Raw genomic sequence first — 121896 nt, forward strand, 5'->3', positions numbered from 1 at the left:
AGATTCCATGCGGGAAATCTACCGCCAGTGGGAGGAGCAAGGCATGGACACGCCCCTTCCTGCCGAGGAGGAGAATGCTATTCGTGAGCATCTGTGCATCCGTGCCTATCTGGTGAGGAGCTGCATCTTTGTGCAACACTGAATTGTCTGTTACTATATTGAATGTAGTTACAGCGAGATGATCTTACTGTGATCTTACTTTTCCCCCCACAGGAAGCTCACGAAGCGTTCAATGAGTGGTTCAAGCACATGAACTGTCCTCCGGTGAAACCCACAGCACCTGCTCAAGCGAAGTTTACAGAGAAGGTGGCCCATGAGATGAAAGAAGCAGAGTACAAGGTTAGAACAGACCGTTCTCACAGTGCCGAACACTTCTAGCTTTTATCTTTAATGGCTTTTCTTTGTCTCTTCCTCCAGATAGAGTATGAGAACTGGCAGGGCCGTCTGGGAGCGCTGACAGAGGATGTGAAGGAGAGGATCTATAATGTGCTGCTGTTCGTAGATGGAGGCTGGATGGTGGATGTCAGAGAGGTGAATAGGTTCTCTATTAATTTATTGGTTTGGCAAACATGAATTAATTGTAATCATTTTAATTCAGAATTTAACAAATACATTTTAAGTGTAGGATGTTCTGGATTCACGGTGTGTGTGTTTTTGGCAGGACACTGAGGAAGACTCTGAGCGCGCTCATCAGATGACTCTGCTGCGGCGTTTGTGTCTGCCCATGATGTCTTTCCTCCTGTTAACCGTACTGCAGCGCACTGAGCGCCACCAGGAGAGTCTGCGTCTGGCTGATATCATTGCGTCTGACCAACACCGACTCTATGAGGTGTGATTGAGTATTGACTCAATTTGCATGAGTTCTCTTCTGATAACATAAGTGCTCATGTTAAATATGATGCTGTCTTGTTTGAAAGTTGGTTAATCTGACCTGTCTTTCTTTTTGTCAGGTTTTCTCCAAAGATGAGCTGCAGAAGTTTCTCCAGAAGATGAGGGAATCCTCTCTACTCCTGCTGGATAAAGGGCTGGATCCGCTTGGATATGAGATTCAGCCCTAGACACTGTTTGTTTCTCATGCTGTTTATGTCCTTAGAAAAAAATAAAAGCTTTGTAATTTTGTATTTGAATAAAGATGAATTTTTTTGAATTTTGTAAATTGTTTAAGTGGAGAGTCACACTGATATTTCATCTTTATTCTTCAAGAGTGATGCATTTCTTTCCATTTGTATCATTTTTTTTTTTTTTTTTCAGTCTTCCATATTAAATAGAATACCAGACAATTTCTTCCATTCTTTAATAATTTTATTTTGAATTTTTAATTCTATTTTATCATCAATGGTTTCAAATTGAGTTTTGTATATCAACCACTTATGGTTTTCCTCTTAAAATTGAACTATGCATAAACAAAAATGGTAACACTTTAGTATAGGGACCAATTCTCACTATTAACTACCGGTAGTTGCTTATTAGCATGCCTATTATTAACATATACAGTGGGTACGGAAAGTATTCAGACCCCCTTAAATTTTTCACTCTTTGTTATATTGCAGCCATTTGCTAAAATCCTAAAATTTTCCTCAATGTACACACAGCACCCCATATTGACAGAAAAACACAGAATTGTTGACATTTTTGCAGATTTATTAAAAAAGAAAAACTGAAATATCACATGGTCCTAAATATTCAGACCCTTTGCTCAGTATTTAATAGAAGCACCCTTTTGATCTAATACAGCCATGAGTCTTTTTGGGAAAGATGCAACAATTTTTTCACACCTGGATTTGGGGATCCTCTGCCATTCCTCCTTGCAGATCCTCTCCAGTTCTGTCAGGTTGGATGGTAAACGTTGGTGGACAGCCATTTTTAGGTCTCTCCAGAGATGCTCAATTGGGTTTAAGTCAGGGCTCTGGCTGGGCCATTCAAGAACAGTCACGGAGTTGTTGTGAAGCCACTCCTTCGTTATTTTAGCTGTGTGCTTAGGGTCATTGTCTTGTTGGAAGGTAAACCTTCGGCCCAGTCTGAGGTTCTGAGCACTCTGGAGAAGGTTTCCGTCCAGGATATCCCTGTACTTGGCTGCATTCATCTTTCCCTCGATTGCAACCAGTCGTCATGTCCCTGCAGCTGAAAAACACCCCCACAGCATGATGCTGCCACCACCATGCTTCACTGTTGGGACTGTATTGGACAGGTGATGAGCAGTGCCTGGTTTTCTCCACACATACCGTTTAGAATTAAGGCCAAAAAGTTCTATCTTGGTCTCATCAGACCAGAGAATCTTATTCAGGTGTTTTTTAGCAAACTCCATGCGGGCTTTCATGTGTCTTGCACTGAGGAGAGGCTTCCGTCGGGCCACTCTGCCATAAAGCCCCCGACTGGTGGAGGGCTGCAGTGATGGTTGACTTTCTACAACTTTCTCCCATCTCCCGACTGCATCTCTGGAGCTCAGCCACAGTGATCTTTGGGTTCTTCTTTACCTCTCTCACCAAGGCTCTTCTCCCCCGATAGCTCAGTTTGGCCGGACAGGCCAGCTCTAGGAAGGGTTCCGGTCATCCCAAACGTCTTCCATTTAAGGATTATGGAGGCCACTGTGCTCTTAGGAACCTTAAGTGCAGCAGAAATGTTTTTGTAACCTTGGCCAGATCTGTGCCTTGCCACAATTCTGTCTCTGAGCTCTTCAGGCAGTTCCTTTGACCTCATGATTCTCATTTGCTCTGACATGCACTGTGAGCTGTAAGGTCTTATATAGACAGGTGTGTGGCTTTCCTAATCAAGTCCAATCGGTTTAATCAAACACAGCTGGACTCAAATGAAGGTGTAGAACCATCTCAAGGAAGAAAGAAGAAGAAATGGACACCACCTGAGTTAAATATATGAGTGTCACAGCAAAGGGTCTGAATTAGGACCATGTGATATTTCAGTTTTTCTTTTTTAATAAATCTGCAAAAATGTCAACAATTCTGTGTTTTTCTGTCAATATGGGGTGCTGTGTGTACATTAATGAGAAAAAAAAATGAACTTAAATGATTTTAGCAAATGGCTTTAATATAACAAAGAGTGAAAAATTTAAGGGGGTCTGAATACTTTCCGTACCCACTGTATGTGCTGTTTATTAGTACTTACAAAGCACATATTCTACATTCCTAATCCTACTCAATACCTAAATTTGACAACTACCTTACTATTAATAAGCAGCAAAGTAGTAGTTTATTGAGGCAAAAGTCATAGTTAATGGTTTGTTAATAACGAGAACTGGACCTTAAAATAAAGTGTGACCACAAAAACAATACAATTTAAGAGTAATATAAAGGTTATTTACACCATTCTCGTCAAGAAACAATGCTAACTTTTTTCAGTGCCAAACAATAAATGGGACTAGGCCATAAAGGGTTGATACACCAATACTATGCTTATGAATGTGCCATATTTGTGATAACCCGTTATGTAGGCTATAGGTTAGACTGGGATTGGTTTTCACACTTTTTTACTCAAATTAGTTTTTTATTTTTTTGTGTAAATTAACGATTTCTTGCGTAGACCTGTGTGCATTACGTGTTTTCTAAATAGGGAATCGCTCCGAACCTGTCCGAATCATTCAGACTGAATCTCAAATCGATTCAAACCTGTTTCCTGAACCGTGACCGATTCATTGAAAAGAACCGATTTAAAAGAATGATTAATTCGCGAATGGGGCATCTTTAGGCAAGGCAAGTTTATTTATAGCACATTTCATACACAGTGGTAATTCAAAGTGCTTTACATAAAAGGAAGTGAAATAGTTTTTGTTTTTTTTAATCACAACAATAAAAACAAGAAATTAAAAAATGTAATTTTAATTAAAGCAATTTGGTTCTTTCTCATTATTTGACTTAGTGGGAGCATATACAGGCTAAACAAGAGCGGTGCAAGAATTGAGCCTTGTGGGACTCCGCATGGACCTCCACTTAAACTTATGCTCTCCTATACTCACATAATAACCTCTCCCTTCTAAGTATGACCTGAACCATTTGAGTACCATCCCAGAAAGCCTGACCCAGTTTTCCAGTCTCTCTAGAAGTATGTTATGATCGACAGTGTCAAACGCAGCACTAAGATTTTGCCAGAATCAGAATTAAAGCGAATATCATTTATTATCTTATTGAGTGCTGTCTCTGTGCTGTGATGCGCTCGGAAACCAGATTGAAAATCCAGGTATCCATTTGAATTTAAGTAGTTGTTCAGCTGATTAAAAACTACCTTTTCAATAATCTTACCTATGAAAAGAAGATTTGATATTGGTCTATAGTTGCTCGACATGGTGTTATCAAGATTGAGCTTTTTCAGAAGGGGCTTAATAATTGCAGTTTTCAGGGAGTTTGGAAACGTCCCAGAAAGATGTGAGGCATTCACCACTTCTAAGATATCTGCTTCTAAACAGTTAAGCACACTTTGAAAAAAGATGTGGGAAGTGTGTCAAGATAGCAGGTTGATGATTTAAGGTGCTGTACTATTTCTTCCAAAATTTTGCTATCAATTGCTTCAAAAACAGACATAGTCACTTCTTTTTGAAATTGCGGTCGAATCTGTGTGACCTCTGCATGACTAGAAGATGTGCCAATCTCCATTCTGATATTATTGATCTTCTCAGAAAAGAAGGAAGCAAACTCATTGCATTTGCTGGCGGAAAGCATTTCACTGGGAATCTGACTTGGGGGGGTTCGTCAGTCTCTCCACAGTAGCAAAAAGAGTGCGAGAGTTGTTTAAGTTACTGTTTATAAGGTTTGAGAAGAATGTCTGTCTAGCTGTGGCTAGTTCCACATTGAAAGCATGAAGGTATATAACATATAGATGCTATAGTGAATTTCAAGTTTCATCTTCCACCAAATCTGCTCAGCTTTTCTGTATTGTCTTTTCATACTCTGAACTGCTGTTGATTTTCTCCAAGATGATTTTTGCTGACCTTTACCAGAGCAATATCATCAATAACATTCTTAACTTTTGAGTTAAATGAATCCAGGAGAAGATCAACAGAGTCTGCAGAAATGCTTGGTGTTAAAGATATAGCCTTCATAAATAGCACACTAGTGTTCTCGTTAATGCATCTCTTTCTGACAGAGACAGATGTAGATTCAGTGGTAACAGAGATCAATATATCAAAGAAAATACAGAAGTGATCAGATAGTGCTACATCCTTAATAACAATGGATGAAATGTTTAGACCTCTACTGATGAGTAAATCTAGAGTCTGTCCACGATTGTGTGTGGGTTCATGCACATGCTGAATCAGGTCAAAAGTGTTTAAAACAGTTATAATTTCTTTTGTAGTTTTGATTTCTGCATTATCTGTGTGAATATTAAAATCCCCTGCAATAGCAAAACAAGTCAAACTCTGAGGAAATCATTGATAACAGTTCTGTGAACTCTTCAACAAAGACTGGAGAGTATTTTGGAGGCCTGTAAATAATGATAAACAGAATGCGTGGAGCACCTTTCAGCACAATACCTAAGTATTCAAAAGACAAATACTGACCAAATGACACTTGCTTGCATTGATAAACATCTTTAAATAGAGCAGCTACACCTCCACCTCTCCTAACAGTCCTGCAGACACCTGTAAAATTAAAGTTAGGAGGGGCTGTTTCATTGAGGACTGTTGCACTGCTGCTGTCTTCAAGCCATGTTTCATTTAGAAACATAAAATCCAGGTTGTTTGTGGTTATTGGGTATGCAGAAAATACTAGTCACACGACTTTACTGACTTCTTTATTGAACATTTCCGACCATAGTGACAGAGAAAGTCTTATCACAGTTGTCCAATGGAGACGCGAGTTCATCCATCAAATCTTAATTAAACGACACAAGCTTCGTGAGAGGAAAGCGTTTGAGTCACGCGCAGAGTCAGACTCTGATGAAACTGATGAACTGATGAAAGCGGCCGAGGTGGAAGACCTAAAACCTGCAGATGGCACACAACTCACACATTATCTCCGCATCTGTAAGTTGTCTGATAACATAACTATATTTCGCACTCAAACACAAGACTGTGTAATTGTGGCCACTGAAACTGGCTTGATATGAAACACCTTATTTGAAACAATATTCGACAAAATTACAACAGTAAACCAGTTAATTTATACAATATAAATCATTAAAAAACAAAAAAACATGGAAAAGGTAGGCCTAAAGCACACACACACACACACACACACACACACACACACACACACAAATCTTGTGACCAACAGACCTTTTAATCCCAGTCTCCCTTGGCAAAAATTATCATATTCGATTTTTATTATTTATTTTTTTTCAGGCAGGGTTTTAAGACTATTTTGCAAGTTCCAAATGTCCACATAATTTTTTTTTTTTTAGCCCTATACAAGGTAACAAAAGAAAAAAGAATGACAGAACATTTACAGTACCTTTCATATAGCCTACTACACATTATTTCTGTATTTTATTTACTGTACTTATTTGAACAGCATGAATTATGCAAGTTCTGTGAATTCTTTGACAGTGTTGATCCAGTGATGCAGTCACACCAAAAGGGAAATAGCTGTGTTGACCTTGTTAGCTTCTTGACCTCAAATTCTATCTTGGGTTGCTCTGGTTCACTGGTCATGTGTGTGTTTTTTTTTTTTTTGGCGAACACACACACACACACACACACATATATACAGTGGGGCAAAAAAGTATTTAGTCAGCCACCAATTGTGCAAGTTCTCCCACTTAAAAAGATGAGAGAGGCCTGTAATTTTCATCATAGGTATACCTCAACTATGAGAGACAAAATGAGAAGAAAAAAAAATCCAGAAAATCACATTGTAGGATTTTTAATGAATTAATTGGTAAATTCCTCTGTAAAATAAGTATTTGGTCACCTACAAACAAGCAAGATTTCTGGCTCTCACAGACCTGTAACAACTTCTTTAAGAAGCTCCTCTGTCCTCCACTCGTTACCTGTATTAATGGCATCTGTTTGAACTCGTTATCAGTATAAAAGAGACCTGTCCACAACCTCAAACAGTCCAACTCCAAACTCCACCATGGCCAAGACCAAAGAGCTGTCAAAGGACACCAGAAACAACATTGTAGACCTGCACCAGGCTGGGAAGACTGAATCTGCAATAGGTAAGCAGCTTGGTGTGAAGAAATCAACTGTGGGAGCAATTATTAGAAAATGGAAGACATACAAGACCACTGATAATCTCCCTCGATCTGGGGCTCCACGCAAGATCTCACCCCGTGGGGTCAAAATGATCACAAGAACTGTGAGCAAAAATCCCAGAACCACACGGGGGACCTAGTGAATGACCTGCAGAGAGCTGGGACCAAAGTAACAAAGGCTACCATCAGTAACACACTGCGCCGCCAGGGACTCAAATCCTGCAGTGCCAGACGTGTCCCCCTGCTTAAGCCAGTACTTGTCCGGCCCGTCTGAAGTTTGCTAGAGAGCATTTGGATGATCCAGAAGAGGATTGGGAGAATGTCATATGGTCAGATGAAACCAAAATAGAACTTTTTGGTAAAAACTCAACTTGTCGTGTTTGGAGGAGAAAGAATGCTGAGTTGCATCCAAAGAACACCATACCTACTGTGAAGCATGGGGGTGGAAACATCATGCTTTGGGGCTGTTTTTCTGCAAAGGGATCAGGACGACTGATCCGTGTAAACGAAAGAATGAATGGGGCCATGTATCGTGAGATTTTGAGTGAAAACCTCCTTCCATCAGCAAGGGCATTGAAGATGAAACGTGGCTGGGTCTTTCAGCATGACAATGATCCCAAACACACCGCCCGGGCAACGAAGGAGTGGCTTTGTAAGAAGCATTTCAAGGTCCTGAAGTGGCCTAGCCAGTCTCCAGATCTCAACCCCATCGAAAATCTTTGGAGGGAGTTGAAAGTCTGTGTTGCCCAGCGACAGCCCCAAAACATTACTGCTCTAGAGGAGATCTGCATGGAGGAATGGGCCAAAATACCAGCAACAGTGTGTGAAAACCTTGTGAAGACTTACAGAAAACGTTTGACCTCTGTCATTGCCAACAAAGGGTATATAACAAAGTATTGAGATGAAATTTTGTTATTGACCAAATACTTATTTTCCACCATAATTTGCAAATAAATTATTTAAAAATCCTACAATGTGATTTTCTGGATTTTTTTTTTCTTCTCATTTTGTCTCTCATAGTTGAGGTATACCTATGATGAAAATTACAGGCCTCTCTCATCTTTTTAAGTGGGAGAACTTGCACAATTGGTGGCTGACTAAATACTTTTTTGCCCCACTGTATATATATACACACTGCAGCACATAAGCCTACACGTTAATGTATGATGGTGTGGGCGCTAATATCATTATCAATTATCATTATAATTATCTTTATAGTTATCATTCTAACTTCCAAGGAGGCCGCAGGATAACTTTACAGTAGCCTATTTAAATTCATCAATGAAAATAGGTTCAAAATAATCTAACTCTGATTTACCCCAAAATAACTAGTTTTTATTGAAGAACATTCAGTTCTTAAAAATGTCTGTAATCATGAAATAAATGATGGTTAATTTAATATCAATATTCTCAATTTCAGTTAATGAAAAAGCAGCTTTGTCATAATTGCAGCAAAAATACTAAAAACTGAGGGGAGCCTTTGAGTAAAAAAGACTGAGAACTGCGATTCAGTGTAAATTAAGTTAAAACATGTCAATTAAAGCACATTTTGCAGTGTGTGAGTGTAGAGTTGCTCTGCTCAACAGAAATCAATAAATAAACCTAGGCGGAACAAACATACCTCTAAAAACATAAAATCAATCCCTCCCTCCAGTAAACAGCTGTAAATGTGGAAGAGAGGCATTATGGGAGGCTAATGGGATAGATGAGTGATTGATCCGCAGTGCAGATGGGATTTGTGTGAGGTTCAAAGTCAAGCCCATCAGAATGCTGGAAGAATGGCATTATATAGAGATGCTGATACACCATACTGACGCTTCTTAACAGTAATTAATTAATCAGTAAACTCATTAATCAATTTCACAAGTACACTCTTAAAAATAAAGGTGCTTCACGATACCATAGAAGAACCTTTTTTGTCTAAATGGTTCCATAAAGAGCCTTTTAACTTCTGAGGAACCTTTCTGTTTCACACTAGGTTCTTTGTGGTGAAAGAAGGTTCTTCAGATTATGTAAAGGTAAGAAAGAGATGGTTTTTGAATACACGAAAAAAAAAAAAAAAAACACACAGCACAAATGATAATAATGGAGTAGGAAAAATATCTAAAGATATTTTCTGAAAACATTATCTTAATTTTGCTTTAAATATAAAAATCTTATACAGTATTAAAACAATTTTAGAGGTAAAACCAGTTTATTAACAAGTTTTATTTGTTTTTTGTTTTATTCATTTATTTGCAAATTGTAGTTTTTTTTCTAATTTCAATAAAACAAAACATTTTTTTTTTTTTTTTAATAAAACAAAAATAAAATTATGGGGTAAGAAAGCTTAATTCAAGAACTGATACTCATTTTAAGAATTCAAAAAAAAAATTTTTTACTGTAAAACGTGAAAAAGTCATAAATAAAGCAAATATTAATTTTATTTATTTTGCATTATTATTATTATTATTATTATTATTATTATTATAACTATTTTATCAATATACCAATATAACAAGTTTTCAGTTCAGGTTCTAATGTCAAAGTGTGAAACAATAAAAAGCCACACATCGCCTTGAGTTCAAATATGGCCTTATACTTGTAAAATCAAGATTACCACAGAGAACAACATGACCAAAAATACACTGTAAAAAGTGATAAGTTGACTTAACTTAAAAAAACTGAGGAAACCTGTTGCCTTAATAATTTTAAGGCAACTGGTTTCCTCAATTTTTTTAAGTTAAGTCAACTTATCACTTTTAACAGTGTAAAGAAAGAAAGAAAGAAAGAAAGAAAGAAAGAAAGAAAGAAAGAAAGAAAGAAAGAAAGAAAGAAAGAAAGAAGTCACTTACTGAAAGACCCTGGGAGGAAGACTGTTCATTATTGTCACAGGACTGCGCCAGATGTGCAGGGCACAAGATTAAAGCACATCTTCCTGATAGTGATCCACAGCCTGTCATGTGGGTTGTTGTCTGTGTAAGCTGAGAAACCCATCTAAGTTGAAATCACTCACTCTGACAGGAGGCCAATTGCTTGCCAGGAAGTAAGAGTACAGTGAACCCTGGTGTGTCAGCCATACGGGGGCGTTTCTTAATCTAGCAGATTCTCCTGCTCTCCAAATCAGCAGAGGTTGACAAGTTTGTTAGGGCTCTTTAAAAGGCTGTTTCCCAGGGAGTCTTCATTCAGTGTTATTAAGGGTCATACTGCTTCTTGGCTGAATTGATAGACATGTTTGATCTCACCACAGGAAATGTTAAAGAACGTCCTGTGTGTTTGAGCAGCCTTGTTATTAAAGACTGTTCATTTAGGGTGCATGAAAAACGAAAGCAGATAGGCCTTTTAAATCTCCATATTTGTGTGTAATGAACCAGAATAAAGAGCTGTCTAAGAGAGGAACATTGAGACAGAAGCCCACTTTCACTGGAAATGACAATGAATGGAGGCGTCCCAATACGTGATGTCTTTTCTTGATTGCCTTATAACGAGATTGCATTTATTTTGATATTTTTAGTTTGCTCTAACAGAACAGCTATTTGCTCGTTCTTGATAATGAATAATGTTAGTCCTGTGTTCTACCATTTATTATAAAAAAGAGAAATAGTTCAGCGCCTCACAATCCTTGATAGTTAGTTAGTTAGTAAATGTCCAGAAAAATGCACTGTGCAGAAAAAAAAATCCCAATTATAATCAGGTGCATCACTAAGAATTTTAAAGGAATAGAATTTAATTATAATATCTAACAGCATTCAATTGCCTTCAGTGGTAGTTTAAAAAAGAAGAAAAAAAATTCTTTGAAAAATTCTAACTTTGCCACCACCGGAATAAATTACATTTTAAAATATATTCAAATAGACAACAGTTATTTTCAGTTGTATTATAATTTCAAAATATTTCTGTCTTTACTGTATTTTTGTTTGAATGAATGCAGCCTTGGTGAACATAAGAGACTAATTAACTTAAACATTTTACTGATCCCAAATTTTGAACTGCAATTGAAATGCAAAGTATTATATACATTTTTAAAATGTAACTTTTTGTATATAAAATATGCAGTATACTTAGGATAGCATAATGTATTTGTATCATATGATGAGTTGATTTTTCCATATGAAATGCTTGAAATTCATGTCTGGTTTATGCATATAATTTTTTTTTTTTTTCTAACATGTAGACTGCAAATCTATAGTACTGTTTCAAATGATAAATGGGTCTCTGGATATTTTCCAGTGACAGCATCATGTCGTCTGATTGCTCCCACTCTGTTCTGGATGAGTGTGCTTTCAGCCTAATGTGTTGATTACTGACTCCATGGCTCGCTTTAAAGAGCTTTGCTTTCCCACACAGGAAACAGCGGAGCCTTTGAGAATTAATTAATCCCACAACAGAACACATGCTATATGACTCTTCATTAACGCACACTCTGTCAGAAAAATATGCATTTAACCATTAACACAGTTTGTTTATTTAATGACTTTATTACTTAACCTAAAGTACTTGTATTAGATGTTTGATGTCTGCTATATTAGGCATATGCATTAAAAAAACAACCTTATCAAGTATGTGTGTGTGTGTGTGTATGCAGACCCTCAAGAAGGCATTGAACAAGTCGTTCCTTTTGTGTCCTTTGGGTGGCGCTGTGATACAGGGCAGCATGTACCACTCAATAAATCAGGATGAGGAACGGAACAGCTTGGGGTTTGTCCTTTTATTTCGAAATTGAGAGGGTGTGAAATTGCTGATTGCTTTGACCCGACCTGCTGTAAGTCTTTTCCGATTGCGAACACAGTTGTGTGCGTATAGGGAACTATGGCTAAATTTATTTGCCAAAATGTTCAGAATCCTGAGAATTATTATTATTATTTTTTTAAGTGTGTTAATTATTCATATGAATGTGATTATTTTATTATATGGATTTACTCTACCAGTCAAAAGTTTTTGAACATTAAGATTTTTAATGTTTTTTTTTTTTTGTTGAGTCTCTTCTGCTCACCAAGCCTGCATTTATTTGATCCAAAAGTACTGCAAAAACAGTAAAATTTTGAAATATATTTATTATTTAAAATAACTGTTTTCTATTTGAATATATTTTAACATGTAATTTATTCCTGTGATTTCAAAGCTGAATTTTTAGCATGGTTAATCCAGTCGCATGATTCTTCAGAAATCATTCTAATATTCTGATTTGCTGCTTAAAAAGCATGCATTATTATTATGTTAACAGTATAACTGTATAACAGCTGAGTAGAATTTTTTCAGGTTTCTTTGATGAATAGAAAGTTCAGAAGAACAACATTTATCTAAAAATATAAATCTTTTGTAACATTATAAATGTCTTTTGATCAATTTAAAGCATCCTTGCTAAAGAAAAGTATTAATTTCTATAACCCAAAAAAATAAAAAAATATTCTGACTCCACAGAGTATACTTTTGAATAGTATAGTTTTATAATGATACAAAAACCTTTTATTTCAGATATATGTTGATCTTTGGATCTTTCTATTCATAAAAAAATCCTTAAAAAATGTCCTCAACTGTTTTAAATATTGATGATGATAATAATAATAAGAAGAAATGTTTCTTGAACAGCAAATCTGCATATTAGAATGATTTCTGAAAGATCATGTGACACTGAAGATGGAGTAATGATGCTGAAAATGTAGCTTTGATCACAAGAATGAATTACATTTGAAAGTATTTTCAAATAGAAAGCAGTTATTAACATTACTGCTTCTGCTGTATTTTTGGATCAAATAAATGCAAGCTTGGTGAGCAGAAGAGTATTCTTTAAAAAAAATTAACAATCTTACTTTTCAAAAACTTTTGACTGGTAGTGTATATACTGTATGTCATGCAAATAATACATTAATTCTTCATTACCAAAAAGTCCAAATAAATGAAGCTACCATCATTCTAACAAAAAATGGTCATCCACATAGCATGCATGTGCATTTCTCATCTTATAAATTAGATAAAGAGTTTCTGAAAGGCGCACGTCTGAATGACTAATTAACTGATTAAATATATATGACGGAGCTCCAGTGCTGCTCACCATCATCCATTAAGTGCTTAAGCAGTGGTCCTGACTCCTGCTGCATGTGGTGGGCAGGAAACAACACATTCTAATGACTGGAGGACAGATGTTACTATGCTAACTGAGCATTGACCTGCTCAATATTCATCAGCCATGGTTAAAATGGTGCAACCAAGGATTCTTGGAGTACCAGAAGCGACCAGAATGATGGCATGATAAGCATTTTTGTTTGTGTAACAGCATTGTATTTTCTTTTTCCTTGTTTACAGACGCAGGAGTCTTTGTAGGCGGCTGCTCTGCATATAAATTGTGTCTTCATGTCACAGTATATGAACTCAGACTCAGAAATGTAGGCCATGCTTTAGATGATTCATGCAAGAACTCTCAGTGTTCTGCCCACAGGATCTCTCGATTCGGGAAAATAACACAAACATCTGCCCCAACAAACACATGCTGCTATATCCAGACAGTCATCATCCTGTGATACAGTGCATAAATATAACAGATATTCATTGTTTGTTTTCATAGTTGAGCTTGGACTGAAAGTCTAAAGGCACAGGACGTGCGTTCACTGTGAGAACATTGCGTAAATGTACCGGCTGAAACAGTTGGTCATGTGTTCCTAGTGAATGTCTTTTAAGGGTTCAGATGTTTATTTTCGTAGTGTTATTGTTCAAAGGTTTGGGGTCAGTAAGGTTGAAATACTTAAATGATTTTTAAAAAAATCATTATTTTATTCAGCAAGGATGCTTTTAATAGATCAAAAGTGACAGTAAGGCTTGTCATTGTAACACATAATTTAAAATAAAAGGCAGCGGTTATTTGCACTAAGTGTAAATAGAGGTGGAGGCTGTTTACACTAAGTGAAAATAGCATCTTTTCTTAGCGAGAGATAGCATTTACCCTAAGTGCAAATAGCGATGGATACTATTTACACTATGTTAAAATAGCAGGATTTTCTGCTATTTATACGCCTACTTCTTATTGAAAATAGTGGCAATTATCTGCACCTCAGTATTGTAGTACATTATAAAACAGTATGCAATAATTGAGTGTAAATTTTAATTTGATTTCAAATTACTAAATGGATGCCACCTTATTGGGACAATAAAGCCTACCCTAACCCTACCCATTACTTTATTTTTCAACTTTTTGATTACTTCCTTCATTTTTAGTGAAAATAAATGCTTTTCTGATGTGATTTGAAATTTGAAGAGGGAGGGTGGATTTGAACCCGAGTCGATCGCGTTAAAATGAGTGCTACACACGTTTTACCATCTGCGCCACTAAAGTTGATGACTATTGAACGTCTTTTGTCATTTGGTTTTCCCAATCATACGTTGGTGGGCGGAGTTAGTGTAAATAGCCTCTGCCAACAAGGCAGGCTATTTGCACTTAAATAGACACTCCGGAAAAAAACCTTCAAGGAAACCTGAAAAAAATGTCAGTTTTCACAAAAATATTAAGTGCCACAGCTGTTTCTAGAGCACCGAATCTGTATTTTAAAATAATTTTTGAAGGATCATGTGACACTGAAAATTCACAGGAATAAATAAATTACATTTGACAATTTGTTAAAATAGAAAACAGTTATTTAATTTTGTATAATATTTCACAATAATACTGATAAAAATAAAATAAAACAATAAAATAAAATAAAAATCATGGCAAAAAGTCCCACCCTGTAGTCTGTTTTGGTCCTTAGATATGGCTGTCAGCATAAGTATATATGATAATTTTTCATCTATTTTATTGTCAGCCAGACAAAAAGTATCAGTCTAACTCAGTCTAAAAAAGAACACACCTTTCTTTCAAGTGTTATTCATGTCTGTACGAATAAACTGCATTTTTGTTGCGTTTTCCTAATGTGATATGAGCACTGTGTCTCTGTACTATATACTAAAGCAGCAAGATGTGGGATGAATGTATGTATAAAGTGAGAAATTAGCAAACAAGAGCATAAAGGGAGAGCGAGAATGAGAGTGAGAGAGAAAAACAATCCAATCACAGAGTGGGCAACAAAATCGTTTTGTGACCCACTTTAACTGTTTGTTATCAGCTTGTGAAAAGTGATAACAGCCTCTTTTCACTGTCGATGAATGTTCATGTTTTTTAAATGCACTCTTTAGTGCTATTTCTAGGTAGCCGTTTTCTGAAAATGCTCAAAATTAGTCATTGTTCAACTCAGATGAACTACACTTGACATCAAAAATCTGTTCGGAGGAGAGCTATTATAGCAGAACATGCGTGCATGTGCGTCTTTACGCATTGTCCGATGTCACGGTGAAAACATCAGGAGCTATTAATAACAGCCTGCTGAAGGCATCACCAGACCAAAGGAATATCTCTGTTGCTATGGAGTCCAGAGATGATGACATCACGGGGCATGCATTAATATGAAAGAGAGGCTGCTGGTTACTGAGAAAGAGGAGATATCATACACAGCTGGCATTAATGTAAGGTTTTTTTTTTTAGGTTTATGCAAATTATATCAAGTTTAGATAACCAAAGCTTTGGGTAGCCTATATAAACCAGTCTGGTTTATATCCTGTCTGGTTGGATGTGCAATTTACGTGCTCAAAAGCGGCTTGCTTTGGTGGAAGTGCTATCTATTAATCAAATTAATGCTTTACAACGTGTCTAATTGCATGAGAGGGTCACTAATGGAAAATCTAATGCTTCTCGTCTCAACAGAGAACACTGAGTGCTCAATAGAGGCAACAATTAGACACATTCGTGTGCCAAAGAAATTGCTATCAATCAGTTTACAGTATAGGATCCACCAAAAGTGGTTATATAACTCATTTTATGTGAGCCTTAAAGGGATATTTCAAATAAAAATGAGTGTTTCGTTCTAGTACATTCAGTCGAACACTCCCCCCTCATGACTTCAAAATTTAGAAATGCACAAAAAAGCTGTTTTTGTTGTGTGTGTTTTGAAACCACGGTAAGGTAAATGGCGTTCATTTTGTGCTAAATAAGGTGCCTGACACTGACATTGTGTACAGAGCTGGAACAACACTGATAAGGACCTTTATCGCTGCTCTGCTAAATAGTAACACACACACACACACTAATATATATAGAAAAAAGCATTACAATAATGTTCTTTGTTCTTTGTTCTCTGCAAAACATCAGTCGTTCAGCTCATTTGCGTTTGTCAGCAATGCAGCTACTGTTTCAAATTGCTACATCACCCCCGAATCCCACCCCCTTATGACGACATCACTAATTTCTCTGCCTCTTTTTTCGTCTAAAAATACAGCATAATCTTTTCATGTCTTGTTCTTCCTCCACAGGCAGTAAATCCTCATAAATATAGCACTCAGAACGTCATCCCTGATCTGAAGTTGAAGAAAGAGAGAGTAGGATCTGTTCTGTGGTTTAGCTGTCTGTGAAGGTGGGGATTTGAAGATGACGTAGGTGCGAAAATATTCAGGTGAGCACAAAAATAAAATAATATTTACATGAGCACCAATGCAAATAAGCTAAACACATCACGTTATATTAGCAGTGGCCTACTATATGACTTGGCCTTACTTTTTGGACAAGCTAGAATAAGTATATCAAAAGTAGTGCTGTCGAACGATTAATCGCGATTAATTGCGATTAATCGCATAAAAAATAAAAGCTTTTGTTTACATAATATATGTATGTGTGCTGTGTATATTTATTATGTATATATAAATACACACACATGCATGTATACAGTATATTTCAGAAATTGTTTTTGTTAGATATTAAATGTTTCTAATATAAATTATATAAATATATACATGTAAGTATTTATATACGCATAATAAATATACACCGAACACACACATATATTATGCAAACAAAAACTTTTATTTTGGATGCGATTAATCGCGATTAATCATTTGACAGCTCAAATCAAAAGTGCATTTTATATTCTAAATATTCTCACATTTGTTTATTATATAAGTTTTGCCAGTGCATGTTAGGAGGGGACTTAAAAGCATGAAATACAGTTTTTGTGGGGACAAAAATGACACATTTTAATAATAACGCATTTCGTTTAATAACGGAGACATTTGAAGCGCACATTTTATTTCTTGCTTTAGTTTCAGTCTCCTAGAAATGTACATCCCTTTCTTTGGAAAGAAAAAAAAAATGAAGTTTACTGATTTTCTATATCCTCCTCTACTGGCCTCCTGGCTTGTGACCTATATTCATGCCAGGTTTTCTGGATGATTCCCGAGAGTAGCTTGTAATCTTCAGTGTTTCCATTTGCTCAGCTATGGATCCAGCAACTACACTTGATAGCATGCTTTTACTATAAACAGGTTAGGAAAATACCACCCTGAGTCTTATCTGAGGCAACAGGGGGCTATAATTGTCTGAAGCTTATATTAGCACACTGATTTCATTAAATTTTTTTCTTGGCAGTCAGTGGGCCAGTCATAATGTTAGCCAATAGCCAGACAGCTATTTGGGAATTGTTTTAGCAAACTCTCATTCAAAACTGGCTCCATTTTTCTTTGGAACACCCACTTTTTTTTTTAAGATCCAGTCAGTTCTTGATGGATAAATTAAGCTTCATTGTATATTATATTCTCCATTTCACTGGGAAAGACACTTTACAAAGTACAATGAATTGTGAATTACATTTTTATGTTGACTGAAGAGGATATGAAGGCCATTACATCAAAGTCCCTTTCAAGGAAATTCTGTTCACTCGGCTGCCATATTTGCAACGCCTCCAGGCAGCTTATTCAAGTCCCATCTAAATAAATGGGGGAATCCTGAAATCTGAAATATTAAATTACATATTTCAAATCTGCAACAAAATCTGAAATGATCTGCCCCATAAATGTTATTTCTTATGCTCAAATAGCATTAAAAAAGTATTTTTCACTCTAGACCATCTAATACACATGTGCAGTCATAAGCAGGAGTCTCTGATTTCTATGGGAACCGGAGCTTCTAACGTCTGCTGCAGTGACACAATGACTTTACCAATCAGCGATTGGCTCTTTCATTTAGAAGGCGGGACAAATTCTAAATGTTCCAATGTCATATTGCATGTTGCAGTTTCTCCTGTTCATAAGCAATAGGAGTTAACCGTTTAGTTTTTGAATACATAGACATCCCAGAGACTCCACAAACCATTAGCTGAATTAGCTCTGCTCCGAAACCTAGTGACCTGCCTCACTGCCTAATGTACATTAGCAGTCACCTTCTAAAAGTGCAATCGCATTAGTGAAATTTTGGCAAATTTCGTGTCCATTTTCTATTGTTAATAGTGTAGCAATGCACAAAGCATTGCTCGCGCCAGTCACTTTCAAAAAAATGGTAAATGTGACCGCATTTTAAGGGGATAGTTCACCCAAAAATGAAAATTCTGTCATTAATTACTCACCCTAATGTCGTTCCAAACCCGTTTATCTTTATAGACAGCAACGCAACAGAAAAGTTCAAGGCCCAGAAAGGTAGTAAAGACATCATTAAAATAGTCCATGTGACATCAGTGGTTCAACCATAATGTTACGAATCTACGAGAATACTTATTGTGCGCAAAGAAAACCAAAAATAACGTCTTGATTCAACAATTTCTTCTCTATCGTGTCAGTCTTTGATGTGCGTTCACTACAGTAACTCAACGCATACGCGTGCATTCCTCTGCTTGTAAACAAGGCGCAGCGGATTCCACTCAGGAGATTTGATTTGCAATTGATTTCAGTGGAGTCTGACGTTAGCATGAGGCTAAGCTATTAGTTTGTTATTCTAATTTGCATAAAATGTATTGTATAACCCAAAAAAACATTAGGTAAAATAATTATTTTAAAATACACTAAACTATTACTATTAACAATAAATTTTGGTACAGAATGAAATGTATTTATATTGTGTCGGCCAATACATTTTGGGATTGCTTTCTCCACATATCATACATGTGCAGCTAGTTTAGAATTTCTTTATCAAGTCAGTGAGAAGACAGGGATGAGCGGACTACAAAAATACAACTCAGGAAGTAAATGCCTTTTATTAGCAAAATAAGGGAAATGAGTGTACAAATGTTCCCCCAATATGGAGAACACACAGACAGAGGTGGCAGTTTTCTTCAAAATCATTCAACAGTATCGCTTGCTTCAAACGTCTGTTTGCAGACATTATCATATTGTTTTGTTTTTTTCTTTTGTGAAATCCCAAACCCCTTGTCAGTCCCTTCGTCTCTCAATGATGTTCCTCGGTGACATGTAATTCTCCGAGCAGTAAGCCGTTAAAATGGCGGCCAGTGTTTGATGACAGGTGCTTGAGAGACAGATTCCAAGTCCTGCGTGCGGAGCATCTCAGCGCCTGACAGCTGAACAGGACTCATCTCCATCTGAAGTGGCTGTTTGGTCTACTCTTGTTGCCATGGAGACCCAGAAGGTTTGGACCACCGCTCACTGTATTAACCATTAGCTTTCACTACATCGGTGTATTTTATATATATGTATATATATATATATATATATGTACATACACACGCAAACAGATACACGCACACTCTCTCTCACACACACTCACATTTGATGCATATGAGGATTTGTGCTCTCAGATTAGTAACATCCAGTATGAAATTTTTTGACGTTGGAGAGATATTCAGCAGGCAAACCCAAGCAAATGGACAAAGACTGCAGAAACGCATGCAAAGGCACGAGAACCAACAAACCGGATTGAGAAGCACAATCTTCCTCTCTCCCCATAGCAACAACCGCAAAGGCAAAAAAAAAAGTGTAACATTTTACAAGTAAAAGGGAACTCCTCTGATGCAAGAAAGCAAAATAAAAATAAATCCCTTGTTTAAAAGAAACAAACTTTTGTCAGGGTGAAAAATAAACAACATGGCTGCAACGGCAACGACTATACGAACATTCAACACAATTCATTTTTAAATGCTACGTTTTAAAATTTCCAGAGACAAAAACCATAAATAAAGCTGACAAAAGTGGCGTAATGTACAGCACTGGTCCAAGACCAATTTTCTCCATACTTGGTCTTGCAATGTTTCTCCAACAAAATGCACATCAAAACTGGCTTCAATTTCACCTAAAAAGGGGAAGAAAAAAAAAAGTTACTTAGATATGACTTAAACAAATAAACAAGGCATTAAACTACTTATTGCAAATTTTATTTTAGTTCACACCCATTACAATTCAGTATTTAACATGATTTAAAAGTGAAGTGTGGAATTTTTTACACCAATTTTTGCAATAAACAAAAGCAAAAATATTCATATTTTCAACAAGTAAGGATGATGGATGACAAAACACATTATTTGAAACCTTTTATCATTTTTATTGCATGCAGAACTTTACAGCCAAGCCAACTGAGGAAATAACCAAACATGCTTTCCTAGAAAGAAGCTGAGTAGTCTGATTCGTGTGAATTGGTTTGTTCAGACATGAACCAGTGATAATTATTCATGGCAGGCATATTAATTTATCTTTTTCTATAGCAAAATATTTAGTTAAATGCTGCTGTTAGTCACTGTTTTTGACTCAGTTAAATGAATTAGTATAATGTTATGATTATAGATACATTACCATTCAAAACTTTTTCATTGGTAAGATTTAAGATTTTTTTTTTTTTTCAGAATTAAAACTCCCCACTAAAAACAGTAATACTGTGAAATAACTGTAAATATCTTACATATTTTAAAAATGTAATTAATTCTATCAAAGCAGAAATTTTCAGCAGCCATTTCTCCACAGTCACATGATCCTACAGAAATTCTAATATGCTGATTTGGCTCTCAAGAAACATTTTTTATTATTATTGTCAATGTTGAAAACTTTTTTTTGTTTGTTTCTTGTTGTATTTTTTTTTTTTTTACTATCATGATACATATTCCCCTCAGGATTCTTTGATGAATAGAACGTTCAAAAGAACAGCATTAATTAGAAATAGACATCTTTTGAAACATTATAGATGTATTCATAGGCCCTTTTTATCGTCTGAATTCATCTTTGCTAGATAAAAGTATATATTTTCAAAAGCTGTTGCCCCCTTAGGAGGTAGTCCGGCCCTAAACTCATGCCATGAAGTATCAGTTCACCAAAAAATGTTAATTCTTTACTAGAACAATGAATCAGCTGCACACCTGACCTTTAAACACACATTTGTTCTGTAATGTTTATTCCATGATGGCTCCAGGGCAAGTGTGTGACTTCATCCACAATATGAACATAGATTATTTAGCATATAAACATGCACTGTGTGGCCAGCATGCCAGCATGCCACCATGGCACACATGTCATTTAGGAAGCTGATTCTCACCAGATACAGGCCAGCTTCTAGAAGAGTCCGCAGTCCTTCAGGTTGTTCTTGATGATGACATCGGTCACTGCGTCAAAGACAAATTGCACGTTCTTGGTGTCGGTGGCGCAGGTGAAGTGAGTGTATATCTCCTTGGTATCTTTCCGCTTATTCAGATCTTCAAACTGACACTGAATGTAGGCAGCGGCCTCTTCATATGTATTTGACCCTGTGAGATGGACAGGAAATATTTTCAATATGAGGAAGTGATGTCACTTGTTCTTGTGACATAAAATAACCGGAAACAATGCAATGTATAAAGGAACACAGAAATTGTTTTCCAATCATAACGATAAAAGTTGGGATTTTTGCTCTGGCCATTGACCCCTTAACACTATATATATTTTGTATTTTTTTGTATATATAAAATACAAAAGAAAATACAAAAGTGGGAAAAAATTATTTCAATGTAATTTTCATAAGTTGAAATTTAGGAGTTCGGGTTCGGGACAGCTACCTCCCAATTGAAAGTACCCAATAAATGATGATTTTATATATATCAAGCTTACTAATATTTTAAATATCATTGTGGGTTTCAACAGATAATAGAAGGATCTTAATAAACATCTAAGATTTGAATACTTAAATGCTTTTTAACCAGTGTTTTTTGGTTGTGGCACAGCAGTTTGCACCAATTCTGTACAATGGCCCGTATGTGTGTACTTGTTTTTCTATTCAGGTGGGGACTTAAACCTGAATACACACAGACTCATGGGGACTCGTGTCACGGTGGGGACCTAAATTGAGGTCCCCACAGGTAAACAAGCTAATAAATCACACAGAATTAAGTTTTTTGAAAATCTAAAAATGGAGAAAGTCTCCTGTAAGGGGTAGGTTTAGGTGTAGGGTTGGTGTAGGGCAATAGCACATACAGTAAGTACAGTATAAAAACCATTACGCCTATGAATGTCCCCACAAGGATAGCGAAACAAGTGTGTGTGTGTGTGTGTATTGAATAATAATTTAGAGCTTTGTCCACATTTTATGTAACATTTTATCCAGGGTTATTATTGTTAACTGAATCTAACCAAAACCATTTTAAAAAAAGTACTTTAGTTTGAAGTTAATTAGTTAGTTGAATTACTAATTTAACTAAGATTACAATTAGAACTTAATTTAAAAATATAGACATGTTAAAACGACAAATGAAAAAAAAAAAAAAAAGATAAAACAACAGCATTACTAAAATTTAAATAGAATACTACAAAAAATCTAATTCTAAATATTAACAAAAAATATATTAGTATATAATTTATACTAAAACAACAAAACAACACTTAGGGTTGGGATTCTAACAATATATTTATATATATTTTGTGTGTGTGTGTGTGTGTGTGTGTGTGTGAAATCCAGTATCGGGGTCTGACCTGCGTATTCTGGGTAGCAGATGGTGAGTGGGCTCCTCTTGATTTTCTCCTCAAACAGATCTTTCTTATTGAGGAACAGGATGATAGATGTGTCCGTGAACCACTTGTTGTTGCAGATGCTGTCAAACAGCTTCATGCTCTCATGCATTCGGTTCTACAGAAAAAGAAATGGGTTGATGGAACATAAGAAATAAGGACTAAGTGAACTAGAAAGTAGAGCATCTTGGCTTAGAAGCATCTTTAAACACCATATTATATTACACAATAACATACACGGTCTACTCTGCGATCATTTAATGACTGCATGCCGAGTTGCCTTTCAACACAGCTCAAAAGCTTGATTTATGGAATATAGACTGGGGGTGGAGATGTGCTTTAGCCCTCTGCCATTTACCATTAAATCAATCAATACATGTTTGCGAACCCTTAATAAAGTAGGACTCAAACTGAATCAATGTGACGTTGACATGGATTATATGATAAATGCAGGAAATGTCAGGCTTAGTTTACCCCCCATTCATCCAATACAGATTCACATTTTCTATATACACTGTAATTCTGTAATTATGTATTTATTTTTTTAAATAACAGGAAGTATTTTCGTACCATCTCTTCATCCTCGGCCAGCACCAGGTCATAATCGCTCAGTGCCACGCAGAAGATGATGGCAGTTACACCTTCAAAACAGTGGATCCATTTTTTCCTCTCCGACCTTTGACCCCCAACATCGAACATCCTGAAATACATGACATTTTAAAATGGTTATCAAGTTTCGAAACTAGTGAGCTCAGCTGCCTTACTAAATTATTAAGGGGGCATACTAGCTGAAATGAAACCACAGAAATGATTGATGTGGTGCTCACTACAAAGACTGCAATTCTGTGTGCCCCCCTAAAAATAGTGTAGACTCAACTCACAGTTGCTTTTAATAGAGTTTGGTGTTAGCATGTTGCAAAGCTACTGCTGTGATGCTCTAATAAGCATACAAATACAGAGCATATTGAGTTGGACAGTGGTGAGAGTTCTATAGCTAAAAATGGGCAAAGAAACTGACGATATGTACTTCCTCTTCCTGTCTGAATCACAATGCAAACCAGTTCGAGAGTGACACTTCTCTATTTGTCTCTCTGTGCTTCTCTTTTCTATCACTCTTGCACACGATTGCAGTCGCACAGTATTTGCACAGTCTACCAAGATTTGACAACAAAACTTGAAACTAAACAAAATATCATGAAGTACTTCTTAATTGTTCAATCTGTGGATATGCAAATGCATATCATATTATGTATACTATGCATACTTAATTGTGGGGTTATATTTACCCCATATATATATATAAAGAAAAAATAATACTCACCCCCATATCGTTCCAAACCTGTATGAGTTTCTTTTCTATGTTGAACACACAAGAAGATATTTTGAAGAATTGTGTAGAACCAAACTGTTGTTGTTCCCCATTGACTTCCATGTTAGGGAAAGAAATACTATGGAAGTCAATGGAGACCATCAACTGTTTGATTACCATAATAACATAAGAGAGTGAATTCAACATAAGAAAGAAACAGGTTTGGAACGACATAAATAATGACAAGATTTTCATTTTTGGGTGAACTATTCCTTTAAGATTTTTGTATTATACTTTCAGTGAGCATTAAACATATTTTTCCTCAATTTTCCATCACTGTAATATTTTTTAAATCATTTTTTATTACAATCAGCATAAATTCAGTACAACAAATACTGCCATAATGCATTATTGTACAATTACATTCTACAAATGCAAATCTCAATTTAAATATTTGTAAGTATATAAAATATTGTGTAGTATATATTTAATAGTAATATTTTCCCACTTTAATAATAACGAGATTTTATTGCATTATTGTAAGCTATTGAGAATTGGCGAACAAAAAGTGTCTTAATGAAATAGGCTTGATTTTTGTTGAAATACAAATACAAATTTTGTTTCAACTTTGGGTTGAAATAAGATTAGCAAGAATATATTTTTGGCAGTTTTGGAATAAAGCAACCTGAAGTGCTCACTTGAAGTGGAGGTCTTTGAAAGTGAAGTGTGTCTCGACAATGCCTGTGGTTTTGACTCGGGTCCTCAGCACATCCTGTTGAGTGGGTATATAGGTGGCCTGTGATATTCTGTCCAAATCATTCAGGTAGCTGTGGAGATATAACGGGAAGGAAGGGGTTAGTTCAAATGAAATGAAGTTTGTGGTTTAAGTAAATCTCTTGGCCCAAAAGTCCCACCAGGGTTTCTCACGACACGGGTAGATGATTTTATACACATACACACACACACACACACACAAGGCCGCTCAAACAATTGCACAACAGTCAGCAGGGCCGTTTCCTGAAAAACAAACAATGTGTCGTAACGTCTGCCAACTGCCCACTTCATATGATGTTCACGGTCCTGACTAAAATGGTGTGACAGAGGCCACAGTTTAGCTCGCAATTTGGTAATGCTTAGTAACGGCGTAAACAAAAGCAAAACCCCATTACGCACTCACAAATATACAAATGAGACATCTACCACACACACACACAAATTTACATAGAAGCTCTGTTCCACAACCTAGCAAGCTACCCACTTATACCCACAGTTATGTTTCTGATGCAAACACCTTTCTAAAAGGAAACCTTATAAGGCACTTCATTTTAGATGAATTATAAAACATTCAAATGTATTTGTAAAAAAGAAGGCAATCCTGGAACCCCCTCACGTAGAGAGAACAGAACAGCAGAGATAGATATTTTCAATACTGGAAAGTACAGATAATACCATAGATTTATTGATAATGAAAATTTAAATCTTTTTAAAATTTCACACTTTGTTTTAATGTCCAATCCTTGCTATTAACAGACCATTAACTACGACTTTTGCCTCAATAAACTCTGAATTTGCTGTTTATTAATAGTTAGTAAGGTAGTTGTTAAGTTTAGGTATTGGGTAGGATTAGGGATGTGCTTTATAAGTACTAATAAACTGCCAATATGTTAATAATAGGCATGCTAATAAGCAACTAGTTAATAGCGAGAATTGGTCGCTATACTAAAGTGTTACCCAATTATTAAATATTACTTTCATGATATGCTTTTGCCTTTGATTAATCAAGTTAGACATAATTAATAAAAAAAATCTATATTCATAATCAATTTTTTTTGTTTATCAGAATTATTCCAATACTACTGCTAATTATAATGGTAACACTTTAGTATAGAGACCAATTCTCACTATTAACTAGCATGCTTATAATTAACATATTGGCTGTTTATTAGTACTTAAACACACATTCTGCTTGATCATATTCTACATGCCTAATCCTAAACAACTACCTTACTAGCTACATGATAATAATAATAATAAATATTCATAATCCATATTATTTTACATAATCTGTTGATCATTTAGCCTAGTTATTGTATTTAAATGATTAAAAAGAACCTCCTAATAAAATAACTTGCCTATAGATGCCTGAGATTCTGTATAGGCTTGAGCCTTCCTGCCACCCTGCGTAGGACAAGTGTTTAGAACATGAATGAATGGAAAAATTAAATAATAAAAAATGGGTTCTACTTATAAGTATTTGTCCCACAAAACAATATGGAGCTTTTCAAATCAAATGCTTATGAAGTTCTATTCAGTGTACTCACACTAGGCAATATGAAGCATGTTTGTTTGACTACTGTGATCGCTCCATACCATACTGGTCGGGTTGAACTCAGAACATATATAGTGTGAGCACTAACCACAAATCTTGAAAGTCTTTCTGCACGACATAAGTGAGAGATTAATTAACATATTATGCATGTGAGAGGACCACGCATCACAGCACCCCAAACCACTCAAAATAATAAGCCACAAAGGTACCATTACGACAGACTCCATTGTGCTGAACGAGAATGCTTTTCTTTCTGTTTTTTTGCACTTGCATCATAATGACATAAGCGTGCTCAGGCCTGTTAAAGTGCGACGTGAGTGCAGGGCAGTGGGGAGGGGGACATTCATGCTTAGCCACAGTGCAAGTAGATGGTTAAACACACACACACACACACACACACACACACAGTTGTACGAGAAAAGCAATGGCATTACTATTTGATTGAGAAACAGGAATGTTTGAGTACACTACATAATTTATATCTGTAATTGCTATCTTTAACTCCTTTATCTTTTACAACGGTTTATGCAACATGAAACTTTAACACGCACCCACACATATTTGCATGCTTCAAATATAGCATGTGACACACATTCTTCTGTGTATTTTTCTCACATGAAATCAACATCGTAAACGTGGCTAGTGTCGGACAGGCGGGTTTTCCGAGTCGAGGGTAACGGCATGTTCTTGTAAGCAGGCAGCTACAGCGGGGCAAATATTGACAAGCTCATTCAAGGCTCAAACAGTGAGAGTCTGGATACGGTAAGACAGGAGATTTCAGTGTACTGGATAAAGCTGTTTGAACTTGCTGGTTTGGCAGTGGCTGATGTTCAATGAACGAGAAAAACAGAAGGGGAGGGAACTAGAAAACAGAAGGGGGAATGAACGGTTGAGCACCCAAAAAGGTGAACGGGCTGAGAGAGATAGGAAGGGAGGATGGTATGTGAGGTTGACAGATAAAGAAAGATAAATAAAGAATTGCTGTGGAGGACAAAAACAAAAAGTTATGAGGTTATTCATCTCCATCCCAACTAGGTGAAATGTGAAACAGCTTCGCAGAGAGCAAAATACTGTGTGACGTGATAAAAAAACACTGCTAATGAGGACTTCAAGTCATGATAAGTTACATATTTGATGTATAATAGGTAGCTATGTTAATTTTGTACCAATGAGATTCCAATGTGGGTGGAGCTATTAAAATAGACTGTAACATTGCTTGACCGCTTTTAAGCTGTCTTGGTTCTAGAAGTTGTTGTTTTTTTTCCATTGGGATTTAAAAAGTATTTGTTAAAGAATTATAGGCTATGAACCAAACCAACCAGCTATGAGGTGAATCACAATATTACAAACAAATAAGACAAAAGGCACAAGACTGTGTACTTAACAACTTCAGTGAAGGAAAGAGCTACAGTCCCATTGTTAAAGATGTAACTGAATTAAACCAAAATATAAAACCATAACTGATTTTATATAAACACTTTACACAACTTTATATAATTTGTACACTTATATTTGTTTACAAAATAAGCATTATCTTAAAAATAGTGTATGTTGCAAATTATATGTATTCATTTTGGTTTCATATTGTTTTGAATAATTTTTATTTTCAAAAAGTAAATTTAATGACTATCAATGAGTACATTTCAATTTAATGACTTTAGAAATGTAAAAAAAAAAAAAAAAAAGTATTGTTTGTTGCGATTCTGAGATTTCTTTGCAGAATCATGGGTAGTACAGTTTTTCACCAGGAATTCCACTATTAAACATGATTACACAAAAACAAAGTTTAAATAATGCAGACTAGTATATGCAAACAGTGCATATACCATCGACTGACAACCTTAGAAATCACAACAGGTCTCACTGTGGTTTACAAGTTAAACATAAAATAAATAAATTCCCCTGTGGAGAAAACGAATGGGATTTTTACTTCTAGAACCTGATTGTTGCATACTATAGAAACCAAACAACTGATAAAATATGATGTCTGTCTTTTATGTCACCTTGGACACAAAAAAAAATCACAGAGGAAATCTCCAACTAGAAGGTTTTTCAATTATGTTTCATTTAAGTGCCAACTTTGTGTCAGAATATCCACCTTAAATCTGTTAGAAGACGTAAAAACTGATACAAATGAGACAACTGTCAACATATTGTAAGAGTTAAATAATGCATATAATCTAATATATATTTGGATAGTGATTGGGTTACGAATTTGGTATTGAAAGAATGTGTTTAGAAAACTTGAGATCGTATTGAGATATCCAACTTCTGATTGCAGGTTTAGGTGTGTTGGTGTGTGATACATTCTGAAACTCTAGAAGAGACACAGATTACTAGGGTCATTATCATAGATGCTGAAGTTTCTGTTTTCTGTCCAATTGAAATATTAAAGAGATCTCAGTTGTGATTGTTCTTTTTCCTGTGGGGTGATTTATCGCTTAGTACTTTATCGCTTTACACTTGGTTAGGATGTGGTGTAAGGTGAAGCAGAGGACATATGCGAGAGACAGGAAAGCATAATGGGTAGAGGAAGACAAAGATACCCACTATGCTGCAGAATCATTGAGCTGGTACTCTCTGGATCGACTGAAACAGGCCTGCACTCCTCCGTCCTTCCACAAACGCTTTATCACTCCAGCCAGCTCGGCTGTCATGAAACCCTCCTCAGCACTGCCCGCCAACACAAACAACTGCCTCGCGTCATCCTGAGACACAAAAAGAGAACAGCAGACTTCAGTTCTTCCATCCATTCAATTGTCATTAGCTATGTTTCCATCTACCTATTTTTGGAATATCGCATAAAAAAATGCTTGATGGAAATGCCAAGATGCGCATAAATTCTAAAAATGTGCACAATTGAGTAGGATAAACTTTTTATCCGACAAGAAAAAATGTGCATAAACTGCGATGGAAACACTTTTACCGAATAAATTCCACCATGCGCATCAAAAAAGTCATGTGACTTTGCACGATGAGACGGGATAACTTGACTAACCAGCAGACCGATCTCGTTGCACAGCATCTATATGTTGTTTTGGTTGTTCTGAAATGCCTGAGCAAAGTCTGTCATCAAAGTATTTCTGTATAATTGTCTTGCACGACTGCGTTCCCAAACATCAGGCATCCACCTCCAAAAGCGATGACAGCATTTATTGTGTTTCGTTTGCTCGCTCTGAGGCGCAAGTAATTTATCATAAATAAAAATTATAATATTCAGTAGCTTCTTCAACTTTTCTTAGTGATCAGGAAGTGACGATTTTGTTCTCTTTGACTCGTTGGATGGAAATGGTGCTTTATTCGCAAATGTTTTATGCGATATTCCAGTTTTGCGCATAAGTTAAATTTGCATCTTTATTTACTTCTCAAGTGCATTTCAGTCATAGCAAATTTGAATAGAATTTTCCATTAATTGCAATTTCCGGACTAAACTTTCACTATCAAAGACAATTCATTTTATTGAACTTCCAGCCACCATATGGACCGTTACAGTTTCTCCCGTTCATTCACATTCTTATAGTGTCTGTGAATCTACATAAGTGGGCTGTAGGCAACATGAAGCGCACCAGGCCACCAATCCTGTGACTCACCGCTCGTGCTGCGTCTCCGAAATCGATCTTGAGTCGCCCCATGGCACGAATGATGGCGATGATAGACTGAATAGTGTTGCTGTAGACAACAGCTTTGTACTGTTTGCACTCCTCCTCCGAGTAGCCTGCCTCATGGATGATTCTATATAAAGAGATATGAGTAACCAATAAATGATATTCAGCATAAAACTTAAGCGTAATTAGAGTAGAAAATGAAAACAAGTCACTTACTTCATTTGTTTGACTATCGTACTCTTCCCAGACTCCCCAGCACCTGTCAAAGAGCAGTTGCGCAAGAGTTAGCTTATCTGTCTACAAACAATACAAGTAGCGCAAGTGTCTAGACATAATGAATTTCAACTACAACAATGTCTGAGTTAATGTATAAGCCCCACAAGACAGAAAATGGAAATGAAAGAAAGAGAGATTCAAAAGCCTTTGAAAGTTTCAGTTTGGTGCTTTGTTTCGGAGAAGCCCCTGTGTGAATTTTTAAAACCCTGTAGAGCGATGTAGACAAGATCCCGAAAATACAAGATCTAAGACACTGAACATTGTTGTACATAGTCATTCTAACGCTTTCATTATTTCATTATTGCCTATGAATATTTCATTAACTTCTCAGAGTGGTGGTTGTAGGACTAGTTCTATTTCTATTTTCCATGAAGCAGTTTTTAAAGAATGTTTATGGAGTCAAACAGTCTCCTTTCATTGAATGGAAAAGTGCAGCGTGAACATTGTGCTAAACATCTCCATTTGTGAAGAAAGAAGGCCATACGGCTTGACATAAGGGTGAATAAATAAAATGCTGAGTAGATAAAATCATTAGACCACTCCTACTGGTCCAGTCCCTTGTATGTTTATAAATGTGCACTGCTGGTAAACTCAGTCAGCTCCTACTGCTGCATTGATTGGTTCAATAATGGCTCCACTTATAGAATCAATTTAACCAACCAGCTTATCTACTGGGATATCATTCCCTAGCACTGACACAGAAAACTCCACTGCTATGTGTGTGCTGTCTGGATCTGAACAGAAAAGCCCTACAGAGTTAAATGCACTTGTCAAACAGATTTTGTGTTCTTTAGCTCTTAAAAAATAAAGGTTCCAAAAGGGTGTTTTTGCATTGATGTCACAAAAGAATAACCATTTTGTGTTTCTCTAATTTTTAGTGAACAGTTCTCAAAGGAACCATTGTGTGTGTGAAGAACATTTAGTGTGAAGTCAAAGGTTCTTCATGCAACCATAGATGCCAAAAAAGAACCTTTATTCTGTAAATATCTTCAATTGCATTTTGGGACGGGGCAATCTGTTTGTTCAACCAATGGCTAATGGGAAATGTGTCCTTCGGTACAAAAATGTGAAATTCACCACACCACATTTCTTTCTGATATTCTTGCTTGTATTATGCAAATGTTATTAAGTTTAAATGGTCAAGGTGCTTTCAAAAGAGCCTTACTTGTATTGGACATTCTGAACATTCCATTAATATGCACACATATATGCGCTTAGAGCACACAGTCATGTGTATTTAAGTGTGTACAGCTCTTTGCCAAAGGCTTAGGGCCTGATCAAAGACCAGCATCTGATAAGCTTATTATGGGTTACAATGGAAACCATAAGTAAGTGGATGGTGGCCGATCAACTTCTAAGGGCTCAAGAGTGTGGAAAAATAGTTTGGCCATTTCAGTACAATATAATCAAATAATAGACCATCGCTTTGTGGACAGTAATTGTTCTAGTACAACACAATACACAAAGGTAGCCCATATTAAATTAATTTACATATTGCTGAATACAGGGTTTAAAATATTGAAAATATAAAAAAAGAAAAAGAAAATTTTACTGAGTAGTTCAGCATACACTTATTTTATTTTAAGAATTTCATTATTTTAATCAGACACTTTTCTTCAGTATGATATGATTTCTTTGGACACATACACGCACACAAAACAATTATTTATACTGTAGTGTTTACATTTTTACTTTTGTTTCATGTTTTCAGTTTTCACTTTAATTTAATCTAGTTATGTACTACTTGTCCTTTTAATTGTCTAATATTTAATATTTTTATTTATAAATGTATATAATTTGTAAATAATTCTATATAGCTTTAATTCATTTTTATTTCAGTTTGTTTTAATACATCAACTTAAAATTATGTCCGTTCAGCCAAGAAAACATTTTATATTTTATTTTAGTTCAGCTTTATTTCAATTACTGAAAATTATTTTTTAATAGTTTTATTTAGTATACTGTAACAATTCAATTCACTGAATGTATGAATTACAATTTGAATGTATCTTTGAATAAATTAATAGATAAAAAAAAAGAGAGGGTTAGAACACACCCTTGTGTGTTTTGCTCCCGGTTATCTGTGTGTAAAATCAGCTCCTGCCATGGAAAACAAAACAGACATTTAATTTCTATCCAACTGTTTTTAAAAGCTGAAACATTATTACACCTGTAACGGAAGAATTCCGACAGGCTGTGGCGGAACATTAAACCACTGAATCGGAAAATAGAGGTGTATGTTTTTATAAAAAGAAACTGTGTTATGAGCAGTGCTGGAAACAGCCCTCCAGGGCTAAAGCAACCTGGGAGACATCTTATTAAAGCAATGGACAAACACAGAGGAACATGCCGCTAGAGGAACAAGGTGCGAGCCAGTTTCTATTCGTGAAAATGAACCGAGGAGGAGCTGTGAGCCCTGGCACAATTACACTCATTTAGCTTTTGTTCATTTGACACATGTGATTGTGTACGCAAACGCATTCATCTGCACACGCGCATGCTTGAGTCCGAACTCTCGTCACACTGCCATAGCAACCGGCCCAGTTTCTGAGGACATGCTGCCAAAGAGAGCTCAGATACCTGATGGGCGCGTGCCAGCGAAAAGCAACTCTGCAGTGTATCGCTCATATGCATGCGTTTCCAGTAATGCATGATAATCCCTGTTTGTCATAGTAACTTGCTCTTGGCTTCCTGCTGATTGTGCGCATAAAGTGTGTGTCATTTCACTGTGACAGATAAACTTCTTCTATTTGATCGTTGTTTCTGGTGGCCCATGTTGTACAGTCAAAGGTCTGGATGTAAATATGCAGTTTAAATTGTTACACTCTAAAAAATGCTGGGTTTAATACAACCCAGCATTTTTTAGAGTGTAGAACTGTAATGATTTGTTGACATAAAACCATCTAGTATGAAACTATAAAAAAAGTGTACTATAACAAAGGTGTACATTTAAAGGGGTCATCGAAGTTGATATGATTCTTTAGGGTCTTAATTAAAAGTCTATAACATACTTTGGTTAAAATTTCTCAAATTTTAGTGTAAAAACACCTTTTTTACCATGTCAAAAACAGCTCTGTTTTCAGCAAGCCGTTTTTTAGTCCATGTTTCTTTAAATGCTAATGAGCTCTGCTGACCCCTCCCCTCTCTTCTGTGGGATGATGAGCAGTACTGTTTACTTTAGCCACGAAACTGGCTAACTAGCACATTATTAGGAACGGCGATTTGCAAAGATTCATAAAAAACCCCTTATACTCACTTTTTCTGTAGGTGAGGCTGGATCACGAATGATGAACATAGACGCATTTAAGCAGATCGGATTAATAGTCTTCAGCGGCAGTTAATGACGACTGCTGTATTCATTATTACATCCAACAACAAAGCACCTCAATCGCTTAATCGAAGACATTCTTGTCTTCCCCTGCACCGGAGTAGACACAATGGCGGACTGATGACAGCTCACTCAGTTCTCTCAGTTCACTCAGGGCGGGTCTAAGGTAAAACGGCCTTGTCAATCAACTATCATGGGAGGGGCCTGTACAGAACTACGTCATTCTGACAGGGCTCTCAGTACAGCCTGATTTGAGAAAGGGGATTTTAAAATAGGGATTTTAAAAAAACCACCGGGTGTATTTTTAGAATTATAGGATGGATGTGTACACACACTTCCAACACACATTTATGTTCAAACAACTTGAAAAGTGAATTTTGCATCCGATGACCCCTTTAAGTCGTAAACTCCATAAATTTGTAATTTACTTATAGTAGAAGATTTTAGCTGTGCGTTATGACAACATTAAGATTCCAAATGGGAGGAAGCACCAGAAAAGCTTCACTTGGTTTGTCATTTACTTGCATGGTACTAAAAAATGACTACAGTACCAAAATGAGAAAATGTCAACATTAGCAAATATCAACCGATTAATCTGCCTGGCTGATAATTCATTGCTTCCTTTGGTGGACTGAATGAACCAAGCGGTTCCTCACAAGCGAACACCCACCATGACACACTTGAACACCTTGTAAACTTACAAATTAGGTAAAAGTTGTTGGGACACTGTGTGCAAACCTGCTGAGGCGTGATAAACAAATGTCAACAAATGCTGGAATTGCCTTGGAGGAACCGTTTCCTTCTTTGGTGTGTCTCAGATAAATTTTTAGGTTATATTTCACGCCAAAATTAAAGAAACAAAATAAGAAATTATTTTGCATTAAAAAATGTTAGATCCCATTCAAGAGTGCATATATCTTAATAAATAAAAAATGTAATACATTTACATTGCCTTGGAAACTACTTGTGTTCAAATACCATTGATTTTATTTATAATATAGTAATTATATGTCTGATTCTATAATAGACAAATCAGCAGAATTGCAAAGACCACTTAAGACATTTTAAGATTTATTATTTCTGACATTTAAAAAAATTACAATAGTGCATCTATTTCCTACATTTGGAGGTAAATCTCATGATCACATTTATTTGAGCCACTGGCACAGCTTACCCCGAAGCACCTGACATGCTTTGCTTTACAGCTACCATTTTAAAAAATTGTGATTTGCCAATGTATAAAATAAAGTAACAATTAATTTTGGTCACAATTAATTTTAAGGTCCAATTCACACTATTAGCAAACCATTAACTACAACTTTTGCCTCAAAAAACTCCTAATTTGCAGCTTATTAATAGTTAGTAAGGTAGTTGTTAAATTTAGGTATTGGGTAGGATTAGGGATGTAGAATATGGTCATGTAGAATATCTGCTTTATAAATACTAATAAACAGCCAATATGTTAATAATAGACATGCTTGGACATTTGCATTGATTCAGTTTGTGTAACTGTATGTAAATTATTACAAATAAAAATATGTGCAGGTAATGATTAAGACTGGATTTCATGGTTTTATTTAGAAAAACAACAAAAGAACTGTGAAACCGGCAAAACGCACATTGTTATGCTAGTTTGCCACCTTTTGTATGAAGAAAAATATTATCTTTTCTCCTCTTTCTTTATTATGCATACACTGCATTTAACCTCAGGCATCATTAAAGTACATCTGTTCTTTTCAGGTCCTATGTGATTATGTAAGCCACTCAGTGTTGAGATAAATCACAAGTATTTTTCCTTTGATTATTCTACTAATCAAATATTTTATGAATACGAATTGATAGCAGTGCGGGCCTCAAGTTTGCCACGCTTCAAACGCCATATTCCATCCACAAACTTTCCTTAAATTATATTTAATCACCGTCATGTTTTTCCAAACCTGTATAAATGTCTTCTGTTGAGCACAAAAAAAAAGATATTGTGAAGAATGCTGGTAACCAATCAGTTGCTGTTGTTTTTCCATACTATGGAAGTCAATGGCTACTAGCAACTGTTTGGTTACCAGCATTCTTCACAATATCTTCTTTTGTGTGCATCAGAAGAAAGAATCTCATACAGGTTTGGAAAAACTAGAGGGTGAGTAAATGATGACAGAATATTCATTTTGAGGGGGAACCGCTGACATAATGACTACTACTTTCTGGACCTCCGAGGATCCCTCTTCCCATTTTTGTAGTTAGCAATCAATAACAGACTTGCATCGCTGCCCTATCTGTGAAACACAACTCCAGCGTGTCTCAACACACTGACACCATGTGACAACTCTAATGCAATGCTTTGTCGCACTGCCCGGTCTTATTAGATTACAGCAAACACACGTTCCGTATTACATTACACACTTCAAGCCCTTCTAATGAACCTTACATGCAGATACATTTTCACATCTTGTTTTTGCAAGTGAGATCTGTTAGCATTTCAAGCCAGAATTTTCACTGGCAATTTTGTAAAGATGATCTGTGTAATGAAACAGAATTGCAAAAATTAACAAGACTTTTTTTTTTTTTGATGGAACTGTCACTTGCCCTATTGGGTCAGCGCTATATCTTTTTATTTTTTTTATTGTGTATATGCATCTTTATGTATTGCAAAATTAGATTTTTTGTGATGATTTTCTTGGTTGGAGATTGTGCCTGTCAATTTTGAAACTAGTCAGCTAAGTAAAATTACGGTAACACTTTAGAATAGGTAACAATTCTCACTATTAACTAGTTACTTATTAGCATGCCTATTATTAACATATTAGCTGTTTATTAGTACTTATAAAGCACATATTCTGCATGACTACATTCTATATTCCTAATCCTACCCCAACAACTACCTTACTAACTATTAATAAACAGCAAATTATGAGTTTGAGGCAAATGTTATAATTTATGATTTGTTAATAATGAGAATTGGACCTTAAAATAAAGTGTGACCAAAATTATTTAACTGGCCGACACAAATGAGGTCTCATTGAAATTGCAAAAATGATGTCACAATCTTGGTAGCATCAGTTAAAATTTTGACATACATGGAATGTTTATAAATGTATGATCTTGGCTTTTCTAATAAATTTATAACAACTGTATATTTTTAGTTATTGATTACTGTTATTGATTGAATTTGATTTGAATTTAGTTATTGATCGATATTGGTTTTTGTAAAGAAAATGTACCATTTGATGGTCAATAATGTGAAAAATGCATATTAATGCAATTTTAAAATACTTAAACCAATTTGAAATGTATAATTTTAACATTATGTAAACATAAAATTATACATTTTATATGAAATTCTTAATTTAGCATTTGTGAAAACACTGGAAGGCCAATTGAACAAAATTCTGACCAGCACCTCGTCTACCATTGGTTGAAAAATAGATCGCTCCGCCCCAAACTCACACCATTGGTTAAATAATAAGTTTACTGCTTAAACAAAAAGCGATATTTTGAAAGCACCACAGAGCCATGGTGTTTACATTCTTTACAAGTCAACCTACAAACAGCTGACTTGGATAAAATAATAATAATAATTAAATGGGGGAAAAAATGACACTTCTCCTTTAAATCCCAAAGCACACTCTACTGTAGCGACTCTATTACTTTCGGTAACAGCTCAATGTAAACATTTGACCTGGCAGGGACGTAGATGAGCAGACACCTATAACTGGAGAGACTCCTTCAGAAGGAAGACAACAGCAATAGAGAGGACACATTATTTTAATTATGTCTCACCACAGAGACCTGTAGCCCGGAGGGACTTATCAATGTACCCATCCAGGGGAACGACAGAGAGAAAGACAGAGCCACGTAGACGCATACACAAGCATTTCTGAGACAAAGAGTTTCTTAGATGACCCGAGATGAACAGTTTGTTCTTTTGGAGCCCAATAAAATCATGACGCGCACACTAATTTGAGCACGTAAACACCTAATGAGGATTAACAATCTCATTTGGTATTCCCAAAACATCGTCTATTGAATTCACATCTCACAAAACACACTCACTCATCAAACAGCTGACGCTCACAGGAATTCTTCGGCTTTTTAATTTAGAAACTTGTTAATTCTCTTTCGCAGGGTTTGGGTTAACCTTAAAGTCAAAATGTGATGGCTTTCTGAGTTAAACTGGATTTTAAAAGAGAAAAAAAAAAGTCTTTACAAAGACTTCATTACAGTAGCTTAGAATGCCTAAAAGGGAAGTAAATCAATTAAAACTTTGACATAATTAATAACAGTTTTCTGTAATTTATCATGTTAGGTGCAATCAATCACACCTAACAGTAAAACTTGTAATAATAAACAGTTATTTAACCTTTATATTTGAAAGTCATGTTTTTTTTGGGGGGTCAAACATCACACAATGCTCAAACAAATGAATATGTTTATATTCTTAGCCCTACAAAATGGGCATCAGCCAAATAAGAAATTATTTTCAGAGTTCAGAAAAAGTGAAAAGTGAAGATAGTCATCATTCACTTTCATTTTTTTTGGAAAAAAATGCAGAATTAAATGGTTACCGAGGCTGTCCGTCACTGACATTCTTTTAAAACATTTCTTTTGTGTTTGATGGAACAAATAAAGTAAACATATAGGGTTGATTTTGATTCTGTGCTGACTTTAAAAAGCATTACAATAGTGCACAAGTGCAAAACACTCATATGTTGTAGTGTTGACGTGCTTTGTGATGTTAATTTATTGAACTGACCTCTGAACTTTCCCTGACATCATTGGAATTTGAACGGTATGCACATCAAAGTCTCTTAAAATCCCTCAAACCGTGACGCGCCATCTATGTTTTCACTCACCCACACATATAACTACTCTATAACAGATAATAACACTATACACTAACTTTGCAAAATTACCAAGCTGAAAAAGCTTTTCCATGACTGATATATTCCGCCCTAAAGGCTCTTCTTGATTCCTTGTGTTTTTCAAGGGTATGGTAATGCATCGCTGCAGTGTGTGTGTGTGTGTGTGTGAGTGTAAGTGATGAAGAGAGAGATGGTCTGAGGTTTACATGGTTTACAGACATTAGTGCTGATACATTAGGCCTAGTCAGTTTGTTTTCACCCCCGTAGCTCCAAACACCACACACACCCCTCTGCTGAGACCAGCTGTCCAGTAATCAGTTGGGTTATCACACACAAGCTTCAGGTTATGATCCGCAACACACCACACCCCGATCTCTATGGTGCACAAACACTAGCCATTTCCTGCCAAAATCTGCTAAAACAACATCTATTGAAAATCAACCCAAACACCAAGTGGAAAAAAAATCACTGGAGATTAGTGATAGCCTGATACATGTCAGCCGCAAAAAAAATAAATAAATAAAAATCAGCATTTGGCTAATTTGATATTTTCAGCCAAAATCATCCGCCAAAAGTGGTACTCACTTGGCTTCTGAACAGTAATTTAAATTTTCTGTAAACATCCAGCCCTGTTAATGGACTAACCTTTGTTTTTTAAATAGTATAATGTGTTTTTATTTTCAAATATTTTGAGTACATTTTGAGAAAATATTGTCTAAATAAACTGATCATCACTGATCACAATATTACATAATTTAACCTACATAGAAATTATAATATACAGTCAGCCGATCAATAGCGCAAAACATTTTATTTGCTTATTTTGTGACAACCAACTGAAAATGTGTTACCCTGCTCATTACATTTAAATTATTATTAAATATTAATAATAATTTAACAAAATCACTTTATTTTAAGGTCCAATTCTCACTATTAACATCATTAACTACGACTTTTGCCTCAATAAACTAATTTGCAGCTTATTAATAGTTAGTAAGGTAGTTGTTCAGTTTAGGTATTGGGTAGGATTAGGGATGTAGAATATGGTCAAGCAGAATATGTGCTTTATAAGTACTAATAAACAGATAATATGTTAATTATAGGCATGCTAATAAGCAACTAGTTAATAGTGAGAATTGGTCCCTATTCTAAAGTGTTACCAATTTAACTATATTTTAGCTATTTTTTATTATGTGGGAAAGAATATTTAAAATATTTCACCAAAGAATGCAAACACTGACCAATCAGAATCAAATATTCCAAAGAGCTACGTAACAACAATATATTCACCACTGACCATCTTATTTAGATATGAGAACTGACACTAAAAGAAAATAATATTCACTGCAAATCTTGTGCAAATGTGCTGTATGTATGATGAATTACTTTCATATAAATCTACAAGATTGCTGGTCAAAAAATCTCATATCTTGCCATGAAAAATATAAAACGGCTCTTTTTTTTCAAATGGATTAGATTTAAAATATTATTGGATCTTATCACAGTTGAACCGCTTATTGAAATGCTCATATTACAGCATATTACAACCAAACATTCGTCATGTTGAGCGATTGCTTCATCGTGTGAGTGTTAAACCACGTCAGGTGTCAATGAACCCTAGTGAGATATTCACAAGCTTCACTACGACCCAGTGCCTGGTACGGTTCTGTTTTAGACAAACACATGAAGTCACCAAACCCTCCATGTGCTGGTTATTTCAGCAAACCAAAGAGGCTCTCCATATTTAATGCTCTGAGAGAGAGAGAGTGTGTGTGTGTGTGTGTGTGTGTGTTGGTTCCTTCCTTTCACCAGACTCCATTGGTGCCACTGTTATGGGTAATTTGAACACATTGAGGTTATGGTGTCCGTGCGCGTCTGCGTGTTGCCTGGAGACAAGTGGCAGCATTTGAGATACCATCTCGCTAACATCTCAGTGGAAGCAGTGTGTCCTGAGGTGAGGATGACTGTAGACAGTACAGCTTGAATATAAAATTACAGATTAATGCAACGGACACACCGTGAGAAATGCAAATGATGTATCTGTTGTCTGGCGTCAGTATGATATCTTTTTTTGCCTTTTCACGCTCACTCAGGAATGGAAAACTATTATCTTGTAGCCCTCGAATACATCACACTATTATTGGCTGAATTATGTGTATTGTACTAAGAGATGAAATCAAATAAATGTTTCATTTAATTCAATTGTTCCTATTATGCTAGCCTGACTGTCATAAACCATACTGCTATTTTATCCCTAATTCATAAAAAGGCCTTTCAGTAAAATAATATTTTATAGCAGAAAACTAATAAATTGCTCATAACAGTAAACAGCTTATGAATAAATTAGGGCTGGTGTTATAGATATGAAAGTTATAGATCAGGATTAGGGTTGGATAGTTACAGATACACATACTAAACAGTAAGGTTTTTTTGCGAGTAGTTTGGAAAAATAAAATAAATGCAAATAACACATTTTACTGTATATGTTGTTTTGTACCAGTGACAGCTACATTTTCAAAATCTGAACTTGTAACTTTTACATTTATTTTAAATATATAAAATATTTAGGTCACATTTTATATTAGGTGGCCTTAACTACTATGTACTTACATTTGAATTAATAATTTGGTGCAATGCACTTATTGTGTACATACATGTTTTTACATTGCAGTTATATTTTTAAAAATACCTATGTAATTAATTTCTGTAAATTACATTTATAATTACACTGTTGTTGACCCACCCCTTACACCTTAACCCACCATTAAACCTAACCAAACCACCAAACCTGTCCCTAACCTTACCCGTATCCCACCTCAATAGCAGCAATAGTGTTTTGCAATACAGTATGAAGTGCATTGTACTTGTTGTTTGATGTAAGTACATAGTAGTTAAGGCCACCTAATATAAAGTGTGACCAATATTTATTAATGAACATTTTTCAGACATATAAATGATGCATTTTCAATTTTTTACATACATCATTTAATATTGTAAATGTATTGTGGTGCATATTTCAGACACATCTTTTTTTTTTTTTTTTTTCAAAGGGAAAATTATTTGTGTTAGCTGATTATGTAATTTATGTTATTAAAATTCTGGCCCAAGATGGCAGGCTAAGTAGCTTAAAACTCTCTCACAGTCCTTATTGTTGATTCATAGGCAAGAGTTGGATAGTTATGGGCAGAGTTTAGGATTAGCTGGGATAGACAGTTTCATTTAACGGGAATGGTTAGTTCTGGGTATGGATTAGGGTTTGCTACAGCAGTCCGGAAGTCACCCACAAATACACCCCATTTAAACACAAGTCTCGCCTTCATCTATCATGAACCATGTTTATTGAATCTATGACATGTTTACGCGTGCTGACTTAAACACATGTGACATTCCAGGAAACACACAGATGCTCAATTGCGCGAGACATCATGATCAAATCTATTTCACAATAAAATTTCATAATTTCACAATAAGAGCAGAATGAAGCAACAGGTCGCCATTGTCAGACCCCTCCTACATTTGAAACCATCACCACCACAGCAGCTCATTACCAAGTGACCCTTCAAAAAATGCATTTCCGCCCATTTAAAGCTCTCCTTTTAGCATCGCATAATGTGTGTATGGGTTTGTTTTGAGTGCATTGCGACAGTTTTCTATGACAGCTCTGTTACTTTGTGGCCATTTAGCCTATTGGGACGATCAATAATTCCTTCAGTCCAAATGTTCTGATATTAATAATTGATAATAATTCCGAACAAAGTAAAACGTTGACTATCTCGACAGTTATAAAAGATATAAAGCAATATAATAAGACTATAAAAGCTAACGGGTTGAGTAGCCTAAAAGGTGGACATCAAAAGAGTAACCATTACAGCACAACCAAACTTTCTGTCACTCTTTTTTAACGGTAACTACAGCGTAATAGAGTTTTAGTGACTGTGTAATGCAGTTATAACAAAGAAACGGGACAGTTTAGGCCTCTCATTGCCATATGTTGAATTGTTTCTTACCGAGCAGCAGGAGTTTGACCTCTCTGGCCGCTTTCTCTCCGTCGTCTCTCAGGTTTCTGTCGATCATTTTACTCCTCTCCACCGCCGCCTTATCCTCCGTGCTTAACGTGCAGCCCATCCTCGCGACGATCCGAAGCGTTTAAATCTCACGCGCAGTATTCAACATGCACCAGCTCCCTCTCCGGAAAACCACACACGCCCTTCTTTAGAAAAGAAAACCAAGAACCGAGCGCAAAAGAGGGTCTTGAAAATCAAAAGACAGAGGATAAGGTCTGGCTCTTGCCTAGTTTGATCAAGACTGCTCCGTTAGCCCCCGTTATTTCACCGTAAATCCCTTGAAAGGGATGAAAAAAGATCCTTAAACGCGACGCGATCCGTTCCCCAGCGCGTCAGTGTTCACAGGCACGCGCTGCTTCCTGTTCGCGAGCATGCAGGCGCGTTTACGTGTCGAGGCGGGGGCGCGCGCTTGGCCTCAGCATCAGCAGGACATGAATGATGCAGGCGAGCATCTCTTGGTGCCAATGAGCTGCTGCTTTGCTGTTTTGGCCCGTATCCGGTTTCAAACAGACTGACAGGATGAATGGAAGCTGTTAAATTCATTTTTGGGTGGTGTATCCTACACAGTCAAACCAAACACCTTTCTCACATTATCACAGTTTATTTGCTGTAGTTTAGAAAATGACAAGATCTCAGCGTTTTGAACTGTGTCAGAAAAAATGAATCTTGATCATCTCAGATTACTTTGATAGAAAGGTATGTAGGCCTAATGAATTAGGTTCAATAGCTGTCAGCTGTTAAATGTAAGTACACAATTAGATAATGCCCATTTAGGTCAGACAATTACCAAGCAATGCTTAATTTTGTTCAGTCTGTGGTGTAAAAAGGCTGCATTAGCAATTATAGAAAAAAAAAAAAAAAAACACTTAAGCAAAACATGGTCAAAACAAAGTGTCTGAATAATTTTTGGTCCCACATTTATATCGGTTTTACTGGTAGTCCACTGTATGAAGAATTTTGGGGTATAATATGTCACAGTTTACTTTATTTTGCCATCCTCACTTACAACAATTAAATATTAGTGTCCTGCACCCACTAGAAAAAAAAAAAAAAAAAAATATATATATATATATATATATATATATATATATATGTGACCCTGGACGACAAAACCAGTCTTAAGATTTAATTTCAAAAATGAGATTTAAACATAACCTATAAGCTGAATAAATAAGATTTCCATTGCTGTATGGTTTGTTAGGATCGGACAATATTTGTCTGAGATACAACTATTTGAAAATCTGGAATCTGAGGGTGCAAAAAAATCTAAATATTGAGAAAATCGCCATTAAAGTTGTCCAAATGAAGTTCTTAGCAATGCATATTACTAATCAAAAATGAAGTTTTGATACATTTACGGTAAGAAATTTACAAAATATCTTCATGGAACATGATCTTTATTTAATATCCTAATGATTTTTGGCATAAAAGAAAAATCGATGATTTTGACCCATACAGTGTATTTTTGGCTATTGCTACAAATATACCCCAGCGACTTAAGACTGGTTTTGTGGTCCAGGGTCACACACACACACACACACACACACACACACACACACACACACACACTTATATATATATATATATATATATATATATATATATATATATATATATATATATATATATATAATATATCAAAACGATATCTGGTGTCTGAATAATTCATTTTTGGTTTGTCTGTGTGTCAAAATGAGTTGTACAATATTGTCGTATCCATGTACTTAAGTAAATATCTTGGCTGAACTTATGTTAAGCTGTCTTAATGACTTTTAAATGACTTAATAATAGTTACTCGTTTAGATTAAAATATTAAAGCAAAAGATTTCTTAAATTGTTTCTAGGCAAACAGTTACATGGTTTTAGATGATCCAATATTTTGTGCTTCATCATGTTTTCTCGTGTCATTGAGGAGTTGTGCTTCATGTCTTAACCCTATAAAGCCTATATTATAATTGATACATTAATTTCTGGCCTCTAAATTATCAGAAAGATCAAAACTTTGCTGAAAATCTTGTAGATAGTCTTCTTGCCTCCTGCCCTCTAATGGATAGTTTATACTTTTTTACCAAATAAAACCTTTAAAATGTCTACTTTCAGGTTGTGTATTTTTGTTGTATGAATATTTAATGATTTATAAAAGAATAACTTTTATATTTATATTTCGAAATCAACACTTACTGGACTGAAGCAACTTAAGCTTACTTGAATTTTCATCCTTTTTTCTAGAAAAATCATGAGACAATGTATGTATCAAATATGATACATCGGGCTTTTGATGAACGTTTATTGGAACATCTCTTCATCTTTTTATTGCATTACATTTCATTATACTTTTTGGCAATAAAAACACATTAATTGCTCAGTTTGGGCCTCTGTATAAATATGATTGGATTAATGAATGTCTATTTTTACTTCTTGAGTGTATGCTCCATATTCTCCTATATGGGCCATAAAAGTCTGATATATCAAACACGATACAAAACAAAACACTTTCAATAAACATATGCAAAGGTTCAATAAACTCTTCCATTTCAAAGTATTTGATCTTTCTGTCAGGGTTTACGGAGTTAAACTATTAACAACATCACATAAAAAAAACCCCCCAAAAAACTAAAATAACTTAAATCTACTACAATCAGGCCTCAAGACTTTATACGTGAAACACAACAAGGGTGACAGTAATCAAACTGACAAGGGTAATGTAAACTAAACATGGCAACTATATCAACAACAGTGTAAAAGCGGCAAGTGGTCAAACAATGCAGCCATATTAATTATTCATGCTCCAGTGCATGCTGGGAAGAAGGTAAATGGGACCAAATCACAAAGCCCTTTTTGTAGGCCTCTTTGAGCTAGAACATTAAAACTTATACCTGCTCGTCTTTAAAAATCATAGTGTATATAGAGTAGATTTGCTTGAAATATTAAAACTTGAATAGTAATTAAAATAAATAAATAAACTACAATAATAAAGCAAATATTTTTTTTTGTTGTTATTTTTTTATAATGTTATTTCTTTTCATTAGTATAAATAAGTAGTAACCATAAGTGAATAGATAATAAATAATCTAAAAATCATTTTCAAGGCAACTATTTTCTTTTCTTGGGTCGGTTTCTAATGTTGTGTTTTCTTAGAAAGCAGATATCTTGGATATGTCCTATTCAATATACCATTAGTCAATATACCATTCATTCATTCATTCGGTGGATATTAGCAGCTGTTGCTGTAAGCTGTTAAATATATATTAACAACTGACTTTGTACTTTTTAAACGAATAAATTAATTTGTGAATGTAGTTTTTATGCATGTTCTTGCATGCATGTTTATGCATGCTTATGTATTTGTTTACTGGATTTTCTATTCTATTCTATTCTATTCATCTCAGCGTCCCAGTTGTGTTTCCTCAGGTTCATTAGTTTGTCCTAGACCCATCACAGATGCCAGTGTCACAACGGACCATACGTTCCAAGGTCAAATGAACTGTGACCACACCTCACTGCAACATCAACACTGCTGACAATCCTGCGTAGCTTGCAGAAAGAGCCTCAAAAATCATTACACTATCACTCCTCGGTCGAGGATCAGCCTTTAAATATGCGAGCATGACTGTGAGGTTAAAGCAGATAAATTAGGCATTGACCTCAGACCTTACAGTTGCTTTGAGCTGCTGGGAAAACACATCTGCTTTGCATTGGATCTCCAAGGGTTACAACACTGTAACCACACATTTACATGTCACATGAGGCTATTACAACTTGTATGCAAAGTGACTGTCTGCGACAGTTCTACAGTTCAGTAAGGACATGAGCCAGGTGACAAAAATCAAAATAATGCGTTTGTCAAAATTATAATAATAATGTGTTATTTAGAGTCTTAAACTTTACATTTTTGGAAGCTTGTGTCAATTTAGTCAGCATATGCTTTAGAAAAATATGCCACATTTTCGAGTAAAATCCTGTGAACTTTTTTACAAATTTTGTCTATCAAAACTGTAATCGATGCTATATTTGGTAATGTTTTACAGAAATATAACACTTTACAACACTTTTCATTAGTTAACAACGAACAGTACTTCTACAGCATTTATTAATCTTAGGTAATGTAAATTTCAGCATTTACTAATACATTTTTTAAAAAAATAAAAAATTACGTCAATGCACTGTGAACTAACATAAACAAACAATATACAATTGTAGCCTATTTTTAACTAACATGATCAGATATTAATTGATAACATTAACAAACGAGATCTTGTTTTAAAGTGTCAGCATTTAAAAAAAATAGGCTATAATTTTTTATAAACGTATTCATAAATAATCTTTCATAAAAGGGTAAAATATAATAATGCACACCAAGCATATCTCAACAATGGTGACAGCCAACAAATGTAATTTTATCTAAAAAAATAAATAATTCATGCTTCTATACATGCTGGGAAGTTAAACTCTAGCAATAATAGTTATGTGGACACTAATGTAGTTATTCTATGAATATGTAAAATATTAGCTACTGTAATACAGACAGGTAGGTCATTGTGATTCTGAAAATTGCAATAATTCCTGCCCCTGTTTACTGTGAGGTCACGCTATAGACCTGCTGTTTTATGGCAACAGTAGCTAGGAAAATTCAAGCAAAATTTTGTACAATTTACGAACAACCACTAAGTTGACACCAATAGTTGAACACTGCCCTCTAGTGCCCTGTATACATAAACTTGCGTTGACTCTCCAATTAGCAGAGTTGCATGAACTCATATGAAATGGTTGGGAAAATACAAGTTCATCCAAATTTTTTTTGCACGATTTAAAAATAAAGAAGAGATGTATATTTGTTTATATTCATATTTAGATGTTTGTATTTTATTTTTCTCCAAAGCAGCTAAGTAAATTCAAGCTGTCCGTTTTTGTGTATTCCCTGAAAGAACCCCACATGTAACTACAATTACATTGTCTTAATTCACTCTGACAGCAGTGTCGAAAAACATCAACACACTGCAGTCTTGCATACAAATTGAAACCCATGAACACTAGAGGACAGCACAAGCTAAAACTTCACTCTGATAACATTACTCAGAGACAACATTGAAATACAACTCTCTTTACAACACACAGAGATTAAAAAAAAAAAAGAGAGATAGAGAGCAGGTATGTGAGAGGGGAGGTACAATTCGAGATATAAAATGTATTCTGCTAATGCAGCGCAGCAATAACTAATAAAAACAACCCTTGAACTTTTTTTATTGGTTTACTATTTGATATGTCCACTATCTAAGCTATACTTCCACAGCTGCTTGTAAATATAATATCATTTTAAATGTCAGGTAATGAACGTGTTTGTCATTTTTATTGCGCAGTATGAAGTGCTTGATTCTGATTGGTCATTTGGGGACATTCAGCGGTCTGATATTCTATTTTCTATTCTAAATTTTATGTACCCCCCCTCACATGGTTGTCTGGATTGCTTGATCCTGATTGGTCAGCTAAAGTATTCACTATATGCATACAAACTGTACAGTGTACAGTACATACATACATATGACTGCCTGAAATGCTTGATTCTGATTGGTTAATTGCAGCTTTAGTGATCTGATATTCTTTTCTATAAAATGTTGCTTCTATTTCTTTCCTATTTTGTGAGAAATTATGCTGTTAGATAGCTATTATAGAATGTTTAAAAGTAAATTAAAATCAACATTAAATAAAAATATATTAGAATCCATTACATTCACATGTATCATTGTTATTTTGAATCGAGAAATAACACTTTCTCCTTTTCTTTTCTTTGCTTTTCTTTTCTTTCTGAGGCTCTCAAGTCTTTTCGAAGTCGATTATGTATTTCAAAGTCACTCTTGAGTCTTAACCTGCGTTAAAGCTCAGCCCCCGTCTGATAGTGACATTGGCCTTGGCTTCTGAATGCCGTGCGTTACGCGCCCGCTCCCCGCCCAGCAGTGCGTTATCGAGCTCAGATAACTCCGTCTTAACGAGGGTCTCCGGGTGTGATGCGCAGCAATCCAGTCCTAAATCTCCTCCTCTGCAACCTTCGATCCCTGGAACTTACATAATAATTCCCAGGACGACCTCATGCTCGCACCTGACGCGCCGCCGGTCAGTGTTGGTCCAGGCTGCTGCTCGCCATCATGACCTGCTGTGATCTGAAATGCGGGCTCGCCACAGGGACCATGCTGGGCGCCCTGATCGCCTTGCTGGGCGTGATTCTCATCCCTGTGGGCAACATGTTCATTGAAAACACCGTGCACACGGTAAGTCGTCGTCTTTTTATATCAATATTCGGCGCACATGCATTTGCAGATTTTTCAGAAAGGCATATACAGTACATGATGAAGTTGCTGTGGAGAAATATTCTGAATAATTTAGGAACAGTCAATGAAGGGTACAACGTACTATCAAAGATGATATTTAATAAAATGGGGTCAAGGGCATTTTTATTTATTTTTAATAAATGTTGTCACTTGTATTTTATATGCAATTTATTGATTAGAATTTTACGTGTTTTGCTCTTTAATAAACTGTTTACATTTCGCTGAAAAGCCATTAAATAGCATCTAATACATTTCCCATAAAGATAAATTGTGTATGTTATATTTATTGTATTTAAACAGCAGGTTCTCCACTTACCTCATGGTGTCAAGGTCAATGGCAGTGTGTGTTAAATGAGCTCTATTTATATATTTAGGCAAAAAACATTTGAAATGTTCTGTAGCATTATTTTAGACTTAAAGGTGTGTGCCTGTACAGAAATTGACTGAAAATAACACCATACTGAGAAATATTCACTGGTTTGTGACAACTTGCCCCAGCCCTACCCCATTTTGAAAGTACACAATGTAGTATACAAGTGTATAGAGTATCTGACACCAAGTATGTTTTGTGTCTCTAAAGGAAACAGTGTTGGAAAACGGGACTTTAGCATTTGACACCTGGACATCTGTAGACACGCCGATATACAGGCAGTTTTGGCTGTTTGATGTGCAGAACCCTGATGAAGTTTTAAGTCAAGGGGCCAAACCTGTGCTGGTGCAGAAAGGACCGTATACATACAAGTAAGACTTGCTATATAAATACATTTTCAATCAATACTCATGTAAACAAACCATTTTTCTTTATCTCTTGAAGGTAGAGAAAGTAAAATCAAGCATATTCACTCTTTCATGATCTTTCAAATTTACTCAGAAACATCTCTATCTCTTGAACTACCTAAAATAAAGCAGAAAGAATCCCAAAGCATCAGCCGTTTGCCAAAGTATAGACCATTTTTACCTACTTCTGAGACTTGTGCTTAAAAATAGACAGTATCAACATAAGCGCTTCAAGCTTGTTCAAAAGTTTTATCGTGCTGTTGTCATTTAATTGTTGTATGTTGATAAGCCAAAATGTATCTGTTGGGATGATGCTTATCTAATTAAGGCAAATGTTACACTCCATACTTATGTCTGTCATGTTCTAAAGTAATATAATGAGCAGTTTACTGAAATGTGAGTACTTATCGACATTTTGTCATCTATCTGTTCTTGTTAATTACTGTATATATATATATATAAGTGCTGTAGAACGATTAATCGCGATTAATCGCATCCCAAATAAAAGTTTTTGTTTACATAATATATGTGTGTACTGTGTGTATTTATTATGTATATATAAATACACACACATGCACGTATATATTTAAGAAAAATGTTATATTTGTATATTAAATATACAAATATATATTATAAATTATATACATGTAAATGTAAATATTTTCAAAATATATGCTGTATGAGTGTGTATTTATATATACATAATACATATACACAGTACACACACATATATTATGTAAACAAAAACTTTTATTTGGGATGCGATTAATCGTGATTAATCGCTTGACAGCACTAATATATATATATATATATATATATATATATATATATATATACACACACACTTTTATATTTCATTAGAGCAATCAATTGACTTAATTACCAAGAATACAAATAATTAATAAAAACTATTTTTTAATTTATAATCTACTTGGCATGACATTTCTGTTTCATTCCAAAGTATAGCTTTTCTCTGCTATATAGTAATATGCCCAGTAAACACCACCTAACTTTTGTTTTTCTTGCAATTTCAAGCCACTAAATGCTCATAATGTATTTCTTTATGGTCTAATATGCTCTCATGCTCTCTGTTGTTCTCTAGGACGCGTTTTATCCCCAAAACAAATATCACCTTCAATGATAACTACACTGTGTCCTTTGTGCTGCCGGCGGGAGCCATCTTTGAGCCTAGCATGTCAGTAGGGACAGAGGAGGACATATTCACATCGCTCAATCTAGCCGTAGCAGTATGTATTTCGACAACCATCTTTCTCACCCTTCTGTCTTTCTCTTTGTCTGTTTTCCTCGCTTGTCCTCCATGGCGAGTTAATGTGATGCATATTTCTCAAGACTGGAGTAATGGCTGCTGAAAATTCAGCTCTGCCATCAGAGTTAAATACATGTTCAAATAAATTACATGTTAAAGTATAAAAATAGAAAACAGTTATTTTAAATTGTAATAATATTTCACAATATTACTTTTTTACTATATTTTCAAAAACAATAAAAAAAACACATACCGATCCCAGCATGTTAAACAATAGTGTAAGTGTATAAATAATAAAAGAAATACATGAAGTTCTAATCTTTCTTACAAACTCTTTTTGCTCACATGCCTAATGTTGCTGACCCCTGATATTGATAACATTGCTTCAGCATTTGTTGTCAGCTGTGAAGCAAGTCAGTTAAAGGTTGTCATATCATTAATAAAATGTTGATATCTGTGATTATCTGTCAAGAGTCAGCACAAGCACATATGTTAAAATTTAACCAGCAATGCTGCATAATCATCACCTCATCCATTTTCATAGATTATATTCATAATTGCAGGTGATGTTCAGTCAGATAAAAGTGCTGTAGAGATAAAAATGCAATACATTTTTCCAGTGTTGTTGATTCCAAGGTTTTTTGAATTTATGACAGGTTATGTTTCCCTGCGTGTGCTGTGATCAACTTGAACTTTATTTTCTTCTCTTCCAGGGTGTTTACAGTTTACTAGATCATAGTCTTGCAAACTTGCTCATCCAACGCTCCAATTCCACACTCTTCCAGAAAAGGACTGTTAAGGAATTGTTGTGGGGCTACAAAGACCCAATGCTGAGCAGCACGGTTGGAGTTTTTCATCCAGTAAGGCTTCATGGCATTCACTTGCGAATAAAAGATGTTTATAGCTTCATGATTGATGAACTATATCATATATACAAATGCAAGTGGACAATTTTTATTGTGAATGAGCAAAATCATTTGGAACATAAGCAAATATATGATTTAAGATGCATGTAAAAATACAAAATTTAAGAATGTAAAAATACCTAAAGGCATAGTTCACCCAAAAATGAAATTTGCTGAATATTTACTCACCCTTAGGCCTTCGAATATGTAGAGGAGATTGTTTCTTCATCTGAACAGATTTGGAGAAATGTAGCATCATTTGCTCACCGGATCCTCTGCAAGTGAATGGGTGCCGTCAGAATGAGAGTCCGAACAGCTGATAAAAGCATCAATTAAGTCTATCAATTAATGTCTCGTAAAGTGAAAAGCTGCATGTTTGTACTAAACAAATTCATCATTAAGGTGTTTTAACTTTAAACTGTTGCTTCTGGCCAAAATATGAGCCCATAATCCATAATAACACTTCCATCAGTAAATAAAATCCACCCTCTTTTGTCCTCTCACATTGAAATCCACTTACATACGTTTAAAACTTTTTTGGACTGTTTTCACATGTAAATAGTGGTTCATTTGAGCATATTTCTCTCCTCAATCAGACCAAATGGCTTTTTTTTACTGGAAGAAGCATCGTTATAGACAGAGGACTCAAATTTTAGCCAGAAATAACAGTTTGAAGTTAAAACATCTTAATTATGAATTAGTTTTTTTACAAACATGTATTTCTTGCATCACGCAACAATAATTGATGGACTGGAGTTGTGGATTTTTGTGATGGTTTTAATCAGGTTTGAACTCTCATTTTGACGGCACCCATTCACTGCAGATGATCCTTTGGTGAGCAAGTGATGCAATGCCACATTTCTCCAAATCTGTTCCGATGAAGAAACAAACTCATTAACATGTTGGATGGCCTGAGGGTAAGTACATTTTCAGCAAATATTCATTTTGAGTGTACTATTCCTTTAAAGACACCATGACTGATTTAATGAAAGCTGGTTATTAAAGATAAGCCTTGAAGCTAATCCACCAAATTTCTCTTTAATCTGAATGTCTTTAAATCATAATTTAAAAATGCTTATGTTTCTAGTTTTTACTGCCCCATTTGTTGTTATTTATACTCAAACTCAAAATCTTACCTCTGTGTTTTTTTTTTTTTTTTAGTACAATGACACCTTCGATGGACCATACACTGTATTCACGGGGAAGGATGACATCAAGAAGGTAGCCACGATTGAACGCTGGGCAGGTGAACCGTAAGTATAACAGAATGTTTACATGGTTCTTTGGGTTGTAAATGGGTTTGTTGTTCTCTAAAAATGACCCAGACCTTAAATGTAGATACTGTATATACAGAACCAACCGTCAGTCATTTTGTTTATGATTTAAGTAACACAATATTAGTAAAACTCAGACTAACAATCTCATCAAAAAACTTAAATGTTGTACAGATCACTGAGTTACTGGAATGACCCTTATTGCAACAAGATAAACGGAACAGGCAAGTTTACCTCTAACATATTACACTGACATGGAATTAATTGTGAAGTAATTACATTGTTGTTGACATATATGCAAATATGAAGTGTGACTTTTATCCCAAAGCTGTTTGCCTTAAACCGTGTTGAAATTGTGTGCAGGTCTCGTACTATAGTATTATTATTAATCATCAGCACTTCTACAAGGACACCATGTGTTCTAAGATACATGATATAAAGTTCAACAAATGTAATATTTCACACATTAATCACATTCAATTTTGTATTCATATGTCAACAGATGGTTCCTCCTTCCACCCTTTCCTGAGCAAGAAAGAACCCCTGTTCTTCTTTTCTTCCGATATCTGCAGGTATTTCCAGTTTGTTCCCTGATAATCAGTAGAAAAAGTAAATAAAATACACTTTAAAATGATAAAGATTACTTATCAGATTTAACCCAAAGCATCTGCAAACATCTGATATTAGACTTTTATTAAAACTAACTTCACTTCTATCTCAGAACTAACTTTTAACCAGGTGGTCTCAAGGTGATTATTAGTCAATTGCTTATGCTTATCTTTCTTTTCAATAAATGCCCTTTTTTACGGCATTTATACATTTTATGAGGACACTGTATATATTGAAATGCCACTTATCAGCAATGTTCTCATAATCTATTGATTAAAGTCTCATCTTGTTCATGAGGGGTTCATGAACTGAGATCTCTCCGCATCCGACTAGATTTGATCCGGAAGCCTGATATATACAGATGTAATGCATCTAAGTGGAGGTTTCATGCGTCCAGTTTTTGTTTGTCATTACCACCAGAGGTCAGGCCACTCCTTCTGAAGGGTCATAGATGTCAGAAAAAACTCTCAGCAGTTCCTCACTTTTATCATAATACATCATGTGTGACTAAAGCTATAATTGCAGGAGATCAAAGCTAGACAGTCTTTTTTTTTTTTTTTGTCACATGATCAAACGTGTTAAAAATGTATTACTAAGACTAATGTCTCTAGGCTTTTGAAATATTTTTTCCTCATGTTTTCACTCATGAATATATATAATGGCTAAAAAAGTATTCAGAAACTTAAAACATGCTTAAAAATGTATGCATGTTATTGCATTATATGCAAAATATCAAATCAAATGTATAATTTTAAAATCTAACGGATACTTTTTAAACGAAGGAAATATTTCACCAAAAATTTAAAAAAAAATTATAAACTTTTATTATATCATTTTAATACAATTAATATATATTACTGTTCAAAAGATTGAAGTAAAAAAAATTTGTTGAGCAATGACACATTAAATTGATCAAAAGTGGCAGTAAAGACTTTTTATAATGTTACATAAATAATCCATTTTAAATTGATGCTGTTATCCTCCTCTATTTATGTTTATTTTTTAATTCATCAAAGAACCCTGAAAAAATATATATCATAGTTTCCACAAAAATATAAGCCCTGTTTTCAACATTGATACTAATAATGGATCATGTGACAGTGAGGACTGGAGTAATGGCAGCTGAAAATTCAGTTTTACCATCACAGGAATCAAATGAGATTTCAACTATATTAAAATAGAAAACAGTTATTTTGAATTGGAATAATATTTCACAATATTCCTGTTTTTACTGTGCTTTTGATTAAATAAATGCAGCTTTTGTGAGCATAAGAATTTTTTTTTAACTATATATATATATATATATATATATATATATATATTAGTGCTGTCAAACAATTAATCACATAAAAAAAGCTTTTGTTTACTGTATGTAATGTATGTGTACTGTGTATATTTATGTATATATAAATACGCACACATGCATATATATATATATATATATATATATATATATATATATATATTTCAGAAAAAATATTTTTATAAATGAAATATTTATTTATAATATAAATTATATGAATATAAATATAGACATGTAAATACATGTAAATATTTTCAAAATATATATACTGTATGTGTGTGTATTTATATATACATAATAAATATACACTGAACACACACATATATTATATAAACAAAAACTTTTATTTTGGTTGCGATTAATCGCGATTAATTGTTTGACAGCACTAATATATATATATATATATATATATATATACATACACATACAGTGTGTGTGTGTGTGTGTGTGTGTGTGTGTATATATATATATATATATATATATACAGTATATATAGTGTATTATATCAATTATAAAATAATTAATAAACTGTTTAACACACTCCTTCCCCCTTTGCAACACATACATTTGTGATAAATAACTTACTTGTCCTCTAGGGCAATATCTGCTGTGTATGACAGAACTGTTGACCTGAAGGGAATCGACGTGTATCGGTACATGTTGCCTCCTGAAGCTCTGGCCTCTCCAGTGGAGAACCCAGATAACCAGTGCTACTGTACAGACCCTGTGATCACCAGAAACTGCACTACGGCAGGACTTCTTGACCTCACTGTCTGTAGAGGTCAGTGCTTTGGACCTCTTATTAAGTCAACTGAGACTAAAGTTGAAACTAAAATTTATTGTGTGCGTTATTCTTTCACATTTTAGTTTTTTATGTTCGATATTTTCAACAGGAACCCCAGTATTCCTCTCTCTACCCCACTTCCTCTATGGCAGCAATAATCTCCATCAAGGTGTGATCGGACTGAACCCAAACTCTGATGAGCACTCCATATTTCTTGATGTTGAACCGGTGAGTTTCAACTGAAACCCATTTCAGTTTGCACAAGTTTTCTTTTATTAAAAGGAAGAAGCTTCAAGATAAGAATAATGGTTATGCATCTTGTGTCATTTGTAGATTACAGGTTTCACTCTGAGATTTGCAAAAAGACTTCAGGTCAACATGTTGTACGGCCCATCGGATAGTATTGTGTATGTAAACAGACATCAAACATTGTCATTGATGCACTGCACTTTTTGCTAAATTCATAAACGCACAGCCTAACATGACATCCTGTGTCTTTCTTTCTCACAGAATTTTGAAAGAAATCAAGGACTACACAGTTTTCCCTATTTTATGGGTAAACGAGGTAAGCGTTAATGAAGCATCTATTTCATTAAAGCAGTTAGGTTCAGCTAAAGCATATAGGTCCAATAAAGCACCTATAATAACCTTAGTATTCCCATTTATAAAAGCGGAAATATGTCAGTTTGAGTCCTTTGGCCATTGGCCATTGATAAAATGTTTATTTTATTGTTATTATTAAATAGTATTTATATATGCATAATTACTATATATAACATAAATGTGTGTGTGTGTGTGTGTGTGTGTGTGTGTGTGTGTGTGTGTGCATATATCTATGTAGATCCGTTATCTCTACTTTAAATTGGTACTTTAGACCCATTGGGACCAACAAAGTAATTTCTGAAATCTTACATCTGATTTATCAGAAGAATTATTACGGTCCATAAACAGCTAATCTCACACATCTGACCCCTGGACCATCTGATAGTTTCATCAGAGCAGGACTAGGTGCCGCCAACTGCTGACTGTAAGATTTTGTCTCTTATTTGTGTTAGACGGCAGTTCTGGACGATGAGACGGCCGACATGTTCAAGAAAGAGCTGATTTCTCGGATGGAGCTGTTGGAGGGGTTTCAGATCGGACTCATAGTGGTTGGCTTAGTCTTATTTGCCAGCTGTTTGATTGGATTGATTGTGGAGTGCACGAAACCGAACCGTAAACCTTCTTTGATTGTTAAATAAAGGGAGGGATGCTTGGTGCTTTGCGTGTTTGATTTTTTGACAGCGCACTTTGTGGGAATTGTATATTGTAATTGCTAATTGCGCTCAGAGTACTGCAATTCTATTTATATAATTTATAAACTCTGCATTTTCGTGGAGCAAAATTATTTCTTTCTGTATTTCGCTTGATATTGTATCAAGTCATACTTTAAATAGTTATCAGGGCAATAATTCTGCCATTTTGCGGTCATACTGTGGTTCATTTAAATATGAAATCGTTTTATATGTCAGCACAATTTCAGTAAAACAAAGAACTGTGAAACTTGGCCTCATTGTGATTTGTGTTTTCTGGAATTGTTTCGTTTTTGTTTCTGTAGCCTACTCTTTGCATAGTTGTTGCCGTCTACACATCTCAAATCACATATCAAGTTTTGCCTTCTCATGCGTAAGACCCAGACTGATAAACAGACACAGAAGAAATTCTGGAACAGATTTCTCTGTTATACCCTGTAAATCCATATGATATACTTTCCATTCTCCAGTGGCTGCTAAATCAGAATGGGAGGTTTTGGGGTTGAGTGGGAAACAAGGGTTTGTTTAATATGAAAGTAGGCCTTGGAGCTACCTCCCTCCTTCCTGCTTTATGAATTATAAAACACAACTGGTCATCTCTGACTGCTGCTTTTCTGCTCTGGTTTGACCCATGGGTTTTAAACTACTAAAAGCCAGAGCAAACAGCATGTAGGTTTGTACTCTACTTTAGAATAAAGGCTTGACAAATGTCTATGCTACTAACATAAAAAATACGCATGATCGTTTGTTAATGACATTTCAACAGCAAGTACAAATACTGTATGATGCATTATAAAAAGGGTGCAGCCTTTTTCAGAACCAAATTGATAATTGGTTGATATTAGAGATTTTTATTTTATTTTTTGGAGTTGTGCTGTGTGTGTGTGTGTCTTCTCCAAGTCATGTATTCTGCCATTATCCCTGCTAAAAAAAACAATAGAAGCCTAATAGAAACCATCACGGAAATTCCAATGGTTTCCATTAAAATACCATTATAAACCATTAGCTTTTTCCAGTAAAACCATTACAAAATTCCTTTTTGTAGTGTGTTTTGGGAATTTTTCCAATAGGATTTAACATCCCACCAATAGAATCCATCACATACCAGTAGACACCATTATAGTTTCCATTAAAACCAATACAATTCCCATTATAACCATTAAAACCATTACATTTTCTATTGAGTTTTGGGCAGGGTTCTATTGTTTACTCTAGTAAATAACTGAGGAGTAAATAACTGACCTGTGAATGTAACTATTATGCATTCAAACACAAGACTGACGATCTTATTCTTCATGTGTAATGTTAATGTTGCTGTCTTCATAACTTGACTCTTTATGAGTTTAATCTGATTAATATTAAGGAGGCTACTACTGATATGAATCAATTCTCATATTCTTTTGTAAAGAGTCTGCAACACATGGGACAGATTAAAGTTGTTTAATGCAGTTGTTCAGGCTTATATCATTAATAAATAGGAATACACAAATCAAGACATTTAATAAAATAAAATTATCATTAACATTCACAAGGAATACAGCATGTTCGCTATAGTGGCCTATTATATTAAAACATATTGTTACTCCAAATGCCCTTTGAAGAGGGCACAAAATGCCATAGGAAATAAAAACCATGAAACGTCTGCAAAATGCAGATTCAGTCAAAAACATCTGAAATTTGGCATTAAACAAAATTCAAATCGGGCATTTCAGAGAGAGAGAGAGAGAAAAAACCCCACAAATGTGACAAATGTGAATGAAATTATTCTAATAGCCATAGAGAAATCTATTGCAAAATTGAAGTGTGACTGAATTTCTCATTTGTTTTTAGAGTTGAACTTTTCACTATTTACAAATACTCAAAATACAAAAAGAGATAAGTTACACAGACATCGAGTAATCCAAAATTGGAGGCTGTACAATGCTATACATCATCTAAAATGAGTGACAATCACATTACAGCTGTGCACACTGAGCAAACCACAAAACATTAACATGACATTCATTTCCAACATCAAACATGTGCCTGTATAATAATGATACCATATGCATGATCACATGCCTTTTTGGGCCTATCCTTGTGTGATTTAAACACTGGTATTTCTGGGGCTAAAGTAAATCTACTTTACAAAATACTTTAACTTTAAACTGATTTCATTCTGGTTCAGTATTCACCTTATTTTTAACGTAAGATCGGATGTAGCCATTTGTAACTTGAATGTGCATGGCTTCCATTGTCATATGCTTTCAGCTGTCCACTTTGCTGCTTCATATTAAAAACTGGCATTTATTATCATAATATTTTAATGTAATGTTGTAATTATAAACATGCTAGTTTGTAGCGCAAATAGTTTTACTGTTTACTGCATTTTTGTTGTTTTTATGGTTATTTTCCAATTAGGCTTATGAATCAGAAGTCTCACACATTCACAGAAAACAGCTAACTTCTGTGTTGAAAAATAATGTGGATACCATGTTAGGAAAAGGAGAAAACGTGCACATACATTCAACATTTTAATCTAAGAGTTCACCCGTGAAAATTTACCCTCATATCATTCTTTCTTTCTTTCAGGAATACAAAAGGAGATATTTTGCAGAATGATCATGCTGCTCTTTTCCATATACTGAAAACTGAAAACATGACCACTGACTGTCAAGCTTCTTAAAGGACAAAAACGTTTCATAAAAGTGGTCCATACGACATGTGCACTATATTCATATAGTATATATAAGTCCGACATGTTTGGAAGGTCATGAGGGTGAGTAAATGATGACGAACCAGTCATTTTTCTAAGGAAGAAATTATGTGTTTTGGATTAATGATGTTTCCCAAAGCACAACACTTGGCAAAAACACAACACTTTTTATAGTATTATGGGCTTAGAGAGCCACCTGTCTGGTACAGTTTGATATGTCTCCAAACCATCTTCTCTCCCTCTCACTTCCCATATGAACATCTGTGGTGCAGCTGGGAAGATGTACTTTGGTTTATGCGTCATGATTTTATCTCCAAGAAATATTCTCATGATCTGTTCAGTGACCATAAACAATTCATTTGCTAGAAAACAAGCTTTTACAAGCTGAAGATGAGCTCTAATCCAAAAATGATCATCTCAATGTAGGGAGGCCATTGATTGACTTTAAAAGACTACTATTAATATTTAATAGGGATGCACAATATTGGATTTTTGCCGATATCCGATATGCCGATATATAATTATTTTTAATTTTGGTTAGTTTTTGACAAGAACTTGTTTATTAGAATTAAATAAACTATAATAAAGTTATTTTATAATGACAGTACATTGAAGATTTGAAAATAACTCTAAATAAACTATATATTAATCACTGCATTTTTTTATCAGAAAGATGCAGTGGTAACCTTAACATTTTATTTTATGATTTAACATTTGTAAATGGTCTAAAGCAAAAGAGTTGTAAAAATTCTGAAAATCTTTTACACTGTAAAAAAAAAAAAAAAATTGAGCCAACTTAAAATTTTAAGGCAACCAGCTTCAGCAGATTTTTGAGTTTGCTCAACTTATTTTTGTGGGAGATTCTCAAATTTTTGTTGTATAAACTTAAAACGACAAGTTGAGAAAACTCAAAAATCTGCTGAAGCCGATTGACTTAAAATTTTAAGTTGGCTCAATTTTTTTTTTCTTACAGTGTAGAGCTCATAATTTGTTTAAAAAATATAACATATTACACATTAATGAATAAATCAGTATATATAAAATTATTTAATTTAAGTGTCATGTTTGAGATTTTTTTGTGGTTCATGTAAGCTACAGCTTCTGACCTTTAAATCAAAACATACTCATGATTTTTATGGCATCAATTACTGCTTTATTTAATCAGAAAAAAAGCAGTCTAAATATTATTTGTGTATTTTGCTTTCATTTTATTAAAAGTAGGCCAACAGCGCCCCCTACGGAATTAAAACTCCTTACTGAGCGGTCATTAGGACCGGGGGAGGCTGCCGCTGCACGTGCTATTACTGACTGTTTACTCTATCACACACAGAACACCTCATTCTTTATGTGCATTCTCAGTTTAAATGCGGAGATCCAAAACAGTGAATCCAATCATCATTCAGGCAAAACTTTGCTTCAAGAATGAGCCACAATGCTGACGTGATCTAATCGATAGCACACCCTGAACACATGTGAGTTAATATATTCGTCTTATCGGCAAGACATATCGGCACAATTTTTCATATCGGGCAGATGCCGATATTTACATTTAAAGCCATTATCGGCCGATTCCAAAATTGGTACAATAATATCGGGCATCCCTAATATTTAATGTAACCTTGTAGTTCAGTCAGGGGTAATGAAGAGTTGTAGATGGTAGAATGGACAAATTTGTTCCATTTTATAGAAATTTTCCTAAATTTCTTCCCCTAAACATGTCATGTATATCAAACTTGGATTGCTTGAATATACTTCTAATCACAATGTTCTGCAGGGACATTAAAGAAAACGTATAAGTAATCAATAGTTTAGAAGCTAATTAAACTTTACATCTATAAGTTAACAGAATACTCTCAAGATCCATATCTAATAAGAATTTATCCGATACGTACTAGAAAACAAAACAATTTCTGTGGGTTTTTCGTCCATGTCTGTTAGCTTTGAGGCTAAGGCTGATGCATATGTAGTCCTAAAATTTGACAGACCTTTAGCAGATATGTACATTTGCAATTTACAGCCTTTCTCTTTCAGTAAACAAACCAAAATATTGATGACTAAAATTTTTTGTCTGTTGAAGAATTATACTGTACCATTTAGTAATACTTCACTAGCATTAGCAAGCAGAAATAAATGTTCATGGCTGTAATGTAAACTAACGGCTGTTAAAAAGGGAAGAGTCCCTCCATATGTCCCGCCCCTGTTTCAATAGGAAATACATCAACACAGGAAAAAAAAAAACTGTCTTCATCAAGCCATTTCATTGGGTCTTAAAGGACTTCGTATTACTACATGGTTTGTTCTGAAATGCCACATTCACATAAAATGATAACAATACTATCGTATGACATATGGCATTTTGTATTATGCTGCTTGAAACACAAATTGGCTTGAGTGCCTGTGTGTGAGGATGTCTCAGAGTCCTCTGCTCTGGGCATTCATGTATATAAGACTGCTGTACAGGAAGCACCTGAGATGCTTTGAGCTTGAAGAAGAACCACAACTGAGGTTCATAACAGAGCAATCTTCTCCAGCGTTCTCCTCCTTTATTTTCCACTTTATTTTCCTCTCTCCTGATGCATGTCTTTATTCCTTTTCGCCATCTCTCCATCCATTTCCTTTGTTCATGTTTCGACTCTATTCGTCTTGTAAGTGGTTCCGGCGGTTCCTGCTCTTCCTGTGGTCCAGCAAGGGTTTGAGTTTGCCCAGATCACCTCTCATGGGGCTCTGTATGTTCTGCAGACTCTGCATCTGTTTGCGTTCCTTGCAGTATTGGTGCATGGCCAACATCTCAGCCGGGCTGAAGGCCGACACCAGAGCTTTAGGGTGCAATGAGGCTGCCCAGCCCCAGGGAGAATTTTTATTGCTCAGAGCGCTGACCAGAGCTTCGCTCAGAATCTGGAGACGGATTTTAGCAAGTGTGCGCTTGAAGCCATTCTCTGTGGCCAGGCAGTAATACACACCCTGATCTGAAGAATGCACTGAACGGATGAGCAAACCGTGATTGGTGGACACCACACGATCGCTCAGCTTCACCTGCACACAGAGAAAATAATGACCGGTGAATGTGTAATTTTTAAATGCTTATTAAATACAAAAATACATTTAAAAAAAAAGCTTTCAAGATGGGGTTGTGATCCTTTTTGGGTAGAGTTGTGTTTGTTTTGGTGATCAAAACACTATTTTTGCAATGTAATGAACTATAAAAGGGGTTTCTCCCAATTAGAACTTACAAACTGTAGATGTTTATGCTTCATTAAATTAGAATAATGTAGTCATATATACTACATATATACTACCTCAAGTTATGCAGAGGTCACACAGATTCACCCGCAATTTCAAAAAGAAGTGAATATGTCTGGTTTTGAAGCAATTGATAGCAAAATTTTGGAAGAAATAGTATAGCACCTAAATCGTCAACATGCTATCTTGACACACTTCCCACATCTTTTTTCAAAAGTGTGCTTAAATGTTTAGAAGCAGATATCTTAGAAGTGGTGAACGCCTCACTTCTTACTGGGACTTTTCCAATCTCCTTGAAAACTGCAGTTGTTAAGCCCTTTCTGAAAAAGCGCTATCTTGATAACACCATATTGAGCAACTATAGACCAATATCAAATCTTCCTTTCATAGGTAAGATTATTGAAAAGGTAGTTTTTAATCAGCTGAACAACTACTTAAACTGAAATGGATACCTGGACAATTTTCAATCTGGTTTACGAGCGCATCACAGTACAGAGACAGCGCTTATTAGGAAAATAAATGATATTTGCTTCAATTCTGATTCTGGCAAAATATCAGTGCTGGTACTACTAGATCTTAGTGCTGCGTTTGACACTGTTGATCATAACATACTTCTAGAGAGACTGGAAAACTGGGTCGGGCTTTCTGGGATGGTACTCAAATGGTTCAGGTCATACTTAGAAGGGAGAGGTTATTATGTGAGTATAGGAGAGCATAAGTCTAAGTGGACGCCCATGACATGCGGAGTCCCACAAGGCTCAATTCTTGCACCACTCTTGTTTAGCCTGTATATGCTCCCACTAAGTCAAATAATGAGAAATAACCAAATTGCCTATCACAGCTATGCCGATGATACCCAGATTTACCTAGCCTTATCTCCAAATGACTACAGCCCCATTGACTCCCTCTGCCAATGCATTGATGAAATTAACTGTTGGATGTGCCAAAATTATCTTCAGTTAAACAAGGAGAAAACTGAAGTCATTGCATTTGGAAACAAAGATGAAGTTTTCAAGGTGAATGCATACCTTGACTCTAGGGGTCAAACAACTAAAAATCAAGTCAAAAATCTTGGGGTGATTCTGGAGACAGACCTTAGTTTTAGTAGTCATGTCAAAGCAGTAACTAAATCAGCATACTATCATCTCAAAAACATTGGACACAAAACATCTAATTCTTGCAATCAAGACTTGGAGAAACTTGTTCATGCCTTTATCACCAGCAGGGTGGATTATTGTAATGGTCTCCTCACCGGCCTTCCAAAGAAGACCATTAGACAGCTGCAGCTCATCCAGAACGCTGCTGCCAGGATTCTGACTGGAACCAGAAAATCTGAGCATATCACACCAGTCCTCAGGTCCTTACACTGGTTTCCAGTTACATTTAGGATTGATTTTAAAGTACTTTTACTCATTTACAAATCACTCAATGGCCTATGACCTAAATACATTGCAGATATGCTCACTGAATATAAACCTAACAGACCACTCAGATCATTAGGATCGAGTCAGTTAGAAAAACCAAGGGTTCACACAAAACAAGGGGAGTCCGCTTTTAGCTATTATGCCGCCCGCAGTTGGAACCAGCTTCCAGATGAGATCAGATGTGCTAAAACATTAGCCACATTTAAATCCAGACTCAAAACTCATCTGTTTAGCTGTGCATTTGTTAAATGAGCTCTGTGCTACGTCCGAACTGATTGCACTATGTATAATCATTTTCTATTCTTAACTGTTTTAAATTCTTTTTAAATACATTTTTATATCTTGTTTTTATTATTTAATTTTTTTTTAATTCCTTGTTTGTTTGTTTGTTTGTTTGTTTTTTGTTTTTTTTATGACTTTTTCACTTCCTTTTATGTAAAGCACTTTGAATTACCAATGTGTATGAAATGTGCTATATAAATAAACTTGCCTTGCCTTACTTAGGGGTGGGTGATATACCGGTATATCTTCTCTACTGCGGTTACATGCTCACGTGATGTTGCTGTGCTACATGGTCACGAAAACGTATTGTTTGCACACTTTTTAAGCATTGCGGTTTAAAAACAAGTAATTTTTAAGCTGTTCAAACACAATCAACAGCGAAAGAGAACTCATTTTGCTAAATTCTCACGCTGTCTGAGAGACTGTTTCTGAGCACTGTCAGAGAGGCGCATGCACGTGAAGACGGTGCTCTTAGAGATATTTTTGCCGCTTTATAGGCCTTGAACTGTTAAAAACAAACACTTGTATGTGTCAAAATACCTGTCTTTGCAAGTATCATCGTAAATACAGTAATTTAGGTCTTAAGTGAAAGCAAACAGCTAAGAAAGAAAACGTGTTTATTGGATCCGGGCAGCTCTTAAAATGACAGCAGTCTAATATTCCTGCTGGTGTTCATTCATGTTAATTAAACAATAAAAGAGAGAAAATCTCTCACTTCTCAACTAAATCACTTTTGTAACTTTAATAAGAAGAAATATATATTTAATTTGCATAGTGAAGAATATGCAGTGTTTTTTTTATACATTTGATTACTTTATACAATGTACATGTAGCATTTCTTATTTATTTGTTCTACTGTAGTTTTTTTGTCCTATTGATTTTAATTAGCTTCTTATTTTTATTTAATCACTGACTGTTTACTTGTCTTCGGTGAGCATGAGGTTTTATTTATATATATATATATATATATATATATATATATATGTATGTATGTATTAGTAGTATTAGTTTTTTGTGATGTTGACACTGGTGACAAGAATTATGACATTTCTATGGTATCAAACATTTTGATATCATAAAGACCTTATTTAAAGCAGAAATAACTGTATTGTGATATATATCATTACTGTGAAATAAAATTTCTTCATGATATAATAATAGTTAGTAGTAATACTACTACTACTTTTATATATTCTTAAATAATTAAATAATAATAAAGAACAATTAATTTTTTATTATTATATAATTGTTTATAAATGTAATAATTATATTTGCATAAAATATACATTTATAACATCTATAAGTATGGGAGATCATGTTTTATATAATATTAACTCTTATATTATCTATTGCATATTGTCTTTATTCTTTATTTTTTATTTTTTTAATTGTAAGCCAGACCTTTACAAGACAAAATTTTTTTTGAGCATCCCTCTGCGTCTATTATTTTCTTATATTTCACCATTGACAGTTTAGGAGGAGTCAGTCTGTTTGATGATTACAAACACGATGATATTTCATTGAAATTAAATATCGATAGCCTGGAGCAATGTACTATGCATTGGCTGTTGAGGATGAGGGTTTAATGTTGTGTCATTTTGGACAGGGTTGTCTGACCTCTTTCCTGCGATCGTTGTCTCTCTGAATGAGCCATTTAACTGAGGCCTGTGGAGATTTGGGCTGACACTCCAGGAAAGTGGTGTTGTTTTTGACTCCATACTGAGTCATCTCCACTGCATTCCTGTAGGCTGAAACAAGACATGAAGTGTTAGCCAAAGCTCTCGAACACTTAACGCATACTAATTGTAATTGTACTGCCGTAATTCAACTGACACGCTAACATCTGCGGATGAGGGTCATGATGGGGTTCGAGTTCACTGAGTATGCAGTAAACTGTACTCTTAAGAGTAGTGGGCCACATTAGTGTGTAATTTGATAAGTGACCAATGATGTCATATATTCAACATTTGTTTTGGCATTATGCTACTTTTGTTTAGTGCATACAGATGGGATAATGCTTCCACTCCTCGTTAAGATCGCTATTTATTAATTCTGATGCATCTGAAGTGTTGAACTGAGTCATCTGGATTGCTGACAGTATCAGTGCCAATTGTATTCAAATTAACAGGTGTTCTGGTCCCATGACAGATTCCTTCACAAGGAGAGAGAGAGAATCAGACAAACATGAGAGAAAGAAGGAAACGAGTGGTGGAAGAAGAGAGAGGAAAATGTGTGAGGCTGCACGTCAATTAGCATTAAAGTTAAGCACTGAAATGCATTTTATTAGGAAAATACATTGTATGTGTATGTATTAAAATAGTGTGCTAGTATTGAAAAACTCAACATGTCATAAAATAACTTTGATGCATGAGCATTTTAGCATTAGCATTGGCTACGTTCACGTTAGAATTAGAATAATTACAAGATGACAACTTGGAGATTCTACTCTGAGCAGTTTTAAACGATTAGTTTCTATAACAACGCTCATAACGCCAAAATGGATCCATTTGTGGCTGTGTTGTTGATGAGTAAAATACTTAGTCACTAGATTGATTCAGCTCTAGATGGTCTTGCAAATGAATAATTATGTGTCCCCACCAGACGTGACTTAGTTTCTAGCAACAGACAATTTGTCCTTGCTATTAGAAAGCAAAAATGCAGAACAGTGTGGCAAAGCCAGTCATTTCATTAGGAATTCATGTGATCAGGAATTTCGCGTAAGAATGAAAGATTTCCCTATGCAGATTCTGCAACTGGTTTAAGTTGATCTTGCAGATTCGCTGTGCCAACTAACAAAAAGTTGGTTTGGTTTTAAAGTGACATTGTGTGAACACTGATTCATATACTGTTGACAGTAGACAATGGACTGTTTATGCTGACAAAATTTCATGTGACTGTTGACTCTGATGCTGACGCTTTTTACGTGATGTTGAGTTTTCATTAAAGTTCACCCAAAAATAAAAATTCTGTTATTAATTACTCACCCTCATGTCGTTCCAAACCTGTAAGACTTTCGTTCATCTTCGGAACACAAATTAAGATATTTTTTGATGAAATTTGGGAGCTTTCTGACCCTCCATAGACAGCAATGCAACTGACACGTTCAAGGCCCAGAAAGGTAGTAAGGACATCATTAAAATAATTCATCTGTGGTTCAACCTTAATTTTATGATGCTACGAGTCAATTTCTCCTCTTTCGGGTTTGGAACAACATGCGAGTGAGTAATTAATGACAGAATTTTCATTTTTAGGTGAACTACCCCTTTAAAGTTCCATGAGTTTTCAACTTGCAATTATGTGTTTAACCAAATGAAGCTGCAGTTATAAGAAATAGCAGCAATTGTCAGAAATAGATGCAGTTTTGAAATAAAAAATAAAGAAATAGTTGCATTTACGAGAAAAAGTTGCAATTACAAGAAACAACGGTGCAATTTTGAGATATAAAGTCTCATTATGATATATAAAGTCACAATGACTTTGTATCAAATAAATGGAAACAGGTTTTTCAAACTGCCTGTCACAAAACTGCTTACTGAAAACTTGTCTCAGCACATAACTTTGTGACTTTATTTGCCTAGCCCAAGTGTTGACATGCAGGTAGTCATTACCTTTCAGATTGAACCCTCTGCACTGAGTCAGTGGATTCCCATGCATAATATCCTGCCTTCTGCTTCTCCTGGAAAAACATTTACATAGGATTAATCCAACAGATCTTCATATATGCATTTTTTCCTTTCACTCTTACATTCTCTCACTGCCTGAATGTTTGCACAATATTCTTTTTATTAAACACATTCCTTATCATGAAAGTCAAATTTTAGTTTAATTTCTCATAATTAACGTGATTCAGCTGTCACAAGTGCAGTGAAATGACATGTCTGTTTTTCCACTTCAATACTCCGGAATGGATGTTTTGATGGCTGTGCCTTCCATCAATATTTTCCGTACTCAATACATCTGGCATCAAGAAAAACTGTTTGGCTAAGGTATCAGATTAACATGTTCCGTTCTGAAACAAGCCACAGTGTAAATACTTATGAATATGTAATATGTGGGCTGTTCTGTTTGAGTGACTAGCTGTACGTGTGCGGTCTGAGTACCAAAGACTGGATGGTTTCTGAAGTGTTTCCACACAGTTGCCAAAGTGTGCTGAGTGATTCTTACTGCATTGCTATGCAGTTGCTAGGGTGTTGTATGTTATTTGCTTAATGGCCCAAGTCAGAAATGCCCACCCTCAAGTCTCTGATATTCTAGTCCCTCGATATGTCTTAGGCTTATGTTTCATCGTCTGCCAGGAAAATCTTAAGCCAGAACTCTTTAAAATGTAATAGTGACAAAATTAATTTTAATATGTAGGGTTAGAGGCTTGTTCAAATTCCGCAAATAATCTTGCGACCCAGACTGTATGTCTCTGCTTTATGACTAAATGAAACCAAAGCTGTGTCTCATCATTTATTTCTGCCCCACTGCTGCTGCAGTTTATGCCACCGTGAGTGTTATAGTGTGTGTGTGTATACCTCTTGCCAGTAGGGTAGAATCGAGAACAGCTGAGCCCATCCCAGGCGCAGTACGGGTCCCGCGCTAAGCAGCAGTCTGCACAGGCAGAGCCGTATGCCATGCAGCGGTGCAAAGACACCTGGGAAACTCCGTGCTCGGAGCTAACATACAGCTGTTGCTGTAACACATACAAGCCAGATATCTCAAAAGCTGTTCCTTTAACCCACAGGACTGGTGACAAGATAATTACCCGGAATTAAAGCAGTAACATTTCCCCCGCCACCCCCACTTACTATATGTAGCACTTAATCACAAAATGGATCTAGATGAAAGAGATACTAAATGTAGTTACCTTTTTAGATGAGATTCTTATGTTGGTGATAGGAGATTGCTTCTGAAAATCAAAAAAGAAAGAGGGTGAATGAAGTAATTTTTTTTTTTAACAAAAATGTTAAAAATAAAGAAAATTCATGCATACAATGCCTATTTATACATTAAATTTCAACAATTTGTATTTATTTATTTGTTTATTGTGGTAAAAAATGTCAAGGTGGTGTAACTGTAAGAATTTTATACAAATATTTTCAACAATGTAGAGTCAGTGTGGTACAACCAACATGGATTTTCTTTTCTTATGCAGGCCTATCTGTTGGTAGCGGGTTTTTGATTTAATTTTCATGATTTTTATCATTTCATCTTTTCTTTTTCAAAATACCTTTTTTCTGTGGCAGTGAATCAAGTTATTGTGACTGACAAGTTATTGTGATTGTGACTATTCTCACATAAGTAAATGTAATTTTTGCTTTAAACACCTTATAATAATCATGTTAGTTTATATTGCAACTCCAAAAATGGCAATGTCAAATGGTATAACCCCAAGAAAATTTCATGGTATTCATGATTCAGAAATTCACAATGTTTGTTAAAGGGAAAAAAAAAAGTTAACTTTTGAAGGGAAAATGTGATCACTTTTCATTTGATGGTTACACCATTTGACAACTTTACAAATATGACATTTCTGAAAGCTGGGCATATGCTTTAAACTAAATTAAAAAAAAGATTTAGCTTTTCATTATAATGGACATCCTTAGCCTATTTGCCATTTGAATCAATTAAACGAAACGATTTTTAATGAGAAATTGCCTTTTTAGGGTGGTTTTGCGTTTTTATGTGCAAATTTGTGAGTGTGTGTTCAGATGCCAAATTAAACATCCCACTGAGCTGTGTGTGTGGCATTTCATGGTCCATGAGTTGATTCATTATGCCTAAAACTATTTTGACAATTTAGAGCCACTCAAAGCAGATCATAAGAGACCTCACAGAGTAACCTTTTCCTCACCTCATGCCCAGTCTTTGTTCCCATTAAAGATCTGCCTTCCCTTAGAACAACATCGAGTTTTAATAAATGCTTTGTGGCACTGCCAGCTCTGCTCCTCTAGATACTTTGATGTGTGATATGTGGCGAGAACTCAGACCTTAAACACTTCCAGCTCCTCCAGGATTAGATCCTCATCCAGAGAGCCGTTTGACGGCAGAACCACGACCTTCTGTACCGTGCCTTTATCTGTGAGCAGAATATCAGAACATCAGGAGAGTATTGGACAGTCTAGAAAGCAAAAACAACCTTGATAATGTGGTCTGGGTTTGAACTGCTTATGAACTTTCCATTGTTCTCAGACTTTCTCTTTGAAATCTTTTAGCTTGTGTGTGTATGTATCTGGGTTGGTTTATGATGTTGTTGAGCATCTGTTCTGAGAAACGGATCTGAAAACTAGACTTCAGAGAAAAATGTGTGGCTGCTAGGTGATTTTCACGTCAAAAGAGCCCACCCCCTAGTCCCTAGATATGGCCCGTGGCCCTACTTCAATGTAAGTCTAAGCATTTTGGGGTTTTTTTGCCATCTGCCTGGTGGAAATTATTTATTGGATATCTTCAACTCTAGAAACATTTTGAGTGATGAGTTTGATGCCGTTAGCAGCTTATGAACCTTAAATGTCAAGCTCATCCATTCTTTGAGGTCATGATAGGTGTGTATATTTTGCTCCAGTGCCTCAGAGAGAAGGACGATGGAGAATTCAGCTCAAACTCTGGAAATTCCCATTTTAAATAGCCAACATTTCTAGACGAAACCCTGCCAAGGAGCAGGCAGGCCGCTCCGCACAATGCTCCTGGCTTTCCATCAGGAATTTTGATAGGCAAATACAAACAGCTGTGATTTTGAATTCTCTCCAAATGTCCCTATCCCCGTTCCCTAGTAACCGCTGAGCCTGTCTGCTGTCGTGTCTCTGATTCTGTGCTCAGATAAACACACACTCACACACGCTTTCTTTCATTCTTCCATTGCCATCTCAAAAGTTAATACCGTGTCTTGTGCTGTGACACAGCAGGAATCATAATATCTTCCATTTAACTGGTGCAGAAGAGAGAGAGATGTTTATGTTAAAAAAATGATAAGATGATAATATTTGTGCAGCTTGTGTAGACTCTCTGCCCCCTAGTGGTGGTCAGTGGCAGACAGATCTATGTCTATGATCTCTGGATGTGTTATGTTATATTTCTGTAAGGAATGGAATGGTATAGAATAACTATTTTTTTTAAATGAAATTTAGGCTAATTTTATATTATAGTACTGAATATACTTTACATTAGTGAAGAGCATTTCCCACAATATTTCTGCTCGTTCATAATCTTAAGAAATATGATTTCTTGTTTTTATGTATTTTAGATTATTTAATTTTTTAATAATAATAATCTGAATATGAATTGTATGGAAGCCCGTTCCTGCCACTGAATAAAAAATAAAATGTAATTGACTTTTAATCTCACAATTGACTTTCTTGCAATTGCGAGTTTACATCTTGCAACACTTTTTCTCAGAATTCCATGATACAAACCAGTAATTCTTCTTTTTTTTTTTTTCCAGAACTGCATGATATAAACTTGCAATTCTGAGAAATAAAGTCAGAATTGTGAGATCTTGTTGTAAGTCTGAGAAAATATCAGTCTTTTTTTATATAAAATTATTAGGAACATTGCTCTGGTATGTTTTGTATAATGTAAACTGTATGTTATGTTATGAAGCAGTGTGGTATAACAAAGTCGAGTGCGTGCAGTACAGTATAATTTTTAAATATTTTAAATTAAGTATAATTTAACTGACAAATCACTTTCAGTAAAATGTTATCAGTCAGGAAAACAAATTTCAACTTTTCTGCCTTTCTCATTTTTAGGTGGAAAAACCTATTTAGTCTTTTGAAAAGGTCAACAAGCAGTCATGCAAAGTTAAGTGTGCCAGCTCCTTCCACAAACAAATTACATGAGGTAGTTGTTGAAATGTATTGTGGAACATTTAAACTGTTTTTCATCTGATGGTTGTAACTCTGAGTCATTTCTTTTTCTTGAGATTTGTCATACTCTGGGGTTTTACCTGTGCCCAGGAAAAGAACCTGGTAGTGTCCGTCCGCAGCGGTCACCTGGTCCACAGCTATAGAGGTGTATTTATAATCGGCATGTGTCCGCACCACCAGAGGTTTCCTGCCGACCGGGTAGATGGGGTTAAACATGACGGGGTGATTCCTCACGAACGTCACCACATCATCTGGAAACTCTTTAGTACTCTGGATATGAGGAGTGAACGCCACCAGGACACTGACAGGAAGAGGATAAAAACAATTTTATTGTTAAGCTTAGACAATCATGCTGTAGATTATGAAAGCTTTATCACTTTAATTGGGTCTTTTTGTCATAATATTAGTGAGTCTTTGTCTCATGCGAGTGCATGTCATTTTAAAAGTTCCCCCAAAAATACAAAAGTCCAACATTATTAATTTAAGTGGGGAATAAACCCTTTGTGGCTCTTTAACATTACGCTGGCTGGACACACATGTAATAATAATAAAAATAATTTAGTATTACATTAAAAAAATAACGTCATTCTATATGTTTTCATAGAAAAATACTATTAAATATTCTCATCTCATAATTTATCTAAAAAATAAATGACCATAAAATATAAGCCCTTTCAACAGAGGCTAGACCAGAAATCAAACCTACAAATTTCATGTATATACTCAACTGAATTTTTTTTTTTTTTAAATGCTATATTAAAATAGTATTGTTATATATTATTTTATAGTAAATTGTTATTGTAAAATTATCATATCTAAAATATATATCTATAAAATAAATGACAATAAGATACAAGTTATTCTGTAATAACTTCTGTGCAAATTTCTGTACAAATTTCATGTAATTTAAAAATAAATAAATAGAGAAATTGTATTACATTAGTAAGAGATAGCAATATACGATATATTCATGAAATATTTGTAAAATAATTAATACATATTTATAAACAGTAGTACAGTAATATTCTATATTATATTATTATAGTAAAATATTGTTAAAAAAAAAATCACATATGCATTAAAAAAAAAAAAAAACTTAAATTATAAGCTTTTGTAACAGAGTATTGACCAGAAATCAAGTGTGCAAAATTAATCTATAACTCTTTATATTATTAAAATAGTACTATTCTATATAATTTTGGTAAAATGTTATTAAACGGTATCACAAAAATGACCTTGAAATATAAGAGTCACGGAGGATAGACCAGAAATCTCCTAATTTCATGTATAAACTAAAAATAAGATTATGATGATAATTATTTTTGGCCTAAACTGTGTAATTCACAAATATTTACTCTGTTTAATGGTGTTATAAACAGAGTGACTGTACCAAGGCAGGACATGAATGTGTGTGACTCACAGTTCCCGGTCGTGGGTATGGGATCCGGCCCTGGAAAGCCACCCACTGGAAGTTGGGTCCTTCCCTGTGCGCAAACGGTCCGTTGAAGACCGTCAGGATGTCGGCCATGTTGTACACACAGACCGCAGAACCTCTGAACACAGAACTGGATGGAATAACACAAAACACACAGAGCTATTTAACACGAAGCGACTCAGACAGTAACAGACAGTCTTGCACATCCTTCCTAAGCATTTGGATGGAAGGGATGATGTAACATGGTTACGCTGGAGACTCGATCCACAGAGAGAGAAAAATGGAAAGGGGACACCGCTTTGGTTATACTCTGGGATGAAGTGTGGTTTGGCTGGACATCCTAGATTTTGATCAGACAGCAAGACAAAGAATTTCTTTGTTTGATCGCAAAACAAAGGGAAAGAGACAAAATATAATGATAAATAACAGAGCGGGGCATGGACAAAGAAGCTGTCGCTGTTTGGATTGGCCTCATTCGGAAAACCACACAGATTTAACGTGGTTGGAGAATGAACCACAGCTCGGAAACCTTGACCGAAATCTCACCTCATTAAACCACACCTCACGTACACACACACCCCAACATACACTCATTCAAACCCACCATAACAAACATAATGAAATGACCCAGAGCAAATGAGACCTCATATCTGAACTGTTTCGCCTAAACAATGAGATAATAAATGAAGACCACTGGCTGCTTGGATCTTTCTCTTAAGGAAAAACAACTATTGAGTTTTTGAAGACATTTCAACGTCTTAAACTGTGCTAAAATCAAATGACCTCTGTGCTGTACCTAAACATTTCTTATCCAGTACTTTAGGTAAGGTAGAGTGCTTGTTAGAGTTACTTTATTATCTTTTTTTTTTTTTAAAGAGAATTGATTTTCAGGGGCACTTTTGACATTTTATTTTTTCTAACTATATATAAAAACACAGCCTGCCATCCTTTTTGTGCTGAATACTTCAACCCCAAAGTTTAGAATATAATTTTAATAAACATTATTATTTATAACATATAAAAATGATAAATTATTATAAAGTAAACAGAAATTATATATTTTAGAATATAGTATATAATACATGCAAATGTTTACAATCTAGAATATTTACAAATATTAACTAATAGTATATGGAAGGAATATATGAAATATTAATGATATGTATTATATAAGAGTATAATATATTTATAAACTCATGATAATAGATCAAATGAAATATTACAATATTATTAAATGTAATAAATAGATTAGAGAATGTATATAGACAATACAAATATTGATTATATACAAATATATACACAAATAATAGACCATAGTATATAGAAAGAAAAGAAGACGTATATATGAATGTATTTGATGATTTCAGATGCAAAAAAAAAAAAGTTTTTAATCAGGCTTCTATGTTTAGGTTCAGTAATTTCACTTTAATGGCAATGAAAAAAGTTATTAGTCAGTTATTGAATGATTTATTAAAAAACAAATAGTCCGATGTTATTTTCATAGGAGCCTGATTAACAGAAAAAATGCTAATTTAAACATTTTTGCATCTGAATACTTCATGTAAGCTCATAATATTGTTAAATTGAATATGATAATAATTGTAACAAAATATAATTGTATACATAATGAATAGAATATAATGAAGTCAATTATAAATGTGATATGTAGTCTAAAAGAATGAAATATTTCTAAACTCATAATATTAGTTTAAATATTAAAATATGATTGAATGTAGTAATTTTATTTTTAAAAATCAGGAATTCACTAGTTTTATAGCTTTATATTCTAACTTTCATTTCTGTCTATTTGTGCACTAATTACTTCCAAGAACTGTATGCTTGTTTCTGAGAGTTTACACTTACGCAATTAAACAACACCAACAAAAAAAACATTTAAACTGACTCAGTGACATGACACTGCATATTACACACTCTCTTTCTGCATGACAGAATATTTCAAATATTCGGCAAAACCACACAGATGTCTGTGTTTCATCACAGTGAAAAGCTGTTGGATGAACTAAGATTAGATGTTTGTTTGTGAAGGAGTGACCGTTCCCTTCCTTTGCCGCCCTCAGGTGTGATCACATTTTCCCAGAAACCCTGTCATCCCCTCAGTTCCAACCCCGTCTGAACTATATTTGGCAAATACACACACAAAAACATGCGCACGCATATATACACACACATTAGCGGCAAGCTCAATATTGCTATTGGCTTTACCTTGTAGAGGTGAAAACTCCAAAGATGAGAAGGCCCTTTGGGTGGTCCGTCTCCAATAAAAACACATTCTCTGGAAGGAAAGAAACAAACACTCACTCAATAGCTGAACATCTGTCCCACAACATTGTTACACGGTTCTAGTTTGGCCTAACAAGAATAAAACAGGTGAACGCGTGTAAATCCATCACAGGCTTTAACTCTCCAGTGTAAACGGTTTGTGCTGAGTGTTTTATGATCGTAAAAGGATTTTAATGAAGTGAAAAGCTTTACAAATCACCTAAGGCTGTTGCTGGACACTGACAAACACCAAAATGGCTGGTTTATGGTTAATGACCGGTAATTATAGAAAGCTGTTTAACTAGAACGTGAAATTTGTAAGGCTTTTGAAGGAGTGTTTGGGTTAAATACAGGTTAAGAACTAACAAAACCATATCTAATTAGGGTACAATGGGGTTTACTGCCCCTTGGGATTTTTTTCTAGTCCTAAAATATATGGCAATCAAATAAATATATATCTTGTTACTGAATGCAAATACATAAAATATATACAAAGAAAGATTTGTTTAAAAGAAATTAGTTTTTATTTAAACAATTTAAATATAAAGTCAACCAGGGGACTTGATTTTAGTGGTAAACAGTATTTAAAATATTTGAATTCTTTTGATACCTAATATATATCAATTATTATCATTTTTAATGACATTTAATTTTTTTTTTAAGTGAACTTTCAGTAACACTTTATTTTAAAGTGTCCTTATTACACGTTACATGTTCTTACTATAATAATAACAATAAATTATGCATAAGTACATGCAAGGAACCCTAAATCAAATAAATCCCATATAGTAAGTACTTGTAGTTAATTAATATTACTCAGCGATTAAATGTATAATTACACTATAACAAGGACACCTTAAAATAAAAGTGTAACCGAACTTTCTTTTTGTTTGCTTTTAAAGTTTTAAGACAGCATGTCTTAGATGTTTTCCATATATCTTAACTTTATTAAAACAAAACATTCCTTTAAGTAGAACCTATGTGTGTGTGTGTGTGTGTGTGTGTGTGTCGTGTGTACCTACTTAATCTTATTTTGTGGACAAAATATACCTAGAAGCGAGCTAAACCTGACAAAATCCCCCTAAACCTCTTTTTGGGGACCTCCTAATTTGTAAAAACTGTATAAAAATCATTATTTATTTTTTTAATTGTGAAAATGCAGAAGGTTTTCTGTTAGAATGTGGGTTAGATTTAGATTACCGTATTTATAACTAGATGTAATATAAATAAAAACAATAGGGATCTATGCAGTGTCCCCATTTACAGTAGATTTTGGTCCCCAGGAGGAAAATAGCTTCTAAATCATAAAGAATGAAGTTAGGGTAAGGGGATAGAAAATACAGTTTGTACAGTATAAAAACTATTGTGTCTATGGAATGTCCCCATAAAACATGGAAACTCAACATGAGTGTGTGTGTGTGTGTGTGTGTGTGTGTGGTCTCACCGAGCTCATCAAAGTGGGTCTCTGTACCGTCCTCCTCTAGAACCGAACATACCAGCCGAGCCTTCAGAAATGTGGTCCACTTGTTCACCAGACTGCGTTGACCACCAGTGTCATTCTAAATAGAATTTACACTTATGTATAATACAGTTCATATATACAATAAAATAATATTGCATAACTTGTAAACAGTGACAAAATGAAATGATACTCAAGATACTCAAACACACACACAAACTTACAGGGCAGACTCGAGCCACCATAGCATGGATGTTCTTAGTGTTTCCACTACTGTCTGTCAGTCTCTCACGCATGAAGAAGTAAAGTTTGGCGTCGTTTGGGTCTGAGCCATCAGGAATCAAGTGTGCATCGATGAACACTGGCTCTAGTCAAAAGAGAAGAATAACTACAGCTTAAACACTCAATTTGCTCTACATCAACCACAAAAGAGAAATAAGTAGATTGTACTGTATCATTTCTTGCCTAAAGAATCAAACATCTCTGCATGGTGCTAATGCCTAAGTTTATATGAAACACAATACAGCTGCTGGCAAACTGAGTGAAGAAAACATATCTCACAGATCCAGACCAAATATGCATTTCATTGTGTATATTTGGACTGTATCACACAAAAGATAATGTGACCTCTTGAGAAAACCGTTATGCATGTACAATATGTTTTCATTTTCCTGGTGGAATCATTGTAAACAGATATTGAGTCTATCCTGTCTTCAGCTATTTCCTTTGACGTGGGCAAAGATGGTTTTTACTTTGTGGTTTGTGTATTATTTTACTGAAATGACATGGAACATGTAATTTAATGCTCCACATAAATAATTATTTGTAGCTTCAAGAAAACATTATGCACAATTTTCTGACAGAACAGTCATAATAATGTAGATGGATCAAATCAAATGTAGGGTTTGTACCGCTCAGCCATTTGGAGTTATGTTGGTCCGTCCTCACTGCATTCCTTGTGGTAAGGCTCCTGAAGATTGCTGCGTCTGTCCCCATGAAGTCAATGTACATGCCAGAGAACAGCTCCTGATCTAACCACAGACAGAAATGTGTCCCACAGTTGCTTTATACAGATGTTCAGTGAAAATCTTTTCACATTTTTATTACATTACATTACATTTAGTCATTTAGCTGACGCTTTTTATTGTGCTAGATGTGGATTTTATCTGCTTTATCTTCTCAGATGAATAGTAAGGTTGGTGAATTAAACTAGGAAAGACAATAGGATTCATTTGATGTAGTTAATGTGATTTAATTGTGAATTTGATTTAACATTAAATTATATATTAATACTAGTGTGTCAAACAATTAATCGCGATTAATCGCATCTAAAATGTGATGCGATTAAGTTTTTGTATATTTATTGTGTATATATATTTCAGAAAAATATGTTTATATATTAAACATATTTATTTATAATATAAATTACATGAATATAAATATAGACATGTAAATATTTTCAAAATATGTGTGTGTGTTTATATATACATAATAAATATACACAGAACACACACATATTATAATGCAAACAAAAACAGCACAAATTAATACCATATATTTCTCCTTTAAGTTTTAATAAATTCAGTTCCTCATTTTAAATGTACTGATGTGGATGGCAATTAAATAAATAATAATTAAATAATCAAACTTTTCTGGCACTTCATGGACTGAATATTACATCTGTAAAATGTTTTTGCTTTAACATTTCTATGAATTTGGAGCTTCAGTAATATTATAATTCAATGTTCCACTCTAAAATAGGAAGTACAAATGATTTAGCTTATGTTAAATGTCCTGTCTAGGATTGATTTATGAATAAATTACCCATAAAAATATTACAATCTTCATCTTTTATTTTTCAACGATTGCTTACTATAGGAGCTTTTGTGTGTGTGTTCACCAATCTGTTCCAGTTGTGTTTTAATAATCTCACAGAACACAATTGAAACTGTTATTATGTCAAATCTAATAAATGCATTAATGTAGTTTAAACGTAATTAAACATTTACTCACATGCGTTGACATTTTAACTTTGACAGCCCTGTTTAAAATACATTTATTTTGTAAACCCACTGCATATAACGTATAAAAAATGGCTAAAAGCATCTGTCTGTTAAATACGAGACCTATGAATTTATTGCGGCTGTACATTTCTCTGCGGTGTGCTTTACTAATGACCTGCTCGAGTCTCCATTCCCCAAATCTCTCCTTCCTTTCATCAGTGCACTACTCTATCACTTCATCACTCACTATTGCTGGGCCCTGTGGTTGACGTGTGGCTAAGGGCCAAGTGTATGATGGAAATTGTCAGACGGACGTCAGGCCTAGAAAGCTGTAGGCTGTCATGTCAAGGGCCGTCAGTCTTTGATGCCGTCTAGACGGTTAGGACCTGTTCTACTTTCTCTTCATATACAGATGACTCAATGATGACCTATAACATATTATATTTAGGTGTTCGTGTGTGATTTTTTGTAGGCGAGTATGTGTGACACATGCAATTAGTTCTCATGAGGTGTAAACTGGGAGATGGTGGCATGTGTGTTTCAGGGTTATTATAGTTAATTAAAATTAAAGCGATAAAAAAAAGAGATTGAAATAAGCGATGAACATTACATGAAAAACTAGTTACCAAGGCAACATTTCTTGTTTTCATTTAGTTTAACATGCTAAAAGACCTAAACTAAAAGTGAAATAAAAATTGATTTAAAAGAAACACTGTATAAACATTTAAAAAATAATAATATAAAATTTTTTAAAAAGTATAAAACTGACAAAAACAACAACAATTTTGCAGACTTCAATTAAAATTAAAGTAAAAACGGAAAATATAAAAAAATATAGCATTCAAAATATTAATTAAAACTATAGTAGTGTTTCAATGATACTAAAATAACACTGTTGTGTTTATGTTGCAGTTGTAATGACTCTCTGGTGTGTGAAAGCATGAATGTGCGTGTAATTTAGCCCATTGGCTGTGTCAACAGCAACCCAACACCAGCTAGCCAATTACAGATCAAAGGATTAAGGAGGCGGCACTGAGTGACCCAAAGTTGTCACATCGGAGGGGGGAAAACAGCCACAAAATGTGGGTGTTTTTATGACACTATGGGGTCATGAACAAAGAGATCATAGAGAATGTGTTATAGTATATGTCCGAGACAAAACGGCACCTGTGGATAAAGACACAAAAGACAGCAGCACTTACTGAGCATGACTGAGACGGTGTTGACTTGTGGGTTAAACGAGCATCTTCCTTTCCCTGATTCTGCTCGGGAAGAGATTTGGAAGACTTGCTCCTGCCAATGACACCAAAAACACAAAATCTCTCATTTCACATATACAAACTATTACTGTGATATCAACTATTTCAGATAAACCCTTCCCTAATTGGCCAACAAAAATGAAACAGACAGTGCTTAGTCCCTTGGTCTTTCCCTTTTTAAGTGGGCGGATCATGCCCAAAATAAGCTGCAGAGTTGACCTTTTAAATCAAATAATCAAATCATATCCTATAATAGATATAAATGACTGACATATGCTCTTGTTATCATTTTATCTCATTTACCATCATCAAATCTATTCTCAACCTTCAGCTTGATCCGAAATGTTTCACAGCCAATCTATATAAAAAGATTTCTGAGTAATTTCCAAGCACTCATTAGTGCAGTGGTTCTGGCTTTCTTATGATTGGTTGGACAGACCTGCCCGAAGGCTTCCAGGTTTCCGACTATCAGGCCAGTCTATCCTCTCCTTTGGTGTCATGATGTTGGCCAGTTACGTGAAGTGAGAGAAACCAGAGACGTAGAGAGCCTCCGTCAGGACATTCGGCCGCTGATGGTAGATCTTTCAATTTGTCACAGGGATGCATGTATTCATTAACTAATATATTGGCTCCTTACATCACACCCAACTATAGGCAAAGATGTGAATCACATGGTGACTTCAGGGTGGCCCCGTCATTGTTATATCACAAAGCTACTCCGCACACTTTTAAAGGTTACAGGTCACCCTATTGCAGAGTTTTCTTCTTCTGTAATAGTCCAGCTGGTGTGTAGCCAAGAGAGACGGACACAGATGGAGGGTTGAGAGAGGAAAATGCTTTTCAAACAAAAAAAGAATTATAGAAAACAAGCTGTTGGACTCAGATTGCTTGTAGGACTGCTTCTAATCTCATCTGGTCTCGCCTTGTCTCTTCTCTAGTCTTTTTTTACCTCTAAGGATTTTCATCTCATCTCATCTCATCTGGTCTTGTCTCATCTCATTTTGTCTTGTTTTGTCTAGTCTAGTCTCATCTCATCTAGTTTTGTCTAGTCTAGTCTCATCTCATATCATCCAGTTTTGTCTTGTTTTGTCTAGTCTATTCTCATCTCATATCATCCAGTTTTGTCTTCTCATCTCATCAAGTTTTGTCTTGTTTTGTCTAGTCTTGTCTCATCTCATATCATATCATCCAGTTTTGTCTCGTCTCATCTCATCTCATCAAGTTTTGTCTTGTTTTGTCTAGTCTTGTCTCATCTCATCTCATATCATCCAGTTTTGTCTCGTCTCATCTCATCTCATCTAGTTTTGTCTAGTCTAGTCTCATCTCATATCATCCAGTTTTGTCTTGTTTTGTCTAGTCTAGTCTCATCTCATATCATCCAGTTTTGTCTTCTCATCTCATCAAGTTTTGTCTTGTTTTGTCTAGTCTTGTCTCATCTCATCTCATATCATCCAGTTTTGTCTCGTCTCATCTCATCTCATCTCATCTCATCTAGTTTTGTCGTTTTGTCTCATCTCATCCAGTTTTGTTTTGTCTTATCTCGTCTAGTCTCATCTCAGCTCGTCTCATCTAGTTTTGTCTTGTTTCGTCAACTTGTCTCATCTCATCTCATCAAGTTTTGTCTTGTTTTATCTCGTCTCATCTTCTCTCATCTCATCTAGTTTTGTCGTCTTGTCTCATCTCATCTCATCCAGTTTTGTCTCATCTCGCCTAGTCTCATCTCATCTCATCTCATCTCATCTCATCTCATCTCATCTCATCTCATCTCATCTCATCTCATCTCATCTCATCTCATCTCATCTCATCTCATCTCCTCTCATCCAGTTTTTTGTCTTGTCTTGTCTTTTCTTGTCTAGTCTCATCTTGTCTCATCTAATTTTGTCTTGTTTTGTCTCATCTCATCCAGTTTTGTTTTGTCTTGTCTCGTCTAGTGTAGTCTCATCTTGTCTCATCTAGTTTTGTCTTGTTGTCTCATCTAGTTTTGTCTTGTTTCGTTGTCTCGTCTCAACTCATCTCATGTCATCTAGTTTTGTCTTGTTTTATCTCATCTCATCTCATCCAGTTTTGTTTTGTCTTATCTTTTCTTGTCTAGTCTCACCTCGTCTCGTCTCATCTAGTTTTATCTTATTTTGTCTAGTCTCATCTCACCTCATCTCATCTCCTCTCAATTCTCATTTATTGCCTCATTTGATCTTCTAACTCTCATTTTGTTTAATCTTTTCTTTTCTCATCTCATCTCATCTGGTTCTCATTTATTATTTGTCTCATCTCATCTCGCCTGTCCTCATCTTGTGTCTTTGTGTTTCATCTTGTCTCATTTTGTCTTCTCTCATCTCATCTGGTTCTCGTTTTGTCTTGTTTTGATTCGCACATCTCTTGTCTTGTCTCTTCTAATTTTGTTTTGTCATCTGGTCTTATGTCTTCTCTTCTTGTTTAATCTCAGCACATGCATCTTAAGGCCGAAGTATACTACATGCTAATTTATGCATACAGTCGAATACATAGCCTCTACTCTTTTAAACTAAAGTTGCGACTATCTAAAGTTTGTTGTTGTTGCAGTCTCTGCTATTTTGTTGTTGTTGTTCCATCTCTTTTGTTTTATTTTCTGCTTTGAAACTACGGCCTGGGGCCGGTGTTGCCATCTTGTGGAACAATTGATTAGTGCAAAACAAATTCAATGCATATGTGTCACCTGTGCATATAAAGTATGCACGCTTACAAAGAGTACTATTCTGTTGACAGAATTTGTGTTGCTCACTGAAGTATAACTTGGGCTTTATTTGCTCACCTCTCGATTGGCATGTCTTGCCTCATCTCATTTTATCTCACCTGAACCTTTTTCTCTCACTCTTTTAACCTCTAACTACCCTCATTCCCATGCTGGTGTAAATTGTCATGAGCTTTTTAAAGGATGTATGATGTTGAACTTTACAACTCAACGGTAGGTTAAACACATTTTACCAGGAAATGAGGGGAATATGGGCCTACTGTCCATTTCCCAGTCCAACATTTTAATTCTGAAACAAATGAAGGTGAAACTGAACTAAATCAGACGGTCTGACTGCTTTTCGTTAGTGAGTGTAAACTGACCTCAGGACGCCTGCCACGGTTAACATATGCACACACTGGGCTGTAGGCTCCACTGCCGCAGATGAACAGATGAGTCCTGTTATAAGGCTGGATCACTCGTAAGAAGTTTCCACATCCATGCTGAGGAGAACAAAAGAGACAGAGTTAATTGTTTTCGTTCCTAAAGGTTATACTAAATTCTCTTTTGATGTGATTTTAAAGTCATTTAGTGCTACATAATTCTATTAGCAAGCTGATACGCGCCATTCTTTTATTTCGGAAAAAGACAATGCCAGTTATAATTAAGACAATTTATTTTGATCCAGACCTGTAATTGAGGAAATAAAAGTTTATATAGGTCAGGAATTTAAGGCCTATCTTAGAATACAGGAATCCCAAACTAAAGTGGATGCCAAACCGACTGCACATGATCCAGCCCAAAGAAAGAGTGAGAGAGGGATGAGTAGAGAAAGAAAAGAAGCACCAAGGGAGCAGTTAGGAACTTGGCGAAGTGTGTCAAAACAGCAGCTGCATGAGCTCTCCGTTAGCATACGCACACACAGGTCCTTCAAGAGCAACTCCAGAAAAATAACAGCACTTCCAATAGCACACACCCAACCATCCACTCCTCCCCTTGATCTCTATCACATGTTTGTCATTAATAGTTCTTTTTCTGTGGCACATATCAACAGTATCCTCTTCTGGCTTGTATTCACTACTAGATTTATTGTATGTAACCTTTTTCTTCCGCAAAGGCAAAAAGACATCTTGACAGCTTACAGTTCACTTACAGATCAGGCAGAATTAACAAGAAAGAGCTCCATAAACATGTCTTAATATCATTTACAGCTCTCTTAAATAAACCCCTCAGTGTTTCCCAAATGGTGCAGATGGATTCAGATGATGTGAGGTTATGCGCTGCCGCTCCTGTGGCTACAGGGTCCTGTCAGAGGAGAGTGATGGGGTATATCCCTGTGAGAGGGGGAAACCTGACAACTTGACAATGGGCAGTGCTACAGATCCATAGATACAAATAAAACGTCCAAGGAAATCTGTGGCACATACCCTATAGTTTAAACACAGAGGAAAACAGACTGTAGGAAGGGCTCAAACACAAATATTTGTCAGAAGTAGTGCAGGAAGACTGATCTGCAAAAACTGCATATATCACTGTGTGACATGTTGCTCTGTACCCCCACTGGTAAAGTTATTAATCCACTTTAGTCCTGCAATTTAGGGCTGGGTACATTTTATTAAAACTTTCAAGAACACTCGGTGGCATTTTCACCCTAAAATTCAAAGCAAAAGAAATAAACTATACTTAAATTAATCTTGAATAATGAAAAGCCTGTTCTAGGAGGGTTTATTCTGGCATTACTTGTGTTACAAATTAAGCACATAGCCTAGTGATTGATCTTACTGCAAAAAAAACAAACAAACAATATATATATTCATTATAATTTATTTATTATATAATTGTATTATTTATATTCATAAATAATGGTAGTTTGTTGGACTGCTTTTTAATAGATCTTTATTTATAAAAATAATCGTGTCATCTATCTATCTATCTATCTATCTATCTATCTATCTATCTATCTATCTATCTATCTATCTATCTATCTATCTATCTATCTATCTATCTATCTATCTATCTATCTATCTATTAGTGTTGTCAAACAATTAATCGTGATTAATCACATCCAAAATAATAGTTTTGTTTACATAATGTATGTATGTGTGCTGCGTATATTTATTATGTATATATAAATACACACACATGCATGTATATATTTCAGAAAAATATGTTATGTTTATATATTAAATATATTTATTTATAATATAAATTATATGAATATAAATACATGTAAATATTTTCAAAATATATTCTGTATGTGTGTGTATTTATATATACATAAATATACACAGAACAGAAACATATATTATGCAAAAAAAAACAATTTTTGGATGCGATTAATCGTGATTAATTGTTTGACAGCACTTCTATCTATCTATCTATCTATCTATCTATCTATCTATCTATCTATCTATCTATCTATCTATCTATCTATCTATCTATCTATCTATCTATCAGACAATTTTCATAAGATTCACCTTGGTAGTATATACATCTGTTATGTGAATTCAAATTGAGCCATGACCAGTAAATTGGGACATATTTTCACTCATCTCAATGTCAAAAAATAGCCAGGTTTACCTAAATTTGCCCTATTTTCCAGTTACATGCAATTAAAATATACAATATCTAATTTCATATTTGAGTGCAGTGCACTTGTAAATGAGTGCATTTTTCATAAGCACATGATCATGTGTGGTATTGGTGTGTGAAGTACAATATTTTTCTTTGGCCAGTTGAGAACTTTGGTCCATCCTGCATTTACTTTGTTTTAACACATGTAGTTGATGACAAAGCGAAGGTGTGACCTCCCACTGCGCTTCAGTCAACATCTTTTGCTCATGGGCACTGGGGCAAGGGCCATCTGTTTCTGATCCAGCCATGACTGTTAGAAATTGGAATAATAAAACTTTATTTGAACAAACTCATGCATCTGTTCCTGATCCAGCCATCACGGTTAAAATTGGAGGACTAAACACTGATTTAAAATCAGCTCATGCTTGGTGCTCTTTTGACTGATTTGGGACAAGTTTAATTAATTGCTGTGATTGTAGGGAGAATAATGCATGTGAAAACAGCTCACTGGATGATCACTTCACCAAGCAACAGACAAATAGGAGTCGAATCAAGAATGCTGCTGCTTTCACTGTGAAACAGAGGCATAAAAGATCTGGCCAACCATAACATGCCAGGAGTTTAAAAGTGTCAATGTTCTTACTGTGGGGTCTTTGCCAGCCATCTGACACTCCTCGACCTTGCTAGTGGATGCCGGCCAGAAGATCTGAGAAAAAAAATAAGACAAGAGCAATGAGAAAATTGCAATATATGGACAAAAGAACGTCAGACATAAAGTGTTTTATTTTTATTTATTTATCTTTTTGACTGACGGATATATACTTTAAAGTAATACTTTTATTCAGCTAGGATGCAATACATTTATCAAAATCTTTTTCTTCTTTTTTTGTCATCAATAGCCCCTGTCAACTTTCATTATAAGCACATGCAAGAACATGAACATTCTGTAAAATTCTTCCTTTTACAATAAATAACCAATTTAAACCTAGTAGTTATTTAGCAATCACAAGCTCTTAAAACAGACACAAATCATGCTGTTTTGTACTCTAATTTGGGTGAGTCTTTTTACTGGTGAACTCGTGATTTGGGGTTGAGCCCGCCAGGATAGATGGGCAGCATAGACCAGCAAAATGCACTGGAATGCAATGAATCTCTGAAGTTTTGCCAGCCTAGCTGGAAGAGGAAAGATAAACTTCCATAATTTTTGCCAGTTGTGTTCAAGCTGTCTCCTCAAAAGCCAACACTGTTTAACCAAACTGCAACTCTCCCATTAGTCAAATGTGAAGGAAAGAAATGTGGTCACCATTGGTTTCTACAACTGTTGTGCTACATTTCATATTGATATACAGCAGAGAGGTTTTGACTGCTCTCTTACCTTCAGCAGGGTCTGGCTGATGTTGTTGATGTCCATCGAGAGTACATGGTCTTTGCAGCCCACGTACATACGGTCCTGATCCTCGTCCATGAAGAGGATCCTATAGTCCATGGCCTTCTCAGACAAAGTGTAGTGCTCAAAGGACTGGGTTTTCTGTAATTCTGTAATGCAAACACAAACATGTTCTTTGCATTTGTATATGAGGTTTTGGTGTTTACTTGCTGAACCCCAGGCTTATTCCAAAACACACACACACACACACATGCTCTCATACCTATACAAAGGCGTAAGGCCCTTCACCATACCATCAAAGTCTCTCTAATGAAGCCCAAACTCATGAATATTCATTGTTGTTTCTCATTAGTCATTCACTAATGTATAGAGAAGTGGAGGCCACATTGATACCCTCCTCTTCGTCTTTATCCTTTTTAACACTCATTCAAAAACCATCCCTTCTTATTTTTCTCTTCAATGACCGGATAACTCCCTCTAGTCCCAATGAAAGTCACATTTCTCTTATCTACAGCCACTTTCTTTTCACTTTTTCTGCTTTTCATCCTCAAATAAAGAGGCTTCTGAATAAAGTACCTGCCAAGTAGGTTTATATATTCACCAAGCTGCCTATAAACACTGTGCAATTCCCACCTTTCTTAATGGATCACAGGACGAATAACTCCATCCCTGGCTTTCCATTCAAACCAGCACATCCAAAGCAGGGTTGTGCAAGAATTTAAGAATTTATAATAATAAAGCCATTCTAAGATGTATTTAAAACATTATAGTTTAACATACATTAGCATATATTAATAATCAAATTAATGCTAACGTATATGTGCAATATTTTGTATCTAATGTTTAGAGATTTTTCATACTTCAGTTCTGTCAAAACAATGGCAACCATTAAATTGCCTCTGTATTGAATATAATGTATTAATTAATTAGAGCATTCTCAGAAATGTCACCATCTTCCATCATTAAATTTAAAAGACATTCTAACTATTCTATAGATTTAAAGGGACTAGCACACAAGGCGAGGTGAAGATCACCCCAGGCTCTCTGAACAACATTGACAGGAGACAGCATGTCTCACCAGACTATTATGGGATTATATTGGTGGAGAGGGCCTTGTCAAACTCGTCATTCTAACATAGCTTTAATAAAGAGATGAGCAGAAGGCAACAGATTACATCAGCCAGGCTTCAAAGCGCCACCGATAGCATCTCAGTAAGATAAGAGTGGCATTTATACTGCTCAAAGAACTCATCAGGGCAAAATTGACATGAGTGCATGAGAACTAGACGGAGGGGAATGAAGGCATGGCGTTGCCGTAGAAATGGTCGAGGAAGCATATGTGAGGAAATAAGTATTAAATAAAATACCTCAAAAGCGGGAGCGAAAGAGAGAAATCCCAGTTCTGGTTAGGTTTCAGGAGACTAATTAGAAACATGCAGCTTCTGTAACCTCAGACAGAAATCACAAAATCCCATTTCACCCCATTCAGCAGACTCATGCCATTTAGAGACTTTCATAAGATTTTCATTTTGGGAAAATTGCGTTGTTAGGTGAGACTTTTATTTCAGCACATTTCAGCTTCTGTTTCAGGTTCTGTCTAATATAAAAATGCTGTGTTGCTCAAAATTTTAAAAGTAACTTAAGGTTAAGTTTCTTTCTTGACGTGTGTGTGGCACAAAATATTCCCAGATGTTAAATTCTTCATAATGGCAGCTTGTATAACATTTTAAATGTCTTTAATCATTTTTGATCAATTTCATGCATCCTTCATGCATTCATGAGTGTGTTAGATTAAACAATGATTGACCTCAAACTGTTTATTTTTGTGCCATTGTGTTGAATTTGACTCATATTTTCTGTCTTTCTATAAGAATTCCTAATGTGAATTTGAGGCAGTGTTTGTTAGTCTACATGTGGGAAAGTAAAAGACAGCACAGTGGGAAACGTTCACAAGACCTTCCCACCCCACAGATAAACAGACACACGTTCCCCCTCTCAGGAGGATTCTGTGGTGTTTTATGTCCTGCCTGTCCTGACCCCTGAGCTCTGAAAACATGAATCATACTTAAGAGTTACTTAGACACACATCTAAGTCAACATTCCCAACTGACAGGTGCTTTCACACCTGTTAATAATGCGATTAGGGAACAATAGTTTATTTCATATTTGGGTTTCCACAAGGGGATACAACAGAACGATTATCTAATTTACGCTAAATGTAAAATAATATTTGACTTAAGTTCAAAGGTCACTTAGCGCATTTCTCAGTGAAGGCAGACAGGGGGAACATACTGTGCACTAAAACTTAACACTTCAGTGGAGATGTGAAAGTTTATAATTTTGAGTGACTAAGACTGTAATTCCAGTCTTGCAGTTTATTTATTAGCTATATATAGTATGTAAATTGAGAAGAAAAAAAACAACAAGAGGTGTGTGTTTAAAAAAAAAGAGACATTTTGGCTTAACTGACCAACTCTCTGAATTACTAGTCCTACACTGAAATTAACAAATATAAAACCGAAGGATGCTTTTGCACAAGTATTCAAAACTCACATTTTATTATTTTTACATTACACATTTTTCTAGGCAGATTCACTCTAGGTAGCTGGAGTTAGTTGGATGGTGCTTATGCAATGCAGTTTTCAAATTGTGCCAGGCCAGTTGGACTGGGATCAAGGCTTTGACTGAGACACTGCATCAATGGAGAACATTCATCTTTTTGTTGACGAGACACTGCAGTGTTAATTTGGCCCTGTGTCTGGAATCATGAACTTTCTCTCAAGCTCAAGGGTGCACCTCACAGAGCAACACTGATTGGATCATACTGCAAGAAAAGCTTGACAGCTTCATCAAAATGAGACTTAATTAGGGTCTGAATGCTTTTGAAAAGGCAGTGTTTTGATATTGCAGTATGACAAATAGGATTACATAATATATATGGGTCAATGCCTAATAAGAATGTGCATAATAATAAAAAAGAAAAATCCAGTTTAAAATGATGGCGAGCATTCTTGTCCCAACGTTGCTTTCTTGTGAAAAAGCATTAGTTGTAGGGATTTTTTCAGTTATTCTTCTGTAGGTTTACATCAATACTGTACGAAATACAGATTCATTTAGGGACATGAAGTGGGTGAAATCCAGTCATCTCAATAGGAATTGTTGCGATCGAGAGATTTGCATGAGGACGAAAATGTTTTCACTTGTGTATAATTTGGTCATGTCAATTTGCCGCACTGACCAACAGAAAGCTGCCGGCTTTGGTTTAAAATTGACTTCTGTGTGAGGTGTTTTATACACTGCGCTGTTGACAATGGGCAGTAGACAATTTGTCTGAAATTTCGCAAATGTGACTACAACAAAAGTTAATTCAGCTAATAATTGGCAATATAGACCCTTTTTCTGTTAGTAAACATTGTGACGATTTTCTGTGGGCGGAGCTTAGGTTGAGGCAGAAAGATTCCACTGACTGCTTTCACTAATGCTAGCTATGAAGTCTGAAACCAGATTGGGCGACCCGCACATGCTTTTACTCAAAGGATGGACGATCTGACAGGATTCCCTTCAGTTGAGTGACTCACATCTAACCTGTATGTTAAGACAAACTCACAGTGTCTATCTAGTCATGAATATATTTCAATTTCAGCAGGCAACTATGTTTGCAGCTACATTATTACTTCAAGCCACAATTAATCACAACAATGTATATACAATTGCTTATGATTAAGCATACAAATCTTCAGTTTGTTGTTTTACACACATGCACACAGACATTATTTCATACATGACATAGTGAGATGCAAGAAATCTTTAGACGCGCCCATAACAACAAAAGACAATACTTTATTTAACCTTTTCTGATAAGAAGTGTGCGCTGCAAATGCAAGCATTTTTGACAATCGTTTCTTTCAGTCCGCTCGTTTTATCTCGTTTAACCACAGCTGTTATCGGTTTTTTGTCTGGCAATGGCATCAGGTATGCCTTAAAATTTCAAATTGAGCCTCTACAACATCGATTCGGGCATCCAACATCACAACAAGATGATATTTTAAGCTCCTTATCTAGCCGAATCTGCGCTGGTTTGAATGGGCCGCCTCCAGTTTTCGCTTTGTTTTGCCTCCAGGTAGCGCTGTGGCGTAATTGTGACGTCGGCCCTAAAAGGGTCTATTGTATCCAAAAGGTAAGTTACTTGTTGATTGAAATATTGCATTAAAACTTCACACTCGCTTTGTATACAGGAACTAAACATAGTGATGTTACTAACTATACATTGCAATAGTGTGTGAGTTCAGCGACAATGCAAAACTGAGTAAGTTATCAACTCACTATCTTGTCCTTTCTCTCATGTGTTTACCATTGGAAAGTGGTTTGTTTGGATGATGGAATGAAAATGATGGAATGATATGTTTCGCCATTTTATGTTTTATTGAAGTATAGTTAAATGCTACTGTTAATTTCCATTTATGTTTTTTGAGAAGCTTCACTGTTGACGAACAGATTTGAACACGCACAAAACTGAGTATTTTGTATGTTTTGTGAATAAATGAATGGGTCCAGACTCCAGACACAAAAAAGGGCATCACATCAGTGATCCATCTACACACAGCTCAAGCAAATGTCTGGAGAACCCAGTCATCAGTGAAAGGGGATTACAAACCACATAAGCATTTTTGCAAAGGTAATCCACAATTTAAAGCATATTATTAATCTAAAAACATAGTTTAGTCCAATCATGACTAGTGTCAAGAGACTATTGATGAGGGTCCTGATCTCAGTGTGGATAAAAGATGAAGAATACGCAGTTATGCTACATCGTGGAAAGTTGGCAGACGTCAACCCAGACGAAAACTTCTGAGAGAAACTCTGAGTTCGACTGCTTCCAGCAATCAAACTCACTGTCAACAGTCAAAAGCGGCACACATGATGAATATGAATCAACGTCAAGCAAATCAAAACCATATTCCGTATTTTAAAGTTCAATATGTAACTTTAAACCCCAGGCTAAATCACGTCAAGAGGGCTTTTGATAATAAATACACTTTGTTTGTGATATTCCCCAACATACATGCTGTATTAGTCATGGGTTTGACCACATTCCTGCATGGTTAAATCAGGAAGATCAACACGAAGATGTTCGCCACACATCCTAGTAGGATTGGTCCTGGAGGAGACATTCTGGGTGTTGCTTTGTAGATACAGTTGACCATGACATGGCTAGTGTTGTTTGCCCAGCAGGGTGCTCTTTAAATTGGCGATGGTGTGGTTGTCTGGAAGGTTTGTATTGCGGAGAAGTGCTGGGAACGTTTTCCCCTGAAGTGTTATGTCTAGGCCTTTTCCTGAGCTCTTCAGTGGGTTTGATATTTGATATATGCAGATTAAAAGTCGTTTATGAGCTTGTGTAGTCAAAACCGGAAAGTTGAGTCTCATTATACTACAGTTTGCCTCCCTTTAAATTAGCTGTGAAAGGAACAGAGCTCTTCCATTGCTGAAAGAAAGTAGCAATAACACCTTGAACTCGTAGTCGACAGTATAAAACAGTTACGTGTAGGGGAGAGTTTCAAAATGAGGATGTGGGATCCTCAAAAAAATAAATAAATAAATAATAATAATAATTTAAAAAAATTAAATTAATTAATTCATTTTTATTTTATTATTAAATATTAATTTTGATGATTTTAAATATTGATCATTTTGAATTCATTTTAAATGTACAAACAATTTTACTAAATTTGATACTACTGTATTACTACATTTACTGATTACAGTTTCATTTTTCATTTTCTATTTTTTATTCTAATGAGAGATTTTTACCTTTTTGAAACAAATTTGCAAATAGATGATGAAGCCAATTTGGGACTAGATTTACTTTGAAAATCAAATAAATACTAATCTAATATAAAATTTTCTTATGGTGGATAAAATAAAAATAAATATTTTTATGATAACATTTTAATTCTTTGCTTTGTTTTTACAATGACATTTATTTATTTATTGAGTGATTTTATAAGAACACTCTTCGTTTTTTCCCCACAATTTTTTTTTTGCCCTTTTGACAAGTTATTTTAAGAATGATTTTTGGTCTGGAGTAAAGACCATCAGGAAAATATTACATTTTAAAATATATTAAATAGAAAACAGTCATTGAAATTGTAATAATATTTTACAATATTACAACAAAAGTAGCTGCCTATTTTAGATTTAAGGGTCACTGTCATCAGAACTAACTTATAATAAACCCAGTACAGTAACACAGAAAAAAGGTTACTCCATTAGCAATGTGAACAAGATGATCTTTTTCAGACCTTTAATATGAACAAACTTTGAGCAGCCAACCAATAGATGAACCACGAGCCTCAATCATGCTAGCTGGTTATAGATGAGTCTCCTCTTCCTCATTCCACTCACAACCTTTTTGTTTTCATTTATACGGCTCAGTGGAGCAGAACTGGAACAAAGCCTTTTTGTGCTAAGAAACTTCTTAAACATCCATTATTAAACAGCACGAGAGGGCTATGGGTCTCGATCTGCTCAGAGGAGACCATCAAGACATGCAAGACCACATGTTTGATCATAAAAGAGAAGCTTCCAGAGAAATCCATACTGGATGTACAGGGCACAAGGTTACAAGATTAGAGAAACGCTGGTAGGTTTCAGAGTTTAATGAGTACACATTCACCTTGACACGGATCAAATAATCCATATTTCTTTGCTAAGCCAATTACCAGCCCATTGTTGTCAATACTGGCTTTGCTTTGTTCATGAATCCACAATACTACAATGACAAAAAATGAAGAATGCTTAAACTAAGATAAAATTAAGTAAATAAATTGGTCCTGTCAAAAGGTAGATATCAGCTATTACATTCCAATGAATGTAGCTTTATTAAACAATTGTAGAATTGTTCTTGAATAAATAATATGATGATGGCTAGTTCTGGGATATACAGTGGCCTATGGGAGACAATATCTCGTAAGGCCATTTATATGACTAACTCAAACCTAGTGCGGAATATGAGTGGGGGAATATTTCGCCTTGACATAAAATTCCTGATTGCATGGAAATTGCTGGAAAAATTCATGTGGAATGAAGTTGAAAACAACAACAAACTCTTAAATGTCAGTAAATGTGAGTAAATCTTAATCTCATGCTCCCATCTGTTAAATGCATTGAATGGAATGTGAATTGGCCTGGTGAGAATATCATCAGCTTCTTAGAACTGGATAACAGAATACCATCAGTCTGTTAGCCTTACAAGGAACATGTTTGCTCTTGGAGAGATCATAAAAACAGATTCGTATTAGCTGAGCTCTTTTAAGAGACAAGCTGGATTGATTTTAAAGTCATGCCAAATGTCTGGTTTAGGTTGCCCACTAATGTCACTCTGAATTGCTGCATGCGCCTCTGTCTCGGCTGCTAATGCTTTAACCAAAAATCAGCCTGCTTTCAGATTATAATCACTACAACTGATTTCAGACCTGAGCTCAGATTTTCCATGTAATTTGAAAGTAAATCAATCAAACTGGCAGCTGTAGCATATTTAACTGGTCTGTATGCTTAAAATGATTTTGAACGACCTTGTTTCTGCATTAAAGGGGTCATGACAAGGATTTTTTTTTTTTATTCCCTGAGGTATATTTATAATGTTAATAAAGTTTTTTTGCCCAAAAAACAAATAAATATATAGAAAAATTATTATTTTCAACAGTCATTCTGACCCTCTGTCTAAAATGACCTGTTTTAAGGGGCGAGTTCTTTAAGGCTTGTCAGGAATCAGCCACCGTTATGATTGGCTAACATCATTGCATAGGAAAAAGTATCAATGCCCCGCCCCTCGCTATTGCATGTGAGTGTTTTGACAACATGATTAAAAAACGGTCATTTCCAGACAAAGGATTATGAAATAATTTATTTATGGTTTGTGATGCAGCTGCAGTCAGATCTAGTACTTCTTCATCTTTCAACAAATGTTTCTTTGTGAACTCTCCATGACACTGTGCCTCATTTACAAAACAATACTTTGATCACACCTCTGACATGATTCGGGATGCCATTAAAAATAAACTATCCAATTGTTTCTTACGCTGGAATTCTTCTGATATCTGTACAAAGAACGAACGAGGTGTTTAAACCAAATGCGTCAAAGCAAACGTTCTATCACTCTATTTGTCCTATTGAGTCAATTGACGACAGACTCAAGTGCCTGGACTGTGTCAGAAAGTGAACACGCATCTGTATACTGTATCCAGTGTAGACAAGATAGCGGCAGTGATTGTAATTTCTATTTGCTGTTGATGCAATGCAACACTCGCATTTAGCGTGATCAAGTGTCAGCCGTTAAGTGAGTGAACGTCAGTGGGCGGGGCATATGGTGAGAAGATCACAATTCGTCAATATCTTGCTCTGGTGACAGTGTTTATGCAAACGACTGTGCCCAGGTGACGTCACCTTGTCCCTCGGATCCAAAACAAGAGCTTGATTAAATAAATACTTTGTTTATAATGAGGAGGACGCTTTAAGCTATAAAACTTGCAGGATGTTTTAATGGTACAAAGACCTCTTATATGCCAAAAGATCAAGGCAAATTTGATTTCTCATGTCATAAAGGGATCATCGGATGCAAAATTCACTTTTCAAGTTGTTTGAACATAAATGTGTATTGTAAGTGTGTGTACACGTCCATCCTATAATTATAAAAATACACCCAGTGTTTTTTTTTTTAAATCCTCATTTTAAAATCCCCTTTCTCAAATCAGGCTGTACTGAGAGCCCTGTCAGAATGACGTAGTTCTGCACAGGCCACTCAGTTGATTGACAAGGCCGTCATCAGTCCACCATTGTGTTGATTGTGGTGAAGGCGAAGACAAGATGTCTCAGATTAAGCAATTGAAGTGCTTTGTTGTTGGATGTAATAATGAATATGAATTATTATCGTCATTTACTCCCGACATCTGAGCCACTGAAGACGCAGAGTATTAACGTTACTTTCGCTTTGAAGTGAATGCACCGATCCACGATCTGCCTAAATGCGTCTATGTTCACGTGAATCATTCGTGATCCAGCTTCAACTACAGAAGTAGTGAGTATAACGTTTTTTTATGAATCTTTGCAAATCGCCTTTCCTAATAATGTGCTAGTTAGCCAGTTTCGCGGCTAAAGTAAACAGTACTGCTCATCACCCCACGGAAGCGAGGGGCGGGGTCAGCAGAGCTCATTAGCATTTAAAGCAACTAGGGATGTAACGGCATGAAAATTTCTTATCACGATTATAGTGACAAAAATTATCACAGTTATCAATATTATCACATTCAAGTTCAAGTTCAACTTTATTGGTCACATACACAATCATACACAGTACGACATGTAGTGAAATGCTTGGTACAACTCTCCACACAGAATGCAATAGACTATATATTAAAATAGAAATATTATAGAAGTAGTAATAAGAAAAGAAAGAAAACTATATCCTAAGAAGTAAGTTGAATAATAAGTACAAATTACTATGAGAAGGAATTAAACTAAGATATTACAACAATAAAGAATATAAATAAAAAGGAAAATATACAAATTACTCAAATTACAGCAAAATGAAAATAATTTAAACAAATAAAAAGGTAAAGAATATATGTATAAAAAAAGAGAGGGAGAATGAGTACATCTCTAAGTACAGAGATGGTAGCAGCAACAGTCTGACAGTATGTGTATGTACAATAAAGTGCAATAATGCTTATGCAGTCTGTAATAATAAAGAAGAATAATGTTAATGTGGTGTAGTGCAACTAAATCTTATTGGCATTGTCCTGGTTCAGGACACGGATAGTCTGTGCAAAGAAGCTTTTCTTCATTCTCTCAGTTTTAGTCATCAAGGAGCGAAAGCATTTCCCATGACCTCAACAGAGAGAAGAGACCATTGCTAGGATGGCTGAGGTCCTTTATGATCTTCCTGGCTTTGGTACAACATCGTTTGCTGTAGATGGATTCCAGGTCAGGGAGTTCAATGCGAATGATGTGCTCAGCTGGTCGCACCACCCTCTGTAAATCTGTCCTGCTTTGAGCTGTTCCCGAACCAGGCTGTGATGTTTCCTGTCAGGATATTCTCAATGGTACAGGTGTATAAATTATTTTAGCACTTTGGTGGGCAATTTAAAGTCTTTTAAGCGCCTAAGGTGGTAAAAACGCTGACGGGCTTTCTTTACCAAGGTGGTAATATGATTTGTCCATGACAGGTTATGTGAGATGTGGACTCCAAGGTAGCAAAAGCTATCTACTCTCTCCACAGTAGCCCCATTGATCGTAGTGGATTGGTAGCTCCTCACCTGTTTTGTGCTGAAGTCCACAATCATCTCCTTTGTCTTGCTGACATTCAGAAGGAGGTTGTTCTCCTGACACCAGTTTTTTAATCTCCTGCAGATACGCTCTCTCATCATTATCAGAGATCAAGCCTACCACAACAGTATCGTCAGCAAACTTAATGATGGTAGTGGAGTGGCAACACAGTGGCAACACAGTCATATGTATACAGCGAGTGCAACAAAGGGCTTAGAACACACCCCTGGGGTGCTCCTGTGCTGAGGGTGATGGAGGATGAGATCTGTCTGCCCACCCTTACTGCTTGTGGCCTGTCAGATAGAAAATTGTAGATCCACTGATGCAGGGTTGGGCTAAATCCTAGGTTCTCCAGCTTTAATGTTAGTTTTGAGGGAATTATAGTGTTAAAACCTGAACTGTAATCAACAAACAGCATTTTAAAATAATTCCCCTTCCTCTTGTCCAGATGATCTAAGGCTGTGTGGAGGAGATGTGTAATAGCATCATCAGTTGAGCGGTTTGGACGATAGGCAAACTGTAAAGAATCTAAGCTGTTCAGGTAGCAAGTAGGTGATGAAATTTCTGACAAGTATTTCAAAACACTTCATCACAATTGAAGTTAATGCTACAGGGCGATAGTCATTAAGACAGGAGGGTTGGGATTTCTTAGGAACAGGAACAATGATGGACTGTTTGAAGCATGTGGGAATTTCTGACTGATCCAGGGAAAGATTAAATATCTCAGTGAACACTGATGCTAGCTGGTTTGCACAAGCTCTAAGAACCCGACCTGAGATTCCATCTGGTCCTACTGCCTTCCTTATGTTCACTCTCTGGAAAACCCTTCTCACTTCACCTTCTGTGATGATGAATGCTTTTTCTGCATCTGTGCTCTCCGCCTGCATACAGTCTTTGTTCTTATTTGCGGCAACAGCACCGTTAGCACAGTGAGATGCAGCCTCAAAACGAGCATAAAATGTATTTAGAGCAAGAGAAGTGTCAGTCTTCGCGATCACATGGGCTGGTGTTTTATAGTCCGTTATCGTTCTCAGCCCTAACCACAAACTTCTAGAGTCACCTTGAAGAAACTGTGACTCTACTTTCTTCCCGTAGCGCCACTTTGCCTCCTTCACCACTCTACACATATTATAAGACGCAATCTTATACTCATCCATATTCCCGGTAGCAAGCCCCGCTTTGTAGGCAGCATTATGGGATGACAGGGCGTCACGGATGGTTTTATCCACCAACGGCTTCTGGTTGGGAAACGTCTTAATGGTAATTTTTTGAACTGTATCATCCACCAGTTTCCCGATGAGTCCCACAACCGCTTCCGTAAACATGTTGATGTCGTCCGAGCTGCGCTGAAACATGTCCCAGTCTTCATCATCTAGAGAGTCTTGCAAAGTGGCTATTGATTGGTTCGACCAGCGCGCGACCTCCCTTTGAACTGGAGCGACTGGTTTCAGTCTCTGTTTATATTTTGGCATGAGAAAAATGGAAACATGATCCGATTTCCCAAACGGTAGTAGAGACTGTGCCTTGTAGCTTCCTTTTAATGCAATGTAACAATGATCCAAAATTTTATTACCTCACGTAGGACAGGTAATATGTTGATGGAAGTTTGGCTCTGCGCATTTGAGGTTAGCACTGTTAAAGTCCCCCAATACAATAAGTGCAGCATCCTGATGATAGGTCTGATTCAGTGAGAGCTTCATGTAATTCCCATATGGCAGTGCCCGTATCCTCCTGAGGTGGATTATAAACTGCGCTGATGATGATTGAGGTAAAAAGTTTTATGAAAAAGTTTCATAAAAAGGTAAACCTCACATTTCAGCCTTTAAATAAAGAAAAGGGTTAAGTCAAAATGATAATTGATTAATAACTGATTATATGTATTTTATCTGCTCCATACATTCTAGATAACTTATCTGCATTGTTTAAATGTGTAGAATCCACATAAGCTTGTTTTTCATCAACTGGTCAAAATTTACAGCAAGACACGCAAATTCAGACTGTTTTTGGCCAGACAGAAACTGCACACAGGCTGAATATAAATGTAACTCTCTGTAAATCCACTCTGTGACAGCAGGTGGAGCTGTGAATTACAGCTGTTTCCCGTAAACTCCGTGGACAAAGCAGTATTGCGATTAAGAACACTCCCTTTAGGTATTACATGGAGCGAAGATGAAAACAAAATGCCATCGAATCGTTTCTGAAGACAGTCAGAACCTTCATTTTGTGAAAAATTTTAATGTTGGGTGCAGTTATTTAGAGAAATCTTCATTTTTGTTTAATTCTTTGACAGCCCTAATATATATTTTTAATTCATAAATAAATAAATGATATATTTATCTTATTAATCATACATATAAAAATAGTCAGTAAGAATACAATGTTATGTAAACACACACACACACACACACAAACCTTGCATATGTACATAGTGCATTTTGGGACAACTCTGATGTAAAATCTCAGAATGTCAAAGGATTATCAGGTCTATAACACAACCAACACCATGTGGACAAACGATTGCATGAACCTTCTGAGAGACACTAATTGCAGTTCAAAACTCGAGCCAAAGTTTTCCAGGCTCCATTGACTTTGCTGCACCGGCTTAAGCTCCAATTACAGCCGCAGCTTTTGTTAACTTTCCCCTCATTGCCTGAAAGCTAAAAGCTGGTGTGCATAAATTAACTGTATGCAAATACAAAGGCAATGTCCCATTCAATCAGAACGCTACTGGTGCCAGTGTTGCTGGAGTACCCAGAACTCATGTTCTTCATGAAGATGGAGTGCCTCTGGCCTTCAAGACATGACTTTAAACCCCTTTCAAAAGCTGCCGCTGTGTAGACAATAACATGGTTCTTTGGTTTGGTTCTGCATGGTTAAACTCACATAATGTGATGTGTAAGTGATTTCACACATACTTGTAGACTCAAAGCCTCTGTCCAGGCAACCGTAGACGTCATCCTCATTAAGGCTCACAATATCTTTGGCCCTGGTTCAGTGGCATGATCTATCATGCTGTAAGACCAAATGATTGGTACTTGCTAAAGTACCATTAGGGTTATAATCATAATTAAGATTACAGTTTTTTTAAACCTGTAAACTTAAATATTATATATTGACATTGAAAAAGCTCTTTTATTAGTTTTATAATCAGTAAGTATTATGTATTTTTGCCTCGTTGATAATGAAACATTGGCAAATCCTGGAGACATCATATCATAGAGACTTGGAACTATAAAAAAACAACCTGTCAACTAATATATATATTTTTAATTGAAATAAAACTGGACAAAATGGAAATAATTTGAAGTAGTAAGATTATTAAATCTAAATCTGGAATAAAAATGCAATCTAAATACTAATAAAAACAGAAAAAACTAATAAAAATTTTAATTATTATTTTTTTCATTAATTGAAATAAAGCTGAAATAAAACTGGGAAAAAATGTATAACTTGAAGTATTAAAATTATTAAATCTAAATCTGAAATAAAAATTGAATCTAAATACTAAACTAATAAGATAGTAAAATTAATAAAAATGACAAAAATCACATAAAAATACTAAAAATAAATAAATTTGAAATGAAAACTGAAAATCTAAAAATAAAAGCTAAATACTATAATAATATAAATAATACTAAAATAAGAGTGCCTAGAAATCACCCCAAACACCCATCACCCATTATGGCTTTGATTTTCCTTTTATATTTTCTACAGACACTCTGAGAATGATCAGGTGAACACAGGAAGCAGGTTGAGATGCGCTCAACGAATCTCGACCACCCAGACTGTAGTGTAACATGCGACAGAGTCGTCACACAGTCTGTCCTCTTGACATTAGCCACATTCCTCTGGCCTCTAGAATGCATGCATACATACACACTCACACGTACACAAATACACTAGCACTCTCATTCAATAAGCATTTATAAATACTGGCAGAGGGGAAGAAGACCTGCATGTATTGCATGTCACACTGACAGCACTGTTAGCAACTGACTGCGTCAATTTGCATTAGCTGGGCTGCCATTTTGCCCTTAAATCCTTCAACACATCTGTCCTCTTGAGTCGCTAGTCAGAGAAGAGCTCTTTCTACAACGCTGTTACAATGGTTCTCTTGTACATGGTGGAAGAAAAACTTTATAGAGCTCCATGTGTAAGTCCCAATTTGCATATTCATAGTGTGCATAAAAGTGTCATAAAATTGATAATACAGCCCTTGTTTGTTGCACATTTTGAGTGTTAGACTCTAACTAAATTAATTTCCTTAAAATACATAATTTAATAATAATAATAAAAATAATAAACTTTAATAAAAATGATTGCAAAAACAAAATGGAATATAAAAACAGTTTTAAATTTATATAATTTTTAAAATACATTTGTAAAATTGTAAAAAAAAAAAAAAAAAAAAAAAAAATAATAATAATAATAAAAGTTTTCCTGAAAAAAGTTTTATTGAAGTTTTATTAGTATTATTTAGCATTCATATTAAAATTATTTAATATTGAATTATAATTTTTAATTGTTTATTATTCATTAATACAAATAATAATAAATATGTGACCCTGGACCACAAAACCAGTCATAAGGGTACATTTTTGAAACTGAGATTTATGCTTTCCATTGATGTATGGTTTGGTAGGATCGGACAATATTTGGAAATCTGGAATCTGAGGGTGCAAAAAATCAAAATAATGAGAAAATCGCTTTTAAAGTTGTCCAAATGAAGTTCTTAGCAATGCATATTACTAATCAAAAAATTAAGTTTGGTATATTTACGGTAGGAAATGTACAAAATATCTTCATGGAACATAATCTTCAAAACAAATCGAAGAAAAATCGATAATTTTGACCCATATAATGTTTTGTTGGCTATTGCTTCAAATATACCCATGCTACTTATGACTTGTCATGGTTTTGTGGTTCAGGGTCATATATAATAATGCTTTTGAACTGAGTATGTCACATGAACCCTCACAAACATTCACAAAGCATGCAATGCAAAATTTTTAAAAAAAGGCTTAATATTTTCAGCCTACTAAGAAAATGAATAATTCAACTCTACAAATTAAATTGTTGAAGTCAACAGAGGACAAGGCAGGTCATTTAGAAAGTCTGCAAGGGAAAGAAATGCTTCCTGTTTAAATATGATTAGAAATTATTGGGCTTTAATTCACATTTATTGGTAATACATTTTACAGTTCTGTCAGATTTCTACTTCAGATAGCATAATATTAGCACAGAGTTCAGATGGGGTAGCTCTCTTGGCAGCATTGAAGTTTATCAGCAGTCTTAGATCCTCCGTATCTCTCTGCGTCAGATCGGGCTCGGTTACAGTGCTGTATTTCTCTGGCACCGTACAGGGTTCCCCACAGGAGCTGTAACTTTACACGTTAACCTACCCATCACACTAATGGCTGCTTTGCCCCAATTAGCACATGGCCACATCTTCACCTGTCACCGATCCCCTCGGGCCCCCCATGACCTTTCACCTTAACACGAGGCACCCCTCACTTACACATAAACATGCACGCAGTGTTGCATGCGGATTTACCTAAAACAGTGACCATGGAAATAATAGGGTGAATCTCACGAAAATTGTCATTTTATCCCAGAATTTCCTACCAAAACATTCTGAGATGAAAATTCTGTCATTAATTACTCACCCTTGTTCTTTGTGCACAAAAAGTTTCCTTGTAGCTTCATAAAATTAATGCTGAACCGCTGATGTCAATGGACTATTTTAATGATGTCCTTACTACCTTTCTGGGCCTTGAATGTTTCAGTTGCGTTGCAGTCTATGCAGGGTCAGAAAGCTCTCGGATTTCATCAAAACTATCTTAATTTTTGAACTATCCCTTTCTTTTGATTTCGGGGTTATTCATGATATTCACCTAAACTCAGCTATACTATATAGTTTTAAATCGTTTGTATTTTGGTCATTTCTTCTGCAACCATGCAGACTTAATGTTGAAAGGCCAAAGCAAAAAGTAATTTGGAGGCATCCAAGTGAACACAAACATGTAGACTAAAGTAAGACTCATTTTGAAAATGAAATTCACATTTGTATATAAAAGAACACAGGAAGGATCTGTCTACTCCATTACGCCAATGTTTCCTTTCTTTTCCTTTTTAACCAACCTCTTTCCTTTTACAATTTAGAGTGTTGGCCACTCAGCTGGAAAACCTTTAAAGCCATAAACCATATTTGGCTTTAAACATTTTTTTCAAAGCCGTAGACTTGCACAGTTTGAGCAAACAGATAGCATAAAAGGCTTAGAAAGTCTAGGAGGATAAAAACATGGAACTGTTCTTGAATACATTAGCATGAATCAATAGAGCAGAAAACACATGTTATGACCGGCTGTTCTCAGTATTGACAGACATGGATTGATCATGGTATCTGCAGTAAATATTTACCCAGGTTAAAAAGGTGAGCGAGAGACCTTCAGGCAGAGGCAGAGGTGAAATGGGGGCGAGATAGAGGACCGATATTGTCTGCCTCGAGCACTGCGGTCTAAGCTCTAACTCGATCAGTACAGTTAACCTAGACATAGCCTGCAGATAAACACATTTGTTGGCCTTAATATGCCACTGCTGACAGCTTCAACAAGCCATGTTTTGTATAGAATGGAATTCCCCAACCATTCTTCATTGTTTGAGTGTGTTCATCGCTTAATATTTTACATGTGTTCAATGTTCATAGCTATTATCCTTAGCCAAAATAATCAGTTTTACAGCTTCAAAGAATTTGGTCTATAGATCTCAACTTGAAGCAGCCTGACGCTCCATGTATAGTTTATCTGACCTCATTCTTACCCCAACCTGACCTAACCATGACCTCTTAACCTCAGACACAATCAAGAGGCAAGATATAGCCAAAGTTCTTTCACCCAGCATTGACTGTTAGTACAGTATTAGACTTCTGTGTGTAACTTACCTAGTGATTACTTTTTCAGCTGATTAGACATAATTCTGAAAGGTGTTTTTGTTTCGTTTTGGAGAAAGTAACAAACACCTTAGAAAGACTGGGCTAGTAAGAAAACCTCCAAAACACTACAGAAATCACCTATGAATTTTTAGCCATTTTTGAGTATCCACGTGTATGGGGAACGCTGTCAGGTGTGCCTGAAAGTTTTTTAAATAAGCCAAAGGAAAAACTTTTCTATTTTTAGTACAAATTGACCATTCACCAGGAGTTTGATTGACAGGCAATCTGACCAATCATAACGGTGAATCTGCCATTTTGTTTGAAAAACAAACCAGACAGGAGAGTAGATTATTGTTGGTGGACTTTAACTTGAAAAATGGTGTGTATAGACATCTTTTCGCTATTGAAACAAAACACTTTCTGATGTTCACTAAATGTTTATTTTGTGCTACTATGACTAGTAAAGAGGAAGAGATGATCGGTTCCTGTGCCACTTGAACTGAGGCGCTACAGCGATCTGTTACAGCACATTAAACAGCCACAAAATGGTATTTATGGTTTGAATTTCTTATAAAATTACCAAATACGAAAGCAGAGGCTTTGTTTCAAACTAAATGTAACATGCCGTGTACCATGTCTGTCAGCTTGTTGTCAGTGTCCTCTTTGCTCCGCGATGTATTTTTCACTGCTTGAGAACATGGTGTGTATCGTAAGAGCTCCATGGCTTGTCGGACGTAACAACAAGGGCGTGGGACTTTGCGAAGGGTCAATTGTGTCGTGTAAATGTACACTTAGTATGAGATATCACATGTATCAGGGCAGAAACATCATCATTATGGTCAAACTAAAGTTTTAGTCTTTTGAATGGATTGTTCAACATCACACTTCTGGGCTTCAGCCACAACTCAGAAGTGATTTATGCCTAAGACGTTACCTTATAGCCGATGAATGTGATGTTGGCTGAGGTCAACATTGTTTAATCCTCAAAGTGATATCTGGGGTAGAAAATTCAGAGAATGTTTTACCCTAGCCATGACTGGGTTTGAGCAAATGTTAGTCTTGATTTTCTGCTGTAAAAGGACTATAATTAAGATAAAAATCAGACCTTCATAGATGAGGCTTTTTTTTTTTTTAAAGTTCCTGTGTGTATTTTCATAAATGTTTGAAGGCTTAACGGTCTCAAATTATGGCATCAGTGCTAGTATATGGCACACATGCACTCTTAAATGCTGTGTTGTGGCCTGCTGGAGGATAAAAGTGTTTTAATACTGCATAATTGCATATGACCAAAACAATCCGAGGACAAAAATGTGTGGTGCATGTTTTTGTGGAAAGAGTAAATTTGTGCGTGCACGCAAACTGGCATGAATTTGTCATAGATGACTTCCCGTCCCGACATGGAAACACCCAGCTATGCCATGCAAAACAGCATGGATTATATAATGAAATACATTACTTGCCTCAGGTGATACGCTGTTAAATATCAGTTTATAAATAACGAAGAACAGAACTGTCAGCTGATATAAACAGAGTTTGACATAGCTAGTAAAACAACGTGAAGGTCAGACTACTCGTGTTGGGAGTCATGTGAAAAAGTTGCATTAAAGGGCAAACGTTGATGCTGAAAACATTTGTGTTCATCTCATGATCGGAAAGAATACCTTATGACGGATTCCTAAAATGCAATGCTTTTCTGAAAGTTAACTGAAAAACCACAACAAACCACCCATGGACAGATCAACATGGGTATCAGTTAAATCATGCATGATCTCCTGTATTTGCAAAGGGTGTTGCCTTGTGTTACCTGGCTCAAGTTCACACATGTGGTTTAAACCAAATTCTGGTCAGAACTGATAAACAGACATTATCCTTACAAAGCAGCTGAGCCAAGTTAACACCCAACTGTTTGTGATTGTGTCCTAATTGAAGTGAATGCATTATTAATCAGTCTGACTTCATGAAATTGGCAAATGTCTGGCTGTCTCCTCCCAAATAGTAATGCATTGTTTGGGAGGAGTAAAAAACAAATCTAAATGGATGAATCTCTTGAAATTTGCAGAGAGAATGTCCTCATCATATTTCACCTCAAAATCGAAAGAGAAATAAGAAAAAATTACATTTTGATTATTACATTACATTTTGATTTTGATTATTTTATTTATTTATTTTTTAAGTTGATTTTATTAGCAGTCGTCAAATAAGATTTTTGGGAGGGAATTTTGACATTATTTCTATTATTAAGCAAATTTTTACCCCTAAATTATCATTAGAGCCTTATTTTAATTACCAGAATGTGAAGGAAATATTTTACAGTTTAATATATATACAATAACAGTTTAATATATATATATATATATATATAAGTATGTGTGCTGTTTATATTTATTATGTATATATAAATAAACATGTATATATTTCACAAAATGGGTTATTTTATATATTAAATATATTTATTTATAATATAAATTATATGAATATAAATATAGACATGTAGATACATGTAAATATTTTTAAAATATATACTGTATGTGTGTGCAATTATATATACATAATAAATATACACAGTACACACACATATATTATGCAAACAAAAACTTTTATTTTGTATGCGATTAATTGCGATTAATTGTTTGACAGCACTAATATATGTATATATATATATATATATATATATATATATATATATATATATATATATTAAACTGTAAAATATTTATACATGATGGTAATATTATTATTTTATTTATTTTTATTTTTTTACTTATTTTAAAATATGACTGGGACATGTTTGTTGAATCATTTCCTGATTATTCAGGGGAGATTTATTATCATGCATTATCCCTTATTTATTGCTGTATATTACAGATGTTTATTATTATTCATCGGACATGGTTCAGCTTCATCATGGTTTATTATTGAGTTTCTTTCGCCAGGCCATTGGATGAACAGATTATTAGGCAGAGATAGGAAGGATTTCTGAGACAGCAGCTCCCCTCTCGACACGACACAAGCTCTCAACGTCTTGCCTTACGCAAAGACACCCTCAGACTCGAATTTCAAAAGAGCTCACGCCAGACTGACCGACAAACAGTTAAACATTCTGACGCCGACTTCATCACCCAGGTTTATTTTTTCACAGGGTGTTAGTTTGGTTCAAATCACATAGAGTAACTGACCCTCTGCTATGTTCTGCTGTTACTGTTGTTGTTAACAGACCGTCCCATACAAATGAATTGGGGATTTGCACACAGTTTTCAGTAGAATGTGCTTATGAATTGACATCAGAAAGCATTTTTATCTTTAGCTTTACTTAATTTGTTCAATTAGCTTCCATTCTGCTATTCATTAAGAAATAACTTCAACTGGAATATTGAGTTTTTTCTATCTCCATTCTTCTTCTTTTTTTCTTCCTGCTTCCTTCTCTAGTCATGGATGCTGAGAGACACCCAAAACTCCCAGCTCTCTCCATAAAGATGCTTTCAGACGTGACTTTACTGGAGCTCCTCAAACACCCCAGAACATCTGGAGCATTCCTAGTCCAATCCAGCTGACATATTTAGACCCTGCTCGCTATAATACTCACGTTTTTTAACCTGTACATCTGTCTTCTTCTAAAACTTTCAGAAAGATGAAAATGATCCAGAAGGTCTAAAGGACTAAAGGGATGTCTAAATCATGTAGATGACAAACCAGGACCTCATAAATTGTTTCTGTTGATACATTCCCAGGCTATACATTACACTGTTCATTTACTGTGAAACACTCTTCAAAATACAAACACATCTGATTTTTCAATGATCAGGATGACTTCGGTTTTTACGCTATATCACCCAGCGAAATCTTTTCTCAAACGAAGATCATTTGCAGAGGTCTCAGGTCTGAATGACTTCTCCAGAGGCCATCTCAACCTCACAAAGACATTACTCAAATCCACACCTGCTGTGAAGACACATAGTCTAAGATGAAGCTGGCTTGATTAGTTCTAACTAATCTGGCTTTAATTTGTTTGCAGCACAGTGACAGCCATCTGTTTAGGATGTTCTTATTAATGTCAAACAGAGCATGTTACGTGGCATTCTTCAGAAAGACGCAAAGTTGTTCCAGAATGCTTTGAGTCTGAGCGGAGTTTTTCCATGGCACGATCTGCTCTGACACTATTACCAAAGCTTCCCGCTGCTTCTTTTCAGCACATAAGACATAGACGGATGACTACACTAGGGAATGTGCTGGAAAGACAAGGAGAAAGAATGGAATGACAAATTAGGCCAAAAACATGGATTGAAAGGAATAAGAAAGCAGGAAAGCATGTAGAAACAGTGCATAATTGTAAGAACAAGAAACAAATGTCCAGAAACAAAAAAATCCAGACAATGTCAAATACTGAAGAACAAAGCATAAATTGGACTCTTATATTTGAGTCAGTGACAAGATGCTCAATATTTAGTCCATATCTATCTAATTAAAATAAATAAATAACTCTTAAAAATGCAGTTTATGCCAACAACTTGAATGATGTTTTTTGGTTTGTAAATTAAAAGTAACTTTAGTACAACCCAAATTCCCAAAGTTTAAACATAACAAATGTTTAAACGGAGAAATTTTACACTTTTATCCACTAAATGAGCTCTTTTCAAATTTGATGTCTGCACGGGGGCAACAAAGGGCTGAAAAAACAAGAAATTTTGAAAAGATTCAGCTGGGAGAATATCTAGCAACTAATTAAGTTAATTGACATCGGGTTTGTAACATGATTAGCTATAAAAGGGATGTCTTAGAGAGGCAGAGGCTCTCCAATCTGTGAAAGAGTGCTTAAAAAGATTTTGGAATACTTTAAAAACAACGTTCCTCAACGTCAAATTGCAAAGGCTTTGCAAATCTCATCTACAGTGCATAACATCATCAAAAGATTCAGAGAAACTGGAGAAATCTTTGTGCTTAAAGGACAACCGATGCATTGTCATCTGAGGGCCCGAAGACCACAGGCATCCATCAAAGGTCTTCGGGCCCTCAGACGACACTGCATCACTTATCGGCATGATTCTGTCATTGACATTACTAAATGGGCCCAGGAATACTTCCAGAAACCACTGTCGGTAAACACAATCCGCCGTGCCATCTACAGATGCCAATTAAAGCTCTATCATGCAAAAAGGAAGCCATATGTGAACATCTTGTCCTGTGGGCCAAATTTGACGTTCTTGATGGAAATCACAGTCGCCGTGCCCCGCCGTTGCTAAAGAGGAGGGAGACATTCCAGCGTGTTATCAGAGTTCAGTTCAAAAGCCAGCATCTCTGATGGTATAGGGGTGCATAAGTTCATTTTGGAAAGCACTATGAATGCTGAAAGGTATATAAAGGTTTTAGAGCAACATATGCTCCCCTCCAGATGACGTGTATTTCAGCAGGACAATGCAAAACCACATACTGCAGCTATTACAACAGCATGGCTTCGTAGTAGAGTAGTCCGGGTGCTGAATTGGCCTGCCTGCAGTCCAGATCTTTCACCTATAGAGAACATATGCTGCATCGTTAAACAAAATAATACGTCAAAGACGACCACGAACTCTTCAGCAGCTGGAAACCTAAATCAGGCAAGAATGGGACCAAATTCCAACACCAAAACTCCAGAAGCTCAAAACCTCGATGCCCAGACTTCTTCAAACTGTTTTGAAAAGAAGAGGAGATGCTACACTATGGTAAACATGCCCCCATCCCAACTATTTTGAGACCTGTGGTTTATCTATTTTTAACCTTTTAACTTTTGAAAAAGGAAAAAAGATTGTGTATTCAAAAAGGAATTTTAATACTTAATAGTTACACTTCATTACCTTTTTTGTAGAAAATGATTTAAATGTTTTTCAGAAATGTATGAAACCAGCAAAGATTAAAGTTTTAAGAATGTTTTAAAGGGATAGTTCACCCAAAAATGAAAATTCTGTCATTAATTACTCACCCATCGTGGACTCACCCTCTCATGAACGCGTGTCAAAGACTGACACGTAGGAGAAAAAATTTAGTTTTCTTTGCGCACAAAAAGTATTCTCGTTGCTTTCTAAAATTAATGTTGAACCACTGATGTCATATGGACTATTTTAATGATGTCCTTACTACCTTTCTGGGTCTTGAACATGTCAGTTGCATTGCTGTATATGCAGGGTCAGAAAGCTCTCGGATTTCATCAAAAATTTCATCCGAAAATGAAGGAAGGCCTTACGGGTTTGGAATGACATGTGTGTGAGTAATTAATGACAGCATTTAAATTTTTGGATGAACTGTCCTTTTAAGCTGGATTTTTAAAAGATTTAAAATGGTGGCCATTTTACACCAAAAAAATAGTTAGAAAATTAAAATAATACAGAAAAGGTAGAAGATAAAAAATAAGATAGAGAATAAGACAGAAATGATGGAAAATCATCTTAAAATGAACATGTTTTTCCAGAAAGCATAGCAACAGGTATCCTACATCTGACCATCTAGATTCCGTATGTACTGACACACTGCCTATTCACTTACTCAACTACTGTATATTAAATGTTTGCTGCAGCAGATAAGAGGAAAGATCTGATATCTGATATGAGACCAGCTCAGCCATTTCCATTAGAATGATCAAAGTCATGGAAACATTATTCCTTAGTTAGCACCCAGAGATAATGTTTCAAGCACATAATATAAGCTTTATGTCATACTGTGGATATATTAACAACAACAAAAACATGTATTAAATGTCACTGTGATATTTAGCACTTCAGATTAAAGCAAGTTTATCACTGCAGACCATTAAACTATCTGCAATAGTGACATGTTGAAATAAAACTGCTTAATCGGTGTTGTGCAAGTCTGGTGTGACGCACAAACAAAATGATCTGGAAAAATATTTTCCACAATTTATCTGAAAAATGTCATTCAACTAGTAATCTAATGTCATATTTTTAATAGCAGTTCTGTGTGTATCCAAAAAGTATTCACCATTTCCCTTTAGTCATATTAAAGGGTTTGTCTGTGTCCCAAATTATATGTAACTTTGCCATATATGAACTAGTACAAAAATACAAATCTTTCAGAAAATGTCCACATTGTTCAACAAAGTTTAAAAGTAATGTGAATGTGAAGATTTATCTGCCAATCAATGAACAAAATAAAAAGCATATCTTTAAGTTAGTAAACACTTCAGCCAACCCTTAGTATCTTAGCAATTTTGAACACATTGTCAAAGCCAAAGTAGCACATTCAGAGCTCATGACAGTGGCACGGGGACATAATGAAGGACAAATAGACCCCTCAGTCTGGTTTAGAGCACTCTGATGACCCCACTTGAAGAGGACATGATGTCATCAGAAAGGGTTCTTGTAATTAAAGTAACCCCCATCTAAAAGGAAATGCCTTGATTGGAGTCTGACATTAACCAGTATTACCTTGAAATGACAGGAAGACCCGTGGCTGTGGTGGAAAAAGACCATGGATGCAGGTGACGCAGAGGACGAGGGGAAGTAACAACTGCATGTTCGTCCCAAATGACCAAACCCAGAGCGCTCCTGACCTCCCCATGACTGCTGAGGAGACACCCAGACCAGCCCACCTGCAAAGATAAGGTGAAGGAACTGTTGAGGACAAAAGAGTTGTACTGAGGAGAAAATACATTTCAAAGAAAGACTTCAGAACTTTTAAAGTACATGGAGAGCAAATAATATATGCACTTTGATGGTAGAGGTGGATTACATAAAGGAATAAGACACTTAAAATCCCATTAATAACAAGTATTTATGCCTTATTTATCAGTTAAATTATTTAAATGTAAATATATTTTAATGTCAGATACCTAAAAAATCTACATTTTCTTGAGAAGCAAAGATGCATAAGATATTAAGATTAGTTTTCAAAGAATGTATTTTAGTACAATACTTTGTCTTTTGCTTTAAGTACAAGTTAAAACAAGGGGAAAATTCTGTGAGTGAATTAAGACAAAATGCAAGTGTATTCAAGATACAGTCTATGAAAACTATGAAGTCTTGTTTTAAGAATTATTAGATATTTTTACTTGGAGGATATATATAGCATTTACAATAATTCTCTTACAATGTACGTCTATGGGGCAAGGCATTACACCTGGATAAACTTCACACTGTTTCAAATATACAATAATGCGTTAATCAGACGTTAATATAAGACTATTAAGCCTACATGTTCAGAGTTATACTGATTATATACTTTTTTTTTTTCTTCTCATTTTTAACTCTTGTCATGATCATGTAAAGAGACATGATGTAAGTGGCAAATCACAAGAATTACATTGGTAAGCTCATTTGACAAAAATACGAGCTTTATTTAACTTCAATTTCTTGCCCCATAGACTTCCATGCATTACAGCACATGCATTTTTACAAACTATGAACAACTGAAAATGTGGTAATTGACATCATGCTGCATATTTTGATAAAGCTCAACTTTTATTGAACCCACAACATTCCTTTAAAAGTTCAACATTTTTTACGTTTGAGACATTAGCCACTTTCTGTGTGAAAAAATGTCTTTGATATAGTGCTAAATCAAGTTTATCAAAAGCCGCAAGTTAAAATACATATTTCAACACTTATAACATAAAAGTCATGCTTTGCTATCCATGAAAGCATTTTCCTTAAAGGCCTACGGTGGCTCTTTTAATTAATTAGTGTGGAGAAAGTGTCATGTAGTTGATGCATTTAGTCATGATATCAGCCAATGCTGTATAAACAATGGCTCCTGTCCAGCCAGAGTCAATATTTTACCTTTACACGAGGAAGACTTGTACTGTGTAAAAGGAATGTCAGTGTAGGGGGAGCTCAAAGAAATGGATGCATTTATTTCTAACAAAATAATGAATGGAAACTCCCCTGTGTTTCTTTCCTCTCTATTCTATTATGGGACAACAAAAGTTCAATAATACATGGGGAGAAGTTTGATTTCCCGTGGAAGAACTCTTGCTTCATGCTCCAGGGAGAACAGACAGCCTTCTCTGACCAGGATGCTCTTGGAAAATAAGAATACATGCGGTTCATAATTATATATTAATAATATGTTTGTTTTGTAGCAGAGAGAGTGCAGAAGGACAAAGAACAGAGTAAGAATAGCATAGTCTCAATGCTCATGTCTTATACATGAATCATGTGAAAGATTGATAGGAACTTTGTACAAGACATCTACAGTGTATGTCTGACTCGCTGAGGTATGAGCACACTCCATAGGGTGTGTTCACAGTGAAAAGCAATGCAGGTGCCGTTTGCACAGTTCAAATATACTTTTTAAGTTGTTTTGTATGTGATCATATGCTATGTGTGTTACTTGTGAGCTGGTTAGGAATGAAGTGCACGACGAAGGAACAGAGTCAACAGGGTATTTAATCATAAATCCAGGAGTAAATCCAACATTCAGCAACACAAATCCAGAACAATAGCGGACAAAGGACCAGGGGAGAATGCAGGATTTATAAACAGGGAACGTAATCAGGAAGAACTGAAACAGGTGGAGTAATTCATCAAAAACCATGGAAACTAATAGACTCGGGAACTCAGGGAAATGTGGAAACAGAAACCGAACCAAAACAGACCGTGACAGTTCGCCCCCTCCCGGAATGGCGCGTCCTCGCGCCGACAACAGCAGTCCAACAGAGGAGGGAGGGTGGGGGTTCAGGAGGCGGGCTTGGGGCAGGTGAGGGGCAGGCAATGGGGAAAGGGGTACAGTTCATTTGGCCAGGGTGGAGTAGATGGAGGAAGGAGCCAGGGAGGAGCCCGGAGCAGGAGGAGCCAGGTGGGGAACCAGAGTCCAGCCAGGAAAACGGCCCATGGTGGAGTCGCCGGAGGGAAAAGATATGGTGGAGTTTGGGCAGATGACACCAGGGGGCCGACTGACAGAGATTACGCCGGTGGAGTAGGAGCCCAGGTCGGAGACAAGCAGCCACAGAGCCAGGGTGACACCGAGGATCCGGAGGGCCTAGGTGGAGATGGCGGCTCAGGCGACTGAGGTGGAGGCGGGGATCCGGAATGCTGTGGCGGAGCCGGAGTGACAGAGGACAAAGGTGGATGGATAGAAGGACCAAGGTGGAGTCCAGGACTCGGAGACTGGAGGTGGAGACTGGGGATCCTCCAACCCCGAGGTAGCTGGTGACAGGAAGTCCCGAAGCACAACCGACCCACCGGTCATGGCGTGCTGAGGGTGAGCTGAGGCAGCGGAGACAGGGCTGATGGACTGGTTGGGTGATACCTAGGAGGAGGGAGTGGGAGGCTGGGTGGGGACCTCCTTGAGATTGATGATGAGGAACTGGCTGACGAAGGAGAACTGGGCAGAACTGGCAGGGGCTCTGGAGACAATGGGGAGGTGGGTGGGACCAACGGAAAAGGAAGAACCAGAATTCCTCCTCATTCAAACAGTTCAATAGTTCAGAGTCCAATAACAGCTCACCCTCAGTGGTGGGAGTGTGGGCGGGGTTATCCTCCATTCCCTCGATCTCCACAATTATTCCCATGACGCACGGTGTTGCAGACTCACGCACCTGGTCAGTCGCCCTCTTGTGCCCTTGCTCTGGGGCAATGATTGTCTCTGTCGCTTTAAATGGTGCTGGCTCTTTAATCGCGGCAGGCTCGAGCTTTGCGGCTGCGGTGGGCTCTGGTGAACACTCCATGCCGTGTGATGGTGATGGCTGGCTGGGCTCTGGATTGGGAGTGGGGCTGGAGATGTCCTCAGCGGGGAAGATGGAGAAAAACAGTCCATTATTCTCCAGCACCCACTCCACACAAGTGGCGAAATTCTCCTTTGGACCGTCCGCTGGCAGGCGTGCCTTACACCACTCGCTCAGGCTGGTGATGTAGAAAACACAGAGCGAGTGGTCCGGGAAGTGAGTAAGGCACGCCACATCGATAAAGTCCCTTGTGTGGTCTTCCAGCGGACAGTCCTGCTGCTCCAGGCAAAGCAGCTGGACTGCGGGCAGGTCCATAGTGGGAGAGGAATGAAAAAAACAAAAACAAAGAAAAAGAAAAACGCTGCTAAATATCACTCAATATGAGGGTCCGCTATTCTGTTACGTGTGAGCTGGTTAGGAATGAAGCGCACGACGAAGGAACAGAGTCAACAGGGTATTTAATCATAAATCCAGGAGTAAATCCAACATTCAGCAACACAAATCCAGAACAATAGCGCACAAAGGTCCAGGGGAGGTATAAACACGGAACGTAATCAGGAAGAACTGAAACAGGTGGAGTAAATAATCAAAAACCATTGAAACTAATAGGCATGGGAACTCAGGGAAATGTGGAAACAGAAACCGAACCAAAACAGACCATAACCGTGACAATGTGGAAGATGTTTGATGTGTTTCATTGGTTTTTCATCACCTTACTCCATGAGCACCACATTTTTACAAATAATTTTCATATCAAAAGTTTTTTTTCTTTTTATTTAAAGAGAAAGTTCGTCAAAAAAAAAAAAAAATTCTGTCATTTACTCACCCTCATGTCACAATAAATTTGAGTGATTTGTGTGATTTTTAGTTATTTGATAGTAACTTTATAGCCCCCAATTAGTACTGACATACCGCTATGCAAGAACATAATATGTACATGAGTTTGTATGTTTATGTAGAATATGTTTATAAGTGAGAGTGTGTTTGCCTGAGTGTTTGTGATGAGGAGAATAAATAAGTCTCAATGGCGTTTTGTATGAGTTAGTGCATATTTACAAGGGTGCGTATGTGTATACATGTGCATGTGTTTGTTTGAGCAAATGATAAACTGCAACGAACCGAAATGTCTTTGGAAACATGTATTGGAGAGAAGCTTTCAAGCTGGGTGGAGGCTACCGCTCTCTGGACAGTAATGGCTTTCTAGTGCTGGTCAGAGCCTGCCAGACATATATACAGCTGCGAAAGTCATCATGGGCCATCATAGATCCATCACTGAGCCAAAACTAAGCATGAGCTTCTATGATCACAACGCTTAAATGAGGCATAATCCCTCATTAATTATGTGTCTAATGACCATGCTTCTGATTGGTCAGTCGCAGCATTCAGTAATCTTTTTTTTTTTCTGTAATGACAGCTAAACAGTAAATTTCTCCAGTGCTACTTTTATGTCTCTTGCGTATGGAAGCCCTTTTCCGCCACTGAATAAAAAATTAAAAAGGTAATTGCGACTTTTTATCTCACAATTCTGACTTTTTTCTCATAATTGCGTGATACAAACTCGCAATTGTGAGTTATAAAGTCAGAATTGTGAGATATAAACTCGCAATTCTGAGAACATATCAGCCCTCCAAAGAAAACTGGACTTTAACTCGCAATTCTGACTTTATATCTTGCAATTCTGACTTTATAACTCGCAATTGCGAGTTTATATCTGAAATTATAAGTGAAAAAAAAGTATGACATTTTTTATTCAGTGGCGGAAACGGGCTTCCATACTTGCATCACTCCGTGGTCTCTCTATTATTTTTTTCTTAGCAACACAAATTAGAATAGCTAAATCTTGAAATGACTTGAAACGGTTAACTACCGATTGACCTTGGAGCACTTTAGTATTACGTTTATGGTAAGCATAAAACATTTGATAGATGTAGAAATTATCTTTCTAGTTCATCTTTCTAGAATCTATTGAGTCTCCAGTTAAAGCAAGAAAATGAAAAAGAAAAGAAAAAATCACATACTTTATTGAGAATTAGATCATTGAGAAATTAACTTTGTTGCATATAATAATAATGTGTAATAATACTGTATAATAATATATAATGATAATATAATTATGATTAGTAATAAAAAATCATATTAATCTAATATTAATAATATAAATATTAATCATTTAAATAATGGAGTATTATTTATTGTTAATCATTTCAGTTATAGGTAAGATTTTGGACCGGTCATTGCTTGTTAAATTAACTAACTAACTAACTAACTAACTGAAATTTAATTTAATTTAAAAATAAGTAAATACATAAATTACCGAATTGTCTTGCCTTATTGCATCATGGCTAGGCCAAGTAGTCCTATTAAACTTTATGTTAGCACTTCTCACATTTCTGGAGGAAATGTAAAATCTATGACATCTGGCTGAATTGTTTAAAACTATTTCACTGACATTTCCCGATTCCTAATGAATTCTGTCATGAGGTGATTTCTGACTGGCTTTTAACCACAACACGATCCAAGCTGGATCACTGTGTCATCTGAGACACTCAAACGTCTATCAAAGCTGTCATAATGCGCATTCATACCGCTTCAGCTCGGAGCACAGCAGCCTGGAAACGTATTACGAGTGGTTTATCTTCAAGCTTATCGTCTTGTGTTTGTCATGGCTATCTGCGTAATGAGTTTTCCATCTTTCTCCTTATGAAAGTGTCAGTCAAAACCAATTATTGCTCACTAGGAATATAACAGCCACCGTCAACTAAGAACTGGCTCATCTAAAATAGGTTAAACAGATGGAAGGAAATTAAGTGTCTTTTGTGATGTTCTAAAACAATTCTATGGAAATTCCATTATACAGTATGTTGCCAGAGTTTGTGTTTGCTAGTCTCTGTGATATTCAAATCTTTGTGTATGTTTCAGGTTTCTGCTGTAATATAAGTCAGTGAGATTTTGTTTGTCAATTTTGTTAGGGCTGCAAAACGATTAGTCGCGATTAATCGATTCAAAATAAAAGTTTGTTCACATACTATGTGTGTGTACTGTGTATATTTTATATATATATATACACACACATATAACACATATAGGTATGTATTTAAAAATATATATTTGTATGCATTTGTATGTATCCACTTGTATATAATTTATATTATATATAAATATAAATATTTTACATATAAATCTATCATATTTTTCCTTAATATATACATGTATGTGTGTGTGTATTTATTAGGGCTGTCAAAGTTAATAACGCATTAACACAAATTCATTTTAACGGCACTAATTTTAAAATTTTCTGTTTGACCCGTGGCCTAGCCCCATAGTTGGAGAAATGGATGGAGATGCTGACAGTGTTGCCAACTTGCAACCACCCCCCTCTCTTCAAAAAAGCGCCTAGCGACAAATCTTTAGGGTTTGTCCAAACCTCGCTGGTACTGCCACGCGAGCACGAGGTCTTGCTGTCCCAGCGCGGGCACACATCTTTCTCTCTATGGGCGTCTGCGTTGTTCTGCGAGTGGCAGAGAGGAGCAGCGTTTTCAGTTAAACACAGATATTATGTTGCTTCTCTAATTTTACATGCAAGTATAGCTGAAATCACAGCACGGCTATTGTCATTATCTTATGTGTATTTGATTTCATCAGACGACGGCTGGATTATCAGGATTTTTGTGCAGATTAACATTTTGGAAGGGAGAGCAGATTATGTAGTCTTAAAGCCAAAGTATACTTCGGCCGTTTGCGTCCGCAGACATTAATGGGTTGCGTTTCAGTCACTATTTCATATTCATTCCGTTGTCTGACAACAGAAACAGTAAAATATATCAATGAAGACAGTTTTATTGAGAATTTAGCTGCATCAAAATACAGTATGTGGGCATAAAGAGGCAAAAAAATCTAATAATAAATGTACATTTTGCATGTTCAGAAGTAGTGAGTTGCCCTGTCATGCAAAAATGTAAACAGGTTTGTGTAAGTAAATTGCTTAGTGCAAAGAAAGAGAAGTAATGGGAACCTGGTATTTCTGTTTTTATATGTCTAATAGACATGAACAAGTTCTTTGAATAACATCTATGACCTTTGAAACATGTCTAGTCTTCATGCTCTGTTGAATATGGTTTCAATAATAATAAACATACATCTGCATAAAGCATCCATATTTGTCCATGTCCATGTTGATTAGAGTATTAAAACCTTGAAAAGTAATAATTTAAGGTACATTTAGAACAAATAAAAATGTGAATGTTGAACAAAAATAAATGTTAACTCATGACAATCATGCGATTAATCGCGATTAAATATTTTAATCGATTGACAGCCCTAGTATTTATATATGCATAATAAATATGCACAGTACATACACATATAGTATGTAAACATTAACTTTTATTTTGAATCGATTAATCACGACTAATCGTTTTGCAGCCCTAAATTATATTATCCGAAATTTGTCGCTTACTTGTAACTAACATTGACCTTTGTTCAGTGAATTTTTGCTAGCAAAATACAGTAATTTCATTAGGAATCCATGAGTTCTGAGTGAGGCAGAAAGATTTTCCAGTGCAGATTTCGCAACAGGTTCAAGTCGGTCACACAAATTTACTGCGTTGTGCTTCATACATTGCTACGCTATTGACAATAGACAATGGACCTTTTTTGCTTGTGAATATGAATGTGATCACACCTTTTGCAATAAAACCAAACCTTCACAACAAATTGCCAAATCATGTCTGTATCACAAACTGAGAAATACTGGAGAAGTAATGTGCCAAAGTTGAATGTTAGAGATTCAAATCTAAAAAAAAAAAAAAAAAGAAAACATCATATTTTATTTGTAATTTGGTATTTTTAGTACATTTTATAAGTGCTGCTCTTTTTTTTAAGAGAGATGCCCATATACCACACCCTGTCGTTCACCAGCTCATACACACACAATGCCAGGCATGCACTCACTACCACAATGTGACAACAATAAAAGTCCCCATTCAATACTGCATTTTGTATTGGACCAAATCCCAGATACTATCTTTAGGGCACACTTATAAAATAATAACATCACTGTCTTAAGTCTCAAACTCCCTAGACTCATTCACACTCACTGCTGTCCTGTCTGTGAGACACGCAGCACACATTCCCCAATGCATCTATCTATAAAAAAATAAATAAAAAAACGCTCAGCACGCACAAAATACATACCAGTGATCAAATTGAGACAACTAGACAATAGTTCTTTTTCACAATATCTAACAATAAAGAAAATTACTAATATATTAATAAATAGAACATTACAAATCAGATTTTGTTCAAAAGCACATCTATGAAATTTGTTTGAAAGCAAAAAAATCACTTTTTTAAACAAGCAATACACATTTAAATATAGCATTTAACTAAAATCAAGCAAAATCAATTAATAAAAAATGTTAATGGGGTAAGAAAAAATACTAACAAGTAAATTTAAGTAAGTACAAATTACAACTAAACTGAAATTAAGCTATTTTAACTTCTAAAACCAAAATATTTTGGGACATCATCAGATCTTTATAAAATCAACTTTTTTTTCTTTTTTTTTTAATATAGACTCTTTTCTCAGTGGCTAAAGCATGAGGTCTTTTGATTTCCTGTCTCTGGTGGGCGTCTGCACCTGTTAGCCTGAGCCTGGAGCCCCCCCTCCCGTAAATCTGTCCCGTTCGGTCCACACAGGAGCCCATCTGCCCCTAACGGGACTCACCTTCTGAGGCTTCCCAGCCGTGCTGTCCTCACTGAGCAGAGAGTGGGTGAGTGCTGTAGTCACAGACGTAGTGTAGAAATACAGTGTTGTGTGGACTTCCCCAGCGAGAGTGAAGAGAGGTGTTATTCCAACCGGCTGACTGCGGGACATGGAAGAGAGAGGTTAAGAAGATTGAGAGAGGTAGAGAAAGAGAGAGAAGGGTGGACTGGTTTCCTATTACACTCCTCTCCTCTTGAGCCCCCCTCCTCTTTTCTTTCCCCTCCCTCCCTCCTCTCTCTCTCTCTCTCTCTCTCTACAAGCCACTGAACAGATATTCCAGACCTCTGAGTCTGACTCTGTCTGTACAGTGAGCAGCAGCAGCAGCAGTCCAGGGAGACGGGGCCAGAGCTCCAGAGTCACATTCTGCTTACTGAAGCCAATTTAGATTTATTAGTGAATTTACTACATTTACATAAAAGGACAACACATCTCAGCAGGTGAAATTAAAAAATAAATATTATT

At 35.7% G+C, this 121896-nt stretch overlaps 4 protein-coding genes across 4 annotated transcripts in view; 2 read left to right on the forward strand and 2 right to left on the reverse strand.

Annotated features, from left to right (window-relative positions):
- The window catches only part of nup107 (nucleoporin 107), an 11383-nt gene extending 10186 nt beyond the window's left edge, over positions 1 to 1197 (forward strand). The window contains exons 22-26 of the mRNA XM_058774174.1: positions 1 to 112; positions 214 to 339; positions 418 to 531; positions 662 to 829; positions 951 to 1197. The exon at positions 1 to 112 is cut by the window's left edge and continues 49 nt beyond it. Coding sequence (XP_058630157.1) covers positions 1 to 112; positions 214 to 339; positions 418 to 531; positions 662 to 829; positions 951 to 1058 — 628 coding nt within the window. The 3' untranslated portion in view covers positions 1059 to 1197. The remainder of the gene's footprint in view (positions 113 to 213; positions 340 to 417; positions 532 to 661; positions 830 to 950) is intronic.
- Positions 1198 to 19145: 17948 nt separating this feature from the next.
- Positions 19146 to 43031, reverse strand: gnai1 (guanine nucleotide binding protein (G protein), alpha inhibiting activity polypeptide 1). The gene is made up of 9 exons (XM_058772999.1): positions 42592 to 43031; positions 30341 to 30383; positions 30110 to 30251; positions 29070 to 29227; positions 24889 to 25017; positions 23452 to 23581; positions 22846 to 22999; positions 21440 to 21647; positions 19146 to 20209 (listed from the first exon to the last, which is right to left on the reverse strand). Exons 1-8 carry the CDS (start codon positions 42707 to 42709, stop codon positions 21457 to 21459), a joined length of 1065 nt encoding a protein of 354 aa, XP_058628982.1. The 5' UTR covers positions 42710 to 43031; the 3' UTR covers positions 19146 to 20209; positions 21440 to 21456.
- A 4824-nt stretch (positions 43032 to 47855) lies between these two features.
- cd36 (CD36 molecule (thrombospondin receptor)) lies at positions 47856 to 57424 on the forward strand. The gene is made up of 12 exons (XM_058773479.1): positions 47856 to 48911; positions 49552 to 49712; positions 50851 to 50995; positions 51729 to 51875; positions 53082 to 53173; positions 53369 to 53418; positions 53697 to 53766; positions 55703 to 55887; positions 56000 to 56118; positions 56224 to 56297; positions 56401 to 56455; positions 56946 to 57424. The coding sequence occupies exons 1-12, from the start codon at positions 48789 to 48791 to the stop codon at positions 57129 to 57131; spliced, it is 1407 nt and encodes a 468-aa protein (XP_058629462.1). The 5' UTR covers positions 47856 to 48788; the 3' UTR covers positions 57132 to 57424.
- Positions 57425 to 58607: 1183 nt separating this feature from the next.
- Positions 58608 to 121535, reverse strand: sema3c (sema domain, immunoglobulin domain (Ig), short basic domain, secreted, (semaphorin) 3C). Its single transcript, XM_058773766.1, is given in 19 exon segments — positions 58608 to 62910; positions 66441 to 66571; positions 68432 to 68499; positions 69341 to 69498; positions 69673 to 69714; positions 70796 to 70884; positions 72748 to 72956; positions 72958 to 72968; positions 74088 to 74232; positions 76326 to 76395; positions 77827 to 77941; positions 78066 to 78208; positions 78753 to 78872; positions 81047 to 81137; positions 84194 to 84313; positions 87028 to 87090; positions 87760 to 87920; positions 112435 to 112598; positions 121396 to 121535. Coding segments are annotated over 18 exon segments (2268 nt in total). The 5' UTR covers positions 112568 to 112598; positions 121396 to 121535; the 3' UTR covers positions 58608 to 62511.
- Between the last annotated feature and the right edge of the window lie 361 nt (positions 121536 to 121896).

The sequence above is a fragment of the Onychostoma macrolepis genome, chromosome 04 (assembly GCF_012432095.1).
Source record: "Onychostoma macrolepis isolate SWU-2019 chromosome 04, ASM1243209v1, whole genome shotgun sequence".
NCBI lineage: Eukaryota > Metazoa > Chordata > Actinopteri > Cypriniformes > Cyprinidae > Onychostoma > Onychostoma macrolepis.

Excerpts from the sequence above, each read along its gene's own strand:
- cd36 (XM_058773479.1), top strand. The coding sequence starts at position 48,789 with ATGACCTGCTGTGATCTGAAATGCGGGCTCGCCACAGGGACCATGCTG. Across the intron at positions 53,174-53,368 it reads GAACGCTGGGCAGGTGAACC|ATCACTGAGTTACTGGAATG; the intron begins GTAAGTATAACA and ends AATGTTGTACAG. Across the intron at positions 53,419-53,696 it reads CAACAAGATAAACGGAACAG|ATGGTTCCTCCTTCCACCCT; the intron begins GCAAGTTTACCT and ends ATATGTCAACAG.
- gnai1 (XM_058772999.1), bottom strand. The coding sequence starts at position 42,709 with ATGGGCTGCACGTTAAGCACGGAGGATAAGGCGGCGGTGGAGAGGAGT. Across the intron at positions 25,018-29,069 it reads CTCAATGATTCTGCAGCATA|CTACCTGAATGATTTGGACA; the intron begins GTGGGTATCTTT and ends ATATCTCCACAG. Across the intron at positions 23,000-23,451 it reads TGGCCGAGGATGAAGAGATG|AACCGAATGCATGAGAGCAT; the intron begins GTACGAAAATAC and ends CTTTTTCTGTAG.